The sequence below is a fragment of the Myxocyprinus asiaticus genome, chromosome 8, assembly GCF_019703515.2.
Source record: "Myxocyprinus asiaticus isolate MX2 ecotype Aquarium Trade chromosome 8, UBuf_Myxa_2, whole genome shotgun sequence".
Classification (NCBI taxonomy): domain Eukaryota; kingdom Metazoa; phylum Chordata; class Actinopteri; order Cypriniformes; family Catostomidae; genus Myxocyprinus; species Myxocyprinus asiaticus.
In genome coordinates this window covers 17,556,554-17,678,449 of record NC_059351.1, presented here as the reverse complement: position 1 = coordinate 17,678,449, position 121,896 = coordinate 17,556,554, and the positions used below count along the sequence as shown (strand labels likewise).

Here is a 121,896-nt window from a genome sequence, read left to right as displayed (position 1 = left end):
GATAGTCATATTTACTGCCAAAGCAATACATTTTTTTATAAAATTATGTTTTGCACGAAGAAAATGAAGCCTACATTTAGGAATATTCAGATTTTTTTCCGCATTGTGACTATATTTTTTAGGACATTTAAGCGCATTTTACATTTACATAGATTTTTCATTACCGTAATGCGTCCGGGCATTATACTTTTAATATTCCCATTGTTTTCAGTGAATATTCTCATTACTGTCAAACCATTACATAGTAATTTTTAATGCATTACAATAAAAAGCTGCTGTTGTACAAGGATTTTTAAAATTAAAATCAGTGAAAATTAAAGGCAGTACCAATAAGTACTACTATGATGTATAAATATTAGGGCGTAGGCTGTCAATTGATAAAATATTTTAATCAAGTTATTTACATAAAATGCTGATTAATTAATAGAATTAATAGAAATCACATACTTCATTATTTTGACCCCCAAATAAAGATAATACATATAAATAATGCTTAATAACTCAAATATTTGTTAATATAATATGTAAGGCCTATAATATATAATACGGACAGGAACTCAGTTTGAAATAAATCACATTATTGTGGCAGATGAATAAAGCATGATTAGACAATAAAAGAAAAGTGGCTTAAGAACTCAATACATTGTTTGTTTTCTTCTCATATCATTGAACAAGCCTACAGTTGACAGCAATCTGTTTTGCATTTATGTTTATTTATGTGTCCAGTTCTCAAAGTACATGTTCTTGAGTTACGTCTGTGCTATTTTTAACTGTCACTCTATGTACATGTGTGTGCCTCAGATGTAGTGATGAGGAGTCGACTCCAAATGAGTCGATTCCTAGATTCTGACTCGACCTAGAATCAGAGTCTATTCTGATACAGGAATCGATTCTTTTGTTCGACTCCGTAACTTTATGAACAGGACGTTGTTGGCTCATAATAATGAACTGCCGTTCTTAAGAACCAATCACATCCTCTACAAACACCTGTTGGTTGGTGGGACACCACCTCATTCATCATGTGCGTTTGGGTGAGAGATAATGTGTGTGCATGCAAAAGAGAGAGAGGGTGTGACAGATTTTTAAAATTTCGGAAGTTTGTGTAGTATTACATCAATGCAAGGGACAGTGGCTCCAACCACTGGATTCTCCCAATTTGTGTAAATTCTATATGACAATGAAATTATTTCCAGCCCAGCCTGTTTCTTGTTATTTACCCTCTTAAAATTGGGTATGAGCAGCAACTTAGGAATGACACTGTTACCAGTCATTTTAAGGTAAAATTATGCAATGTCTTATGCGATTAAAGACTGCAATCTTCACAGGGCCATCGCCAGAACATATGGAATAGGAAACACCACTGCTATTTAATCCGTTGTGGTCGAGACTGTTGAGTTTATAAAGCTGCCGTTTTAAAATTTTCACCTTACGTTCCATAAAAAAGCGATTTCACATTCCATACTGTACGTTCCATTTAAAAACAACGTTCCAAATTAATTTTTTATTTTTATTTTATTACGTCTCCATAATATGCCTATTATTATTTATTGAAGTGAGTTGAGCAAGAAAACATGTGCGATTTGTTTTTCCATTGGCATGGAAGCCATCTAGACTAAAGTAAGCTTCTCCCATCCCACTAATGTTAGTGTTTGGATTTGGGTAGGAGAAACTGACCAGCAGTTACATAAAAATTCAACTTTATCACAGAGCGGCAATCAGACGCAATGAGCAGTGGATTAAGTGAGCTATATATGAATGAAAATTAAACTATGATTTTTATATGCCTGACAAGCAATTTTGGGTGGTGAAAATATGTCACTTGGGAAGGCACTGCCCACTAATGGCCATCCTTGGTGACGGCCCTGAATATTGAAACTATCCTGAATGATAATAAATGGAGTCGAAGAGTTGATTCCTTCGACTCCAACGGCTGGAGTCGGGTATCGGAGTCGACACCAAAAAACTCAAAATCGAACAGTATCATTAACCCCAAATTTTTAGGATGCTGTGTCAAGTTAAAAGTAGTGGAAACTTTGAAAATCGCATCTCAAGATTCCTGCATTCTGTTGTGCTTCCTCAGTGAACGGTTCTCTGTGGCGCTTGTGAAGTTTGTTGAGGCGTGCTGCCACCTATTGACACGGCTCTTAAAAGCGCATGCACTTCAAGCTTGAATTGCTCATATGATAGAAATATCTGTACTTTTATTATGCATTTATGTAGGCGTCAGAGGGCATGATTAATATTTTTCCACAGACTGTGATGACACGTTTCCGACTTATATAGCAGTAAAACTATTTTATATAATAATTTTTTTTAAATTATTAAGTGTATGTTTATACCATTATGCTTTGTGTTATATTACCCTAGAATTTGTTTAAAAAAATGAATTACCACAGGGGGGCTTTCGATGACAGCTGCGGAGAGAATGACAGTAAATTTGGCATCATCTCCCATTTGACTGTCTTAATCCACCGATCTCTATTATTTTTATTTTTTTTCTGGAAAGTCATTCAAATTTAACAATGGACTTTTTAGGGGTCCTGGGGTCCTCAGTGGTAAAGACGCTGGCTACCACCCCTGGAGTTCGCTAGCTCAAATCCCAGGGTGTGCTGAGTGACTCCAGCCAGGTGTCCTAAGCAACCAAATTGGCCCAGTTGCTAGGGAGGGTAGAGTCACATGGGGTAACCTCCTCGTGGTTGCTATAATGTGGTTCGTTCTCAGTGGGGCGCGTGGTGAGTTGAGCATGGTTGCCGCGGTGGATGGCGTGAAGCCTCCGTGGCAATGCGCTAAACAAGCCACGTGAAAGATGCGTTGGTTGACGGTCTCAGACACGGAGGCAACTGGGATTCATCCTCTGCCACCCGGATTGAGGTGAATCACTACACAACCACGAGGACTTAAAAAGCACATTGGGAATTAGGCATTCCAAATTGGGAGAGAAAGGAAAAAAAATGCTGTGGTCTCACATTCACTCCCATTCACCGCTGTTGAATTATACCCTGCAATCATTTACTTCAGCGTTCCAAAACCCGGAGTATGAAAAAGGTATATTGCATAATTTTTTTTATGTTATTTAAAAAAAATATATAATTAATCGTACTAAATTAACCTGTTAAATGGACAGCCCTAATATGTTACAGTGTAAATTATTTATAACTTTTTCACATAGTGATATTGAGAATTGGAAGGGGGGGGGGGGGTCAGTATGTAAAAAATCGTAATGACCCTAAAAACAGCCTTTATTTTTATATGCAAAATACAATTTCTTATTTGTTTCTTTTGATTTTGGAGTAACCAGGACATTCTTTGTGTTCTAAAGAAGAAAGAAAGTTGGTTTGAGAAGGACATGACGATCAGAAAGATGACAGATTTTAAATTTTTGGGGTGAACTATTCCTTTAATTACAAATATCAGGCAGATCAGGCATTTAGTGGTCAGGATGACTGCATATCTGCAGGGCCGTCAACAATCAAACCTTACATTCAGTGACACTTTCCACCAAAAGTGCTGGATCCCATGCTTGATTGTACGTTGTAATTTAAACCTCACATTTACTATACATTTTTTCACACTGTACAGCCATTTTTACCAGTAACACAAGGCAGACAGAAATGCAAGAAAAAAAAATTGGAAACACCTCACCCCACATCGCAAAGTCAAAAAAGAAAAAAAAAAAAAAAAATGTAGATGTATCATAAATATGAAATGTCACCTGTTGGACCTGCAGAACTACTGTATATTCACTTGGAAAAACACAGCGGACACCTTTTTTAATGATTTCATCCACCCCCGAAAAATAACTTGGAAAATTGGACAGTTTTTCAGTACATATTTTGATACATTTACAAAATCAAAATTTTGTGACCGCAAACCTCCACCCCATTGTGTGAAGTGGAAGTCATTGATATTCTGTCATAACATCCGTAGACAAACCATGATGCTTTACACATTTCATGCTCATTTCAGTCCAACAAATCCCAAAGACGCTGAGTTTATGGGATAACAGTTCATGGGTTATAAATAATGTTGAGGAATGCTCAAAACGTGTTCAACAACAACATTGCTTTGCGTTTTCATTCATAACTTTTGCGTTTATTTAGAAATGAAGTGCACCTCAGTTGCTGTCTGTGCCAGTGTAGAATCCACTATTCTCTGCTTGTACATATGGTAGATTTTGGTCCAATTTTTTTTTCTTCTTTTTCTATTTTGTACACATCCACAGGATAAAAGCAAAAAATGTTCGGTCTTACAAATTATAGAACATCATCATTCAAAAAGATCACTTCCTTGATTTTTTTTCATTTATAAAAAGTCTCAAAGTGTCGCTGCGCAGCTGTTGGTTGCCAGGGAGGGACGAGAAAGAGAGAGATTTGCCCAGCTATGAAGAAGTTAAGACCGTTGCTCCAATCAGATTCACATCTGAGCAGAGAAAAAAACGATTGGCGTTTCCACTTGGTCGCCTCTCACCTTTTTAATCCAGATTTCTCAGAATAGACGTGCCACTTTAGATCTTGGCTGTGGCTTGGCAGGATCAAAGTGGAAAGATAATCCTTGCTCAAAATGGGAAAACAAATAAATTGTGTCTTGGAAATCCACTCACAGAACATCTCTATGAATTGATGACCTTCCGGTACGATGCTCTCCAAAGGTTCTCTGGAGATGATTTCAGAATATGTCCCATGCGATGCAGTAAATCAAATCAGGTGTAATGCTAGCATTGTTGTCAGTTTGTGACAATATGCGTAAGATGTACTCTTAATTAACAGACAAAAACGTCTGGATCTTTGAGACGAAGGAACGCAGTAGTACTAACTAGATTGTGTCATAGATGTTTTTTAGGGTAATATGGAAATACCACAGAAAACATATTGTTACTGAGTGACATAAGCTATTGTATTACCATTTTATATCTGTATTTTCAATCTAGTCCTTGTAGTTGATCAGACAGATGTCCTTGTAGTTGGCTAGGCCAATTCCAACACTCAAATCTTTGCAACCAAAGCTCAGCCCGTGTGATCTATCAATTGTGACCCTCTTTCGGTCCCTCACGGGGACTTCTCTCTGGTGGGCCAGGCGAAGGGCCTGAGTGGTGTCCGATTCCTTTACATAATCCCTTTCTTTCTCTCCCTCTACCTCTTCTCTGTCTCTTCCTCCTCCTCACCATTTTACCTCCTCCTCCTCCTCCTTCTCAGATGTGCCTCTTCATGTGCAGTGCCAAATGGTCTGATCGTGAGAAACACCTAAAGAAGAAAAAAAAGAACTGATCAAGTAATGTGTGAAACAAAGATCTTGGATCTTCTACCATAATTCCATTTGGTCAAAAACACCATCTATTAGTGTTACCCCAATACTATCGGATGGCACAGATGGGCGATTCTCTAATAATGGGAACTTTTTTTGTCCCCTAGAATGTTTTTTTTTTTTTTTTTTAAGAAAAAATGCTTTTTATAACAGACTGATCTCATGAAAAGTACTGTATGTGACAGTGGCAACATTTTTCAAATGCGGTTCATTAAACATATCATGGTAGTTCCTTGGTGAAATGTCCACTGTAAGGTGCTAAAAGCAAGTTCAATGTTTTCCCAAACAGATGAGTTTTTTTAAGGTTAATGCTCTATCGAGTTTTAAATAAAGTAAACAACACCTACCTCCCTACCCTAAACCTTAAACCTAAACCTAACCAATCGTGTCAGAAAAAGCAAATGTGACATGAAAACACACTTGGTGAAGAAATCACGTCATTTTGTGATGCTTCTGTGACACTTTCTCACGTGTCAACATGTGTGCTCTTCAGAAGGTCCTTCGCATCGCAAGTGCAATGCTTTATCAGTTGAGCTACTGCAATTTGCTTTTTTATTTAATTGCACCCGAACAAGCTTGTAAAAGTAGTTTTTTATGTAATGCAAACATTACTATCCCATAAAAAGACATGCACTTGTAAAATAATTTACATGTCATAAGATAGCACTGTGTGAGGAACAGGCCTGAAAAGTGTTTAAAAACGAATCATCTGCTGTTTTACTCGTGATTTCTGTGAAAGTGAATAAAAGTCATTGTTGTAGTGCCTCTAAGTGTTTATTTCAACAGGAAAGTGCCGCAATACGAGCAACGAGCCATGTTAAAATAATTTTTAAAAACAGATCAATATTTAAGTCCTTTTTTAATATAAATTCTCCTCCCTGTCCAGTAGGTGGCGATATGCACAAAGAATGCGAATTGCCAAAAACAAAAGAAGAAGAATGTGAAAGTGGAGATTTATAGTAAAAAAGGACTTATATCACTTCTGAAGACATGGATTTAACCACTGGAGTACTATGCTGCCTTTAAGTGCTTTTTTGAGCTTCAAAAATTCACTTGAATATTTTCTACAAATCTGCATTTGTGTTCAGCAGAAGAAAGAAAGTCTTATACATCAGGAGTGGCATGAGGGTGAGCAAATGATGAGAGAATTTTCATTTTTGGGTGAACTATTCCTTTAAATCTTTAAACAAGTTTTATTATCCTGTGAAATTTTGCTTCTGAAGTCAATTGATCTTGTTTAAGGTATATTTCGATATTTTTACTGGAAAACAAGACAAAAAACTGATTAAGAAAAAGGTTTTTGGCATTGTAGATGAACTTACTAATCAACCTTACTAACTGATAGTCAATTGTTGGATGACTAGTTGACCATCTTGACCCCATCCCTAAAGGCCAAAATATAATTCGTTTTTAACTGGGTGCCGGTAAGCCTTGCACACAGTGCACATGATGAAAAAAATCATTATCGGCAGAGTACGTTTTTTTAGACACACAGACATTCTGCATAGGTGGCACATGCGCCTGGCATTGACTGTGTTAAAAGAGTATCACAAAGCATTCGTAGTTTGTATGCTTCGGATGCATCCATATGGGCTCTCACGGTCAAAAGACTGTACTATAAATGGCTGAGCACTCAACAGTTGACGAGATGGAATGGCACGCGGAAAAACGAAGTATACCCTGGCCTTGAGACATACAGGTGCATCTCAATAAATTAGAATGTCGTGGAAAAGTTCATTTATTTCAGTAATTCAACTCAAATTGTGAAACTCGTGTATTAAATAATTTCAATGCACACAGACTGAAGTAGTTTAAGTCTTTGGTTCTTTTAATTGTGATGATTTTGGCTCACATTTAACAAAAACCCACCAATTCACCATCTCAAAAAATTAGAATATGGTGACATGCCAATCAGCTAATCAACTCAAAACACCTGCAAAGGTTTCCTGAGCCTTCAAAATGGTCTCTCAGTTTGGTTCACTAGGCTACACAATCATGGGGAAGACTGCTGATCTGACAGTTGTCCAGAAGACAATCACTGACACCCTTCACAAGGAGGGTAAGCCACAAACATTCATTGCCAAAGAAGCTGGCTGTTCACAGAGTGCTGTATCCAAGCATGTTAACAGAAAGTTGAGTGGAAGGAAAAAGTGTGGAAGAAAAAGATGCACAACCAACCAAGAGAACCGCAGCCTTATGATTGTCAAGCAAAATCGATTCAAGAATTTGGGTGAACTTCACAAGGAATGGACTGAGGCTGTGGTCAAGGCATCAAGAGCCACCACACACAGACACTACAGTTGTCGTATTCCTCTTGTTAAGCCACTCCTGAACCACAGACAACGTTAGAGGTGTCTTAACTGGGCTAAGGAGAAGAAGAACTGGAATGTTGCCCAGTGTTCCAAAGTCCTCTTTTCAGATGAGAGCAAGTTTTGTATTTCATTTGGAAACCAAGGTCCTAGAGTCTGGAGGAAGGGTGGAGAAGCTCATAGCCCAAGTTGCTTGAAGTCCAGTGTTAAGTTTCCACAGTGTGTGATGATCTGAGGTGCAATGTCATCTGCTGGTGTTGGTCCATTGTGTTTTTTGAAAACCAAAGTCACTGCACCCGTTTACCAAGAAATTTTGGAGCACTTCATGCTTCCTTCTGCTGACCAGCTTTTTAAAGATGCTGATTTCATTTTCCAGCAGGATTTGGCACCTGCCCACACTGCCAAAAGCACCAAAAGTTGGTTAAATGACCATGGTGTTGGTGTGCTTGACTGGCCAGCAAACTCACCAGACCTGAACCCCATAGAGAATCTATGGGGTATTGTCAAGAGGAAAATGAGAAACAAGAGATCAAAAAATGCAGATGAGCTGAAGGCCACTGTCAAAGAAACCTGGGCTTCCATACCACCTCAGCAGTGCCACAAACTGATCACCTCCATGCCACGCCGAATTGAGGCAGTAAGTAAAGCAAAAGGAGCCCCTACCAAGTATTGAGTACATATACAGTAAATGAACATACTTTCCAGAAGGCCAACAATTCACTAAAAATGTTTTTTTTATTGGTCTTATGATGTATTCTAATTTTTTGAGATAGTGAATTGGTGGGTTTTTGTTAAATGTGAGCCAAAATCATCACAATTAAAAGAAACAATACTTAAACTACTTCAGTCTGTGTGCATTGAATTTATTTAATACACGAGTTTCACAATTTGAGTTGAATTACTGAAATAAATGAACTTTTCCATGACATTCTAATTTATTGAGATGCACCTGTATGCTTTCCTGCTATGTCTCACCTGTCCTGGAATTGTACATTTTGCTGGTGCAACTGGGAGTGGCAAGAACTGGGAAATCAAGGGGTGTATTTTTCGGCAGGGTTGAACAGATGGCAGATCAAGCCACTGCCAGGAGGCATCAAACCAGCTGGTATACCTCCACCCTTCTCCAGACCTCCACCCCTCTGTCCTGACAGGGGGTCCGGACACGGTCGCGACGGATTAGGCTGAGGCCTGAGGGCAAAGGCTACAGGTCTACTGTCTCACTCTACTGTATTTACTGTTCAAACGAGGCAGGGAGCCCCTATGCATGCTGTTCTCCACCGTTCCCGTCAACTCTATCATTGTAATGGTAATCTGGGCCTCCCTTGACAACGGCAGAATGGATTCCCCAAGGTGTATGAGCAGCCAGGATGACTGGAGTGGGTTGGGCTGAGCTCGAAGTGAGATACGCAAGACTAACAGGCATGAAAGACCTATTTATACATCAAAGTGAAGACGTGTTAAGACTCACTTCAGAGGTTGAGGCTCTTGGTCAATACCGGGAGGCAAATGTCTAGCAGGCGCTGCGCCTAAAATTTCAAATGTTCTAGAAGAAAGTGGATTTACTGGAAACTTGCTATGCTTTTTAGCAGTATGTATACTTGATCTTTTATGGAATAAAAATTCTTCCTTGTTGAGTATCAAGACAGTAATGTCTATTCAGTCTGCAGCTAGTTGCTTTTAAAGCAATATTCCAGGTTCAATACAAGTTAAGCTCAACTGACAGCATTTGTGGCATAATATTGATTACCATAAAAATGTATTTTGATGGTTCCCTCCGTTTCTTAAAAAAAAAGCAAAAAGAAAAGGAGGGACGAGTTGAAATAAATTTTTGTGGTAATCAACATTATGCCACAAATGCTGTCGATTGAGTTTAATTTATCCCGGAACCTGGAATATTCCTTTAAGTATGTAGGAATATTTTGTTTTTGCATTCATTTGCATTTATTACTGCATTTGTGTCTAGTAGTTACAGTTGTCTTTAGTTTAGTAATAGTGCATCTCAGGCAGTATTGTTACTGCTGGAACTAAAAACACCCCCAAAACAATGCAATTGTTCTTTGTGTTTAAAAGGGTCATATCAGGAGAAATCAAATTTTCCTGGAAAATATCATCTTTTGAAAGAGTTTTATGTTACTTTCAGCACTCAAAATCTACTCACCAGACCACAAAGACTATCTATTTACAAGAATGACTTAACTTTTTGATGTTAAGCAGATTTTAAGATCAGAGATGATGGAAAATTGTCATGTAAAACTAAATTATGACTTTTGGCACAAGAAAACATAATACTATACTCAGGCATTGATTAACATTTTAAGCCAACATTTTTTTTAATTATGATTATACATACCTTCAGAGATCATCTACTATGTTGCCAAATGTCGAAGGTATGGGAACAAAAACCTTATTTGCAAAAAGTGAGAGGTCAACATTAACTGTCACTCATCATGTTCAATTTGGAAGCATAATTATGAGACCTGGGCTAATATAGAGAAACCATTGTCTGAATAGCAGATGTTTTTTGATCATACAGCTACACCCACCAAGCACAGGTGTCAGGTGGACGATCTTAGATAGAGATTTTGAGAAACTATTTGAGAATATTCATCACATTTTTAGACTTGGAACACCAGTGCTAGATTTTACACTGAAATACTGTTTATGTTATAAATCAGATTAGAAAAAGTGCTGGCCAAACATTTCATAAATCCCTACAAGATGTTAGAATTCGGAAGATCTAAATTAGGATATTGTTTCTATTTCTGTCTCTTCATGGCCACTAATATTTTTGTTTGAAAAATCTGCATTGTTTTTTTTTTTTCCAAAGTATGGTGTTATGGAGTAGGGATGTGCAAAACTACCAATTTTCATAATCAACAGTTCAAACAAACAACCAACTAGTCGACTATGAATATTCCGGGTTCAATACAAGTTAAGCTCAATCGACAGCATTTGTGGCATAATGTTGATTAACTCAAAAATCTATTTAGACTCGTCCCTCCTTTTCTTTAAAAAAAAAAAGCAAAAATCAAGGTTACAGTGAGGCACTTACAATGGAAGTGAAAGGGGCCAATTTTTGGAGGGTTTAAACAGAAATGTGAAGCTTATAATTTTATAGAAGCACTTACATTAATTCTTCTGTTAAAACTTGTGTATTATTTTAGCTGTAAAGTTGTTTAAATCATCATTTTTACAGTCTTTTTTCTTTTTTTTTTTTTTGGACATTACATCGTGATATCTACCAAGTTGTAAAATGGGTAACAACTTTGCACAGAAAAGGTTAGTAAGTGATTTTATGACACTTTAATCATGTTAACATATTGTTTATGTCTTGTGGCTATACTTTAGAAACAGTGAGTATTTTAACCTTTTCAGATTGGCCCCATTGACTTCCATTGTAAGTGCCTTACTGTCACCCAGATTTTTGCTTTTTTTAAAGAAAAGCACTGGACTCTTCATCTCATGTAAGCGTACAAGATTTTAAACATATTTTCCAGAAGTACTATTCATTTCTTTATGTGTAAAACATTTATTACTGAGTGAACCTTTAATATGAGGTCATAAAAACGGCATGTATTTTTAGTATACAAGAATCATTTTAGATGGAGTCTAGCATATCACACTTAGCAGGCAGCACATACAATAGGTGATTACGTAGTGTTTTGAGTCTCACCTGTCGCAGTGATTGCACTTGAAAGGCTTGGCGCCAGTGTGTTTGCGGTAGTGCCTCGTCAACTCGTCGCTCCTCGCAAACCGCCATTCGCAGCCTTCCCATGAGCACTTGTACGGCTTCTCCCCTGATACAGACACACAAACAAGCACACACACCTGATTAAAACACACTTTCTTCCCCAAGGGGCCCTGAAATCAACGACTCTGTTCAGCCAGCCATCTAATTCATTTGTTTTAAGTTGATTAGCCTATCAGAAGAGTGTTGACACAATTGGAGTTTATGAAATACATGATCGTCATTAGAGTGCACAGCTGTTGGACCAAATGAACTCGCACTCTATGAGTTTCCAATGATATCTTCATGCCGTTTAACAGATGGGAGAGAATGCGTTCCCATTTTCGATGGTGTATTTTTTCTGTGTTTGCAAGCCACCTTGTAGGAGCGCTGGGGTTCGTACGTGTATTTTTAGCGGGGGAGAGGGTTAGGGGTCTCGTAGCTTGTTCATTAGCAGTGCTGGATGTAGTTTATTTAGATCTGTGGGAGAGGTGATAATTGGAGTCATAATGATGTGTAACGGGGAGGAACGTCATATTTACTGTCAACCAGCTGGCCCTGTCTTCACTGTTTGCCATATCCACAAATCTTCCGAAACAAGACTGTGACTCTAAAAGATTGACAATGAAATAAGTCAGATTGTCATGCAATTACAAGTTCAGTCAAAGCTAACATTAGAACTACCGGTACTAGTCTTCCTAAAACAATGCTTGAATTGATACTTAAAGTCAACATGAAATCAAATGACCTATATTCTTTCTTAAATGAAAGTGAATATAATAGTTGATGGCAAAAATCCATTTTGAATTCCATTTGCTCTCCATTTTTTTCAGTGCTGCCTAGGAGAAACAAATAAAATGTTAAAGAGATGTCATTTGTGGCACCTGGGTAGCTCAGTGGTAAAGACGCTGGCTACCACCCCTGGAGTTCGCTAGTTTGCTAGTTTGAATCTCTGGGTGTGCTGAGTGACTCCAGCCAGGTCTCCTATGCAACCAAATTGGCTCAGTTGCTAGGGAGGGTAGAGTCACATGGGGTAACCTAATGTGGTTTGTTCTTGGTAGGGCGCGTGGTGTGTTGAGTGTGGATGCCGCGGTGAATGGCATGAAGCCTCCACACGTGCTATGTCTCCGTGGCAGTGTGCTCAAGAAGCCATGTGAGAAGATGTGCGGGTTGACAGTCTCAGACATGGAGGCAGCTGGGATTTGTCCTCTGCCACCTGGATTGAGGCAAATCACTATGTGACCACAAGGACTTAAAAAGAACATTGGGAATTGGACATTCCAAATTGGGTGAAAAAGGGTGAAAATCCCCCCCCCCCCAAAAAAAAGAGATGTAATTTGTAATTTCTCTTTCCAAAGTGCCAAGATCTCTTTAACAACTTCCCTTTTTGTCTGACATCATCTATGGCATCCAGGCTATTAGATAGCCAATAGCCAAATATTTCAGTATGGAAGTAGTCAAAAGTAGACAAAATTAACTACATATTTGCATTTGGGTCTTGCTCCATTCTGGTTTAGAATGCCCGCTTTCACCATCCAATCAAATCCCGCTCTACATTTTCTACTCTCAAATAGCCTGAATATTGTGTTTTATTGTAAATGTGTCCCAATATGGAAGTGAAATGGGTTGCGAATGCCGTTTTGTGTTAACTATAAAGGAATGTTCCAGGTTCAATACAAGTTAAGCTAAATTGACAGCATTTGAGGCATAATGTTGATTACCACAAAATATAATGTTGACTTGGCACCGTATATTTAAAAAAAGCAAAAATCATGGTTTTAGTGAGGCACTTACAATGGGGCCAGTCCATAACATCAAAACACACATAGTTTAAAAGACGTAACTATTATAGGTTTTAAGATATTTTAGAGTGATAAAATCACTAACTAACCCTCTCAAGGTGAAGTTATATCCAGTTTTACAGCTTGGTTGCAATGATGACTCTCTGTGTAAACCCTGTACGCAATTTTATCACACTAAAATCATGTTAACATGTATAATGTTTCCATCTTGTAGCTCTACTTTTGAAACAGCATTTATTTTAATGTTTTTGGACTGGCTTCCATTGTAAGTGCCTTCCTGTAAACACAATATTATGTTCATTGCTAATCAAATGCTGTAGATTGAGCAACTTTTGAACCTGGACTATTCCTTTAAAGTGTTAAGTGTCAAGGCCATGATCCTAAACCTTGCATAATGGCCACACTTTCATGATAAATTGCAGATTAGTTTGAGTGCTACATTCACACACTAGCCACATTAAGCAGGACAGGTTTAGACCTGTGCTTACTACAACCGAAGCACCAGCCAATTATTAGTCAGAAAGGCATGGATGCTCAAGTTTGTCGCCTAGCAACCAGGCAACAATGTAACGTAGGAGGCAAGATGTGGAGCCGGCTGAATCTGGCATCGTCTGTCCCTCTGTGCCACCAGCCAATTATGGCTCATACTGGCAGGGGAGGATGCAGTTGCCTAGCAACCGGGACGTTACATGATACATGTATGTATAAGAGGATTTAAGTGCATGTGTATGAGCGTGCACACTCACGGGAATGGAAGTGCACGGACAAGGCTATTGGTGTAAGATGAAACCAGCAGCAAGACCGGAGACTCATTCCCAATTATAATCCCATTCGAAGACACAGCAGTTGCCTGGCAACTCCCCACCCCCATGACACAACCTTTCCCCTAACACACTTACACACACTCTCTCTGAGCAGCCTTACAGGTGCCTGAGTCTCAGTTAATTACATTTTCTCAGTTAAACTGCAGACAGAGAGTCTCATTATTATCTCAGGAGTTCTTGCCGGCACCGAGCAGAAAGCCATTTTCTGCCCATCACCGCTCTCCAAGTTTTCCAAATCAGACTTTGTTGTAATGGAACTGCGAACGGGAGACAAAGTGGAAATGAGTGCTGCCACTCTATCCTCCCATAGCTTCGCTGATTCCCCCTGAAAACTTGCTCTTATCTCCCTCCCAAACACCATTCATAAAACGCTCCAGAGGGCAATGTTATTTCCATTCACGCTGCCTGTACAAATCTCATTCGCGGAATTTGTTGTGGTAATAATGCCCTGGAAATGGGATTTGGCTAATTGCAAATTAATTGATGCATCGTTTTGGCATCGGATTTTTAACAAGGCTTCTCTGCTTTTTGTTTTTGTCATATAAAAACAACACAGAATTTGATAAGAAAGATTATGGCTAATGAATAATGCATAATGAGTTTAAAGTTTGTATTAGTGCAGCAAGCAATCAAAACAGGGCATGTTTAAGTACTGATTTCACTGCAAATAATCAGTAGGCCTATCTTTGTCTTGTTTGGGGTATAAACATTTAGACATCCTTAAAACAAGAGAAAGTTAAGTGAGAAGCAAAACAGCAAAAGATATTAAAGAAATATTTTACCCAAAAATAAAATTTCTGTCTATATTTATGCACATTATGTCATTTCAAACCCTGTGCAAAAAACAAAACAAAATGTATATGTATGTATATATATATATATATATATATATATATATATATATATATATATATATATATATATATATATATATTTATTTCTAAGATTTACACATTTCAATTTCATAACAAAATTCCATAAATGTAATTGTATAATTTTTAACTTAATTTAAATAACAACTATTAATATTTAAAAAAATTGGAAAAATCTTCGCCTAGCTGTTTTCCAAAAAAAACGACAAAAATTACAAAAAAAGAACATAAAAGTAGTCCATCTGACTCTGTTAAATTCTATGTCTTCTGAAGCCATTCAAAATTTTTGTGAGAAGTACAGGCTGAATGTAAGCCTTTATTTGCTAAAAATCTTCCCCTCCACTGTAGCGTATTTGATTTAAAAAAGGCTTTTTTGAGCTTGACAAATAAGGTCACTATGAATTGTCATTGTGAAGAAAAGAGCTGTATGAAGATTCTTCACATTTTTCCTTTTGTGTTCCACAGAAAAAAATAACAGCATATGAGTTTGAATTGGAATGAGAATAAATAATGACTGAATTTTCATCTTTGGGTGAACTGTTGCTTTAGACTTGTTTTAAGATATTGTATCTTGATTATAAGCGTATTACATCATATGTTCTTCAAGCCATTTTCACAGTTTACTTGGTTTCCACTTGTTTGATAATGATGCTTTGCCAGTGGCCTTATTTTCTGTGTTCTGGACTCTCAATTCTCATGAAATAATATGTCCACCCAAAACAATTTCTGAAGTATCAGAGGGAACCTTTAGCATGTTGCATGTTTGTGTTTTGAGGGCTGAAGAACTGCTCTGGTGTGTAAACGGGCCGAGAGCAGATGTAGAGAAATATATAGGCAAATACGTCTCATTCCAGCCAGTCCATCCATCATGTGGCAGTTATTCACTAGGCAGACAGCTTTGAGACAGCAGTCTGAGTGCTTTTGGATTGAGATCGAAGAGACAGAGAATTATGGCCATTTCCTGCACTGTTCGAATTTGCTGAGGAAGTACTGTTGCAACCTTGAGAAAATGTTTGCAGCCAAGGGGGTTGCACAGGCATGCTGCCATAGTGACTGCAAAGCATCATCAATTACTGTACATCAGCTTGTCGTTTTTCGTGTTAAGTTAGATTTAGACAATTAATGATGAAAGTGGTTTAACTAAGTATTTCTGAACGTATTCTATGTCACTGTTACAAGAGCAGGTGAAGGGTTTATTTAAACAGCAAAATGCAGTGGGAGCTGTGATTAACTGCAATTGAAGGAATGTTCCGGGTTCAGTACAAGTTTAGCTCAATTGACAGCATTAGTAGCACAATGTTGATTACCACAAAAAATTATTTCAACTCATTCCTCGTTAATAAAAAAAAAAAAAAAAAAAAAAAAAAAAAAAAAAAGTAAAAATTAAAAGCAGAAATCGTGATTACAGTAAGGCACTTACAATGGAAGTGAAAGGCGCCAGTCCATAAATGTTAAAATACACACTGTTTCAAAAGTATAGCCATAAGATGTAAACATTAAATGTGGTAACATGATTTTAGTATGATGAAATATCTGTTCTACATTAATTTAGTGTGGTTAAATTGCTTACAGGGCTTATACATTACGTTGTCAAGGCAACAAAGTTTCTAATATTGTGTATAACTTTACACAGATAAGGTTGGCAAGTGATTTTATCACACTTAAATCATGTTAACATGTATAATGTTAACGATTTGTGCCTATACTTTTGAAACGATGTGCAATTTTTCACTTTTGGGCTGGCCCCATTCACTTCCATTGTAAGTGGAAGTTGAAATTATTTTCTGTGGTAATGAACATTATGTTACAGATTCTGTCGATTGAGCTTGAACTGAAACCGTAAAGTTATTTAAACACTACGTAAAACAACACTACGTAAAACAAATTATGAGATCAAGTCCTCGTTACTTTGGGCAGGAACAAGCATTGCCTGTGGTAACACATTAAGCATTTTTTAAAACTGACTTGGTTTTTAGAAAACTAAATGGGCAAATAAAAAGCCAATTAAAATAATTTCTATTGTCACAATTTTGCTTAAAGGTTTAATGAGTACATTTCTTATGTTCAAATACTTTCTCAGATAACTTACAATTCAAAAAAAGACAACTATCTAAGCCATTTTTGGGTTAATTCCCTCAAAAAGTGCAAACAATGAGGCTCTGTGGCATTTTTAAAATACTGTTATATATTTGAGCATCCCGAGCAGCCCAACACAGCAACATCTGTTTGTCTGACTCTGACCAAAGAGGGACAAGGAAGTTTTGAGGAAAACTGTTTGAAAACTGTAATTATGGTGCAGAAGTTACACGCTTCTCCTTAAATACAGTACACATTGTCAGCAAAATCATCACGAATAGGCCACATTGTTCATATTCGATATACTGCCCATTGTATGTGCTTACCTGTATGTGTCCTCTGATGTGCCTTGAGGTGTGAGCTCTTGGTATAGACCTTCCGACACCCGTTAAATTGGCAGCGATGGACCCTCTTCTTGTTCTCTGCCATCTCGCCATTTCCCATGGTGCAGGTGCCACTCTGCTCCCCGTCGCTCTGCGCACCACTGCTCCCATGTTGCGGAGAAAGTGGAAGAGGGTGGGCCGCCACAAGCTTGGCGGTACCCAAACCCACCTTTCGGGCCACTAACTTTAGCGTGAGGGTCCCATCAGGAGAGGCACTCAGTGTGTGGGTGGGTTTGATGAAGTGACGGCCCAGTTCCGGGGATGAGGGCGGTGTTAGCGAGGTGACAGCATTCAGCTGGGCGGCGTTGACCCCTAAAGTAATGTCTGGAGAGGTCAAAGTGGAGGGAGAGGAGGAGAGGGGTTCTTTACATGGGGTGAGCTGAGAAGGAGGAGGGCTGGGGGGGTTGTTGAGGCTGGGAAGGAGTGGGTCTAAAAGATCTTCATCACCATCTTCTTTCATAAAGGAGGGGGTGAGGAAGCCATCTAGTTCTTCGTCAAAAAGATCGGAGAGCCTCTTGGGTTCTGTCTGAAGATAGCGCTCCAACTCCAAGCATGTCTAAAGAAAAAGATTAATGTTTAGTTGTTATTACCCCAAACATTTCTTCAAATGGTTTTTGCCAATCTTGAACATAGAGAGGCAAGAAATACCTAACATCATGGCAGCATTAAATTAGCATGTGTTTTAGATTAGAAGAAATACCTTTTGAAAACAACTGGATTTTACACTTGTTTGTTAAACTGTTGTTCAATAAATCATTTGCAAACCATTTTTATGTAAATTGTCACATAAATGCAACAATTCATACAATATTTGAAATATGTAAATAGTAAAATCATTATGTAAATTGTTGCATGAGTGCAATAATTATGTTCATAAAAAAATTCTTACATAAACTGTAAAAACATTCTTATGTACACTGTGGCATAAATGCAACAATTTGCTTACAAAAACATTCTTCTGTAATTAGTGTGTAAAACCATTCCCATGTCAATTGATGCAAGAATTTGACAATTTATACATAAAACTGTTCTTAAATCATTTGAAAACCATCCTTCTGTAAATTGTCACAATGCAACAATCCAATCATAAAACCATTCTCATGTAAATAGTGAAATAATTATGTAAATTGTCACATGAATGCAACAATTTGTTTGTAAAAAACATTCTTCAGAAATTAGTACAGAAAACCATGCTCATGTTTATTAATGCATGAATGTGATCATTCGCTTGGAAACCATTCTTATGTACAGTAAACTGTCGCAATGCAACAATTTGTTTGTAAAGCCATTCTTATGTAAATTGTCGCATGAACGCAACAATTGGTTCTTAAAACCATCCTTACGTAAATAGTAAAATAATTCTTATGTAAATTGTTGCATAAAAGTGACAGTTCGTTCGTAAAAACATTCTAAATGAAACGTTCAATTTAAACAGAAATTAGTTCTGCTCGTATTTCATGAATGATGTCCATTTATTTCAGTCATAAAATCGTAATGTTTGCCTTTATTTTTCATATTTGCGATAATTTGTGACATTTGTAATACTGCAACAGATATATTTTGTTAGTTTATACTAGATTATAATTTTTATCCAGTAGTGTTCCAGTTATTTTTGACCCTCTGTTTTCCAAAGTCCAACCCAATTTAACAACACAAGCAATTAGATGCAAGATAATTATCCAGTCTAAACTACCTCATTAGTGCAACATGGAATGCAATGCAATGGGATTTTTTTTAGAGTAACCCCTTTCTGGACCGTTAACTGGGTACTGAGACTGCTACTGCATATCATTTGTTTCAGCAGGACTTCAGGAATAGATGGTTACACTGTGATTGATTATACAGGCTAGACTGGAGCTCTCCAGAGCTGAAGAAACAGACCTGGCCTGAATAGCTTGTTAGAGCGCTTTATGTAGAGCAAAACTGGCTCTTCACAGAAAGAGAGAGAGCCATCAGACTTGGATTTAAGTCTTTCTGAAGGTTTCTTTTCTTACTTCTTTAGCACAAATTTCTGACACTACCAGAACTTCGTTGGAGGATACGATTCATCATGATGACAATTAATTGGCTGTCAATAAGCATTTCACACTATGCAATTCAAGACTGTTGACTTTGCCATACAAGGAAAGAAATACTTTTGAAAATTGGCTCTCAGATGACACAAAAATAGTACAGCTTGCAGAAAATGTCTTGTTCAGAAATCATCCCTGTGAACATCTTCAATTACATTTCCTATATTTACATATTCATACCCATTCAACATTCAGAAACTTGGCCTTCTTCGATAAAGGACAGTGTGAACTACACAGATACATGGAGGCTAGCCAATAAAAACATAGGTCATTTACATATAGAAGTCTTCAAAGTTCTGTAGCAGAATCAGCCTCTTAAATTCCAAGTGTCATACTGAGGGTGGAAAATGGTTATGAATAAAAATTTATATAATGCAGTAATGCAAGATATAACATGACCCAAACCTTTTAAACATGGTATAAAAACAGTAACCTATCATCTCAGACAAACTGGCCCTCTTAATTGTATCTTGAATTTCTAGCTTCAAACATGACGGCAGTTCGGTGCAGCTTCTGTTGCTAGGCAATACTGTTTGCTTGTCGTTTTATAAAAGGAGCGTCTGCCATTTTCTCAGCGTTAAAAGCATTTTAATGTCAGCCCTGAACTTGAAGGTTTCGGGAGAGTTGGGTAAACAGAGCATAGCTGAATTGATATTACCTGAAATATCACTCAGCACTTAGTTCTGTGGAATATCTAAGTACATCAGAATGCATGGCATTTATTGCTGACAGAAATGCTACAGTTTGGAAATACAGATCTTTACATAACTGTCTTGATCACGTCATTGCAGTACCTCTAAGCAATATGAAAATTGATAATTTGAAATAGGCTAGTCATTTCACTTGACACACTATTCTTAAACATAGACTTTTCTAAACAAATGTTGGAAAGAATCTGCTGTTCTCTTTTAGAAAAACATAGGCTATGTAGTTTCTTGCTGAAGAATTGTTGTCAGCTAGTTTATATATGCAAATCTGTGATTACATGTCAATTCTTTATCTATAAAGATGTTTTTTTTCTTTTAGCTTTGATATTTTAGCACCGGTGCTTTAATTTACGCACTGTGCACTGAGAAAATATAATGTATTTGACCAAAATTCCATCATATAATATGCTATAGCAAATGTATTACGGTGTCAAAATAAGAGTTCCTCAAGAAATATACAAGAATGCACCAGCACATGAAGGTAGCATTAATGTAAAGTTAGGAGTGGGATTTTGGACCAGTGAGATTTCACAGACATAGACAGAGCAGCACCATCTTAGATTTTTAACGGGAATGACAATGAGGCTGTGAGGGATAAACGTAGTGTCTCTTCAGTGGGTTGTACTGCAGTTAAAAGTGTTTTGGAACTTTCCGAAGACAAAACATTAAAAAAATCTTTCCAAGAACATTTCATAAACAAAACACTCCAGACAATATGAGTTGTGAAAAATCAGATGGGATCTACAGTAGGAACTTTATTCAGCTTTGTTCCATGTGTGGTATTGAAGACATGTCAATCCCCCAAAGTCAATCCCTCACAGTTTTCATTCCCGTTAAAAATCAAAGATGTCACGACGGTGAATAAGGTCTATAGAAACCAAACAACCAATAAAATGTCCAATGATGATGACTAACTGCAGCCTGTGCCAGCCAGACATCACTTCAGTCTACTATGATGGACTGCAGAGGATGAACTGATGCCACCTTTAACCGTAAGAGATGGGATACTTCATGTAACACAGCCTGAACCTTGGATTTAGGATGGACCTCACCGAATTTCACCGAAATGACCTGCCAGTTGAACTGCGATGCACCTCACTGATCTCTGACTGCATCACCTTGGTCCATTGATGGACTACACTCTTAAAACAGAATACATAGACTATCAATTAATTGCCAACAAAAGCCTACATTAGCCAACTAACAAAGGACAATGCATCTATGCGAACTTCTGCAGTTAATCCAGGATGGACTTCCAAGACATTATTAATTAATCTTACAATTCGTACAAAATCTTGTTGTTTAAACACTAACCCTTAACACTTAGTTTACTAATTTTAAACCATGACTTGCACTACACATACAAAAATAACTAAAGGTTTTTAAAACTAATATTGGCATTATATACATGCTGTTTAGTCAGAGGGGAACTGGCCCCCATGGTGAGCCTAGTTTCTCCCAAGGTTATTTTTCTCCATTTATCCATTTTATGAAGTTTTGTGTTCCTTGCCACAGTTGCCTTCGGCTTGCTCACTGGGATTCTAAATACAATATTATTTTCTTATTTATTTATTTATTTATTTTTATACACAATTTACAATTATTTTTTATCAAACAGCACAATGATGACTTTATACAGTAGATATTACAGTTTCATTTTCTGTTAAAGCATGATTTTCTGTAAAGCTGCTTTGAAACAATGTGTGTTGTAAGCGCTATACAAATAAAAATGACTTGACTATCACTCATCGCGATAGTTAGGAAAAAACTTTAATTATTTATATGTCTGGTTTAGACACAGTGTTTCACGAACACACACATAGAAATACTACAGGCAAAAATCAAAAACAGCTCCTAAAAATAATTAGCACACACTACTCTTTAATGTGCATGAAATTTAAAACCAATATTTGTACTTCTAAAAATCTGTTGCCTCTGTCTTTTCACAAAAACAAACACAGTTTCTCACTGTGCCTTGAATTGATGGGTAATTAGTCACTTAAATGAAGCAGTACAAAGATACTCTACATTAAGCGACACTGCTGAGGGGTGTGTGTATATCCGTGTATATTTCTCAGCTAAATCGCATTTCAACCAATGACATTTGAAAGTCTCAGCTCAGCACGCTTGCAGCGGTGCACTCTGTATGGGCCCTTTGGACACACGCCAACATGGAAGGGATTGATTTTCTAGTGTGCTACAGGGCTTCAATGGTCAGGCGTGTCACCCATCACATGTATGACAGGAACAGGAGCAGACAGTGTTCGAGGACAGTTTGTGTGAGCTCATGTCATATCCGGAAAGGGCAGACAGGGTGCGAGGGACAGACTGCACGCATGTGTGTTTGTGTGTCAGAGGAAAGGGCAGATACATTTTTGAAGGTGAAGCATCTGGGACATGAGAATTGAGGAAAGAGAGACCAGATGACCAATTTTTTTCTTAATGCTTTATTTTTTTTTCTCGCCATCCTTTTCTCATCGCCACTCCTTCCGCAGGCCCTGAGGAAGTGATATTCAGGAGATATTGTTACTTAAAATGGCAGCAAATTGAATGCGTCCACTGCAGAGCATTGAGCAGTCTGATTTAGGTGTAACAAACTGGATGACAAACATGTTCAAAGCATTTGCATATGAGATGGACTGATATTGTGTTTACCGAGCAATATTGATTATTTAATAAGAGTCTGATACAGCAGAACAGATATTTAATTATAGATTTTTCTGCTTTTTCACAAAATAATAACTATATAATCATCAGAAATTTGATTTTTCTATATTAATACGGAATACTCATCGGGCCTTAATATCAACAAAGCATTACTGATACTCTTCACCCAAACAAGTGTTATTCAACCTTCCCTTGCATGGCGCAAATGTTGCTTTAGTGCTTTAATGTTGCATTTTTCGGCACGTGCCATGAGTGGGAAGACATGCTGCTTCCAGCCAGATCCCTTTCTCTTGTGGCTGAAAAATGTCCTCTCTCAAAAGAAGCAAAGTATCAATGGGGATCACTGTTCGTGGTGCGGGAAGCAGAGTTGCAAAACTGATGGCAAGTTACTATGGTTGTTTTTACACTTTAGTCCTCTTTAAACCTCTGCGTGCCTACAGCTTTTCTGAAAAATCAGATTTGGGCCACATCAGCTGCAGTGTGAACGTAGGTTTATTGTTCCAGGCAAACTGACATTTTCTCAAGTTCAGGGATTAATCACCTCACCTATCTGCACCGGGATCGTCCGTTTACACACCGCACTGCAACAGCTTGAGGCTGTCTGCAGTGGACACGTCAAAGCGAATGTTCTAAAGTGGTCCATTTGTCTTGCAGCAGGAGCGCCAGCGCGTGCAGCGCAAAATAGACGGGGCATCCATTTATTGTCGGTGCGACATGCTTCAACGGACGCTTCCAGTGTAGACAGCATCATTGATTACAATGGGGTTCGCGATGCAGGTGAGTCAGGTCTTAACTGTCACCGGACCATGTTGACACGTTAATTTTGCTCAACAAAAATGTATGGTCTGAGTCAGCAGTTAATGGCTATTGTACGCTAGGTATGCCTATATTTTCCCTGCCAGTTCATCAAGTAGGCTACTTTTCAAAGAAATGCCAGCTGTTTAAGTGGTTATTCTGTGAGTGGATGTCATGTTTTAGGACAATATATTAGGTTTACGTTTATCATAGGCCTCTATTTCTATCCTAGCTATTGTTTTTTAATCATATTTATTGGCTAACTTTTTTTTTGAGTGAACAGCTGTAATATTTTGTAGTATATCTAATGCAAGTCGCAAAACATGCACAAGGTCTCTGCCAATTTTATTTTTAGACTTGCTTACCTGTTAATTATTTTCAGTCCTGACTGTTTGCCTATAATATGTTGGGTAACTTTTACTGGGTGAATTTTGTTTAGAATAGGTTATTAGGTTAGGTTTGTTCTTATTGGTCCTGCACTGTTCATTCAATTGTTTTCAATAAATATGCCTGTTTGCAGGTGTCAGAAGACAGAATAACATGTAACATTTAAATATATATATATAATTATTAAATAATGAAAATACTTAAAATAAAATAACTATTATTATGGACATCAAAATAATAATACTAATTATCATTTTATTATTAGTAGTAGCAGTATTACTGTATATCTGCCATTACTATTATGAAAAAGTTTTTTTTTTTTTTCTTTGTTTGGACTATGTCTGTTTAACTGCTAAGCTAATAATAATTCTAATGATAATAATAATACAATTAAATAATTATTTAATTTATAATTATTTAAAATATCATTAAATATAATTATTATTTTTATGCACATTAGAAATAATGCATTTCAACATTTGCTATTATTATTACATTATTATTCATATTAATAATAATAAAATTATATAATTATTTAATCATTAAATAATACTTAAAACATAATTAAATATAATTATTATTATGCACAATAAAAATAATACTATTGAAAATTAATTATTATTATTTAGTTATTATTATTTCTGCCATTACATTTACGAAAATTGTTTTGCAATTTAAATGGTGAAAATTGTGAATATCTGCAAAACAAATGTACGATGATTATCAGTCAATCTGTTATTGAAATGCTTCTCTGCGGAATTGTAAGTGTTTGGATGTTTAATTTACAAATCAAAACTGATCACAGTTTGACGCCACAGTTTGGCCATAAAATAAAATAGGTAATAAAAAGGCAGAGTATTGCTCAGTAGGCCAACAGATGGCTTGAATTTCATGTCATAGTCCCCGTGCGGCTCACACATGATCTTGGTGAACCACAAGTTCCAAGTCAAGGTCAGTCTCTGTCCTCCCTGGGTTACATTGGCAATTAAAAAGCCCTTGCCATTTGTAATATATATTATACAGTATATAAAAGATGACATAATTTTTATTTTGGGGTGACCTATTCCTTTAACCATGGTAAAATCACTTTTACACACAATCCTCAAGTGGCTTTTTGCAAAATATAAATAAAAATAAACCAACAACAGCTCCTAATTATAGTAAGCAAAATGAAAATAAATACATATTAAACAACTTCATGCCAGACAGCTTAACCTTACACAGCGTGTAGATGTAACAGTATCTAATGTCACTGGGTGAAGGAAGTGAGCTAGTGAAGACCCCCTGTCGGCATTTCGCACCACATCGTGGAGTGAGCAACTGTCATCGTGAGGTTTGAACTGATAAAGTAAGTCATCTGTGATGCGCCCTGCAGCGAGCGCAGCTGAGAATATGAGAGTGAGAAATGTGCGGCCCTTCACTGTCAGTCACATAGAGGTAGATGCCCTTTTTAATGAGCCCGTCCATCGCTGCTGATTTGTGACCTGTTCTTTCCAGCAGGTTTGGTGGCGATCTATCATCTGTAAATTGACGAACCTGGCTTGGGATCAGCTGTTATGGCAGCGATGTTGACACGTCTGTCTCTTATAGTCGAACCCGCTGCGCAATTATCTTTTCTGCATCTGTGCACCTGTGACAACATGTCACTTCCTCTTCTATCACTGCACGCCCTCTAGCAATCTAAGCCATTACAGCAGCATATCACCGTCATAAATTGAGCAATGGGTGAGTGCAATACAAGATGTGGCTCATAATAGGGCTGGGCGATTAATCGAATTTTAGTTTCAATTATGATTTTGGCTTCCAACAATTATGAAAACAAGATAATCGAGATAAAACTATTATTGTGCCACATTTCGTGTTGCAATGATGCTCTCGTCTGGCCTTGTGTTATAAATCTAGCACACCCCTTTCCTTTACAGCGGTCTGCTTTCACCCCTCCCTAAAAGCCCAAACTCGCTCCCCGCCAGGATTGGATTATCGTCTCTATCGTGGTAACGCAAAATTGCCACATGAGAAATGTGTACAGCACATAACACGTACGCATTACACTCTCTGTCGGATAAATGGAGTGAGGTGATGCGATTGCTCATTTCTCAAATTCAAGGTGAAGATGAGAGGAGATTATGAAATAAAAAGTGCATCCTCCATGTTGTGGAATTGGTTTGGCTTTAGATAACGTGATACCGAGCAGAAAACAGCAATTTGCAAGGTTTGTACATTGTGCATGTTGATAATATATTCATGTGCGTATATATATCAGTGGTCAGGGCTTCACGTGAGACTGGTGGAAATAATGAAACACATGGTTTTTCACTGATAGCTGCACGTCATTAGATGAAAAGCTTGTCTAGAACGCGAGAAAAAATGACACTGAATCCGCTTCTGCGGCCCGAAATTTCACTTGAGCTACCGGCAAAGCAAATTCAATGACATTCATTCCATGCTCCAAACATGCTTCCCATCCAAACTCACGCAGCTGTGTTTTGCGCGGTGTTGTGTACATAGTCTGAAACACACAAGTGTGTGTGAGTATTGAAGTCATCCCTTCATTTGTGCTCCAGTGACATAAAAAGCGCAGATCACACCCGCTACTCATTATGGTTTCTCTCGATGTCATTTGGGTTTTTAAAATACACATCAATACCCTTTCTAAATTTCTGTTAGATTACTAAAACACTAAGAGCCTAATTAAGTGTTTATTTATGGATATATCTTTTTATTTATATATAATTTTCTTTGTTGCATTGCTTTGAGAAGATGTTAAGTTTTTTTGATGAAAGTTATTAATAATAATAAAAAGAAATTAATAAAAAGAAAAGAAGATTAGTGCACTTCATCAGACTGAAATGTGGCATTTTTTTACTTTGACTATGTTTGTCAAGTTGTAAATAAAGAGAAAATTATATAAGATGAAGTAGTTTTTATTTATAATATATTTAATTCACTGACTGGATTACTCAAAATTACACATTGCGACATGGCTTAATATATAATATATTTATTTATTTTTAAGTTCAATAAATGCATGATGTTTCCAAAGTCAATGAGCAATCATGTTAAATAATCGTGATCTCAATATTGATCAAAATAATCATGATTTAGATTTTTGCCATAATCGAGCAGCCCTAGCTCACAATATGTAAATGAAAATTCTGTCATTATTTACTCCCCCTTATTTCATTCCAAACCCATATGACTTTCATTCTTCCGTGGAACTCAAAAGGTGAATTTTTGAAGAATATTCTGGTGTAATGGGAGCCAGCTGGTACATGACAGCTGGCCTCAAGAGGCACACTAGCAACTGACACTAGGGTCAATAGCATTTAGCCTCCTTGTTAGAGCCCCTGCCTCCCATGTCGGCTGACACCGGTTCGAATCCCGCTCAGAGTGGGCCAACAGGACCGGTTACACTGGCCTCTCTTACAATGTAAGTGAATTATTTTCAGAATCTTCAAAATTACAAAAAAAGCAGCATAAAAGTAGTCCATTTGACCCATCTGTTGTATTCCAAGTCTTCTGAAGTCATCCGGTAGATTTGTGTGAGGAACAGACATACATTTTTTTTGATATTAACTCTTAAACCGCTGTGACTGGCTCATTGTGTCAGTCAGTATATTTACATGCACTTTAAAAATTTCAGTTAGACTAAAACAATAATTCAATAATCAACAATAAACAATCATCTTTTTAAAATGTCATGTAAACACTTTTTTCCGAATGTAATTGTACTAGTATGATTTTTGCAAAGTCAGACTAACAGACCTAGATAATGTGATTGAAGCTTATCTTCGTCCAGCATGTATACATGTTAATCGGACCACAACTGGCCTAGGCGTAGTGCATATAATCCAAAAAACAGAGGTGATGTGTGACCGAGTGTATTTAAACTGTTAACTGAACGGAGTGCAAACAACATAGTCTATTATTTGATTACGAATTGTACCATGTATACTTGTGCAAAAAACCCACTACTTACATACTGAGTTGAACTTGAGAACAGGATTAGTCTGATTCATGAACAAATCATTCAGACTTTTCAGAAAAGATCCAACTCAAAAGAACTGTAGTCTTAGATTGAAGACTTAGTCTGTTTCTCACGCAAAGCTAATGCTTGGCTTCAGAAGACTTATTTAACACACAAGTTGTATGGAGTACTGTTACGGTGCTTTTGCATCCTTTTTGAAGTTTGAATGCCATTTTTTTTTTTTGTAATTGCATGGAAATAAACTAACAATACCTTCTTCAAAATGATGCGGTAGGTAAGTCATACGGATTTAGAATGACATGAGGTTGAGTAGATGATGACAGGATTTTCATTTTGGGGAACTATTCCTCTAATAAAAGGATAATCTGATCTAAGAAATGAGTTGGAGATATCCCATACAATCTTCCCCTTGTGCCATGGCACTCAGCGGGGACACCGTCATGCGGCGTGCAATTAACATAGAAATGCTACCTCCCTCCAGCAGACAGAGCGCAAAGCTAATAAAACAAGCTGGTTCTAAAAATGAATGAGAAGCCCGTATAAGAAACGCAGCACAGGCATCCAAATCAAATGCAAACAGCTGTTAAGAGAGTTGACAGAGAAATGCTCTATTAATTTTTGGGAGATGATTTAGCATCAGCTGTTCCTAGCTTAGAGTCTGTGGTGTTGGAAGGCAACAAGCTCTCTGAACAGAATAACAAGTTATTTGTCAGGTTAGTTAGTTGATCGTCGTCCTGGAGTATTTGTCAAAAGCTTCCAAAGGAGAAAATATGCTTGCAGAGAGTAATCGGTTTCTCTGCGGATGGTACCTGAGTTCAACGGGTTTTTCCAATTTCAAGAATGGAAGAAATGTTTGCAGTGACATGTGATGGTTTCATATCAGCCTTCATTGAAGAGTATATGCAATTAAATGCACTTTAAGTGCACTAAAGAGACAAGGGCTGTGTTCTGAATGGAATAATAGTAATTAAAAGTACTATGTGTACTGCAAACTTAGTGTGCACTCACTATTTTTGTCTTGTTTTCAAGTAAAAATATCTAAACATCCTTTAAACAAGATACATTTACATGCCATTTGTCTAACCCCAATGCCATTTTTTTAAAATTTGTTTTAAGCACAAACCTCATTAAATTATGTTAGATTTCTCAGAAAACAAAACTTAATATCTTATGTAATTTTGTTTCTCAAGTAAATATATTTTGTTTAAAGGGTGTTTAGATTTTTCCCCCTACAACACCATAACTACAACACCATACTACAACAGTATGTGTAACAAGCATTTTTCTTCATATTAACTTCGCAATGTGTGCATTGTTTACATTTTAATACAATTTGGGGTAAAATGTTCTTTTTAACTTTATAAAATGTGTTACATTTTTGGCAGCCATATCCACTATTGAGTACTGAAGTAGACTGCAGTTGATATCGGTTCATTTGTTACACTGGAAACAGAAGGCCAAGTCAAGCACATTGCATTGTCGGATACTGCAGGTTGTATACTGCACATTTTGGCAAATATAGTAGATATAGAAGGTTAGTCTAAATCCTGAATACTAAATTAAATACGGGAGGTATGGTTGAGTGCCATTATGAACATACACAACTGGCAACATACTCTGTAAAAAAAATTGTCAGGTTAACTAAAAATAGTAAAAACTGTATGCTATTAGATATACAAACCGACTCCTGGTATCTACTTACTCTGATGACACCCTGATGGATGGGCTTAGAAGTGAAACTCATCCAGACTCTCTGATCAGTCATTGATCTGTAATGCAAGACTTGGGCTGAGGGAAGAGGGGGGCGACACAAATGACCACCTGCCAGTACATTGATTCAGGAAGGGAATGGCCAGCTGGAGGCACCCTGAGACACAATCCCCCTTCAGTTGATCGATAGGACAGGGGGAATGATGGGGCCATGTGTGATCTCATCAACAGTGGACCTCACAACTCGCCCTACCTCCCATTTACAGCCTCGCCATGCAGCGCCTAAAAATAACCCACATCTCATCTGCAGGAGGCTTGCAGACACACACATTTGCACGTAGTCTTAGGCATACACACCGGAGGAGATGCAAGAGCCAGACAACATAGAGGTTAGCCTCAAATATTGCTAAGGAGACTTTACGGGATATGAGAAGCATTTAACCTGTTGATGTGCATGCCCCCCAACTACTGATGTCACTTTGCTTAAATTAGTTCACATTTACTATATAGTCTAGTAAAAAAACAGTTAATAATGTTGACAAATTATACAGATGTATAATCTGTCAAAATTATAAACAATTTTGAACAGCACACTATATAGTAAATGTGAACTCATTTAAGCAAAGTACAGTCAAAACCATGGGTGGGGTCAAAGAACATCAACAGATGACATTTCTAGAGTTAACCACAAAAGTTCTTGAAGAATAAGGAAAATCAGATTCACTTCATGTATTTTGTAACTTCTACAACAACATTCAAAACACATTTGAACATGCATCAAATAATCAAGAGACAACATATGAAGATTAACGCTGATGCATGTAATTTTTATGCTTGTATTCAAGCTTAATATGCAGAGTCAACTATACGTAAGCCACTTGTAGGTTGATTTCACCTAAAGTTGAAACACTAATTATGTTTCCAATTTATGTGAGAAATCAGGACATCGCAAAAACCATTTGCAAATAAAGCAGCGTTTCCATCCCATGTCTTCAATAGAAAAAAATCGTCACTTCAGGGGAAACTGGCACAAAATATAAATGGAAATGAAAGTTGCAATTACTGGGGAAGCCACTATGGCTCTTTCAATGTAATAAATTACTTGGGGTTTAGAGCATGGAGACAAAATATTGATGATATTCACTGAGCAAATTATATAAGGCAGATGCTATTTGCACCCCAGTGCAAATAGTGGCAGATATTATTTGCACACTAACCCTGGTGCAAATAATGGATGATACTAATTGCACCCTGGTGCAAATAGTGTCAGATAATATTTGCACCCATAGTTAAATACTAACATACAGTATGGGCATCACTGCAGTGTGTTTATTGTGTTTAGAGTCCCACAGACACACTTCATTAACCTCTACCCCTAAACCTACCCCTAACCTTACCTTAGGAAAAATAACCTTGGTTTTACTACAGTACCCATGGTTTCACGTGGGAACGAGTGCGATTGACAGACCAGCCTCTGGATCAAACCCTTCTCTGCACTTCTCGACATTCACAGTAACTAAATCACTGCAGTTAAATTAAAATTTATATTAATTTTGATCTATTATATGAAGTAGTATTAAAGGAAATATTAAGAGTGGAAACAGGAAATCGGATGGGAAAAAGGGTGGGACAAACAAGTTTTCGATTTCCAACCACAGTTGCTAGGACAACAGTACGCATTTACACACTGTCTTTACACCCTGTGCCATTGCAGTGACATCTAATGGTTAGTTTGTTGTATATTTCCGTGGTTTCACCAGACTATCGGGGTTTTTAACAGCTGCACTGTGTGGCAGATGCTATTAACACCGGTGTGCAAATAGACACTCCGATTATATAAACTATGTATTCACATGTCTTGCTGATGCAAAGTCACATGACTTTTTGATGCACATGTTTATTATTTCGGTAACCATGTTTCCATCATAGTTTAAGTGCATGTCTTCTTATCGAATAAAAAAATTATCCACCTCAAGTGAGCAGTTTTTTTGCGCATTTTAGAGATTTTCTTTGCATCTTGGTTTTTCCATCCAGCATTTTTAATGTGATACACCAAAATTAATAATAATAAAAAAAATACATTATACACACTTATAAATACGTAGATGGAAACCCTGCTACTGTGGCTCTGTGTTGTTATCGAAACATCCCTCTATTTGTTTAAGCATCCTGTTCTGCCTGAAATAGCAATATGGTGATGGCAGTTGCACGCAAATTACACACTTCAGCCTTTAAGGTGCAAAATATACATAAACATAGACAGTTCTAGCAAAGCAAGCTTGATTTCGTGTGTCGATGAGTTTCTGAAACATGGCATGGTCTAGGCATTGACCCTGTAGATTTGCCTCGAGCCCCTCCAGAAATTTCTGATGCCCCTGCCCTGACTGACAGTGAAACGATCAACATTGTCCCCCCTAAACATACAAGTGCCCCACCAAAAATCACATCCTAGTACCGACCCTGAATGCAAATACACGTTGTCGCAATTGGCATTATAGCGGGCATCGGTGCAAACTGTCTTCTTTTACAGTCAGATTTTCTCTTTCAGGTGAACTACTGTCACAGCGCAGCAACAGTTTGAAGAGAATCTTTTTTGAGCAAGTTAGTTAAACTGTCTGCATGTTTATATCTAGCTACCTAGATAATACCACATCTGGTTTAATGGCACTGACATGTGAAGGCAACTCTATCACCCCCTTGATTTTTGAGGTTTGTAAATTCAAGTAACGCAAGACTGCACACTAAACATTTACAATCGGACTGCATGCTCGCGATGCATTTCTATTCGTGTCCGCATTTGCATTTGCGCCTGTGTTTACGTACTTGCATATCATGTTTCTGGCCTAAAGGTTTTCCATGATATTGTAGAACTAACATCAACAACAAATCAACCTAAGTAGTTTCTACTTAGCATCATCACTGACATTTCCAATGGAATGACATTGATCTAAGTGTACAAATGCTCACATTAAGGAGCACGGGCGTTAACTGAATGTAGGCTAATGCCTCCTGACACCTTTAAGTAACCATAAAAGCAAAGCTGGCACTCATGAAATGGATCATGAAGAGCCCTGTTGACATAAGCATTAACAGGACCGTGTGCAGTGAGGGGCAAAACAATGGCCTCAGCTAAAGATGTAAATGTTTCCTTGGAGGACTTTTGTCATCTTCTTGTTGATATATGGACCTGTCCTTTTCCAGCACTGCATTCAGCACAGACGCACAAAATGGGAGCAGGAGGGTTATGGCTTAATTATGCACGTGCTTATCAAGCTACCTTTGCAAACTGAATATCTTCAGGTTGAAGTTTTATTGGAGATGCTTGCCGCAGCTCATTTAAAGGTGCTAAGGGTTCAGAGTTGCATGCGTTTTGAGGCTGATAACTAGTTGTTGCCAATAAAGCAGATATGACATAATGCCAATTAAGAAATCACACTCGAGCACAGAGGCCCTGGCACATTTTTTACAAGCCGAAGGCGAATAAAGCGCTCCAAGTGTTCTGTTCCCTCCTGAGCTTTAGTGCTAATCTTATGCTCACACATAAGGGGGAAAGGCAATGTAATTAGCAATAAACCAGCTCTCTGATGTGTGTGGATCAATCAGTGCTAGACCATTTGAAGTTAGTTTCACTGTGGGAGGAAGGAGGCTTACAAGGAGTGTGCATTGGCTGTTATTTCCTGTCAACAGTATGACTATGCTATTAAGCTGTTTAACCAAATTTAGGCGTTTATGTTTGATTCATGCAAAGCAGAACTGCATGGCTCATGGTTCTTGATTCCCAACTCATACAAGGCTCTGTTGAGTTACGGTTGGTGCCTGTGCAATGAGCCGTCGACAACTCTGGCCAATAAGCTTGGCAAAGCTGACTTCTATGCTACCAAGTCATAGCAGCTCATCCATTGCTTTAATCAGTTGCACCCAATGCACTGATAATGGCAATATAGTGGCTTGCTAAAAAATCCCAGGTTAGAGGTCATTGTATGGGTTCAGAGCCCAGTCAGATGTTTCATCAGCAAAACTATGTCAGGCATGGAACAGCACTTGTGTGCTCTGTAATCTAGAACCTCACCAGTGTTGCTCACCAGGGTTGCTAAAACAGAACGTATAAAAGCAATAGAAGTATTTAAACAGAACTACAACCTGGGTGCCTCCAAAAGTCAATTTAATATATTTTTCATAGATTTTATGATTTAATCATTATTTAACCATTCTTGAGTTCCTGTAGCTCAAGTGGTACATTATGGCGCTAGCAATGCCAAGGTCATTTCTAGGGAACCCAATAGTGATAAAATGTATACCTTGAACTAGTAATGTGCCTGAAGCCGAATACCTTATTCGGAAAGGCACAGATTACGACTTCAAAATGAATAACGGATTCATCCGAATAATACAAAACATTTTTGACATCATATACACTTTCCACTTCTTGAAATGTCTTTGTTAATGTATCACACGATTCACACGTGATTCCCATTTATTTATTAACCAAAACCTAATCGTGACGTTAAATTCCTGACCTGAAGTGATGATTTCACGTTGGAGCTCGTCTATCCGTCTTTAAAAGTTGACCACATTTATATTCAAATCAGCGATTAAGGAAATGATCAGGTTAAGACTTTATTCTGAAAAAAAGTTAAAATGCTCCATAAAAGTTTAAATGCTCTAAAGGGTTTTCATCTATTCAGAATATTCCTCCTTATGTGAAATGAAGAAACTGAAACATGCTTTTTTTCTTCTTTTTTAAACTGTGCTAAATTTGAAAATGTTAAGTGTTCTTGAACTCTGGTAAGGTGCTATATAAATTTAACATTTATTATTAATATTATTTAACTAAATAATGGTGTCCTATCATAAAAATTCCTGATAGACTTACGGTACTTTCACCTGTTTGTAGGCTATATTGATTTTATTTAAATTTCTTTTAATGTTTGAATTTGTATTTATTAATCACTGCAAAATGTGTGCTTGACTTTCACATTTTGCTTGACACCGCCAGCCTTCAGAATAACATAGTTATACATGCACAGACAAATGAAAATTCTGTTTCATACAGCAGGAGAAATACACAACATATTTAATGTAGCCTACAAATTCAGCTTCATCTAATAATAAAATAATAATAATAAAATAATATTTTTTTAAAATAATAATTGTATATAATTATTATTATTATTATTAGGCTATTATTTTTAAAAGACAAATACAAAGCATATTTAATTAATAGAAACTATAAATGTAAGAATAATACTTAAAAATGGCCGTTTCATTTAGTTTTGTTTCACTTCCGATTTAAGCCCTGCCCACACTTGGTTCTATCCGAATACAGAGAGAGATACAGATAATTTTGTCATATGAACAGATACAGATACAAATACAGATAATGGCTTCACTGCACACCCCTACACTGAATGCACTGTACCCATAGGGAAAAAAACAAACATTGAAAATGAGATCTCTTTGATATCTCGGTCGTTTCTCCAAGAAAGCAGTGAGATTAAATAGAGATTTTTGTTTAATTCTCCTGCTTCTCGAATTTTTCTCCTAAGAAAAAGACCACTGTAATCGCACATGTGTCTCCTCTAGAGTTTCAGAAGAGATTTCAACTACCTCTTAATGATTTCATTTTCTTAATGGTTCAATTAATGATTCTTTTAGTGCTTTTGAGGAAGAAATATTTAGAAATAAGAAATTATTTTTTAATTTACTTCCCCCTGCAGCCTGTTAATAAATGATGAGATAATTTAAGATTGTAACAGATTTTAACAAATTTGTTTACACAGACTTTTTATTAATGATATTTTATTTATTCATTTAATTATTGATAAAATACTACTAATTACTTTGAAACTAAATGCGTATCTTACAGTAAATACACACTGACACATTAACAACCATCCAGTAATTACTATTATTAAAGTCTTACGAGCCTTAAATTCTTATAACACAGTAGCAATTCTTGGTTCATTTAGAGTAGGACATGAAGAAATGAAGGACTTGCTGTTCAGTACGTTTTTGATTCACTTACTACACTGGTGCACTGCATGTTCCGCACTGTAGTTTCAAAAGAACCTACTCAAGGGTAATTTGTTCGGGAATCAGTCTACACTGGTATGTTCGAGAACCACGGTTAACAAAACCGAAAGTACTAAAAATATTTTGTTTTCAGTGTTAAATAAACAAAAGTAGAACTGGTTCTGAATAAAAAGCAGTTCTTGGTTCCAAACCCTAATTTCAACAATCAAGCATAGCCTCAGTTCTGGCAGGTCATGTTAGCCAGTTTGCAATTGGCTGATGATCAGCTGATCATTACGTCTACCAATACAATTCAGACTCCAATCAAAGTGGTCCTTTAAAAGTCCTCACTTCATTCATTCTCTCAGCTGACTTTTTATTGCATGGATGCAAGCTGCACACCCTCCTCCATTCCCAGCTCCACATATCTCATATGACAGCTTTGCCTTTTAGTTTTCTCTAAATTTTGTCTTGCTGTTCTGTGCTCTCAGACTACAATCGATTGCCTATTTTATATGTGTATTGCACCTTTTTCTTCACCATCTGAGACAACATAGATACATAAATGAAACATATCTGAGATCTCCAATAAATCTCCAGAGCTATGAAAGAACAACAGAGCTATGAATTCGCCAAATGCATAAATGTAAATGCATGCAGTGATTATGGTTCTTAAATAACAATACAGGATCAGATGCCAGACCAAGTGTGAGATAATCTGACTGACAATGCCAGCGTCGTTCAAGATCCACTATCTTGCTTTAACAGGATTTGCTTGTTTTTGTGTCTATGGGTTGGCTTACAGGCTGTAGTCTGGCAATGATCACTAATCTTATCAAGATCTACCAATTTTCATTAAAGCACTCATAGAGCATTAGGGCCCAGCATGAGTTCATTGATAGCAGGGGAGTGACGGGGGTGTTGTTCATTTTAACTGAGGGTTAACAGCTTGTTTCCATACGAGGGGTGGGGGTCTTCCCTGAGGAAGAGGCGACCTGTTGAGGCACGAGGCAGTGGGCCTAATCCTCTTAATGAGAACTGCAATAAAGGAACAAGAGCATTGTAAAATGGAAGAAAGAAAATGGGGGAAAAGACCAGGCTAACAATTTCTGCGGTATTGCCTAATATGCTACTAATAAATGTTTTTCTGGGTGGATCTATACGGGAACTACAATAATACACCTCTGGATCTTTTGACAGTGGAAGAGGTATGGAAGGACAATTTTGAGCAATGTAAATAAAATTATTCCCACTCCATTCCCATTCCCACTAATGGTTTTGGGTGTCATTCCCACCAAAAACATCCTTGTTAGGGATGCACTGATACAACAGTTGTGTGTCAATCCTGATATCCAATTATTTAGAACAACATCTGCCGATAATGATACCAACAGTTGTGGTGGCTCTGCTTTTTTATGCTTCCTTGTTTCAATTCACTGATAATTATTGTCCGACGTGTTTTTCAGGCCCCTTAGATGAGAGATAATTGGCCTTGATCATTGGCTGTTTTTAAAAAACATGGCACTCCTGTGTGAGACACAGCACATAAAAAAAAAGCACAGGCACCCATATAATCATTCGATGTGAGCGGGCCCTTAAACTGCACAAAACTCGAGACATTGCAAGGTGGTGCTTAAACAGATGACATGAGTTCGAATTTAGCTTGAGTGTCATTTCTAGTTATAGAACTACATTGCTAATTTTTGGTCAAAATTAGATTATCAGCATTTGAATTTGACATTATAAGCACAGTATCGCTAGTAGCACAGAAATTTCACCGTTGAAGGGATAATAAAAAAAAAGTAAATTTGGTTATCATTTACTCACTAAATTATGAACGTTTTTTTTTTTTTTTTGGTGAATGTGACGAGGATGAGGGCATGGCTGAGCCGTGATGGAGCACGGCCGGTGCTGAATCAGCTGATCAGCAGGAGAGCGAGATAAGGGGCAGCTGGAGACGCCGGTTCGAGAGAGAGAGAGACGCACGTGACCGCGTTGCATGTGTGTCTGTGTCTTTATGTTTTATGTTGTTTTAAGTTCATTTATATCATTAAAGTTTATGTTTATTGTTCAGCCAGTTCCCGCCTCTTCCTTGCCCATCCTTAGACTGTTACAGTGGTTCCAAAACCCGGGAAGGAGGAGGGATGTGCTGTTGCGGAGTCCTTGCCGCTGCCATCTGCCAGGGGAGAAGCCGCGGCCGTCTGCCTGGGGACGGAGGGGTCGCTGCTGGCCGACGAGAGCCGGAGGAACCTGCGGCCATCTGCCGAGAAGGGGAGGAGTGGTTCCATCCGCCAGGGGCTGGAGGACTCGCTGCCATCCGCCGGGGGAGGAGTGAACTGACATCCGCCAGAGGGCGGAGGAGCGGTTGAGCACTGGGTGACAGCACGTCCGGGAGTTAGCGAGCAAGTTCTTCTCGCTCTCCTCTCACTCTCTGTGTGTGTCGACTCACCCTTTCCCTCTCCCCATGCCTCATCTCTCCCCCCAGGTTCACAGGAGGCGGGGTGGGCCACCGGCTGACAGAACGGCCAGAAGGGCAGCGTCTCCCCGCATCGGAGATGGGGGGGGGGTGGTTAGTCAGACCGGTGGCGCCCCAGCCTGAATCGGGCAGGAGTGAAGTCTGACGAGGAGGAGGACGTGGCCGGGCCGTGATGGAGCACGGCCAGCGCTGAATCAGCTGATCAGTGGGAGAGCGAAATAAGGGGCAGCTGGAGATGCTGGATCGAGCGAGAGAGACGCTGTGTGTCTGTGTCCTTATGTTTTATGTTGTTTTAAGTTCATTTATGCATTAAAATTTTATGTTGATCGTTCAGCCAGTTCCCACCTCCTCCTTGCCCATCCTTATACTGTTACAGTGAACTATCACTTTTTGTTGCATTATGTATATATCAGCATTTTTTCTGCCATCAATCACCCTGCTCTCTCGATATTGGCAATGCTCATTAAAGAAAAAGAAAAACATTGGTCGATGCTAGTCACTTCCCATCCCATCCTTTCAAGTCATATAAAACACATAAAAAAAAAAATTCTACAAACATATCACAGTATCTCTCAAGCATCTTACCAGTGTTAGTCAGAGTGCTTGTTTTTCTATCCAGATTAACTGTGTAGTCCAAAGTTTGAGTTAGAAATTGACAACTGCACCCCCTCTATCAGCAGGAAGCATGGTTCCATCATGAAGATTCTCCCCGGTGCCCTACTCTCCTCCTCCTTTTGATTTGCATTACAAAGGGCAGGATCAAAGGGCTCGGGTTGGGTAAGATTGCAGCGAACATCCCTCTGCAGCGGGCCATTGTGTTGTTATGCAGCGCACATTCGACACAGTGCAACAGGCCTGGTGTGGAGAGATTCCCAGAGCTTTTCTGATGCATCCAATGCGCCTTTTAGTTTGGTCCAGTTTCTGACCAAAAGACGAGCGATTTTTCTTATGTACCATGGTGATTGTACACAAGGCTTTGGCAGTTCGCTTGCATGCATGTTTTAAAGGAATAGTTGAACCCAAAACAAAAAATCTAGCAGTATTTACTCAACCTTATGTCACTCCAAACCCAAATTACTTTGGGTTTTACTATTTTCATGGAACATAATTATTTTTTTTTTTAAGTCTTCACACGTCTTTTGCAATGTAATGAAAATAAATAGTGATTCTGGGCCCTCAAGCTCCAAGAAGTTCAATAAATAAAAATAAAAATAAATAAAATAAAACTACAATAAAAATAGCCTATACGACTTAACTATATTAGAAGCCAACCGATAGTGGACTTTGCCGATACTGATAACGAAGGTGGTGAAAAAGGCAGATAACAAATAAACTGGCCGATAGTTTTTGAATAGTTTTTTAGTTTCAGATTTTTTCTGACTTTTTAGAATGTAAAAAAAAAAAAATCTTTCCTTGCTATGATGGCCACAGACATAGAGGCTACAAGAGTACACAAAATGAATAAAATCCCAGATGCAGTTCATTGTTCAACCACAATCCCAATAATAAACAGAAAAAAAAAAAAATACATTTTGGTGTATACTGTAACATGGGACGTTTAACTATAAACAAGCCCGAAACACACCTGGGACCCTTATTTTGAAATTACGGAGACTTGGGTTCATTACAATGCTTTATATTCAAGTATTTACCAAATTAAGCTTTTTATAGACTATATATTCACCAGATTAAGGATTTTGTATTTATATACAGTATATTACATTAGATGAGGTTTAATGAATAGAGTTTATTATTCTCAAGATATGAAGTTAAGAGATACGATGTATGTGATTGTAAGGTCTAAACGGGTTCTAAAATGTTTTTTGATCGGATCACAAAAAACACATATGGAGGTAGTCAAAAACGCATGTAACCACATCGCATTTGAGATGTAAACGCTAATCCGTCCTGATGCGTCCCGGACAGCAGTGAAGCGGTACCCCTAACCTGTCAATCAACCACTGCATTAAAACAAGAGTTTAAACAATAGACTTTAAACCGGTTACTAGCGGCTTTAAAAGGAAATAACCGTCCGATTGGAAAATTTAAAAAAGCGCATACATACACAAACACGAGAACCTCATAGATCTTCTTCAGTGTATCTGATATCAACACAGATCAGAAGCACGAACGTCTGAAGCTCCTTTAATATAAGTAATCCAGTAAAATAACAGTGAATTCTGCTCTAAATGTTGCGTTTGTGCTTAGATAAAATTTCAGCTGCATCTGTTTTATTTTTTTTTTTTATTTTTTTTTTTTGTGCTTTCTTTGTCTTTTATGAATTTTTTTGTGGTTTATTATCATGCAGCAAAACACTGAAATAGTGATTCATGTATATCATCATAAAACTAAAGACCCTCACCTCAAAATCCGAACACAAGTGGTCACAGGAGACTCATTTAAGCGACCAGGTGTAAACAGCGATGTGTCTCACCTGACCACATGTGACCGGATCACCTGAGATGCATCTTAATATCAGATGTAAACAGGGTCTATAAGTCTTCTGAAGCCATACAATCACTTTGTGTAATGAACAGACCAACATTTTAATTGTTATTCACTCTCAAATAAAATAATTGTGTTAACATGCACAAATGTACACCTATTATGCTTAATAAGCCGACAGTGTGTTTGATCATGAAAATGCCTTGAACATTGTGTCTTTTTTAGGGTCAGGTCATAAACGGTTTAGCAAAAAATGATCCACACCGAACGATTTCCGTTCTGACTGGCTTATACAATGTGCACAATTTTGGGCGCATACACTTACAACATTAACTCAGATGCAGATCAAATTTCTTTCCACCCATACTTTTCGTACAAAGACCGGCTGGGCTTTGCAGCAATACTATTAGCCCTCACATCCCTGGCACTATTCTCACCAAACTTACTAGGTGACCCAGAAAATTAAAAGCAGAGATAATCCGATGATTTCAAGTCTCATGTAAACGTGGTTTTCTTGGGTTGTGAGATTTTTTTAATAAGCAAATTTTTGGTAGCATATTGGTGTGAAAAATAAACATACTCATCGATGAGCTGAGTATGGGGCGAATATGCAAATTTGCCAACTATGCACAGGATGGACATCATGATGTTTAGTCTCGAGATAAGCAAGAACCAATGACGTTTGATGCTATGACATTAGCATTTGAGGTAACTGGTCAGCTTGGCCAATTAGGGAACATCCACACTAACACATTTCATTTTAAAACGCATTGATGTTGCTATGTTTACGCCTCTCATCCACACTGGAACAGTGTTTTCCTCCAGTGAAAATAGAGACTATCAAAACGCTCTCCATAAACGCATACTTTAGAAAACAAGAAAAAAATGTTCTCAAACTTAAACAAATCAGTGTGGGTGTGGCATTAGTTCCTCATTGTATCAATTCTATTTTATCAATTCCAAAATCTACCAACAGTATTGGCAATGGATTATAAACATATTCTGTTTTCAAAGTGAATATAGACTATATAGAGTATTATAAGACTGTATGGGTCAAATACTGGAGTGAGTGCATACATAAGATGCACTTACTGTATATACCTTGCCACACAACTGCACACGAATTGCTCTCTCCTCAGTATTACATTATTCTGATCTATCACATTACTGCCTACATGGCGGGAATGTTGCCATGGCTAAACTCATTCCCTCTTACCGAGCAGTTGCATGCTTTCACAGTACACACATCAGCAACGGCGTAAAATCGAACAAATCCGCTGAGCCAACTGTAAGTGGCTGCACCTCAAGGAAGCGCAGACCTTTTTCATATTCTTTCTATCTTGAGCATGTGAGACTGCCCCACCCTCCCTTTTGAGGCGAGTTCATTGAGTTCAGTACATTAAGGCAGAGCCACTACAGCCCACTTACTGTTTGCATTTTTAATTACCGCAAACAATTTACAGCCAAGATTTGCATTAGGTAAATAACAAGGATCAAGGGTGTCAATCTATTTAAATAAATAAATAAATAAATGATATGGACCCACTTAATATTAGGTGTCTTTAACTACTCTGTGCTTAAGCAATTGACACAATGTACTTATTATGAATACATGTGTTGTTACACTATACTTACATTTAAAGTACCTGTATTTAATTACATCTCTAGTTACACTGTTAAAATTACCCCAAACCTAAACCTAACCCTACCCCAGCCCCTTACCCGTTACCCTAAACCTACCCATACCTCAACCTCAGCATCAAAAGAGTTTGGCAAAACACCATACAAAAATAAATACATTCTATTGTATGCATTTTAATGTTAGTAGATAGTAGTTAAATACATCTAATATAAAGTGGGTCCAATTATATTAAAATAAGTAATTGTATTTTGATTTAAGAGAATTAACCCCTTATTAAGGACTATTGATTTATTAATTTTTTTGCTTTGTGACATGATTTTTATACGAATTAAACATATTCCCCACCCATTCTCATTACTGTCATAGTAACATTAGTTACACTACCTTTGGTATATGCTAATTTTAATTAAAAAAAATAAAAAAAGAATAACATTACAGTACTTTAATACTGCAAGACTACAAGCTCACAACTCAGTAGCGTCGGAGTGCCGCTAAACACTGAAATAATGTCAAAAAAAGGGCTTCATTTTTATAAATACAAAATATAATTTCTTCTTTTACTTTTGATTTTAGGGTGAAATATGACCAGTAAATTTTTCATGCAGTTTTCGTGAGATTCGCCCAAGGTCAGGTTCATCCAATAGCCATTGAAAAAGCATGCAAGATAAAATCCAGATACCCCAGAACTCTGAAATCACCCCACTACAGGACTCTTTTAGTAATTTTAGATCCTGCCTTCCTCCTGTATGTGGTTAACATGCCAGCTAACAGGATGGTGAGTCACGCTTTTGGATGGTGATGCGAGCCTATTGTTCTCCAGGCACGTGGGTAATGTTTCAGCCTCAGAGGAATGAAAATGAAGAGTCTGAGCCAAGAGTGAAAGTGAAACCTTGGAAGTGGAGATGGAGAGGATGATCTTTTCACACCTGCTTGAGCTCCACATCTGCTGTGATTCAAATGACTCATAATTGGATTAATTAGAAAGAGATGATTAAATATTGCAATGCCCAGATCATGACAACCAACCCAACAAAAAGCATGGTTATACCATGGTCTTTAAAACCCTACCATGATTATAACTCCATGATAGTTTTTTTATGGGAATAGTTTACCCAAAGAAGAACATTCTGTCATATTTATTCACTCTCAGGTTACTAAGATGTTCATGCTCATACACAGAAAAACAAAAAACTAAACTAAAAAAAAAAAAAAAATTGTTGATTTAGATTGAACATGGCACAAGATCTAAACATATGTAAATGAGTACACACATACTAACATAAAGATGGTCTCATTTCGACTATTACACACTCCCACAGGTATTTCTAGCAACGCATCCTAAAATAACTTCTGACCCAAATAGCTCTCCCATGCTAAAACAAAGACAAACCTTATGCCACAAGAACTAGTGAAAGTGTGGACTTGTTTCCTCTAAAGAAGAATAAGGGAAACAGAGAGTATAAAACACATTCCTGATAAATGCTATTGTGGATATATAGTGATATAGATGGGTGATTATCATAAAACCTGTTAAGAAAATGTCCTGGTCAAATTTAAAAAAAAAAAAAAAAAAAAAATACACACTAAACCAATATACAGTTTTTTAGGACCATACAATTTTTAGGACCATAACATTTTTTTGAATGGCACTTAGGCACATTTATATATGTTGTACAATTATTTTTTTTTAGACTACGTTGCATTAATTTGAATTTATAAAATCACAGACTTTATATGTGTAATCATACAACACATCTTTACAAATAATTTGAGATATTAACCAGTGCCTCATTCAATCTTATTTGAGCTTCTTTTTGTAGGCATATAATTAAGACAAAACACACTGCCAATTTGAATCTTGATGCAAAAATTCAGCTTGACTGATGTAAAACCAAATTTGGACAGTGCTTTGCCAGCCCTCCTTTCACTTCCTCCACTGAGCAGCAACTGCAAACCAGCCAAAAAGAAAAAAGGTATTTGCCTGTTTCATCATCAGGGATGAGGAGGTGGCCCTGGGTTGTTCTATATCCAGTTCTATATTACAACACAGGCCAGCACTGGAGCCACACCAGGTCATGTGGAATTCAGACAACGGTAACTTGGAACATATGGAAATGCAGCTGGCTTTGCATATATGCCACGGCTGAGTAAGTCACTTACACACACAGACACTGGGGCAGTAGGAATGCTTAGATCAGTGATGTTTCACACTGACATCCCTCAACTGACACTCACACACTCACAATCACACACATGCACATATACATACATGTTTATATATACTGTAGTGCATATATTAAACAAAAGCATAAACGCATTAACAAAAGCATAAACGTCATAAATGCGATAAATGTCACCAAATACTACCTTTTCAATCTATTTCACATCAGTATAATAATGTTTATATTTCTCATTACTGTATTGACTGTTTTGTTTATATTTTTGCATTAGGGATGTACAAAACTACATCATTTCAAAACTGACTAGTTGGTGGGTTGTCTGAATGACTAGTCAGTCTAAAGGGGGCCCTGTTATATTGGTTTAGGGTCATGTCGACCAGACTCCAATCAGATGCATTTGTTAAGAGGCGTTCACATAGGACACGTTGTTGCATAACATAATATAACACAGTCTTGAGATTTTTTTTTTAAAAGTTAAACTATTTTTGATCATATTATATTAAAGACACAATGCTCATAGTGCAAGACACCACTGACATTCATCTGCATGTGTTCCAACAATAAAAAATATTTGGATATTCAAATTTATTGTTGAAGGTGTTGAATTTGTTCAAAAAGTTGTACATAATAGATAGCTATAGCATCGCTGCTTTAAAAGGGGAGCAAATTCTCAAGGAAAAGTTCTAGTGTCCTGACAGACCAGCATTTAGGCTTTTTTAGAAACAGAACATTACGCAAGTATGCGTCCACAGATTCAAGTTTGAACATGCTTAACATGCGTTCTTGCATTACTGTGGATGTAACAAACCTCAGTACTCTAAAAGTGATAGAGTTACCTTAAAAAGTCTGCGTCACTAAACTGGATTTGTTATTCAGGTAAGTTGCTATAAATGTATTGACTTTCCCTTACTTGCTCAGCAATATTCGCTTCAAATGGCTATTCTTTCATGACAGTTGTCCGCTGAAAGTGTATACTCACCGTTTAGAAGGACAGTTCACCCTAGTGTCCAGTCCACTATAGGATCCCTTGCAGCAAACGCATACTTGTGTTGTGTTCTGAATTGTAATCTGACACTTTTTGGAACACAACGAACAATGCACAAAACAGAGCTTGCCTAGCTAGAAGCATCTGTGTTCACGTACTGCCATAGAGTATATTTCGGATAAGGGCTGTCGATTTAACACGTTAATTATGTACAATTTATTATATAAAAATAATGTGTTAGAAACATGTAAGTTTTTCTGTTTCAAACTACGTTTAACTTGATATAGCAAACTAAAAATGCTGTGTTTGTGACGCCACACAACCAAAGTGAGACCCTCCAAAAGTGTCCATCTAATGCAGGTGTACACTGACGTGTCCTTATCTCAGACAGATTTATTAATTCAATTACAAAATGAATTCCTGCACACTGTTGGCCAATGGTAGACTTATGTTGAATAATATGGAAATAAACAATATATTGCCTTCTAAAGCCACTTTTTGTATTGTCTTATCAATGCTGTACTTGTCTGCCACAATAATGTAATGCATTTTAATTATCTGAATTATTATTTTTATAATATATATTATATTTATATTATTGAACTAATTTATTTTATAATTATGCATTGAATTTTTTTTATTTTTTTTTTTAGGGTCTTTCCCAGTAAATATTTATATATGCAAATAATTGCGATTAATTTTATTAATTAATCAGCAAATCATGTAATTCATTCGATTAAAAATGTTAATCGATTGACAGCCCTAATATTCATTAAAAAAAGACCAAAAAAATAAATAAATAAATCAAGATTAACTCACTAGCCAACTTCAACAAGTCATTGTTAGATGACTAGTTGACCATTCTGATCCATCCCCATTTCATAACTACAAGAAAGGCGAATTTCTCTCCTCTGCGGAATAGTAGCAAACTTGTCTCTCCCTGCAGCAATAGATGCAGTGATTGACTTGAAGCTTGCATAAACCTTGATAAACAACGCCTCTTGTCACTTTAAGTTTCATGACCCATTTTGAGTCTGAATCCTTGTCGCCAATGATTGATGGCTCCAGATGAAAAAAAGAGGAGAAAAATGATGTGATGTTTACTGAGAGAACATTGTCCTTCATTGAATCTCTCAAGGTCTGTTGAAACACTTTCTAAAGAAGTATCACAAGACATGCTGCTTTAAGATTCCATGCTTACAATGACTTATGAGAATGATGCCAAAACAAACAAGTGCATCGAATGGCTGTAAAAAAGCCGTTCCCTAGCAACATGTTTCTTTAACAATCCTGCTGTTGATGGCAAACAATGTAGCCTAATTAAAAAAGAGGGGCTGTTCCAGGTAGGAAAGGGCAAGAAAGGTCAGAATATATATTTTTTAGCTATTCTGGTGTGTTTGCAAAACACCTAACATTGGGTATTTCTGTGTTACTTAATTTACAGGCAAAAAGTTCCATTATTAATTGTTATTTTACATTTATTCACACTTTGCAATGCTATTTCTTTTTAATCAATATGAAACCGCATTCACAACCCATTTTATTTCCATACTGCAATTTATTTCTGCATTAATAAAATGCTGTGTTCAGCACAAAAAAAAAAAAAAAAAAAAGGAGGGCGGGACTTGATTTTATCCATTGGGAATTGATTGGATAACAAATAGTCTCTATATAACAGAAGGGAAGGGGCTGAAAAATCAAAGGGCTTGGTGACATCAAATAAAAAGTAAAGGTTTCTGAGGTGGGACAAGTTATTACATTTTGATAATAGATTACCAAATGTTTTTCTTATTTGGAATAACGTGCAAAAATAAATTGGTGACCAGGAACGTGTATTAAGAAAGTTAATAGGGTAAATTTTGACTTAACGTGATTTTAAGGGATAGTCCACCCAAGAATTTAAATTCTGTCATCATTTACTCACCCTCCCAAATTTACTTTGTTACTATCTTACTTTCTTTTCAGTCCGTGTCTTTGTGTGTCATCGGTACATGCACCTGCCGTTGACTGCTAAAGGAGTATCACAAAGAAGTCATAGTGCGCATGCGTTGAACACATCCATACTGGCTCTTGGTCAAAAGAGTATAATTTGAAAGGCTGAGCGCTCGACTGTGCACAAGACAGAAATGACATGCAGAAAAATGAATTACACTTTAGCCTTAATTTTCTGCCTAGCGTCTCTTGTGTTTCCAGGAAAAAAGACACTCATAGAAACGTTTGGGTGCGCTAGAAGAGAAATCTACCTGGAACTTTACACATTGAGACTATTTGCATCTTTTATTCACGACAGCAATGGTCCAATCATTCTCCGCCCTGCGTCACCCTGTGAAAGTTTTGAATTCTGCCTTAAATGAAGGGAAATTCACTGTCAAGCTGTGCGCAGGAGTGTAAATAATAATAATAATAATAAAAAAAAACATACAGTTCTACTCGGCCTATTAATCAAAGCCTTGAGTGCCAGCGCAGTGTCTCCCGTCTGTGTGAGATTCGGGACTCATACATAAAGATGCTCCACTTCACTCCTTTTCCTCCACTCCACAGCTCTGGGTGCTGACACTCACTCCAGAGGCCTTCGACAAATGACTGCAGCATCTTGCATCTCCTCTTTCATCAGATGCTAACCTTTTCATCACCGTTCAATGTGGCAGCCATCATGGGCAATCATCTGGCTCCAGTCAGATTAATGATCTCAATGCCTAGAGTGGGTTACCGACTCGCTGCTGTAGTGTAGGAGTCTAATTGGATTGCTAGGGGTCAGCAAGAGTATTGTTACAGGGTGACCCTGACAGTTGCTCTTGTGCTCAGCAGTGGGAAGACTGTTGTCACTGCTGAGATAAGAGTCACATGTAACAACAGGATTGGAGAACATGCAAGTTTGTAAAGTCGAAAGATCGTGCAAAGTATAAGGCACTATAATAAGACACAAATGCGGTGTTGATGTTGGAGCCATGGCTTAGTGGTTAGCACACGTTATGACACGTTGAGTTGGGCTGTGACAGAAGTTTGAATTAGGGGTGGGTGGTGCTGTATATACTGTGTGACAATAGCAATGTGTCAAACATTATGTTGATATACCTACCTATAAATATATATATATATATATATATATATATATATATATATATATATATATATATATATATATATATATATATATATATATATATTTGTGTGGTTTTTGGTGGGCAGAACTGCTTCAGTGTTGGAGAAGCTACATTGAACCTTCCTAAGTTAAAAGCCACTCGTAACTTATAGTTAAACTATAGTCAAGCTACTTCAAAAGAAAAAAAAATACTTTCTCTATTGTTAGGTTTACTGAATCTTTTTAAATGCATTTAACCGAGTGAACTTAATTTAACTGAGTTTTAATAAAAACATTTTTTTTTTTTTTTTTTTTTTTACTGTAATCCATTTGTGTTTGGACAACATTAATATTTTTTGTTCAGGTAACTGTAACTGGGCATGGGATTTTGCGTTCCCAGTATGCTTTGCATGGGACTCGCTAGGGAGAGTAAATGTTCAAATGAAGTGTTATTTTTTGTTTTTGTGCGAGATGAATATAAAAGAGGATACTTTTATGTTTGATATATTTTATGTTTAAATTTATATGAGATTTAGAAGAGTTTCTGTTATGTTGGGGATTTGGGGATTACCATAATGGTGAAGAGTGGAGCTTGAGCTTATAGGGTGAGGACAGGTATGTGTGGTGCGTGATATTTATTGCTCTCTTTATTGAGCTTTTGCTGTACTAAACATATAATTGTAACCAAGCTGCACTATGTAGTGCTTCCCACCAGCAAGTATTTAGCATGCAAATTGTCGCTAGAGAGTATAGCCTATAAGAAATAAAAGATTGATTTGAGTTACTTTGACATTTCAAATTTTGTTCAATTAGTGTTTCAACATATCCCGAGGTTACCAGAGTCTGCCAGATCCAGCTCCATTCCTGCTTGATGTCCAACTCCCACTGATACGTGTTGCTGAGTGATGACAACTAACTGCAGCCTGTGCCAGCCAGATATCACTTAAGTCTAATACGATGGACTTCACAGAGGATGAACTGATGCCAACTCCAACTGTAAGACATGGGATACTTCATGTGCCACTGCCTGAACCTTGGATTTAGGATGGACCTCAACGAACCTCTCCGAAATGACCTGCCAGTTGAACTGTGATGCATGTCACTGATCTCTGCCTGCATCACCTTGGTCTAATGATGGACTACACTCTTAAAATAGAATACATAGACTATCAATTAATTGCCAACAAAAGCCTACATTAGCCAACTAACAAATTACAATGCATCTATGTAAACTTCAGCAGTTAATCCAGGATGGACTTCAAAGATATTAGTCATTAATCTTACAGTTCACACAAAATCTTGTTGTTTAAACATTGGCCTTTAACACTTACTTAATTTACTAATTTTAAACCATGACTTGCACTACACATAAATAACTAATATTGGCATTATATTCATGCTGTTTAGTCAGAAGGGAACTGGCCCCCACAGTGAGCCTGGTTTCCCCCAAGGTTATTTTTCTCCATTAACCTACATCTTATGGAGTTTTGTGTTCCCTGTCGCCTTCAGCTTGCTTACTGAGGTTCTAAATACAGTTATTATTTACTTATTTATTTTTAGACACAATTTACAATCATATTTTTACCAAACTGCACAATAATGACTAAGACTTTATAGATATTACAGCTTAATTTTTAGTTAAAGCATGATTTTCTGTAAAGCTGCTTTGAAACAATGTGTGTAGTGAAAAGCACTATACAAATAAAAACGACTTAGGTTTTCACTTCATGAAGTACAATATCTGAGTTGAGATTTAATAGTAATTTTAAGCTAAGAGAACTAATTTCAAACATGTTGAATCACTGTCCATGATTAAAGCAATATTCTGGGTTTAGTATAAGTTAAGCTCTATCGATAGCATTTGTGGCATAATGTTGATTACCACAAAAATTAATTTAAACTCGTCCCTCCTTTTCTTTAAAAAAAGCAGAAATTGAGGTTACAGTGAGGCACTTACAATGGAAGTGAATGGGGCCAATTTTTGGAGGGTTTAAAGGCAGAAATGTGAAGCTTATAATTTTATAAAGAAATTACATTAATTCTTCTGTGAAAACTCATGTATTATTTGAGCTGTAAAGTTGTTTAAATTGTAATTTTAGGATTTGTTAACATTACATTGTCACGGCAATGAAGTTGTAAAACTGGCTATAACTTTACACAGAAAAGGTTAGTAAGTGATTTTGTCTTGGCTATACTTTTGAGAATGTGAGTATTTGAAATTGGCCCCATTCACTTCCATTGTAAGTGCCTCACTATTACCCAGATTTTTGCTTTTTTTTTTTTTTTTTAAAGAAAAGGCCAAGACAAAACTATATCCCAGATTTTTGCTCTTTTTTTTTTTTTTTTTTTTTTTAAAGAAAACACCAAGTCAAAATTAGTCAAAATACATTTTTGTGGTAATCAATATTATGCCACAAATGCGCTTAATTTGTATTGAACCCGGAATATTCGTTTAAATTAAGTTCAGCCAAAGAGTTTTTTGGGGGGGGGGGGGGGGGGCTGTTAAGTGAGTGAGCTACACTACAAGTTATTAATAAAAAGTAGCTTACTAGCCTTTTAAAAAAAAAATATATATATTTTTAAATATGTAACAAAAAAAGTGACTAACAATTAGGTGATAACATTTAATTGAACACATAACTTTAAACTAAACATAAACTAAAACAACTAGAAAACACCCCAATTTTATATAATTGAGTAAAAATATAGTGATAGCCAGCAGCAATTTACTAAATATTTCGTTTAAAAAAAAAGAAGACAAAGGCTGCGCAGGGTCTCAATTAAATTAGTGAATCATACATGTGAACTAGTTTATTTATATGAAGCATCTGAACAAACAGACTCACTAAAAAGAATTGGAGTTCTCAACAATAAATTTAAGAGAATAGTTTATTGTAATTTGCAAATTTACATAAACTTTCAAAAAGAAACAATTCACTTAAATGATTTGGATTTCCCAGCACTACTGTACATGTGAGAGAGAAAGGACGGTTTAGGTGAGCATATTTAATTACTCCTTTGGCTCCATTGCTGTGTACACAATACAATGTGACAAATGCAGTGATTTGTGATGCTACACCGCTATTCGTTGGAGAACGTAGCTCATTACAGAAAAAAGGACACTACTGTTAAAATAGCTGAGATACTGTCACGCTACTAAAATCTCATCATTTTTGGGTGAACTACTCCTTTAAGAAAAGTGCCTTGCATTTGCTAAATTATCAGAAGCTGACAAATGTGTCAAGCAGGAGCCAAATTCAACCAGCTTCTTGATTAATCTTGAGACAGCACCATATGCCTACTTTGCGGGAGTCGAAACAAGTGACTTAGCCACTGACGAAATGGGCAATGCTGCGAGCTTCGCTTTCACACCTGAAATCCACCTGCAGAAGTGAACCTGTCAGAAGGTATAGGGAGAAAACTTAGTCTAAAGATATCTCTGCATATTTAAGAACATTTCGCCTTTTATACTGTAGGTGTATCAGTTGAGCCAACTGGCTTTATACAGTAGCCATGCGGTCTGCATGACAACTATATTGTAATAAGTCCCAGAATTTACTCATGAGATTGAGAGTGCTACTGCTTTGTCATTTTCAATTACTGATGCTTGTCAGTGGCAATGGGATCAGTGCGCTGATGTTATCTCAAGCAACCAGATAATTTCAGCTCCATTACATGGTGTGTTATCCAAAAATCTGTCGCTGGTTTCGATGATAAATGGGGACTGTGATGTAGTTAAGCACGAGCCAGCACATCTGATAATGTAGAGGACTCAATCTTGCGGTGTGCAATCAAGCAAAGAGTGTGAATGCATGAATCTGGAGATGTACATTACTTTGGAATAAGTGGTTAAGATGCAACAAAGCATTCGCAATTACAATACAACTAATGATGTTTAAATCAGTGGTTATCAGCTGGCTTTGCATTGGACATCAAGTGATGACCCAACAGCACCAATATTATCATACAAAAATTTACAAAATCTTCCTTAAAATCAAATGTCATTTTTTCAATTTTAAAATATAATTTCAACATGTATTAATATTAAATAAAATTACAATTTAACATAAAATTAAATAAAAATAATAAGGAATTAAAATAATATTAATGATTCAAGGTACAAAAATATTGTGGTCAACACAAATGAACCTGAATTTTCTTTAGATTTTCGTATCATTTTAAAATATGAGTGCTTGCCACGTAACCTGTCCATGATGCCATCTGCCTAATTTGGCTAACTTCAAATGCGCAGATGAATTTGCTCCAAAATACAGTAGAGTTTGATTGGCCGGATAACCTTTGACCTTTTCTCCTACAGTACCATACAAAAATTCAATAAGCCAATTTATTTAGCTGTCCTAAAAATGTGCAATTATATGGTTATGGTTAGTTGCATTTTATTATTTCCAATCAGCATTGTGTTTTTCTGTCTGCGACTATATCAGAACAGACCTGAGATCCATTTTTGGGTCACGACCCACCAAAATACAGTCAAATTTGATTGGTCGGACAACCTTTGCTGTCAACAACAAAATATATGAGAAGCTTTTTCTCATCCCTTTGAAAAATCAATAAGCCTATATATTTATCTTAACAATTCGTGATGATATGGTTAGTTTAATTTGATTACTTTCATTGACATTTTTTTATTTATTTTTTATCTGCTGTCCGCGACCCATTTAAAAACAGACCTATAACCCATTCTTTGGGTCATGACTCTCCAGTTGAGAACAATTAGTCTAAATCAGAGGTTTTCAAACATTTTGATGCCAAGGACCCTTAAATATGATGATTGCATTGTAAGGGACCCCCTTCCTAAAATATAAAGACAGCTAGGTCTATATATTTTCATGTATAAAGACTGACTTATACTGTGTGTGAAAAATAGCAAGCATTGTGTTATAGACTTCATATACTTCATATCCTAAATTATAGACTATCATAGACGACACATTGTTGGCAAAACTAAAGCCAAAATAAATGATTACAATATTATCTGGAAAATAGCTTTATTTCTACCCATTATTAGAGTAGGAGTTGTTAGGTGTATAAACCTAATTTACTTGAATTTTCGATTTGATTCAGAGGTGTCACTAGGCCAAAACATTTGGGGCTTGAGCCCCGAATGATTTTGGTCTAAACCCGAATGTTTTCTGTTCGGAACTCCAGAGCAGATCACTTCACTTGTGGCAGTGGTACTGTGATGGCTCACGGCACACTTGCGCGAAAACCAGGTTTCAGCCGTGCAGTGCAAATGCCTCTTTCAGATGAACCGCCTAGGTGATGAGTTGATTAAATGATATTCATCCCGTGTTTGGGGCTTTACGCACGCAAAATATACATCTCGTCTGAAAGACACATTTGCGCTGTGCAATTAAAGCCTGGTTTTCACGTGAGCCATCACAGAACCACTTGCGCACGTGAAATGATCTGCTCTGCTTCGTTCTACTGTATTCCTGGAGTGCGCGCATCAACTTACAGTATAACAGAGCGGATTACTTATGCAAGTGAGACACCGGGCTTCCCTCGATATCATGGTGCAGATGACAAAATATATGCAATCCATTTGAATTCTAATGAGAATTTTCTAGTTTTAAGCACTGTGGAGGCAGTCAAACCTCTTGAACAGAAAGCCCCAACATTATAAACAGCACTGAGAAGGAAAAGAGAGGGTAAGTTTTTCAAATTACACATCACCCTTACTCAAATGTCACAAGTTTACAGCAGTAACAGTATCTGTGGTATTTTGATATAAAATGTACTGTATAAATATGTTAAGTTTTAAATTAAGCAATCTTATTAGACTTCACTTTTATTACAACTGTGGCAGTTAGTTAAAGTTTCTAAATGTGTTTAGGCTACTATTTTTTTATAACAAATACTACTAATTTATTATTTAGAATTTCTTTTTTTTAGAAAGACTTGCTACATTAACCTTACCACAGTAATGAGGAGCCATCCATGGTCTCAACTGTGCTTATATGGCATTGCACTGTAAAAATATGGGCAAATACATGAAGGGCTTTTACAGTAAGTCTGGACTTCCAAGACTTATGGATAAATTATTGACACATTTTTCCTCCTGTGCAATATATGTTCTGTTCGAATGATAAAAAATAAAATAAATAAATAAATAAATAAAAAAAGACACTGTTTGCCTTCAGATATTCCTAAAGATTACTTAAATCATTAAGAGCCCGATTAAAGGAAACAATGCTTGTTATGGAGTAGGAAACAAAACAATTTACTAGCACTGTCCAAACTCAGTAAAGTAGTCTATTCATGGATACAGTCAGACAGATATAACTAGTCCTATAATAAGTAACTTGTCCTAAAAAGTCCTAATAACTAGTCCTAATAAGTTGTTAACTAAATTAAGTTTCATTCAAAAGGTTCCAGATGCTTTGGCAATTAAAAAAGAACACTCAGAGTGCTGAGATACTTCAGATACCTATCATGTAAATACTATGGTATCTATCAAAATACCATAATATTACCATCCCTTTACCATGGTACTGTCACAGCTGCATGGCTGCTTTTTTTGAAGGTCACTGTGAGAAACTTCAACAACTTCATGTGAATCCTTTAAGTCTAAATGCTTTGAAAATGTAAAAATGGTGCTCCAAGAGGCACCAGAATAACACTGTAAAGAAAAAAATCTCACAGGGGAGCACTATGTGATTTGATGGGTGAATGATGAAAGTTGTTATGGTTTGCATGTTTATTTTTATAAACTCAGCAAAAAAAGAAATGTCCCTTTTTCAGGACACTGTATTTTAAAGATATTTTTGTAAAAATACAAATAATTATTGTAAATGGTTTAAATAATGTTTTCCATGCTTGTACAATGAACCATAAACAATTAATGAACATGCACCTGTGGAACGGTCATTAAGATACTAACAGCTTACAGACGGCAGGCAATTAAGGTCACAGTTATAAAAACTTAGGACACTAAAGAGACCTTTCTACTGACTCTGAAAAACACCAAAAGAAAGATTCCCAGGGTCCCTGCTCATCTGCGTGAACATGCCTTAGGCATGCTGCATGGAGGCATGAGGACTGCAGATATGGCCAGGGCAATAAATTGCAATGTCCATACAGTGAGACACCTAAGACAATGCTACAGGGAGACAGGAAGGACAGCTGATCGTCCTCGCAGTGGCAGACCACGTATAACAACACCTGCATAGGATCGGTACATCCGAATATCACACCTGCAGGACAGGTACAGGACGGCAACAACAACTGCCCGAGTTACACCAGGAACGCACAATCCCTCCATCAGTGCACAGACTGTCCGCAATAGGCTGAGAGAGGCTGGACTGAGGGCTTTTAGGCCTGTTGTAAGGCAGGTCCTTACCAGACATCACCGGCAACAACGTCGCTTATGGGCACAAACCCACCTTCGCTGGACCAGACAGGACTGGCAAAAAGTGCTCTTCACTGATGAGTCACGGTTTTATCTCACCAGGTGTGATGGTCAGACTTGCGTTTATCGTCGAAGGCATGAGCCTTACACCGAAGCCTGTACTCTGGAGCGGGATCAATTTGGAGGTGGAGGGTCCGTCATGGTCTGGGGCGGTGTGTCACAGCATCATTGGAATGAGCTTGTTGTCATTGCAGGCAATCGCAGTGCTGTGCGTTACAGGGAAGATGTACATGCGGTACCCTTCCTGCAAGCTCATCCTGATATGAGCCTCCAGCATGACAATGCCACCAGTCATACTGCTCGTTCTGTGCATGATTTCCTGCAAGACAGGAATTTCAGTGTTCTGCCATGGCCAGCGAAGAGCCCGGATCTCAATCCCATTGAGCACATCTGGGACCTGCTGGATTGGAGGGTGAGGGCTAGGGCCATTCCCACCAGAAATGTCCGAGAACTTGCAAGTGCCTTGGTGGAAGAGTGGGGTAACATCTCACTGAAAGAACTGACAAATCTGGTGCAGTCCATGATGAGGAGATGCACTGCAGTACTTAATGCAGCTGGTGGTCACACCCAGTTACTTTTGATTTTGACCCCCCCCCCCTCCATTTGTTCAGGGACACATTATTCCATTTCTGTTAGTCACATGTCTGTGAAACTTGTTCAGTTTATGTCTTAGGTTGAATCTTTTTATGTTCATACAAATATTTACACATGTTAAGTTTGCTGAAAATAAAAGCAGTTGAAAGTGAGAGGACATTTATTTTTTTGCTGAGTTTACATAAATTTTATACATACATTAATTACTCAATAGAGTCCCTTTAGAGACTCTATTGAGATTTTGCTATTGAAAGCAAGGCAGCCAAAGGACACATTTTCTTCTCCAGCCCTGCCAGAGACTAGAGAATCTCACACACATTAAATAAAAAGTCTATAAAATATTCCTAAGATAAAAACTCTGTGTATTTTACGAAATGATCCATATGGTCTGTCTCCTGGCGAGAAGACGTGGGCCATGGAGCCGCATTATCCGGAAACCTCTTTAAGATTTCACGCTGATGTGCCTTCAAGAGTGGGTTGGGTTTGGCTCTCTCCGGCGGCCAACTTGCTCTCTGTAAGAAAGCTGCCGTGGTGCTGGGAGAATTACATAATACGCATTTCAGCAGTCATCGCCTACAGTAATGGGAATATGCTCGGCTCTACAGGCCTAAAGAAGGAGGCAGATATATGAGAGCTCATGGCCCCAGCCTGGACTGGCCCAAGCTTGGCTCAAAGATGGTTTTGCGGGTTTCAAAACCGGGGAAGTATTTGAAAATATGGATTCTTCTTTTCGGTCTCTTTCAGGCTTTTGGGCTACAAGGGTTTAAGAGTGCCTAAGACTTGGATGCAGGAGACTGCAGCGTGGAATATGCACGCTTTGCAGTTTTGCTTAGTGCCTCCTGTCAATCCTCATAAGTATGCGACTGCAGCAGTTGTTCTGCAGCTTGGTGCATGGTTCTGTGACACAGGATAGATTTCGAAGGGCTTGCAATATGGGCGCAGTAAAATTGCAGAAATGGGGCAACTGGTTGATGCATGTTTAACTTTAGTTGTTTCTCTTTAAAGTCAACATGAAATCAAAATTTATCCTATTTAATTTATTAAAGGAATGATCCAGGTTCAATACAAATTAAGCTCAATTGACAGCATTTGTGGTATAATGTTGTTTGCCACAAAAAAATATTTCACTCATCCCTCGTTTATAAAAACAAAAAAGCAGTTTTACAGTGGAACTTTACAACTTATACAATTTATACTAATACAACTTGCAAGGAAAGTGAATGGGGCCAGTCCATAAAAATTAAAATATATGCTGTTTCAAAATTATAACCACAACATATAAATATTAAACAGGTTAACATGACTTTAGTGTGACAAAATCCCTTAAAAATCTTATCAGTGTGGGGGGCCTGGGTAGCTCAGCGAGTATTGACGCTGACTACCACCACTGGAGTCGCGAGTTCCAATCCAGAGTGTGCTGAGTGACTCCAGCCAGGTCTCCTAAGCAAACAAATTGGCCCAGTTGCTAGGGAGGGTAGAGTCACATGGGGTAACCTCCTTGTGGTCGTGATTAAGTGGTACTCACTCTCAATGGGGCGCATGGTAAGTTGTGCGTGGATCGTGAATAGCATGAGCCTCCATATGTTGTGAGTCTCCGCAGTGTCATGCACAGTGAGCCATGTCATAAGATGCATGGATTGACTGTCTCAGAAGCTCAGAAGACTTGTCCTCCGCCACTCGGATTGAGGTGAGTAACCGCGCCACCTTGAGGACCTAGCAAGTAGTGGAAATTGGGCATCCCAAAATTGAGGAGAAAAGGGGATAAAATTTGTAAAAAAAAAAATCTCATTATATCACAACCAGTAAAGCCTGTAAGCGATAAGAGATTGTATCACACTAAAATCATTTTAAAATGAATAATATTCATGTCTTGTGGCTATACTAAAACAGTGTGTTTTTAATGTTTATGGACTGGCCCCATTCACTTTGATTGTAAGTGCCTCACTGTAACTGTGATTTTTCCTTCTTTTTAAAAAATAAATAAACGATGGACAAGAGGAAAATATACAGTATGCTAAAAATGTTGTAGACTTAGCTTAACATGCATTGAATTGCACTGTTTTACCTCTAAACATTAGGCTATTCCAAATGAAAAATATGTGTTGTAATTGTTCATAAAAATGCTCAAATTTGCATTTTGATAACTTATGTCACAAATCTCTCTTACTTTTCAGAAGGTTCTCCTGCCCTGGACCAACCAGGCTCCATTCCAGTATGTAACAACCACTTTTCACTATCCAATCAAGTATTATGGAAAAAATCAAGCTCCGCCCTGCATTTTTTTTTATCATTGCCTATCCTGTTTTACTTAGAATTAAAGTAAAATAGGTTGCAAATGGTGTTTCACATTGGCTTTAAAGGCATGGTTCATTCATCAGTCATTTGCACACCCTCATATTGTTCCAAACCCAGTTTGCAGAATATTAGCCTCAGTCACCAAACAATGAAAGTGAATGGTGACTGAGACTAACATTCAGCCTAATATCTCCTTTTGTGTTCCACAAAATAAAGCGAGTCATCCAGGATTGGAACAGCATGAGGGTGAGTAAATGATCACATAATTTTCATTTGGGTAAACCATTCCTTTAAGGCTTTGAATCAAGGTTTGGCTAGACGTGAGGTATGGGTTAAACTGGGTTTGGTTTATTCTTAGACTTTCCTTTCAACTTTTCCTCAGGGCATTTAGTCAAGAAAGCAACGTAATGACTTTAGAGGAGCATTCCTGTAAGTAGTTGATACTGTGAAACACACAATGTGCTGCCCTAGCACAGTGCATTAGGCTCTATAGAGAGTCGTTACAGTATAAGTTACAGAGTATGCTCTGGCCTGAGGCTGTATGAGGAAGACGTCTGTGGTGGATCCGATCTTTCAAAGACCCAAAGTACAAAAATATTGTCTTAACCACATCCTGATTACAATCCTGCCCTGGAAAAATAAGAATCTCTTATAATGTAGGGCTCAAACACATCCTAACTGTTATTAAAGTATTAGGACATCAATTAAATGTATTAAAGACAAGGTGCCGAAAAGTGGCATTTTCCATTTGTGCTTGTCAGTCATTTTTCCAATGCTTATTAGTAGTTCCTTGCCTGCCATATGAACATCTGGGAAGCACCATTAACTTAGCACCATAAAATGACTGAAATATCATGAACGGAAACTCAAATAATACTTTGGGCTTATTTTATATAATGTAGTATAATAATAATAATAATAATAAAGTGTTTTTTTTTCACTGATGGCAGATTTATCATTCAGTTGTTGTCACATCTTTTGGTTTGCATCTATTATGTTCCAAATTTTTTTTAAAAAAGGACAAAATATATATATATATATATATATATATATATATATATATATATATATATATATATATATATATAAAAATAAAATGTGATCAAATACCTTTCATTTGCAAAGTATTTAATTAATTAGGAAAAATTTCCTAAAAATAGGAATAACCACATTGTTATTTAATATCTAAAAAAAAAAAGAAAAAAAAGAAAGAAAGAAAGAAAGAAGAAGGAAAAAAAAAGTTACACTTCCACCAAAACTGTGATGTCATGACTTAAAATTACTTATACTGTGATATAATATTTGGTCATACTGCCCAATCCCACAATTTATTATTGCATTAAACAGGGGAAAACATCTTGTAAAGGCATTCTTTTTCTCTTGCCACAACATGTTTTTGCAGCTGCAAGCAAGATTTCAATACCAAACATTTCAAGGTCTAAAAATACCAGACAGCTGAAATGAAAGCGATGAGAACAAAAGACATTTCACATTCCCCGAAGTCCCAAAATAGATGCTACGAGACAAAAGCACTCCAGAATAGTCTGATTTGCCACTGTATCCCATAAGTTCCAGAATCGTCATTTGGTTTCAATGGGATGCCATTCTATTCTGTGTCCAATATTGCAGTCACCCTTCTCCACAGGAGTAGGTGAATCACACTGACAGTCTTTTCAAGGTGAGCTTTTTTGGATATCCTCTGTCATGGCTATAGGGCATGTGATGGTTGATGGAAGGGCTTCAGGCAAATAACTTTTTTTCTGTATTGTATCTTGTGATGATACAATCACTCCTTAATGGGATAGTTCAACACCCCCCCCCCAATTTTTTATTTATTTCATCATTGAGTTGACTCACCCTAATGCCATCCCAGATGTTTAAGACTTTCTTCTGCAGAACACAAACAAAGAAATCTCAGCTCTGTAGGTCCTCACAATGCAAGTGAATGGTGAGCAAAACTTTGAAACTCCAAAAAGCACATAAAGGCAGCATAAAAGTAATCAGTATGACTCCAGTGGTTTAATCCATGTCTTCTGAAGCAATCCAATGGGTTTGGGTGAGAACCGACCAAACAAATAACTCCCTTTTCACTATCAATCTTGACATCAGTAGTTTCCTAGTGCCATCTAGCACGCATGTACACTAGGAAGTGTAATCGAGCATGAAATCATGATCATGCCTAGAGACTGCAATGTCAAGATGTTTAGTGTAAAAAGAGTTACATTTTGGTCTGTTCTCACCCAAAATCGATTAGATAGCTTCAGAAGACATTGGATAAACCACTGGAGTCTGATGGATTACTTTTATGCTGTTTTTATGTACTTTTTGGACCATCAAAGTTTTGGTCACCATTCACTTGCATTGTATGGAACTACAGGGCTGAGATATTCTTCTAAAAATCTTCGTTTGTGTTATGCACAAGAAAGAAAGACATACACATCTGGGATGACATGCGGGTGAGTAAATGATGAGAGAATTTACATTTTTGGATGAACTATTCCTTTAACACTTTTCAACTTGAGCCACATATAAAAAAAAAAAATTATTGATTTTGTCTGGTTAAATCAAATTTATGAAGATTTGTGTGTTTTTTTCTGACAAAACAGCCATACATTTTTTAAATAACCTGGACCTTTGAGTACAAATAGTCAATATGTTGACTGACATATTACTTAAAGCAAACATGAAACAGCATTCGCAACCCATTTTACTTCCGTAATGTGTTGATTTCAATTTCATGTTGACTTTGTCTTAGAGACATCTGAGACTCCTGCAGTAAAGGTCAACACAATCCCAACCATCAGCACAGGGGCAGGTTTACAATTTCTGAGGCCCCAAGCAACTGACCAACCCGGGGCCCCATTTTGAAAATTTTAAAATTGATTTTAAATCATAATTTTAAATTCATCCTATCAGCCGTTGTAGTCAAGTACATTCAAAATGTTTAATGAAGTAAACTTCTAGTTCAAGATAATTAATGCATGTTTTCCAGTTTTTTTTTTTTTTTTTTTTTTTTTTGACAATGCAGTGATAAAAAAAAGCAATATTTACCAACATATATTTTTACAAAACACTTTTTTTTTAATGAACAGGGTGTGCAAAACCTACAACTTCACTCACTAACATTTTGGAATTCAGTTGTTATTTATTATTATTATAAACCCAACAATCATTCATTGTTGTCCAGTTTTTCATTATAATGCAGTACGACACAGTATTACTATTGCTTTGAGGATTTGTTGTATCCAATAGTAATATATTCTTATTTATTTTACTTTCACCTGGAGCTTATATTCTAATACTGAAGTGTATTGTTCACCATGCTGCAAAAGGCTGTATTTTATGGAAGTATCGTAGGCAACATTCGTAACAGTAAACACACAAGGCATAGCAGCCCCTCAGTACACTAGAGCAGAAGGAAAACAAAAAAACATTGCAGTTTATCAAGCGCTGAAACTTTGCTTGGTGCAGAATAATCTGGAATAAATGTTAAAAATTGTAACAGTCACCTCTTCGCAACCTGAACTTGTTCAAAGCGTTAAATCTTTGTGACAACTGCGCTAAAAACAATCTAGACACAGCGCAATGACTGAAACAGAATGCAGGTGACTCGACATGCGTTTTTGAGACTTGAAGTTATTTTTTATTTTTTATTTTTTTTCTCCCCTTTTCCCCCCAGTCTGGAATGCCCAATTCCCAATGCGCTCTAGGTCCTCGTGGTGGCGTAGTTACTCGCCTCAATCCGGGTGGCAGAGGACAAATCTCAGTTCCCTCCACGTCTGAGACCGTCAATCCGCACATCTTATCACGTGGCTTGTTGAGCACGTTACCGCGGAGATAGTATGTGTGGAGGCTTCACGGTATTCTCCGCGGCATCCACGCACAACTCACGCGCCCCACTGAGAGCGAGAACCACACATTATGTGACTCTACCCTCCCTAGCAACCAGGCCAATTTGGTTGCTTAGGAGACCTGGCTGGAGTCACTCAGCACACCCTGGATTCAAACTCGCGACTCCAGGGGTGGTAGTCAGCATCAGTACTCGCTGAGCTACCCAGGCCCCCGACTTAAAGTTATTTTCAACTTGACACAGTGTCTAAAAATGTGCCGGTCCTGCATGAGACACTGAAGAAACAGCAAGACACGGTGCAGCAGTCAAGTATGTTTGTCCAGCGTGTTTACATAGAAAAACAATGGAAAAACAGAGCAGACGCACACAAAAAAGCATTCAGTGTAAACGACCCCTAACTCATGGGCGAAACAGGTTTTTTTTTTTTTTTTGTGGTTTTTGCTGAGCTTTCCTACCGGAGCAGCCCAACCAAACACCCCCCCCCAACCCAATGTCCGGGGCCCTACGGAACTGCATGGTTTGCATGGTGGTTAAAACCGCTACTGCATCAACATTCAGTCAATTCTAAACACAAGCTAGAGCACAATCTGTCACATGAGAGGCATAACAAATGGTGAAAAGCTGCAAAATCTATTCTAGGGAATGTGAAGTCTTGTAGGCCTGTCAAAGCATAGGAGAACTGAGAATGGTTTCTGCTGTTCTGGCCTATTTCTCTCCACTTGACTGGGGATTACATGGTTTGTGAGCAATATTCTCTGCTCTAGAGGTAGAAGTCTGGCCTTTAGGATCACTTAGCTCTACAGAGCACCAAGGCCATATGAGCTATGCTATATTGAGATCAAATGTTGGTCTCTGAGCATTTTTTATTTATTTAGTTGATTGAAAGTCAATAGCAAGGCCAAATGCTGTCTACCTTACATGCACCTACTTTCACCAACTAAGTCCTACTATCACTTTACATTACAAAAATGGGCAGGTAACATGTCCATGAACGCTTTTTTTTTTTTTTTTTTCAACATCAAGATTTTAGGTTAAATTAATATGTATTTTAGTGTAGTGGCTGCTCAGCATTTCTTTTTTTTAAATCTCACAATTTTCAATTGTGTTTTGCAGTTCACTTAAAGGTGAAGTGTGCCATTTTCTGTCAACTACCCATTTATTTGTCAACTGACACAACCCCCAAGTCCAAGTGACCCATTTTCAAGAGTTAAAGTCCAACTTGATGTCCAATTTTGCATAGCCATCAATCAAAACTTAAGGTTAATCCAACCATTATGCCATGGTGTCAATGCACCCACCACTGCATGCATGCACTCACTTCTCATATCAGAAAAATGCATGAACGCACTGCATGGATACCAATGAAATCACAACCCATGGGTTGAGAAAAATGCCCGAGCAATCTAAAAATCAATGCACGTTGCAAACACGTTGAGAAGGCAATGCACCGGCATCAATGGACCATGCGTTGCCCGCTTCAGCACTGCGGAGAGCGCGACTCTGCGCAAAGCATGCATCCATCCACGCGCTCTCGAGGCAGTCCCATACCACAGTCATCATTACTCACATGTGCACGCTGCAAACCAATTCTGTTCATGGATTTCATATATCTCAAATCGTTATGAAAGCACGCGGGTGCATAAACCAATGTCCATGTGGATGACAGTGTGCTTTGTCTATATACGCGCCGCGTGGCTTCATTAACATGCATGAATAAAGTGGCATTCTGCAGAAAAATGTGTTGATTAAACACATGGCTCTACACAGGTGCATATAAAACTATACTATGCACTTATGTCATGCACGGTTAACTTCCAGACACATTGTTACTCTATCACGCGCGTGCGTTTATATATAATGCAGTAGAGTCGAGACTCCGTGCAACGGCAAGGGGATTGAAAAAGCACTGATAAGACAGATGTAGATGTATAATTCAAAGAGTCTGTGTTTGTATTATTTAGTACTTAATTCCCTTGCTTGTCTAGCTACATGCACTCAGTGGGAGAATTAACAATATGTGTTTCCATCAATAAGTATTTCCATCAAATACTATTGAATGCAAAAGAGTTATAAGTGTGTAAAATGCAATAAATATTGTTTGATTCGTCTTTATAAGTTGCGCGCGCCCGCACGAGCGCACTGACATACGAAAACGCACGAGAAAAGTTGTATAAATTGCTATTGCGAGAGATAAAACGCAACTCACCTGCTGCCAGTTTTCCTCCAGAGATGGCATCGCGGAGAAGTAACCAGTGTCGTGAACGAGTTGAAGTTCTTGAAAAATACTGTAACTGGCCAGAACATCCATGTTTTTGCAGCTATGTACGGCGCGTTTGGGAGACTTTGATTCTCTGCGCGAGGAATCCGCGTGCGACTCAAACGTTCAGATCAGTCGCGCTCCGCCATCCGAAACGTTTCATTTAACAACGAATATTAAAAGACGTTTAAAAGCAAAGGATCCATCCATCCACGTTTGTTTGTTTTTTTCTCACAATTTTTTTGGAGGCTGAGCAGCAGCGGCATAAAGCGCTCACAGGTTACTGTAGAGCCAAGCAGCGTCTGCGTCTGCGGATGCTCGCGAATCGTGGAGGCGTGCTAACCTGTCAATCAACTCCGTGCGTAACCATGTATGGAAAAAAGGGCCGACTGCTTTTTGTTGCGATTCAGGGAGGTGGTGCTAACCTAGGATAATGGGAGGAGTTTGATGCTATCCTGGAGCTGTGATTGGCTATTGGAATTGTCACTCACAGCAGACATACAATTGAAAGCGGAGTTATTTTTAGACGGCTATATAAAATAAGGACTAGCGTTCCGCTCTCATTCGAGTCGAGCGCTACCGACAGAGAGGAGATACGTGGTGATTGAGGTCTGTTCAATAAACTAAAGTGCTGGAAAATTCTCACTTCAATTACATTTGGGACTTTGAAACTAACAAAATGATGAATATAAATGCTACACGAATAAATCACAGTACGTCCATCTTGCTGTCTTAGTAAAAGAGATATGACAAGACATTATCAGTCAAATTTTGCAAACATATGGACGAAAGTACAAATTTATCTTTCAAAAGCCCCACCAGATAGAACAGTTATATGTATATGATGCTGTAAGCATAAAGATGAAAGACCCTCTCTTTAAAAAAAAAAAAAAAAATTCATAGTATCCTGTATCTTTATCCGGATGCAGTATCTGGTATCCTGTCTGTCTGTCTTTCTTTTTCTTTCTTTCTATCTATCTATCTATCTATCTATCTATCTATCTATCTATCTATCTATCTGTCTGTCTGTCTGTCTGTCTGTCTGTCTGTCTGTCTGTCTGTCTGTCTGTCTGTCTGTCTGTCTGTCCAGTAATTGCGAATGCACTCTGTAACCCTGACTTTTGATTTGCTATGTGCTGCAGCTTAACTCTTGTGTTATTTACATGGAAATCAGATAGAATATAAGCTTGAGTACCTCTTTGAACTGTAAGTGTTCCTCAGCCATCTCACAACATCCCTGACCTGTCATGCATGTAATTAGATAAGTGGAATCCATAAACTGTTAGAGGCTCTGAAAGGCAAATCTTGACCAAATCTGTTCGCTCTTTCGCTTCAGCTGGAAAGATCGTGGAATAGGCTTTAGTTGTAATGGCTCATTTGATTTGAATTATTAATATTCTTTTCCAGATGATGCTTTGGCTCTTGGTGAGCATGTGTTATTTCTTTCATCTGGTACCTGCTCTTTAGATGGAAGGAATGAGGTATGAATGAATTCATGAATTCACTAGTGAAGCTATGGAGTGACCTTAAAAAACACTCTGGAGACAGAGAAGGTAAAGAACAAATGTGTTTCTCTCCTCTGGCAGTGTTCAACCAAGATGATCTGAGATGCTGGGATTTTTCTGTGTAGAAGAATGGAGGACAGGGGATTGTTTAATCGAAAGTAATGTCTGGAGTTGTAAGTAGTCATCAAAGTCCTGGATGTGACCTATATGGATGCATCCTTTTTTTAGTTTTTCAGATACAGAGAAAGGTTTTTCAAATGTTCTTTTTAAGAGACATTTATTTTTTTTTCTTTGCGGTTCTTGCGCTGACTCAAGTCTTGGTTTCTGGGTACTTTAAGTACTAAATATGCAGTGGCCCCAAAAAAGTATTTGAACATTAAGCCACACTTGAATATTTATGAATGCCATTACATTAAATGGAAATATATCAAAGCAAAGGGCATTTATTTTAAAGAAAGATTAGCACAAGATCACTTTTCAAGCAGACATTTCACAGAAAGGGGTTTGTTAGGTTTGTTAGGTTATGATAAAATAATAGATATACTGTTCTAAATAAAGACAAAACATTTTTGAAAATTTTTGGTTGTCAATCGTTAGTGGAAGATGTTAATGTGATGAACTACACCTGTGGTTATTCTGACACCTATGTGAACTTCAGGTGGACTGACTACATCTGCAAAAAATCGATCAGTTTATAAAAATTTGTGGAACAGTTAACAGTTACAGTAAAAGTTATTGCAAAATGCCTGAGAAAAGTGAAGTTATCTCTAACAAGAAGTCTAGCATTATTTGTTTGCAGGTGCCTTGGTTTGATATTTTGCATCTAATACAATGAAATTTAGTCAGTTTAAGTATGCACTGTAAATTAAATACTGATGAATTTACAATTAAAAACCTTGCAGCTGTGGTTGCCAGAAGTTTACTGTAGAAAATCCCGTTTCACCATGTTTCAACCTTACCAAAAAATCTAGAGTTCTGCAAACTAGCCGCAAACTTGCCACAAATTTGCCACTCATTTTCACATACAAATTAGCTTGTGATTCGCCGCAAATGTTTGCCAGAAGTTTGCAGCTCTTCACCGGTGGTGGTGAACCTGCAATAAATCTTTGGCGACAATGGACAATTTGCTGCAAAACAAACAGGAAAACCATCAGAGTAACACGTTACATTCAAATAATGCAATAAACGTGAACTAAACAACATAAAATGTATGATAAACCCCCCCCAGTAAACATAACCAATATAAAAAATTATATAAAAAATGAAATATTTCAATAAAATAAAATGTGATGGGGCACACAGGGACTTCGGGAAATGCCCAATTGTTGGTTATAAACAATAGTCAAGCTCAGTAGACAGCATTTGTGGCATAATGCTGATTACCACAAAAATCTATTTCAACTCGTCCCTCCTTTTCTATAAAATAAGCAAAAATCAAGGTTACAATAAGACACTTAGAATGGAAGTGAATGGGGCCAGTTTTTAGTGGGTTTAAAGGCAGAAATGTGAAGCTTATAATTTTATAAAAGCACTTACATTAATTGGTCTGTTAAAACCTGTGTATTATTTGAGCTGTGAAGTTGTTCACAGGGTTACGTCGTCATGGCAACAAAGTTGCACAGAAATTGTTAGTAAGCCATTTAATCACATTAAAATCATGTTAACACACATATTGTTTATGTCTTGTGGCTATTCTTTTGAAACAGTGAGCATTTTAACGTTTACAGATTGGCCCCATTCACTTCCATCGTAAGTGCCTCACTATAACCCAGATTTTTTTCTTTCATTTTTAAATTTTTTTTTTAAAGAAAGTGAGTGGCAAATTCAAATAAATTTTTGTGGTAATTAACATTATGCCACAAATGCTGTTGATTGAGCTTAACATGTATTGATCCCAGACTATTCCTGTGTTCAAGTACCTCTTGGAGCCACTGTGGATGATTTTCTTAAGAACTAGACAATGAAAAGTTCTTAGTGGAACTTTAAAAGTTTCTCCTACGGCATTAGACTTTTCGGAACCTTAAAAAAAAAAAAAAAAGAATGTGTGAGGAACATTTGTTCCCAAAGCTGTCTGCTACATCAACAGTGCATCTTACCTTCATTGGTTGGTATGTGATTGAGAGAGAGACTGAAGGCATAATAAGGCTATAAGTGTGAGGGACTGATAGTGAAAAAGTGAGAAAGAGGGGTAATTGTAATATGCTTCTGTGTAAAGCCTACTTTTTCCTTCAGTGTGTGTGAAATGTAGCTGATTTGCTCTCTTTGTGTAAGCCAGGTTTATGTGTGCCTCTCCAGCCCACCCCAATGCGTCCACAGTGGCAGCAAGTGCTGTAATCTCATTATTCTGCTCTGGGAGGCTGGCTGTCGGCCCTGGAACTACGATTTACACATGGCATTTCAACAGGGAGGGGAGGGCCTGCTGTTGATGAAGCACCCACTGACATTTATCCATATGACACGTTCGCCTTCTCTTTCTTTCTGTCTATAACTTACACACACAAACAAACAAACGAACAAACACCAGATGTGTTTGCCATTTCATCTAATCTATAGCACATAAATATATACTTATATATTAACTGACGCTATGGCAAGCATCACTATGTCTATTGCTCTTACTTGGAGTTATTGATTTGAACAAACCCCTAACTCTAAAAATAGTCAACATGAAATCACTTTTTTTTCATCCGTGCACAGTATTTCATAAAAAAAAATATTCTTCAGCAAACATAAAAATCTACTTTTTAACATGTAACCCGAATTGATTTATGTCTTATATGCCAAAGTAACAAGAAGTGAACTCAAATTGTCCTCACACAAATTCTGCTTTTAGCCTCAGCGGGATGCAGCACATCAATGTGTTCTCTTTTCTGATCAAAAACTGCAGTTGATTTTGCATTAATATTAAAGCAGGTGCTTTGACTTTAGTGGAACTCTCAACCTAAGAGCCAATTACTGTCACTGCAGTGCTTTGGAAAACCTGTCGTCTGACTTATCTTACAATCTTACAATCTTACAATAAGTACAGTAATTTCACCCTGATTTTATGGCAAAGGCCGTAATGCGTCCGTAGTCATGCTGAGGTACTGACAAATACATTAATCTGCACTCTCCTCCATTTTGTTTCACTGCTGACATGGCTATTTACTGACGGTGGGATTACAGCATTAATAATGGAAAAGATGCCATCCACCACATCATCATGAAAAAGCTAATGGCAGCAAACTGCATATTTGGAGTTTTCCATGTTTCATGTAATGCCACTGCACAGGGATTGTGTATTCAAAGGAATTTATGTGCATGATATTAAATATATTAACTGCTAATGATGGATGTCTTTTGAAAATACGACTAAAGATAAATTATATACTGAATAAATTTACCTAAAGAACAATTTGGTGATGGTTTAACTCAAAAATATTTCTTAGACCTTTAGAATATGCAGCAAAAATATTACACTGCTTGGAAAAACTTTTAAACTTTTTATTTTTTTATTTTTTTCAAGATTATTTACCTAAATAAGATATTCAATATACATTCTGTGAAAACAAGTCTTAATACCTTGCCAATTTTGCTTTTGGATCTATCCTGTTTTAAGGACATGTAGATATTTTTATTGTAAAACAAGACAATGATAGCGATTAAGAATAGGATTGTTGCAAGTTTATTAAAAGTATGATATAGATAAACACCAAAAACTTACATTTGGTCTTAATTGTTTTGAACAAAATGTGAGGCTTGATTGATTTGGTTGTAAATGTTTCATTTCTCAAGGGAATTTATATTGTTTTATGAAGTTTATGTGCAATGCAACTGCCATTATTGTTGACTCTGAAGTATTGAGGGGGCTGTTGCTTTAGAGAATAGAAAACAAGTGCTACAGTACAAAACGCTCTCTCAGCTCGCCCTCAAAGATAATGCTGCGCTGGTGTTTCTCACGCCAAGCGAGGGGAATAAACAGCAGAGATTCGTCCAGAGAAAATGCAGACAGAACCACAAAGGGCAGAGCCTCTCAAGCCAATTAAACAAGAGAGAATGGCAAAAAAACAGGACATTTTCCTCTGACCTCCCTGCCTTCCTCTGAAAGGTTACAGGGATGCAAATGTAGCCCCTGAGGAGAATATTGATAATCAGGGTTGGCTTTTGTTGGTCTGCGTGCTTTTTAGTAATGCACCCAGGAGAGATGCGACTTTTAGATGTCAGTTCTTAAATGCAATTCAGGTAATTGACAGTTACACTCTTAGGAGAGAGAAATCAAGAAAAAAACCCTCCTATGATCTCAATTGTTTCTCCTTGACAGGAATGAGATGAACAAAGGGAGACTTTTATTTAAGTCTCCTGCTTAGATTTTTCTCCCAGTAATTTCAAAATTAGGCTTCTCTAATTTTAGTAGAACATAAGCATGCACTTTGATTCTGAAGCACACAGCTTGTTTTAAAACCTATGTTAATTATTATTATTATTATCTTTTAAATCATTTGGCCCGTAAAAGGTGATGTTTAGTCCAAACGTGCCCACACAGTGTGAGAGAGATTAAGGCTATTGATTTTAGGTGGCCAAATTAATATTTGAAATATTTCTGGAGATATATTTACTATTAAGGATACATTAATTGAAAAGAAGTTACCTTATAAAGGCTACTGTATACTATGTTTGTTATGATTTATATCCTTAAAAGTCCTCCATATGAGAAAAAATTTAATCACTTATTTTTGCTTATTTTGGGTAAGGCAAGTCCCTCATTTTGAACTTGATTTTCCAAAAACAGGTGCCTTGTTTCTCTTGTGAGTTTTTAGTCCCTGGTCTCCTTTATAGATTTTCAGAAGAGATCTTAACAATTTCTTACACTGTGCTCAGATCTGCCAAGATACCAAAGTCTGCAATCAAAAGTCAGAGATTTCAAGATGAACTCATATCCCTTCAAAACAAAATTAGTGATATGTTATGTCTACATTAATTGTATTGCTCTATACTCTGTGATACTGCTGCTTAGTCTGGATTCATTTGTTTTTCTTTTTATTTCTCCTACTGAATGTTAGGGAAAAACATCTGGAACACGGGAACGCCATTAAGTCTCATATAAGCTATGAAAGAGCAACCTCTGAGCAATATAATTTTGCTTTGGAGTAAAAAAAAAAAAACAGTCGGCGTGATCAGTTTGCTCACGAGGTGTGTGATAATGTGTGCAAATCAACATATTTAAATTAGTAATTTGCATAAAGAAAATAAATCTATTGAAAAGAAAAAAAATTTCTTTGATCAAGTTCTGTTTTAGATCTTTATGTTGTCAGTTCTATTAAAAGACTTTAAAAAAGAGTCTAAAAGAGTCTTTAGAGAAATCAAAAGTTTACTGAGTGGAAATTTACACAAAGACAAATCTCCATTGATCAAAACCCACAGCTCTTTTGTTAGCATTTATACAGTACATGCTTTGTGATGAATATGTTGAATAAAAGGACTAGGGGGCAATTATAAGTCGGCTTTGTACCAGATAATGTTGACATAACGCAGAGCTTAATTAAAGTGTGTAGATGTGCCTCAGATGAACATTGAACAGTTCATCACTCTCTCTCTCTCTCTCTCTCTCTCTCTCTCTGTGTGTGTGTGTGTGTGTGTGTGTGGACTGTATTAGATTGTTGATGCTTGTACGGTGACTGAGCACAAAAGAGAAGTCAGAGGTCACAGATTTGAGCCATTCACCAGGAAACCACGGCAACGGCCACAGCATAGCAGCTGTCAGGTAATGACATTCACTGACAGTGTGTGTGTGGAGGGGGAGGGTGGTATCTTTACACAAATCATTCATCAACTGGAGAGTGTCACTTTAAGGAGCAAAACATCACTGTTTGATCAAAGCAGAAGGTGTAGAAGGATATCACCATTCAGATCAAATTTACTATGGTAACTGTTTCAACTAAAATACCTTAAGGTATTTCATCTATAGATACTAGTGTTATCGTTACAACAACAAAACCCACCACTGCCATTAATAAACAAATAAACACAAAAAGATTCTGAAAACTATTTACACTATTTGAAGGAGATCCCATGTTAATGTTTGAATGTATTTATAGTACAGTAGTCACATGGTTAGTTGTAGTATCCTGTGAGTAATTGAAATAAATGTAGTTATGTGTAGTCTAAAAAAAATCTACAATAATTAAAATGAAAAAATTATGTAAAAAATACTTCATATTACCCCATTTTTAAAAGTAAACTTTGCCTATATTACAAAGGTACAGTATGTTGCATGTACAATCCAATTAATATTAGGTAGACTTTACCTGATATAACTAACCTACACTGCATGCTAAAACTGAGTAAACTTGACTCAATAAAATTGGGTAAACTTGACTGCAATAAATGTAATAAAAAAATAAATAATATTTTTCAGTGTATAGTATTTTTGTGAAAACTATGGTTACCATAGTTAATTATTGTGAGAGATTAAAATGAGAGATTAAAGTAGAGATTAAAATGAGATTATTTATTAACATATTCATAGAACGTTCATAGAAAGAAATAAAATAGCCCAAAATAGTTACATTTTTTCTCTCTGATTGTATTTTATTCATTCAAAATGTCGTAAAGTTTATATCTCGTGACATCAACCATTCAGCAGATGCAACATTTTTAATACATCTTTTGATGAATCTTAAGACAGAACAACATAGTGAACAGTGTACTTTGTTGCCTCTTCTGTGTTATTAAATGTTCCGTTTATGATGACTAAACTCTATGGCTGTGTCTGAGCGGCTGAAAGAATTTATAATTTATAAATGCCCAGTTTTTTTTTTTTTTCTGTTATAATCTTATGAATAAGCATTTCATATTTGAATACTTGGTTATCTCTAAAGCTCACTTGAATATGTTTTAAATCTTTATACATGATGTTATATTGGCTTGGAAGTCAGTTTGAATCCAGACAACACTGTCAAGTCATTGATTGAATGGGCAGCAAGGCAGCTGTCTTTGGTTTTGGACACAGGCTATACTTCATCCAAGAAGTAAAAGAATAAAGATTGTCTGTTCATCTATCTATCCAACAGCTCCAGCCATACACACACGTCTTGTCTGACTCTAGACAGTCTTTATCATGAGCGTTCAGCTCCCTAAGTTCATGTGAGGCTACTGATAGCAGGTTTCTCCAATCAATAAGGAACATGCACCTGCAGACAATCTCAGGCGCTGTTTTTATCAACACCGTGAGTAAAATGATTCTGTGAAATAAATCCTTTTTTAATTATGTCTCTTCCCTCAAGCTTCGGTGGAAATCATAACTTGTCCAGTATGTCAACAAAACCAGAGAATCCAAAAGCTACACTTGTCCACTAGTGGACTGAGCTATTAAGTTCTTCTTGAAGTCTGCAGGTACCTTGATATCAAGGCACAGACATCACAAAAGATATTGGGACTTTTTGTAATGTGATAATTTTAGTTGAATTTTGAAGAGTTTTTGCATTAGACCTTCAATGTAACTGAATTAGACTTACATTAAAGGAGGGGCCTGATCCATTTCTATAGACTACAGATCTTAGCTGATATCGTTCTGTATAGCGAAATTCTAATCACTGCCCCCAGTGGCCGAAGCTTGAAGTGTGGTTTAACATATGGGCATGTTTGTGCTCAGTCCATGTCCACAGAGTGGCGCCAAAAGCGAGTTGTATTTTTAGTTGTAAATGATGTATTACACTCAACAGGAATTCATATTTTATAACCATACGCCCTAATCCAGAACCCAATTCTAAACCAAACCGTCGATGAACTAAAAATGTAATTTTAGAGCAAAAATGCAACCTGTGATTCACACTCACCATTGTTTATCAGAATGCTTTTACTTCCTGGTTCACATGGGACCAGAACTCGTGTTTCTGAGGCTGTTCGCACAACACAATATCAGTCGCGCCATAGGAAAATGTAAACACATTTGAATTGATGCTAAAATGTCTGATGGGAGATGGCGCTTCCCAGTAATTCTGCAGTATTTCAGGGTACATGAACTTTCGGAAGCTTCATGACGATTTCCCATGTGGTCATGTTGCAATAAAGACGTCATAGTTTTAACTGACATTATAATTGCATTGTCATTGAATTTCATGTTCATGTTTAAGCTATTGTCAAAGAGCCATGCATGAGAATAGTTTTTCTGTCAGAAGACTGTTTACTGGCTTTGCAGGAGCATCTGGATCATATGCTCCATGTCTGATCTCTGTCTCCTGACCTTCATGTGGCTTCAGCCAAACACATTCCAAGAATCCTGCATAAGAGGACACTCACAGTACAATGCAGTCTTTTCAGGGAATGCTTTTTTAACACTGAGCATCATAAATCACTGTGTTTATGCCATATCTGGACTGTCCTCAGACTACCAATCATGCTGCTGTTGTAGGGGGAAACACAGCATACAGTATGTGTCATGTGAATTAATATAGCCTAAATTCAAGCACACAGGCCAGTATTATGAGGCGCAAGTTATTTATTTTTAGGTACGATTTATTTATGTGTTCCTAAACATTATACTAATATGTACATACAAGCATTTTTTGCCATTGCAAAGTAATCTGTATTTTAGCCAAAATATATAGTTTTCCTTTTTAATTTACATAAATAAACTGCAAAAATCGACCCCCAAAAAAGCAAGCTACATAATAAGAGTTAAATTAAAGGCAGGACAACAAATATTAACACATTTTATAAATACAGTACATTATAATCTAACATTACTTTTTGCATTATGGTAATGAGACTTAATAAATAAATAAATTCATAAATAATGTCACAATGCAAAAAATATATAAGTTATGAAAAAAATAAACATACAAATAATCATATAATTATAAATATATACAGTATATCTACTATATATATTTATATATAATTGTTAATATTTTATAGTAACTTTAATTGACCTTATATTTTCAATGCTAAGCAGATTTGTAATATATACAGTATGTGTGTGTGTGTGTGTTAATGATGTCTAGCATTAATGTAAATGTAAGTAATATAATGAATTAAAGTAACTATAAAATATTAACTATTATTATACATTTTATAATTAAATTGAATTTACTTAAAATTGTATTTCTTTAATAAATGTTATGTTAATTATAATTATTATTTATTTTAGTAAATGCCCATTCAATACTAAAATTTAAAATATAAAGAATTAAATGAAATATAATTTCTCAAACAATTTCATGAATAATCTTAAACATACTATGATTTTGAGTTGTTTAGTCTAAAAACATTTCAGTTTCAAGTGCAATACCAAACTGAATTTACTTTTACCTTTAACCACCTTCAAGGTCCAACTTATAGCTTCTAGTTTTGCTTTTTTTCCTCTCTAAATCTCTCAAGTGCATCCTCCAGTTAACCAGATAACCTCTTGGAGCTGCTCTGTTCCTGGAGAGTCTAAGGCATGGAATTCTATTAAGATTTCAGATTAGAGAGAATTGTGACGTGGACATGGATCAAATCCTTTTAAGACTAGAAGAGCTTCAGAAGTCATGACCTTCATAAATCAGAAATGAGAGATAAGGATAGAAGGCATCATCATTGAGGATTCAGAATTCTTTGATCTTGTACACTGAAACTGCAGTAAACCTGTGGATACACTAAGACTTCATTTAACCAGGCAGAAATGCACTGGAATAGATGACAGTGCAACAATGCACAGGAAGTGTTTCTATGGAGCCATCAAAGACAGTTGTAATTCCGGCCCTCATATAAACTTTCTGCTTGCGCTGTTAAAATGAAAGTCTACTTGTATTGATTCCTTTAAAATCTTAAAATTAGTCTGGGAATATTTTTATGGGGTACATGTGGTTTAAAGGTTCTGCTGATGAAATCGTTTTGTTTGAACAAGTCATCAAGGTGAAGCCTACCTTCTTTTTGTTTGTCCATATGGATTTTCCAGTGCTTCGTTATCAAAATATTTATTTTTCATCCATATCCACATGACATAATATAAGACCCCAAACAAAGACTTTTATGGGCTCTTCATGCTTAAATTGTTAACCCAGGATATTTTTTATGTGATTCTGGGTTCCCTATCTGTCACTCACCCGACGTTGGTGTCGATGTAGTGACACTAGGGGTCGCTCTTGGGAGCCTGAGACACCTCTGGTCTTTGATAAAAGGCCAATGAAAATTGGCGAGTGGTATTTGCATGCCACTCCCCTGGACATACGGGTATAAAAGGAGCTGGTATGCAACCACTCATTCAGATTTTCTCTTCTGAGCCGAACGGTCATGCTCATTGAGCTGAATATTACTGTTCATTCACCTCTGCTGGATCTGATGGTGCATTTCAGCAGCTTCTCCCTCCTCTGCACTGGTGCACTGCAGAGAATGTCCCTGGGCGCTTCGGCAGAAAAACTAGAGAGTATATTTTCTGAAAGAGCATTTTTCCCCTCTAAAAGAGTATATATTTCTCTAAAAGAGCGCACACACGGAACGTCTTTTTAAAGACGCGTCTTTTTAAAGATGCTTCTCCGATTGTGTGTTATTCCTGGTTGCGCTCGTTATCTCTCGCCTTCTGACGGTCACGATCACTGTCTTTTGTGTCTGGGCACTGCTCATGTGGAGACAGCGTTCGTGGATGGTCATGTTCTCATCAGCATCGGAGAGCGGGCTCGACCAGTCGGAAGCCTCAGCTGGGCTCCTCCCTTCGGGGTCGATTGCCCAGTCACAGGCTGAAGCGGAGATGACGACATGCTTTCCCGGGCAGCCGTGAGCGTCGGTTAGAGTGGAACTCACTGCTCTTCCCTGAACCCTCGCGGCTTGGTGATTGGTTCCTGGGTTTGCGGCGCCGCTCAAAGCCACGCCCCGCCCCCGTTCCTTTCTTCCCGGAAGTGCATGAAGAGCTGACAAGGTCGCTGGAGGCACTTTTTACTGCCCGGTCCCGATCTTTTCAGCTTCCCCGCCCTCACTACCCTTGATGGTGGGGTGGCCAAGGGCTATTCGGCAATCCCCGGAGGATAAAGGCACTTGCGGTGCACCTATGCCTGCAGAGCGCCGCCACCTGGCACGGGTGCCCAAAGCCCCCGTCCAAGGCCTGTAGGTTTACATCGTCTCTGACGGCCAAGGCCTACAGTGCCGCTGGACAAGCCGCCACCGCCCTGCACGTCATGGCTCTCCTGCAAGTCCGCCAAGAAGCTAAAGGAACTGCACGAGGGTAGTTCCGTGCTAAGATTGATGCAGAAACTGCGCTCGGCGACCGACCTTGCTCTCCGAGCGACGGAGGTCACGGCGCGGTCTCTCAGGCAGACGATGGCCACACTAGTGATCCAGGAGTGCCACCTTTGGCTCAACCTGCTCCGCTGCAGCCCGCCCTTTCGGCCCGGCCCCGGGCTCAACCTGCTCTGCTGCAGCCTGCCCCTTCGGCCCGGCCCCGGCGTGGAGCCCACCACAGGAAGCAGACACCACCCGTCTCGCGGCTGCCCAGAACCCGTGAAAGGCTTCAAAGCGCCCTTGAGACGGGCAACCCAGGGACAAGGAAACCCGCTGCTCTGGAGCTGGTAAGCAGATCTCCATCTTTTTGTTACCTTTTGCATTTAATTGCGCTGCATGCCCAAGTGGCTGCAGTACTCAAGAGCTCAGCAAGAGTGGTTTCCTTGTTCCCTGGTCACGTATCTGGTGTGTACGGCCGTCATCACGACCACCGTCCACCACTCTATTTGGCAGGTTTGGCGCTCCAGCGGCGGTCTCCCGCCCCTGAGCGCCCAGCTGTGGCACAAATCCTCCCCCGATGTGACAGTCTCCACGGGTCATGAGAACAGGCCTCTTCCTCCCCCATCCCAGGCTGTTCCGGGGGTGGTCACAAGGAGCCAGGTAAGTGCTTCGATGTCCTTAGACTCAGCACAGCCACGATGTGGGGTGGCACCTCGAGCTCCGCCCCGCCGCAAGGCCCCACCTGCCGGTACGTCCGATGACGTTGTCCCTTTGGTCCCCCTTGCGCGGAACTTGGACGCATGGCTTGCGCTTTCCAATCCGTCGCGATGGCTGGTCCGGACTGTCCGACTCGGCTGCGCGATTCACTTCGCCGGGCATCCGCCCAGGTTCAGTGGTGTCCACTTCACCTTGGTGAAAGACGAAAATGCTGCTACCTTGCGCGGAGATCACTACCCTCCTACGGAAGGGCGCGATAGAACCTGACCCTCCAGCCGAGATGAAGAAGGGGTTTTTCAGCCCCTACTTCATCTTACCGAAAAAAGGTGGTGGGTTGAGGCCAGTCTTGGACCTGTGAGTTCTGAACTAGGCTTTACACAGACTCCCGTTCAAGATGCTTACGCAAAAACGCATACTGGCAAGCGTCCAGCATTAAGATTGGTTCATGGCGGTAGACCTGAAGGATGCGTACTTCCACGCCTCGATCCTTCCTCAACACAGACCCTTCCTGTGGTTCGCGTTCGAGGGTCAGGCGTATCAGTACAAAGTCCTCCTTTTCGACCTTTCCCTGTGTCCTCGCGTCTTTACAAAGGTCACAGAGGCTGCCCTTGCCCTGTTAAGGGAGGTGGGCATTCGCGTTCTCAACTATCTCAACAACTGGCTAATCCTAGCTCACTCTCGAGACGTGTTGTGCGCACACAGGGACTTGGTGCTCTCACACCTCAGCCGACTAGGGCTTTGGGTCAACTGGGAAAAGAGCAAGCTCCTCCCGGTTCGAGCATCTCTTTTCTCGGTTTGGAGTTGGACTCAGTCTCCTTGACGGCGTGCCTTACGAACGAGCGCGCCCAGTTGGTGCTGGCCTGTTTGAAGGAGGCTCCTGAGGCATATGGCATCCTCGGCGGTGACCACCCCGCTCGGGTTGATGCATATGAGGCCGCTTCAGCACTGGCTCCAAACTCGAGTCCCGAGACGGGCATGGCGCCACTGGACACACCGCGTGGCCATTACGTCGGTCTGTCACTGTCTTTTCAGCCCTTGGACCGACCTCTCGTTCTTACGGGCAGGTGTTCCTCTAGAACTGGTCCCCAGGCGCGTCGTGGTCATGACAGACGCCTCCAAAACGGGCTGGGGTGCTGTTTGCAACGGGCATGCAGCCGCCGGCCTGTGGATGGGTCCGCGACTGCATTTGCACATCAACTGCCTCGAGTTGTTGGCAATTCTGCTCGCTCTGTGGAGGTTTTGGCCGTTGATCCAGGGCAAGCACGTGTTAGTTCAGACAGACAACATGACAACGGTATCATATGTCAACCGCCAAGGTGGTTTGCGCTCTCATTGTATGTCACAACTTGCCCTCCGTCTCCTCCTCTGGAGTCAGCAGCACTTCAAGCTGCTGCAAGCCACTCACATCACGGGCAACCTCAACACTACAGCGGACGTGCTGTCACAACAGGTTACCCTCAGGGGAGAGTGGAGACTCCACCTTCAGGTGGTCCAGCTGATTTGGAGTCGATTCGACAGGCACAGATGCACCTGTTCACCTCCCAAGAATCCTCCCCACTGCCCGCTCTGGTACGCCCTGACCGAGGCCCCCCTCGGCATAGACGCGCTGGCACACAGCTGGTCCCCTGGCATGCGCAAATATGCGTTTCCCCCAGTGAGCCTGCTTGCACGGACCCTGTGCAAGGTCAGGGAGGATGAGGAGCAGGTCGTCCTGGTAGCACCCTACTTGCCTGCCCAGAAGTGGTGCTTGTATCTCACGCTTCTCACGACAGCTTTCTCTTCTTCTTTCTCAGGGAAGGGGCACCATCTGGCACCCGTGCCCAGACCTCCGGAATCTCCATGTCTGGCCCCTGGACGGGACGCGGAAGACCTAAGCTGTCTCCCACCTGTGGTGATAGACACGACCACTCAGGCTAGGACCCCCTCTACGAGGCGCCTGTATGCCTTTAAGTGGCGTCTGTTCGCTAAGTGGTGTTCTTCCTGTCGGGAAGACCCCCAGAGATGCGCAGTCGGATCATTGCTTTCCTTCCTGCAAGAGAGGTTGGAAGGGAGGCTGTCCCCTTCCACCTTGAAGGTGTACGTTGCTGCCATAGCAGCACACCACGATGCAGTTGACGGTAAGTCCTTAGGGAAGCACGACTTGATCATCAGGTTCCTAAGAGGTGCCAGGAGGCTGAATCCCTCCAGACCGCGCCTCGTTCCCTCATCGGACCTCTGTAGTTCTTCAGGGTCTACAGAGAGCCCCCTTTGAGCCTTTGCAGTCAGCCGAGCTTAAGGCACTCTCCTTGAAGACTGCCCTCCTGACTGCGCTCACTTCCATCAAGAGGGTAGGTGACCTGCAAGCGTTCTCTGTCAGCGAAACATACCTGGAGTTTGGTCCAGGTTACTCACACGTGATCCTGAGACCCTGACCGGGCTATGTGCCCAAGGTTCCCACCACCCCTTTAGGGACCAGGTGGTGAACCTGCAAATGCTGCCCCAGGAGGAGGCAGACCCAGCCCTGTCGTCGCTGTGTCTGGTGTGCGCTTTACGCATCTATTTGGATCGCACGCAGAGCTTTAGAATCTCTGAGCAGCTCTTTGTCTGCTTTGGTGCACAACGGAAAGGAAGCACTGTCTCCAAGCAGAGGATCGCCCACTGGCTCATTGACGCCATAACTATGGCATATGTTGCCTAGGACACGCCGCCCCCGGTAGGGCTACCAGCCCATTCTACCAGGGGTGTAACGGCTCCCTGGGCCCTGGCCAGGGGTGCCTCTCTAACAGACATTTGCAGAGCAGCGGGCTGGGCAACACCCAACACCTGTGCAAGGTTCTACAACCTCCGGGTGGAACCGGTTTCATCCCAGGTAGTGGCACGCAACACAAGTGGATAAGCCCGGGATAGCTGGCCGGGTGTATCGCTTGCACATAGCACCTTCCACCTCCCTTGGAGCTGAAGACGTGCGCCATTAATTCCCAGTAGTGATCACAAACTTTGTTCCCTGGTTGACTTCCTCCGAGCCCTGTGGCAGTCGAGTTTTCGGAGAGACTCGCTGCCGGCCCAGTACATGCGCTAACTAAGAGCCCTGTTCTGGGGTAGGTGCTCCGCATGTGGCGGTTCCCTGTAAGGCTAACCCCATGTGATCTATATCTTCCGCTAGTTCGTTTCCCTGCTGGCAAACTGCGTCTTCCTTGGGCAGAGCCCCTCTGCCCCAGTCTCCATGTTTGTAGTAACTCCTCCCCCATTGGGCAGGATCTACCTTGAAGGCTCTCCACATGGTTGGAAAGACCATGTGATGTATTCTTCCACTTAAATATCCCCCCCCTCTTTGGGCGAGGTGTGGTCTCCGCGGTGTCTTCCCCTTGGGAGGGACACTCCCCGACTAGACCAGGCGGCCCAGTCGGATAATCCCCCTTCTTTTTTAGGGAGTGGAAAAAGAGAAGGGGAAAAGAAGCCACGACTGGGTTAAGCCTGTCTCTATCTTTGGGTAGTCGACTTGGCCCCAAAAAGGGCCGTTCGACACTCATAACTATGCTGGGGGAGGTTACGTGTCGACCTGGTGTGCTGGCTATGAGGCATACGGCAAGTCTGCCCACCACACACCGCCAGTTTACGTAACACAGTTCAGCCTTGTGGCGTTTCATATAGGGACCCCTAGTGTCACTACATCGACACTCAACGTCGAGTGAGTGACAGATAGGGAACGTCATGGTTACTTGCGTAACCTCCGTTCCCTGATGGAGGGAACGAGACGTTGTGTCCCTCCTGCCACAACGCTGAACTACCCGCTGAAATGGCCGGACCTTATATCGGCTTCTCAGCATAAAACCTGAATGAGTGGTTGCATACCAGCTCCTTTTATACCCGTTTGTCCTGGGGATTGGCATGCAAATACCACTCGCCAATTTTCACTGGCCTTTTATCAAAGACCAGAGGTGTCTCGGGCTCCCAAGAGTGACCCCTAGTGTCACTACATCGAAACCAACGACACCAAGCGTACTCTGTATATATATATATATATATGTATATATATATATATATATATATATATATATATATATATATATATATATATACAAATAATAATAATTCAAATAATTTATTTTTCTAACCCCATTAGCAAAAATATAAAAATAAAAATAAAATAAATTAAAAAATGCTATAAATAATACGTAAAAATATAAATTATATATATATATATATATATATATATATATATATATATATATATATATATAAAAATTATTTATATGTAATTTTAAAAATATGTATAATATAATTAGCAATTCATACAAAATTTAAAAATACAAAAAACATTTTTTTTTTCGTAAAACAAATGCATCATTAGATTTGAGTAAAATCACATATATTTTATGTTTCTGTTGAAAAAAAAAAAAATGTTGCATCAAACCTTAAAGTTCGCCATTGTTATGACAATCAGACCATGATCATATAGAAGTCAGACAGAAGCTTTTACTTGTTTTGATCACTTGTTGAACCAGGCAAAATTTCCTGGTGATGAAATACAAAGGACAGAGTTTAGGTCTGGAGACATTCTACAGTAAAGGTGCGTTCCAATCGACTATTAGGGTCCTCCGAAGTGGACTACGCACAGTATTCAGCCATCTTAAGGGAGATTCCAGTCTGAAGGGAAAGTTTTTGTTCAGTTGGAAGGGCACTTCAAACGGCATAGGGAATAAGTGAACATCGATACATAACTTTACAGGAAGTGGAGAGGGAAATTTATCCACCAGTCATTGTGAACCAACTGAGCATTGACATAGCTTGTCTAAAATAAATGCTAAATCAAATAAACGAAAGGAGTTTGTGATGCTGTTTTTCAAATTAAGCTTAATTTACCTCACAAAGTGCACAAGATGCGACCGTTACATCCATTATCATGACAATAGGTCATATAACAATTAAGAAGACATGCATATTATAAAATAACCACATAACATTTATTTTTTTAATTGATCAGCAACAGTCAATTAACTTACGGGTTAGAAGTCTAGAGAAATTAAATGTATAACAATAAATTTGTATAAGTGTACACGTGAATGTATTATATACATTTATATACATGGATGTAAGGTTATTTATTGTATATTTATATGTATTTACACAAGTATTTTGTGTCATCTAACTTGAATCCCGTGATCAGTGAGACTCAAGTGTTGTCTGTGTTTGATGATGTTGCAGGGTATTCCAAATGAACAAATTTTGTCAAGTGAAGTGGACTTCAACAGATATCCCATGCTCAGTGAGTAGGGAGCAGTGAATTACTTGAAGATTACTTGTAACTACAGAAAGTGTACTACTGAGGTAACCTGCAGTAAAAGTGTCCTACCAAAGACAAAGTGGTGATTAGGCAGGAAAAGGATCATAGTGGCTCCTGTGTGTTCTTTGTGTGAAATCTACCCTGCAGCCTTTGTGTTACGATTCCTGACCACCATTATTTGAGAGCATATGGCCACTGCCACTCCAGTTTAACGCAGACAATATAATATCAGCCACTAGACAAGCTGCTCACCATGAATCTTTGTCCACGCAAGGAAGACATCGCTCTGCTCATTTGCAGTAATTAGACTCATTCTGTGAAAGTTCATCAGGGATCGTCTCTCACCCAATCAGCAGATTGTGACAGCACAGCTGGACATCAATATTCTCTTCCATATGTTCTGTCTATAGTAGAGATATGCAAAAATGCATATTTTAAAAAATGACTAGTCTGAAGCCCAGTACAATTATGTCAAATAAACCCTGTAAAGGCTTTGAAATTTCCCCTCCGCGTTCTATGGCAGTAAGAAAGTCATAAAAGTTTGGAGTGCCTGCAGTGTGAGTAAATAATAATTAATAATGTAAGTAAATACATACAGAAATGTAACTTTTTGGTGAACTATCCCTTTAAATATTTTTCAAAAGCCTAGTTTCATACACTATTCAAGCTTTTAACAATGCTACTGTACTTTTTCACCCTCATTTCTGATCATATCTTCTTCAGCGATATAGGCGGTAGTTCTCACTGCCTTGGGGCCTATATCATCCCCATCACGGGGCCCATACCTTCCCCCCAACGATGGAGCTCATGCAGTATTGATGGCGCAGTAGTGCTTTACGGGGACACTGTAATTACGTCCCTTCATAAGGCCAATTTCAGCTGGGTGGGCTTATAACCTTTCCTGACTGTATGTGCATCAGGGGGCCCATGAGACAGAGTTCATTAGGGCCTGACACCGCACTAGACAGGGAGTAATGGGCCGAGGCGATGCGTGCTGTTTATCTTAGGCCACAGAGGCTAATGACGGGGCGTACTGTGTGTGTGTGTGTGTGTGCGTGCTATTGAGCTGTCCTTGGGGGTGGAGAGATTCCATTAATAGGCAAAAGGCGTGGGACACCACTTTCTTTATTAGAGCTTTTGAGGCTGGCTGATTGCTCACAGCTCTGCACACAGCTGGGGACTTATTTATTTATTATGCCCCATCCGGAGAGGGGCGACAGCACCGGTTTTCCAAAATGTGTGTCTTTCGAGGGCAGGACTCAACAAATATTATATCTGACATGAAGTTGACATCAGTGGCAGATATACTGTGCCAAACCTCATTTTTAACACTGACACCCTGTCCACAACGGACACATGCGGCGAGTCGTGGCTTCAGTTGACGGACGCTCCGTTTCTATTTTTGACTGACTGTACAACCTCTCCAGCCACTTTATTTTTCCTGTCAGTCTGAAATAAAATTACCGAGTGAAATGGTGTCATAATCAGACAAGGTTTTTAAAGTGAATGTTAGATGGAGGTTTTAATGAGTAAAACGTACCTCCCTAAACTAAAACTTTAACCTAAACCTAACCAATAGTGTCTTAAAAGCAAAATAGAGGTAAACAAAACAGACATCCTTATCCTTAACCAACACCTAAACCTAACCAATCGTGTCCTAAAAGCAAATGCGACATGAGAAGCACATTCTCTGAATTAACCATGTCATTTTGTGTTGCTTCTATGACACTGTTGTCTCATGTGTCAGCTTGTGTACTTGGTTGGGCTTGAGCCGCGGTCTTCCGAGTCCAAAGTTCAACACTCTATTAGGTGAGCTACAGTGCAAGCTATTCACACGGCAATAAGTGTTGTCTGCAAAACAAGCATTAAATTGTATTGTTTTTCAAATGATGCGTTAGAGTAAAAATGTTTTGATAGCATAACATAGCAGTATGTGAGTAATAGAACAAAAAGTAAGTGTTTATAAAGTCATAATCAGCCGTTGCACTCATGATTTGTGTAAAAGGGGGAAAATAACGACCAGTTTAGCAGCACTTCTAGTGTTAATTTTACCTGGAAACTGAGACAAAACAGAGTGCGGCACGTAAAACTCACCTTGCAAAAATGTAGATATAGTAAGGTTCATTCTATGTGTCTAGGTTGGTTGTGAGCTTAAGGCTAGACTTCAGCAACAGTAAAATGTGTGAATTTCTTTGTTCCCTACTTTTCTTTTTAACAGAAATCCTAAAACTAACTTTGTATGGGCAATTTTAGAATAGCAACATTTTTTTATGCATATTTAATATTGATACATAGAATTAGAAACAGAAGATGATTCAAATTAAGCTAGAGACCAGAAATATCACTAGCTAGCTTTGATTTAAAAGTCAGAAGTTAAGTATAGAAAAAACCTGATAAAATTCATAGCAATAAACTCATGATATTTGTAAAAATATTAATATTATTTTAGATGGACATGAAAAATAATTGAATAACTGCACATCAAAAAGAGAAATGGGGCGTCTATCAACTGAAGGCGCTTTGCGTATACAGTACAATGACCGTTTACGGTCTATGGAGGTCCAATAGGGTCATTCACAACCAAAAATTCTACATTACAAAAATTACTTAAAGTGCTTCTTCACATTCAAACATGACATGTTGTAATCAGTTAAGAGATACGCAAGAAAAAATGATGTTTGGCATCACTGATGTCATACCTGGTGTGATGTGGCAAGTTTGAATATGTGCAAGTGTGAATGAGATTTAGGAGCTACGGCAGAAGGCAATATTTCCAAAATAGTTTTAGAAAGAATACAATTTATAGCAATTCATGATATCTGTAAATAAAATAATTTTGTTTCAGAGGAATGTTCAAAATAAAGTGGCTTATAGAGGGCCAAATCACTTTCATTTCATTTCATTCAAATTCATTAAATAAATATTTAAATAAACAATTAAATACGTAATAAAATCCTTACAAAAATTATAAAACTAGAAAATTATTAAATGAATCATTAAATCACTAAATAAGTCAATAAATCTTCCATTTTGGACTAAACATACATATCAGTTAAAATGTGCTTTTGTGTTTCATGGCCCTTTAAATGCCTTTTTTTCACTCAGTAACTGACCACAAGATGTAAATATTAAACTGGTTAACATGACTTTAGTGTGACAAAATCCCTTAATAATCTTATCAGTGGGGGGGGGGGGGGGGGGCCTGGGTAGCTCAGCAAATATTGATGCTGACTACCACCCCTGGAGTCACGACTTCGAATCCAGGGTGTGCTGAGTGACTCCAGCCAGGTCTCCTAAGCAACCAAATTGGCCCAGTTGCTATGGAGGATAGAGTCACATGGGGTAACCTCCTCGTGGTTGCGATTAGTGGTTCTTGCTCTCAATGGGGCACGTGGTAAGTTGTGCATGGATCGCGATGGGTAGCATGAATCTCCACATGTGGAGTCTCCGTGGTGTCATGCACAACAAGCCACGTGATAAGATGTGCGGATTGGCTATCTCAGAAGCGGAGGCAACTGAGACTTGTCCTCCACCACCCGGATTGAGGTGAGCAACCGTGCCACCATGAGGACCTACTAAGTAGTGAGAATTGGGCATTCCAAATTGGGAGAAAAGGGGATAAAAATAAATAACTAAAAAAAAATCACATAAATTCTCATAATTTGAGTCATTAAGTTTTCTTAAATGTATTTAAGGAACATGTCAAAATGGTACCAACTTATCATTTACATTTACATTTGTTCATTTGGCAGACACGTTTATCCAAAGCGACTTACAAAAGAGGAATACATAATAAGCAGTTCAACTTTTTTAAAATGTATTATTTTTTTTATACCCTTTTCTCCCCAATTTGGAATGCACAATTCCCACTACTTAGTAGGTCCTTGTGGAGGCACTGTTACTCAATCCAGGTGGCGGAGGACAAGTCCCAGTTGCCTCTGCTTCTGAGATTGTCAATCTGCACATCTTATCACATGGTTTGTTGTGCATGACACCGTGGAGACAACCAGCACGTGGAGGCTCATGCTACTTTCCGCGATCCACGCACAATTTACCATGCACCCCTCTGAGAGTGAGAACCACTAATCGTGACTACGAGGAGGTTACCCCATGTGACTCTACCCTCCATAGCAACCAGGCCAATTTGGTTGCTTAGGAGACCTGGCTGGAGTCACTCAGCACACCCTGGATTTGAACTCATGACTCCAGGGGTGGTAGTCAGCATCAATACTCACTGAGCTACCCAGACCCCTTGTATAAGCGATTCATCTTAAGGAGACAGTTGTATGAAAAGTGCTGCATTACGAAGTTTCACTAGCATCAGAATAGTAGTATCCAAGACAGATTAGAGTGCAACAAGAATATATATATATATATATATATATATATATATATATATATATATATATATATATATATATATATATATTTATTTATTTTTTATTTTATTTTTACGAGAGAATGGTTAAGTGCTCTTGGAAAAGATGTGTTTTTAGCCATTTTTTGAAGACAGAGAGTGAGTCTGCTCCACAGATGGAGTTGGGAAGGTCATTCCACCAACATGGTACAGTGAAACCGAAAGTCTGGGAAAGTGTTTTGGTGCCTCTTTGTGTTGGTACAACAAGGTGCCGCTCATTTGCCGACCACAGGCTTCTGGGGGGAATGTAGCTCTGCAGAAATAATTTTAGGTATGCTGGAGAGTGACTGTTCTGTATACCAGCATCAGAGCCTTGAATTTGATATGTGCATTAACCGGCAGCCAGTGGAGAGTGACAAGGAGTGGTGTAGCATGTGCTCTGTTTGGTTCATTAAAGACCAGATGTGCACATGCTACACCATTTTACAAGTGCCTAATTGCGTATGCAGGGAGGCCTGCAATGAGAGTATTACAGTAGTCCAGTCTAGTTATGACAAGAGGTTGTGTGGCATGTTCAGAGAGGAAGGGTCTTATTTTCCTGATATTGTAGTGTAAATCTACATGATCGTGCTGTCTTTGAGATGTGGTCTGTGAAATTGAGTTGGTTATCCTACTCAAATTGCATCAAATAAAAAAAGAATTAGATCAGAGGTAATCCAAAAGTAATTGGATTAGATTACCTAAAATGTAATCCAAGATTACAATACTAATAGCAATTTTAGTCATGTAATTTGCAATTAGTACTGGATTACAATTCAGAAGTAATCACCCATCACTGATAATAATGGTTTTGTCCCATGTAGACACATTGTCACCAGGAGGTCCGGTCATCCATCCATCTTCACCATCAAAACACCTTTGAAAGACAAAATGAAATTTCATTGACATAAGAGCACTTCATGACAATAATATTTTCATAAATGAAATGGAAAAGCCATACCAGAACAAACAATTGGCCCCAATCAGTCAAGTGCAGCCACCATCATAGTATCAAAGGTGTCCAATAATGCATTCACTGCAGCTGTTGCTCAGGTCAGAGCACACTCATTTTGATAGACCGAAGGGGGCACAGACGGCCACGCAAATGTGCTGATCTGATGCGTGGAGGCAAATGCAGAAAATGGAGGAGGATTGGAAAATTAATAAACACAGGGCTCAAATGGACTTCTGGAGTTCGCCAAGGTACCAGCTGCGACCAAGTAGTACCAAATAGCTCGTTTAGTCAATGCAAATTTTTCATGTGATGCTCTCTGTTGCACTCCATGGGTGTGCACTAAAATGCAGAGGAGGCTGTCAAAAAATCTTGCTTTGATCATGCAGCAATGGGCCCCAATGGTAACATCACAGCAAGGCAGCAAATCAGGCAGTTAGTAAAGTGGGTAATATTGCACTTAGCTAGGGACTAATGAGTGTGTGTGTTCATGTGTTGGCTTGGCTGCAAAAGTTAGAGCCAAATTGCCTTAAAGGGATAATTGCCAAAATGTTCCGTGTTTCACGTAAGTCATACAGGTTTGGAACAACGTGGGCTGCGTTGTACTATTTCAATTCTGCGTGTTGAAGAGAATGTCAGAATTGATGTTTACAACCCAATCAATACTGCTAATCATGACCAGTCTTGGCTACCATGTATATCATACAGTCTGACAGAAAAGACACTAGATGTCGCACAGTCTGTCTTGGCTTTTACGCAAGATCTCAGTGGGGTGATATCGTACAATGTGACGAGCAACAAATGTAAAGGACAAAAAATAAAAAAATTGCACATGCAGTGTGCACCCAGCTTTACTGAGATAAAGATCTTAAAGGGTTAAATCCAAGATACACATGTGCCCTTAGAAAATCTCTTTACAAAATGCAACATCAAAGACTTTGGGCTGATTTTATTATTATGTTAAATTAATTGTAATATATATATATATATAGAATGTTTATAAATAAATATTTCCCTCATACAGAAATTACAAAGATTATTATTATTATTATTATTATTATTATTATTATTATTTTTTGCATTACTGAGAATTCATTCTTATTGAATTTAACACTAAAAATCATAATGGTCCTAAAAACATGCTTAATTTTCTTATATGCAAAATATAATTTCTTAATTTTCTGTATGCAAAATATAATTCCTTATTTTTTGTCATTGATTTTGGGGTGAAATGTGACCCAATTATTTTCTTGACAGATTTTGTGAGATTCACCCAGTATTTTTTTTTATTTTTAATTTGTATTTTGTTTATGATGTACAAAATATATTCCAGGCACAAGCCTTGATTTAATACAGCACAAAACCAAAGTATACTAAATATAACAAAATAAAAACTAACAAAAAAGGACAAACATGATATAAAAGTCACGAAATATCAATGTTGTTGTGCTCTGGGTGTTGCACCCAATGCAACACTTTAACTGTGTGTCCCCTTAAATACATTTTCAAGGTTGCTTAAATCTTTCACAGCATATTAGCAATATTAAGTATTTTCTTTTAAAATCACACACAGCGATACTCTCCATTTTAACCCAAAGTTCAGCCAGAGCACTCTGAAAAACCAACATATCATAACTGTTCAGTTCTTAAAATAGAGAAAATGCATACATCGTGTGATACAGGAAGTGAGTGAATGACAAAAACCATTGTTCTTATTGTCAGGTTATTAAAGTTTATGTCCAAGGCAATGATAGTAGGGTTCCTTATGGTCATTTTCAAACAAAAAGGAATAGTTCACCCAGAAATAAAAATGTAGTCATTTACTCATTCTCATGTCATTCCAAATCTATATGGTGTTATTTTTCCATTAAACACAAAGGGAGTCTATACTTTACTTTTGTACATACAACAACAGTTCATAGTGACCGCATCTGTCAAGCTCTAAAAAGGACAAAAGTGTCCATAAGACATGTGGTCCATAAGGCACCTGAGATAGGGATGTGAAAAGAACAAACCAAAATTGAAGGTATTATTGACAGAAAATCTTCCTCTCCACTGCATCTTCATGTGCAATGTCATACAGGTTTGAAAAGACATGAGGGTGGGCAAATTATTTTTTGAATGAACTGTTCTGTTAATATATTAATCTACAGTAAATATACAGTATTATATACTGTATTATTATCACTCAACTGTTATCTTGATCCAATATTTAGAGCACAAAGCATTTTCTGGTAACGTTTTGCATTTAACTGAATTGTTCTGATAGTATTCAAGAGCTTTCATCAAAATTTAGGAACTAACAATATACCTTTATGCAACCACTATTGATATGCCCTAGATTAGGCTGATTAATTTTTGAATTTTGAACTTTTCATTAAAAGCTGATTTATGAGCAATTATCTGAAATTGCTTCAACAATACACTGATGTCATTACAACAACATTCTGCACTTACAATGTTCACGTTATATTTAGCTGAAAACATCAGGTCAACACAAGAAGTTGATACAAATGTCAAAATTCAATCCGCAATGCAATATCTTCTTTAATGAGCTCAGAGAGGTTCCATTGCTCTTTGTCATGATATAATTAAATTTGTTCTCACTGCAGTCTTATAGCTATCAGGTTTGACAAAATGATATGTATATATATATATATATATATATATATATATATATATATATATATATATATATATATATATATATAATAATTCACTTCCAACCCTATCTAAGAAATGTCTGTTGTTGAATGGAAAATGGAAAAACTCAAATGAACCAATAGCCGTCATGTGTGACTATTCGCTCTAGTATGGCTGAGCTGGGAAACCTCATGATTGTCTTATGATTGCATGGGATGCTGATGGCTACGAGGAAGGTAGTAGCAGCAATAGTGGTGATTATTTCAGCTTGGACCAATTGGGAGCAGGTGAAGAGCTCGGGTAATTAATATCTGTCTTTTCAAGCCTGTATCGTTGAGCTCGGGGCCTCTGCTTCGAGAAATCAAGAGTGTGAGGGTATTTCCTTTGCCTGTGGGAGCACGTTACACTAATGTAAGGCAAGAGAACACACAAACACACACACACAAGCGTATCTTCTAAACTCTTGCCGCTTATGCCTGAATGTCAATTTCAATTCTGGGCCAAGAACGTGTACCTTGCTAAATCCTTTAGCTTCCTTAACTCAGCAATTGTTTGAGTGCACTCTGCGTTTTCTGCGATGCACAACTTGCCTTGTTCAGCTTTGTGTTTGGTGCACCAAACACCCACTATTGGAATGAGAGGGCCTTCAACCATTCGAAACTGACATCTGCTTGGCTAAAGTGATACAGTATACGATACAAATGTGATACAGTTTACTACGCTGCAATCAATGTCACATGTCATCATGAAAACAATCTAGTTTTGTCACATGTTTGCAGTGTGGACGCAGGGTGCATCCTTATTCGCCTATTGCTCTTTAAGTTGCTATGTGATTTCCAACCCGGTCTCATGACAAGACGTAATAATATACAAAATGGCGAAATTGTGAGAAATTGGAGGAGATGGCATAATCATAAGAAATCCTATTATATGGCGAAATCGTAAGAGATAGCAAAAATTTTATGAAATTGTATGAGATGGCGAAATAGTAATAAATCCTACGAGACGTTGAAATCGTAAGAAATCGTACAAGATGGCGTTATCATAAGAAATAATATGAGATGGCAAAATTTTATGAAATTGTACAAGATGGTGAAATAGTAAGAAATCATACGAGATGGCGAAATCGTAACAAGTCGTACAAAATGGCGTAATCATAATAAATCATATGAGATGACGAAATCTTAAGAAATCGTACGAGATGGCAAAATGGTAAGAAATTTTACAAGTAGGTGAGATGTGTACAAGATGGTGAAATCAAGAGAAGTTGGCTGGAAAAAAGTATGGTTTTATATATATATATATATATATATATATATATATATATATATATATATATATATAAATGAACAAAAAAAAAACAATGTTATTATGATTTTTCCTAAGTTTAACCCCAAACACAAACCCTAGAGTAAACCTAACCATGATGTTATATTAGGGAATAACTTTTGTGCTCCACAGAAGAAAGAAAACATCAGGGTTTAGAACGAGACCAGGGAAACGTATTACAGAATATTGACATACATCAGTCACTTGTATTGCATAAATAAATATGGAATGAGTAATCAAATTTGTTCACAGATATTTCCTATCTTAAAATAAATTGTTGGATAGGAATGCTAGCTGAAATTTGATACCTGTATTGCATTGATTTTAAATTCAGTTTGTTGATTGCTTAGTCTCTATTGAAAGCCATACCCTTTCCTGTAAGTCAAGTCATATGAAATCTTACAATTTTGCCATCTAGTATGAATTATTATGAGCTGTTATGAGACTATGTTGGTGTTTTTAGCTCCTTTGTTAACTGTATTCATTGTGCTAACTTCAACCACACGACCCCTCTCCAAAACCCCACCCTTCAGAAACAAAAGCAAACATGTTTTGTAATCATTAGCATCTAGCTAAATGTAATAGCCTACCTTAAACTTTTAGATTCATATATTTAAAAACTGCTGTGGCAACTTTGGGCTTGCCGATATTTTACAACTGAAAATGTTGTACTGTATATACTGTATACAGTATATACTTTATATTGAATCCAAATAAATATATTAGCTCAAGATGCATGCACGAACACACATTTTTGAAAATCCACCAGAAATATTATACCATCCAGACATCTTTGGCATAAAATGTACTATAATTTGGGCTGTTCAAATCCTAATCTCACATACTGTTAAGGGCGATGAATATGCAAATTGGTATATAGCCACCATGTAAGGCTAGATGCATACTGACAAATTTTCTACCACTCAGCCCTTCTCAGCTAACCCAGTCACAGCATGTGTTTACTTAATTTGAAGGCAGTGAAGGATGAAGAGACACTTCTGGTGGTCAACCATGTCTGGGAAACATACAAGCTGCATTATGACACTAAAGGAAAGAAGATGCTGAATAAACCTTCCCTGAACAGAAGTTAGACATTTAACACTTCAGTACAAAACAACGATTTAGTCAGCCAGCAAAAATATATTTATACCACTTAGGAATAGTTCACCCAGAAATGAAAATGGTCTTTATTTACTCAATCTATTGTTGTTCCAGACCGTATGGCTTTCCTTCTTCTATGGAACTCAAAAGGAGAAATTTTGATGAATCTTCATACAGGTATTTTTAATACATGACAGCTCAAAGTGACTACAATAGTTTATCTCCAGAAATGACAATAAACACCAATAAGAGCATCATAAAAATCTTCCAAATCAGTGATTTCCAACTTGGGGTATATAAGCAGGTTGCAGGGGGGTATGCAAAAAGAATAGGATTTTGCTGTGTTTAACCTGTAAAGCTAAATGAATTACTTCAAATAAAAATAAAAGGGATTAGGGCTGGGTAAAAATATAGATTTTCAGATTAATCGCAATATTAATTTGAACAATATTTATTTCCAGTACATTCTTAAAATGTTAAGATCTATCTTTTAATATGCAAAGTTAAGCACAAAAACCCTTTACTTCACGTTGAGAGTAAAACTTTGGTTTAACATGTTTCATTTAATGCATTTCATTTTAATTCATTTGTCATTGTTTTTTGTTTTAGTTTTTTTGGTAAACCCTTTCTCTAAACACCATATTGCAGCTGATGACATTAGGGGCCTATCAAAGTTTTGTGTTAAAAGCTTTTTTTTTTCTTATTCTGTCTTTTAAACAAACCCAGTTACGAGTAGAGATAGCCTCATCACTTGTCACTATTTAAAGTTTTATTTGGTTCATCAGAGATGACTGTGCAATGATGTTTTTTCCAGCAAGACAATAACAGCAATATGACTAGCCAGGCTAAACGCTCTGATCTAATCAGGCTCAGGATCTGTTTTCTTCCAGTACCGCCATTCACCAGAGCACTCTGTTTACTCAAATAAGCTTCAAACACCTCGGCTCAGATATTAATCCCTCCACATGTTCAAACAGTGGGAGGAAGACAGAAAATGAGATGGATAAAGATAAACAGAGGAAGACCAAGAGAATGAAAGCATGATACACATCAGATTAGAAAGCAAGACAAAACTGAGGGAGATTATATGCTAACTGTATAGAAATTCATGAAAAAGGTCAATTTAAAATCAAAATTGACCCTATTTACTTTTTTCCCATCTTATTGTGTATGATTCATCAGTGCAAGTTATTCTAAAGGCAAAAAATAAAATAAAAAATTAAAAAATAAATAAAATAAAAACAACTCTTTGTAATCAATCATTCATCAAAATGTAATAACTTGCTCTGTCTTTTAAATGACTACTTTTCAGAGTATTTTTAAACACCTCCCCTCCAAGTGCCTCTAATAAAGAGACCACTTTCACAATCCATCAATTCCTAATAGATTAAATTAAGACCCACCCTTGTGTCACTTGGAAGTATATCACTTTATGGAAGTAGGGTTGTGAACTTGCGAATGTCGTCGTTTGATGTTGACTTCAATAATACTACATTTGCCTGCAATTTACCATCATTTTTTCATACATTTAATCATTATAATCATTTTTTAGATCATAATTTTTTTAAACAGTCCTTATTTTTACAATTTCTTTTGGTGATGTTAATGGTGCAGAAATTACACCATTTAGCACCATTAATGTTTGTATGTGGAAACTTAAATATGTTTTATAAAAATCTATATTCTGATTATTTTAAAGAGGATTGATGCAACAGGCAAATTTTAAAGCATATTATAATGTTTATTATTTTTTTATAATTAATAATAAAAAATAAAATAAAAATTAAACAATACTTTCAATATTCTTTTTTTTCCTGTTATTTTGGGGAAAAAGAGTTAATTATATGTGGTTATTATTGCCACTGTACTCCAAAAGTGTGTTGGATAGCACTTTTCTTTTGAGTAGTATTTGAATAAAAAAATTGTGCTGTTCATATTTGTATAATTGGAGAAACCACTTAGGCCATGCTATATTGTGAAAAATATAGTGTTGTTAGGCATGGTGCAAAGCAAATATTTTCATTAAAATATTGTTTTTATTAAGCAATTTATTGTTTTAATATATGCCATCTTTCCACCAGAATTCATAGTCCCTGTCATGTAAATGATATACTTAGTAGCTAGGTGAACAGATGTTTTGCATCATCACAGTATATTGAATATTGCAGTACAACTGGAAAGCTGAATTAACCACTTAGAATCCAGGACCAGAACTATTTATTTTAAAATATATTTTTTTTAATTAATTGCCTAGTCTTACAAAGGTAAAATAAAACAGAGAATTGCTCTGACATGGTTTGCAACCATTACCAATGACACTCTTGAGAGAGAAAACAATAGATTTAGGGAATGAAAGAGTTCAGATGCAAGACAGAGAGAGATAAAGCAGCTGGACTGCAGTGCTTGTCACGTGTGCTGTATGGTGATGTCCCTCTCGGCCCCAGCAGTTCTAATTGATGATGCAGCGTCTCAGTCATGCTCTCTGGCCAATCTGCCGCCTCACAGATGGCTCTGTTTGGAACACATGTGAGAGCCGCTCACTCAATATTTGCTTCTGAAGAAGGTGCTGGCTTATTTTAAAGGAGCTATATGTAAGATTGACAACAAGCGTTTGAAATGGGTACTGCAGTCCAATTTCAAAATATTGGAGAATTGTCTGCCCCGCCCCAGACTTGAAGCTCATGCGGGTTGCCAGAATGTTGACATGCAAATTAGCAAACTCAGCATCCGTTTTAAAGGATTTCTGGGCTTTAAGCTGTCACCATCTTCCAAAGGCATCTCCAATATTTATCCTTGTTTTACTACACCTCTGGTCATGGTGGTTTTTAGACAGATGGCGAGGCTTTTTAGGTCGAGTGGAATCTGTTAACAGCTTGTTTGCTGGCTTCCAAGGCAGCAGCACACAGTGTTCTTTGCCTGCAAACTTGTTCAAATCTGGCAACCCGGTGGTGTCGAAATACTATTGGTGAGTAGGCAGTGGGCGGGATCACACAGGCCAAAACATAAACAGAAATTCTGTCCCGGAATGGAAACTTCAAAGTAGAATATACTGGCTGTAGCATTGTTATCGGAGAAGCCAGTATTTCAAATTAGCATGTTTACTAATTCACTAATGACATATTATGGTCATTTTATGATTTAGTACTGTAAAAATATTACATATAGCACCTTTAATATCGCTCTGTGTTTGGTCAGCATGAATTAGATCTACATGAGATGTACATACTATACAGGTGGCTTGCTTTGCCTGAGTCCCTTTTTATCACCCTGTTAAAAGAGTTTAAGAGCACTGTCTTGAATCAGCTGTCATAAGAAGGTGTGCCATTGGTCATTACATGCTTCATAGACAGATAGATAGATAGACAGACAGAGAGATGGACAGAAAGACAGATACAGATAGACAGACAGATGGGTAGATAGATAGATAGATAGATAGATAGATAGATAGATAGATAGATAGATAGATAGATTGATTGATTGATTTACACCTGACTCCTGCCTGCACACTTTCCAGTGCACGTTTCAGAGCTCAAAGCAAACAGAACTATAAATGAAATCAGAGTCAGGTTGAAAACCGGACCTTTCTTACAGTTTCAGTATCAAGCCTCTAGCTTCTCTCCTCATAATGCTTTTTCTCATTCAGCATGCAGTGCAGTAGCCTGAACGCATCTGATGTGCCTTTAATAGAGAATGATCTGACCACAGCCAGACAGCAATCTCCTCTTATCAGACGGTAAACAGCGTGTCAAAGGTACTTCTTTCTGTCTGTAGAGCCATCGGACCAACATTCATCTTGTGTTCACCTGTTTGTCTGAATGAAGAAAAGGTTTATAAATGTTGTTTACCTTCTAAACACCAAGGAATTCTTTAGCAAGATGTTGAAGGCTAGCCAGGACCACAGACCTATAACCTTTAAGGTGGCAACATTATAGTTAAAGTTTCTTTTGAAAGAGTTCTTGTGTTTGGTGTAGGGCTTAGCAGTGCCCTTAATTTTCTGTGGGGCCTTTCACTGGGTAATAGCCTTCTTGTACAGTGTCAAAGTTTTCTGCTAATCAATAAGACAGATTGTTGAGTGTGTCAAGCTCTGGACAGTTATCATTTACCCAGTCAGTACAAGAAAAATCATCAAATATAGTTGAGTTTTACATTTACATTTTACATGCTAGGGTGTTCTGGGTGGTTGCTAGGATGTTCTGAATGGTTTCCAGGATGTTTCTATTCAATTTCCAAGGTGTTCTGAGTGGTTGCTAGGGTTTTGCCAGCCACTGTAAGTGGTTGCTAGGGTGTTGTGTGTGGTTGTTAGTGCATTGATAGGTTGTTGCAAGGGTGTTTCTATCTGGTTGCTAAGGTGTTCTAAGTGGTTGCTAACATGTTGCTATTAGGTTGCTAGGGTATTCTGGGTGGTTGCTAAAAATTTCTAAATGGTTACCATGGCATTGTTATCCAGGTACTGAGGTGTTCTGATGCTAGTTTAGTGTATTGCTATGCAATTACTAGGGTATTCAGGGTGGTTGCTAAGATGTTTTTAATGGTTCACAGGGCATTGCTCTATGGTTGCTAAGTTGTTCTGAGTGGTTGTTATTGTGTTGCTAAGCGATTGCTTGGGTATTGTGGGTGGTTGTTAGGGCATTGCTAGGCTGTTGCAAGGAAGTTCTAAATGGTTCCCATGGTGTTGCTTTCTGTGTTCTGATGTGTTCTGAGCTGCTGCTAGCATTTTGCTATCCGATGTTGCAAGGATGTTCTTGGTAGTTGCTAGGTTGTTCTGAATGGCTGCCACTCCTGCCAGGGTGTTGCTGTTTGGTTTCCAAGGTGTTCTGAGTTGTGGCTAGCATGTTGCTAAAGTGTTGTGAATGGTTGTTAGTGCACTGCTAGGTGGTTGCAAGGGTGTGCTAAATGGTTGCCAGGGTGTTGCTGTCTGGTTGCTAAGGTGTTCTGAGTGGTTGTTAATTTGTTGTTATGTGGTTACTAGGGTATTGTGGTTGGTTTCTAAAGTATTCTGAATGTTAGTTAGCTTGCTGCTATGCATTTACTAGGGTATTCTGGTTTGTTGCAAGGATGTTCTGAATGGTTCACAGGGCACTGCTATGTGGTTTCGAAGGAGTCTGAGTTGGTTAGTTAGTTAGTTAGTTAGTTAACTAGTTAATTAGTTAGTTGGTGATTTTACTCCATGCCAGCTTCCATGGTTATTTTCATGGTGAAAAACAAGTTAAAATATTTTAAAAGGTAGAGTGACTACAAACCTATATTAGGTTTTACAAATGTGTTTTCTATAAGAACCCTAATAAGAAGTGTGTTTGCTGATTAAAATAATTTCCTAAAAGAAATAATATCCGCACAATCCAAGAAAATAGTCTTTGAAGATAGTGAACTCTGGCATGCGGTACATGATGTTGGATCTTCGTCTGATATTAAAAACGTATGTGTGAATCTGGAATGTCATATTCAGCAATGGGTGTAACTGATCTGATCCCAGTGATTACTGAAATTAAAGATGTGTCTTTTGCCCACTACAGTGTTGATTTAATGCAATTTGTTTTTAATGCATTGATCCCATTCTGTTTACCATTTGTTGATGATGTAAGAGATTATGGTAAGTTTCAGATCTGAGGGTGGTCTGGAGAATTTTTTTAAGATCTGTGGGATGTGGTTCTTTAGCAGCAGAGTCTGCTTGTTCATTTCTAGGGTTCCACAATGGCCAGGTACCCAGCAAAAGTAGATATTAAAATTCTGTGCCTCCAGAGCTGACAATTTGGTTAAAATCTTTACAAGGGCTGGACGGTCATTTTTGAGTAATGCGAGAGCTTATAGACATGATTTTAAATCTGTTATTATTAAGAAATGTCTCTGTCGTGTGGTCTTAATGTGATCCAGTGCTAGAATAATAACACTGGTCTCTGCTTTAAAAATCAAACTCTGATTGGGGAAACTGTTTCTGCTTTTTTGGTGATTAATCACAAATGCGGCCGACACATTTATGAGTGGTTGTAACTGTATTGCTATGCAGTTGTTGGGGTATTGTGGGTGGTTGTTAGGGCATTGCTAGGTGATTGCAAAAGTATTCTAAATGGTTGCCTTGGCACTGCTATCCGGGTGCTAAGCTGTTCTAAGTTGTTCCTAGCATGTTGCTATGCAATTACTAGGGTGTTCTGAACAGTGTTGGGTGTAAAGCATTACTAAGTAATTAATTACTGTAATTAAATTACTTTATCTTTGGAAAAAATTTAAGGGATTACTCTTAATTACAGTTACTTGTAATGTAATTGTGTTAAACTATAGACTATAGAACAATTCTATATAAAACAATAGTGAATTTTAAAATTGAAATTTAACGTCTAATGTTAAAATGTATGTTTTCTAATTTAATGCAGCCCCCTTAAATTCTTTGTCCAGTTCATGAATAATTTATTTGATTTAATATGATTTATTTGAAAGAATGAATAGAACAATTTCATGTCTATCCTTGTATTTTTAATCTGGTCGAGGTTGATAAGGGTTTTAGAAAGTAATTAGTAATAAGTAATGCAATTACTTTTCAGACAGAGTAGTTAGTACAGTAATGTAATTACACTGTAGAATATGTAATTAGTAGTTAGTAATTAATTAGGAGTAACTTACCCAACACTGGTTCTGAGAGGTTGCTAGAACATTGCTAGTTGGTTGCAAAAGTGTTGTGGCTGGTTGTTAGGGCATTGCATTGTATTGGGTATTACTACTAGGTGATAACTTACTGGCCCAAGTCAAGAAACTATCCACGAGTCTCTTTAATATTTCAGTCCCTAAATGTGGTTCAGGTCCCTCCTTCAAAAGTAAACTGTAAGTCTGATTGCTTTAAAAAGTAATAGCACATCACTCCTCAACAAGCAGCACGATTTCAGATATCATTACTGTCTGTAAGACATATCTTGTGGGATGAAACACAGTCTAAAGTTTAATACTTATGGTTAGTGCTTTGTTCAAATCCCTAACTAACAGTATGAGCAATAGCTAAAATGATTATTGCCTTAGCACACACACCATTTAATATGTAAAACTTATGATGAACTTCCAGTATGATTGCTCAATTTTAAACTCTTTATATAGCTCTTTATATTCAGACACTACATACAGACTGGGTAAACACCATGTTAGCTGCAGGATATGTAAAACAGTCTTTCTAGTTTGGTTTGTGGCCATCTACAGTGTTTTTTCTGACTTATCCTTGATTTCCCAGAATTTTTAATGAGAGTGGTGAGGCAATCTGGTGAGACTCGAGTCTACTGTCCATGTTAAAGACAAGTCTGCTGATTGCTGCCTAAGGGGACATTTTACACCAAAACAGCTCAGCCTCTCTAGTGGGTGAAGGCCACTTGAGAACGACTGCACATGGGGGATGGCAGAGAGAGAAAGAGACAGATAGAAATGAAGAGAGGTACAAATAAATAACAAGCGTCTGTCTGAATTAGAGTAAAAACAAGAAGAATTGTTGTTCTAATGGCATGACGGTCTGATTAAGAGAGCATGAAATTCTTTTTTGAACTAGATATTATCCACCTTTTTCCTACGTCCCATGATGCTTAGCGCAAAATGTGGGCATTATTTCCGTTGTCAAGTAAACACAGCTGTTGTTGCGGCGTTCGTCCATACATTCTTTCGTTGCGGTGTTGGGATTTTGAGGACAGCATGTATGATTTCATGAGGACATACATCATGTCAGTGTGTTATTGAACGATAATAAACTGCAAAAAAGTCATAAAGATAAAGAAAGCTGGAACAAAACTGGCGCGATGTTTATCCCAGATACAGATGAGATTTAATCTAAGCACAATCCCAACATTTCGAGCAAAATTATATGTTGTTTTAGTGGAGTACTTGTGTTAGTTCAGCTTCAGATGTGTGTGCTTGTCATCTTGTCACCCTGCATGTTCAAATCAGACAGATACACTGAGGAAGAGCTGTGAAGTTCTCATCCTTGCGTATGTAATCGCTTTTTCAAGTTTTCTGATTAGGCGGTTATTTCCTTTTAAATCCGCATGTAAGTTTAAACATTTGTTCGGCGGGTGATTGACAAGTGAGAGGTGGTACTTCACTTCCATCCAGGACGCATCAGGATGGTGTTTTAAACCTCAAATGCGATGTGGTTTTTGAGTACATCTGTATGTGTTTTTTGTTATCCAATCTCAAAACAATTTGCTCCCCGTTTACAATTATATTTAGCGCTGACCATTTACGTTTGGATCATCCAAATTGCGTCTTATTACAAGCTGTAAACAGGGTCTAAAATGACTGCAACCAGAGCTAGGGAATGCTATAAAAAGACTTCCGGCAGAATTCCCACTCACATTTGTTTCCCCAGTAAGACCCCCAGGAAAAAGGTACATAGTTTATGATGAAAATGCGAGTAGTGCTTTCCGATGCAAAACTTGCTACCATGATGCTAGCAAGGATATTCCATTGGGGTAAAGTTGCTAGGGTGTTCTAGGTAGTTGTTAAGGCATTGCTATGTGGCTTCTAGTGTTGTGAGTGGTTGCTAGTATAGGGTGATATATAGCTGTGTGATATATTGAATAATTACTATAAACTATTTTCAGTGATTTTACTGATGATGTACAATTAAACAGCATTGTGAATATTTTATTGCATTGTTAATTTGGCCATAGAGTTTCCTAAAGACCATAGCTGTGTCCCAAACAACACTATGCACTTACAAAATGTACTATGCACTCAGCTATGTAGTGTATGAATTTTCAATGTGTAGTCTTGTCCCAAATGGAACACTTAAATTTTTTTACTACACGGAAGCATTTGCCGTTTAACAGCTGATGGAAGTGACGTTTCAAACCCAAGCGTTGTGTTTCCGCTAGCTTTAGCGTGCTATCCACCCTCAATTCAACACTTATATCTCAATAATATACATATTCACATATTCACACAGCATGGTATGATGCTAAAGCTTTTAACTCACTTCTGTTCACGGAGGCTTCGCTAGTTGTCATATTCTCCATTACTTACAATTGTTTTGCCAGATCACCATCGCTGCCAGTAACTCTGCCCCTTCCGCTATGTACGGCAAGACGTGAGCGCTGAGTGCACGAAGTGTCCAACATTCCACACTCCGTTTTGACGGTTGAAAAAGTGCATCATCCGGGTACTTGTAGTACACTTTTTTTTGTTGCATTTTCAGTGTAAACATACTACTCGCACTACTTACACTTCAAAATGATGTAAAATAGTGCAAAAGTGTGCAGTTTGGGATGCACCTCATGTCATTAGTATTAAGAAGCTGTAAGATGTTTTAATGGTGACCCTGCAGTTAAAGTTGGTAAGTTAAAAAGTAGGTTTGTCATCACTCAAAAATATTCACAGAAGTTTGTCCAATGGTTTGGTTGAAATTATGGTTTCTCTAATAGAAAAATATCTCACCCTTTTAACCCATTTCAGAGAAAAAACATAATTATTGTGATGTATTGAATAGGTTGGCCCAAATTGAGATTTTTTTTGCTCGTTTTATCACCCGCAAGACAGAAATCATAAATTGTTCAAACCCCTTGCCATAGCAAGCAAACTAATAATCCAGGAAGACACCGAAACTGTTCGGTCCCTCGCTCAGACATTCAGACTCAGGAAATGGTGTAGACATGGGGGCTGGGTGGCAGGGGATCTTGGGATAGCTGGAGGACTGGAGACATCTTGTGTCTGGCTTCCAGCTCCTACACACACCAGAGAGAGGGCTTAACCTCCTGCTAAGCTTTACTGCCTCGCATCCCACTCCACACACACACACACACACACACACACGCAAACACACACACACACGCACAAACACACACGCACGCAACATCCACCCACATACACTGACAAACAGCCCTTCACAACCTCAACACATGCACAAACCCCCTCCACTCATACACCCCACGCTAACACACAAACATGCTCGCCATCCCACCAGGAAGAGAAGAGTCTGTGAATTATTTATCTCCTCTTCCCTAGTTATCCAGGGTGGATACTGACAGAAGGTGCCCTGAACTGCACAAACCTTTAAACCTGTTCTGTAGAGACAGGTGGATTAGCCAGCTGTGAGTCATAACTGGCAGCTGTCAGTCACAGCTTAAATAACACATGGATTGCTTATTTAAATATGCTACAATTTAAAACACTCATATTGTATGTCTGGGGTTTACTCTTATTATTCAAAATAGTCAGCACTGCCAAGGTCCAAAGGGCTTGACAGGATGCAATCACTGAGCGTATTTATTTCAGAATCAGAATCAGAATGAGCTTTATTGGCAAGTATGCTTACACATACAAAGAATTTGTCTTGACAGAAGCTTCCAGTGCACAAACAATAAAACAACAAGACAAAGATAATATATATATATATATATATATATATATATATATATATATATATATGTGTGTGTGTGTGTGTGTGTGTGTGTGTGTGTGTGTGTGTGTGTATGTGTGTGTGTGTGTACAAATACAAATCTGTTATATACAGATAGTGTAAGGGAATGTAATGGCAGAAGAGGTAGGATATGTTGGATAAATATAAATAGACTAAGCTGTGTATTGCACATAATTATCGTTCAATGCGGCAGTTTTAACTCTTCATGAGCTGGATAGCCTGAGGGAAAAAACTGTTCTTGTATCTGACATTTCTGGTGTTCAGTGCTCTGTAGCGCCGGCCAGAAGGCAACAGTTAAAAAAGGTAGTGGGCTGGGTGATTGGGGTCCAGAGTGATTTTTCCAGCTCTTTTCCACATTCTGGAATTGCAAAGTTCTTGAAGGGAGGGCAGGGGGTAACCAATAATCCGCTCAGCAGTCCGAACTGTCCTTTGTAGTCTTCTGATGTCCAATTTCGTAGCTGAACCAAACCAGACAGTTATTGAAATGCAGAGGTCAGACTCAATGACTACTGAGTAGAACTGTATCAGCAGCGCCTGTGGCAGGTTGAACTTCCTCAACAGGCGAAGGAAGTACAACCTCTGCTGGGCCTTTTTCCACAATGGAGTCTATGTGGGTCTCCCACTTCAGGTCCTGTGAGATGGTAAAGCCCAGGAACCTAAATGACTAAACTGCTGCCACAGTGCTGTTCAGAATGGTGAGCGTCAATGTTGGGGTGTTCCTCCTAAAGTCCACTATCATCTCCACTGTTTTGAGCGTGTTCAGCACCAGGTTGTTTTGACTGCACCAGACAGCCAGCTGTTCAACCTCCCTTATGTATGTAGACTCATCATCATCCTGGATGAGGTCAATGACTGTAGTGTCATCTGCAAACTTCAGGAGCTTGACAGAGGGGTCCTTGGTGGTGCAGTCATTTGTGTACAGGGAAAAGAGTAGTGGGTAGAGTACACATCCCTTGGAGGCACCAGTGCTGATCATACAGGTGCTGGAAGTGAATTTCCCCAGTCTCATAAACTGCTGCCTATCTTTCAGAAAGCTGGTGATCCACTGACAGATAGAGGTGGAAACAGAGAGTGGGTTTAATTGAGAGTAGCTGGGATGATGGTGTTGAAAGCCAAACTGAAGTCCACAAAAAGGATTCTTGCATATGTCCCTGGTCTGTCCAGATGTTGCAGGATATGATGCAATCCCATGTTGACTGCATCATCCACAGACCTGTTTGCTCGATAAGCAAATTGAAGGGGATCCAGAAAGAGTCCAGTGATGTCCTACAGGTGGGCCAACACCAGTCTCTCAAATGACTTCATGATCACAGATGTCAGAGCGATGGGTCTGTAGTCATTAAGTCCTGTGATTTTGGGTTTCTTTGGGATAGGGATGATGGTGGAGCGTTTGAAGCAGCGGGGAACTTCACACTGCTCCAGTGATCTGTTGAAGATCTGTGTGAAGACGGGGGCCAGCTGGTCAGCAAAGGATTGAAGACAAGTTGGTGAAACACCGTCTGGGCCCTGTGCTTTTCTTGTCTTCTGTTTCCAGAAGACCCAGCACACATGCTCTTCACAGATCTTAAGTGCATGTTGAGTAGCAGGAGGGGGCAGGAGGGTGTTTGCAGGAGGTGTTGATGTTTGTGTGAAGGTCATAGCAGGTGTGAGGTGTGAGACTGGGCTTTTCAAATCTACAGTAAAACACATTCAGGTCATCAGCCAGTTGTTGATTCCCTACTGTGTTGGGGGATGATGTCTTGTAGTTAGTAATGTCTTTCAGGCCTCTCTACACTGATGCAGGGTTGTTATCTGAAAACTTTTCTTCAGCTTCTCAGAGTAGCTTCTTTTAGCCACTCTAATCTCTTTTGTCAGTGTGTTTCTGGCCTGATTGTACAAGATTTTATCCCCACTTTTGTAAGCATCCTCTTTGGCCTGATGAGGCTGCATGAGTTTTGCTGTAAATCATGGTTTGTCATTGTTGAACGTTAAATAAGTCCTAGTAGGAATGGACATATTCTCACAGAAACTGATATATGATGTCACAGTATCTGTGAGCTTGTCCAGTTTGGTGTCTGCAGCTTCAAAAACACTCCAATCAGTGCAGTCAAAGCAGGCTTGTAGTTCCAGCTTTGCTTCATTGGTCCATCTTTTTACAGTCTTTACTACAGGTTTAGCTGTTTAAGTTTTTGCCTGAAAGTCAGAAGAAGATAAACCAGACCGTTGAAATGGCAGTGATCAGAGAGTCCTAAAGCTGCTCTAGGGACAGAGCGATATGCAACCTTTAATGTTGTGTAGCAGTGATCCAGTAAATTTCTGTCTCTGATGGGGCATGTATAGTGCTGTCTGTATTTTGGCAGTTCACGGGTGAGGTTGGCTTTGTTAAAATTGCCAAGAATAATAATAAGTGAGTCCAGGTATTGTTGTTCCTTGTCCATGATCTGATCAGCGCTGCACTCACACACGCTTGTGGAGGAGTATAAACACTCACAAGAATAAATGAGTAAAACTCCTGTGGCGAGTAGAAAGGCTTACAGTTGATAAAGAGTGCTTCCAAATTAGGACAGCACATCTTCTTTAATGTTGTTACACCTGTTCACCAACTTTCATTGATGTAAAAGCATGTTCCACCGCCTCTCTTTTCCCCCTTTAACTCCGCAATGCAATCTGCTCTGAACAGCTGAAAGCCTGGCAGATGTAACGCACTCTCCGGAATGGCTTCACTCAGCCAGGTTTCTGTGAAGCACAAGACAGCAGAGTTTGAAAAGTCCTTGTTTGTACGGGTGAGGAGATGTAGTTCATCCATTTTGTTAGGAAGAGAGCGGAGATTCGCTAGATTAATACTCAGCAGCGCTGTTAGAAAGCCGCACTGTTGGAACCTGACCAGAAAAAAATGACAAAATAAGAAACCTTCACAAGTTTACATTTACATGAGATTTAAAATCATCAGATTATTCTCTACTTTTAATATCAAAACATAAACAGTCATGTGCACAACACTAATGGCAAAAATCTATGTGTGGCGATCGTTTTTTCCTTAAACCATTTAATATTGTTTATACCTTACCTGGGTAAAGACATGACCTTGCATGCTGTCCGCTTATTAAGCATAATTGGGGTTAGATCATGCATGTAAATGTGAACCTCACTATTTCTGTTTTTGAATGCGATGTTGACCATATTGCATCATTTGCTACATGCTTAAAGGGATAGGTCCCCCCAAAATTAAAATTCTCTCATTATTTACTCACCCTCATGATATCCCAGGTGTGTATGACTTTCTTCAGGAGAACACATTTGAAGAATATCTTAGCTCAGTAGGTCCTTAAAATGCAAGTAGATGGTGATCCAATTTTTGAAGCTCCAAAAATCACAGATAGTCAGCATAAACGTCATCCATACAACTCCAGCTGTTAAATGAATGCCTTCAAAAGCAACACAATCGCTTTTGGTGCAAAAAAGATAAATATTTAAGTACTTTTTTTTACTCAAAATCATTAAAGTGCATCTGTTTTTTAATACATTCAAATCCCATACACTGTCATCTTTACTGATACATTTAATTATATGCTATACTTCACTACCAGCAATGTTTATGAACAATAATCAAATACACAGTACGATAATTAAAAAAAAATTATGAAAAATATAAATGCAAAATAAAACCTAAAAATAACCATTGGAGAACATTCTGTACAAGGTCTTATTAGGTTGTCACACAAACCTTCCCTGAATGTTTTGGGAATGCTAGTTTATGGTTATGAAAATTAAAACCTAAAAAGAACGTTCCCAGAACGTTAGGAATTAGTTTTGCCCAAAAACAACCAAACGGGAAGCACACTCTAAATGTGAGGGGAACGTGTCCTGTTTGCCTTGTGGCTTGAGATCCGCGCTGAGCACTTTACTGAATCTGTGAGTTGTTTACTCGATAACCTCTGCAACTGGATCAGTCTGAATCGCGAATGCATCATTCAGTCCGTTTTGCGACCCGACTCTATCAGTTCACTGAAAAGAATTAGCTCAAAAGAATGAATAATTTAATTACAAATTGTTTCATCACAAAAGAAATATCACTTTTATTTACTTACGTGTTTACTTACATTTTATAAAAACATGAGGGTGAGTAAACGATGATATAATTTTCATTTTTGGGTGAAACATGTAATGTATGCAACACCTGCAGCACTGAACAGAACTGCAAAAATTAAGTTTCCAAACAGTTGTTCCGGGACTTGTTATGGGTAGTACCCCCCATTGGTTGAGCCAGAGATTAAGATTTGACCACTCAATATCATAACAAGCAATCAAAGACCATAAACTGATACTAAATAATGGAATATAAAGTGTCAGTGTGCTGATATGTATCACCGCCACGTAGGAGAGGAAAACTGCATGTTTGATGAGTAGGAGTGAACTGGCCTTCTCTCACACTCTTCCACTGATTATGCCAGCACACCAACTCCCAGATACATCCATCTTCAGTCTTCTGTGCTGTCACAGTCACACATATACACTGCACAAGAAGAGAATATACCGAATAACACACAGGACAAATAAACACACATAAACAGCACTACGCAAACTGCATCACAAACACAGCTCTCTCAAGGCTGGATAAAGAAAAGCTTGCACACAGTCTCACACGCTCACAGATGGTTAGTATGCCACATTGCACACTGCATGTATTGTCACACTAGAGCTCAACACCGGCTGCTTCTAAAGCTAGTAGAGGAAGAGAGGAGAGAGGTTTCCTGTGGAGAGGGCTAGTGAGGTTGAGACCAGGCATCAAGCAGATACTGGACTTTACCAGCAGGAACCGTAAGACATACGATGACCCTCTATGGCACAGTTTACTGTACACAGGGTTGGGGAGTAACGGAATACATGTAACGGGATTACGTATTTAAAATATAAAATATAAGTAACTGTATTCCACTACAGTTACAATTGAAATCATTGGTAATTATAATACAGTTACATTCAAAAAGTATTTTGATTACTGAAGAGATTACTTTGCATTTTATTGTCATTTGTTTCATTTAATATTTAGTCCTTTCAGATGGAAAACATTTATCCATATAAATGATATGATCCAAAGTGCATCTGAACAGCAGTGAAACACTTTCTTATGATGTGTTACATTCATACGAGCAGACAGAGAAGTAAGTTTGAAGTAAGTTTGGAGCACAAGAAATAGAAATAAACCTTGTGTAAATTGTCTGCTTTATGCTAAGCTAAAATGCTATTTCTAGCCATTTTACATGCATGTTACCAGGTACAATCATATTTTTTTATCGAGAAAATTCACATTGGATCATAATTTCTTTTTTTTTTTCTTCTAGTAAGACCTTTAATATTAGGGAAAAAATCATATTCTTGATAGTAATTTTTGTATTGTTTTCCTGTACAATATCTAAAAATCCTTAATACAAGATCAATTAGATTAATCTTGTTTTAGAAACAACACTGCATAAGATATTTAGGTTTTTCAGAGAATGTATTTTTAACATGTGTATTTTGTCTTACTGTACTGGCAGAGTTTTTATAGTCAAAACAAGTGAAAAAATCTACCAGTGCTGAAGAAGTAATCCAAAGTATTTAGAATACTTTACTGACCTTGAGTAATCTAATGGAATACGTTACAAATGACATTTTACAGCATGTATTCTGTAATCTGTAGTGGAATACATTTCAAAAGTAACTCTCCCAACCCTGACTGTACATACCTAACACACACCATACTGAACTCCAAGCCTCAACACACACACTCACACTCTCAACGACAACAGAAACATCATGGTTACTTTCGTAACCTCCGTTCCCTTATGGAGGGAACGAGACGTTGTGTCGATGTAGTGACACTAGGGTTCCCTATAATATATATGTGTTACGTGAACTGGCGGTGTGTGATGGGCAGACTGCTGTGTGCCTCGTAGCCAGCGCACTAGGCTGTCACGTAACCTCCCCCAATGCTCTTATGAGTGTTGAACGGTCCTTCAGGAACAAGTCGACTGCCCAACAATAGGGACAGGCTAGACCAGCCGAGGCCTCTTTCCCTCTCTTTTATCCCCAAAAAGAGTGGAATTTGTTAACCGACTAGGAGCCATAAGTGTCTGTGTTGGGGGGTGTCCCTCCCAAGGGGAAGACACTGCGGAGAACACCCCGCCCAAAAAGGGGGGGGGGGGGTATTTTGAGTGGAATACGTCACATGGTCTTACCGAGTCTTGTCGGAAGTATGTCATGTGGAGAGGTCCCATGGTAGGTCCTACCCGAAGGGTGAGGAGTTTCTACAGAGCATGACAACGGGGGGCAGAGGGGCCTCTGCCCAAGGAAGACAAGTTTTCCAACAGGGAAACGATTTTGCGGAAGATATCACATGGGGTCGCCTTCGGGGAACCAGCACATGTGGAGCACCTACCTCAGTACAGGGGCTCATTAGCACACGTCATTAGCAAGTTTATCTGCAAACTCAACTGCCAGAGGGCTAAGGAGGAAAGTCATCCAGGGATCACAGTCTGTGAACATGACTGGGAGTCAAGAGCGCACATCTTCACCTCAAGGGAGGGGAAAGGCGCTATGTGCAAGAGGTACACCCGGCCAGCTGTCCCGGAACTTACCTGCTTGTGCCTGCCAATACACGGGACGAGACCGGCTCAACCCAGAGATTGTAGAACTTTGCAAATGTGTTGGGTGTTGCCCAGCCCGCTGCTCTGCAGATGTCTGCCAAAAAGGCGCCACTGGCCAGGGCCCAGGTGGCCGCCACACTCCTGGTTGAGTGGGCTCATAACCCCGCAGGGGGTGGCATGTCCTGAGCCTGATATGCCATTGCGATGGCATCAATGACCCAGTGAGTGATCCTCTGTTTGGAGACAGCGCCTCCTTTCTGCTGTCCACCAAAGCAGACAAAGAGCTGCTCGGAGCTTCTAAAGCTCTGCGTGTGATCCATATAGATGCGTAAATCTCGTACCAGACACAGCAACGCCAAGGCTGGGTCTGCCTCCTCCTGGGGCAGCGCTTGCAAGTTCACCATCTGATCCTTAAAAGGGGTTACGGGAACCTTGGGCACATAGCCAGGGTCTCAGGATCACATGAGAGTAACCCGGACCGAACTCGATGCACGATTCGCTGACAGAGAACACCTGCAGGTCCCCTACCCTTTTGATGGAAGTGAGCGCAGTCAGGAGGGCAGTCTTCAAAGAGAGTTCCTTAAACTCAGCTGACTCCAAGAGCTCAAAGGGAGCTCCCTGTAGACTCCGAAGGACTACAGAGAGGTCCCACGAGGGGACGAGGTGTGGTCTAGAGGGATTCAACCTCCTAGCACCTCTCAGGAACCTGATGATCAAGTCGTGCTTCCACAAGTACTTACCATCTACTGCATCGTGATGAGCCGAAATAGTGGCTACATACACCTTCAGGGTGGAGGGGAACAGCCGCCCCTCTAGCCTCACCTGTAGGAAGGAAAGCACCGATCCAACTGCACACCTCTGGGGGTCTTCATGTTGGGAAGAACACCACTTAGCAAACAGACGGCACTTCAAGGCATACAAGCACCTCGTAGAGGGCGCCCTAGCCTGAAGTGATCGTGTCTACCACCGCGGGTGGTAGGCCACTTAGGTCTTCCGCGTCTCATCCAGGGGCCAGACGTGGAGATTCCAGAGGTCTGGTTGTGGGTGCCAGATGGTGCCCCATCCCTGAGAAAGAAGGTCCTTCCTCAGGGGAATTCGCCGGGGGGGGGCTGTCGCGAGGAGCGTGATATCCGGGAACCACATATGGGTGGGCCAGTAGGTTGCTACTAGGATGACCTGCTCCTCGTCCTCCCTGATCTTGCACAGGGTTTGTAGGCTCACTGGGGGAAATGCATATTTGCGTAGTCCAGGGGGCCAGCTGTGTGCCAGCGAATCAATACTGAGGGGTGCCTTGGTCAGGGCGTACCGAAACGGGCAGTGGGAGGATTCCCGGGAAGCAAACAGGTCTACCTGTGCTCGACCGAATCGATTCCAAATCAGCTGGATCACCTGAGGGTGGAGTCTCCACTCTCCCCTGAGGGTAACCTGATGTGACAGAACGTCCGCTGCGGTGTCGAGGTCGCCCGGGATGTGAGTGGCTCGTAGCGACTTGAGGCGCTGCTGACTCCAGAGGAGGAGACGGCGGGCGAGTTGTGACATGCAACGGGTGCGTAGACTGCCTTGAAAGTTGATGTACGCTACCGTCGCTGTGTTGTCTGTCCGGACCAACACGTGCTTGCCCTGGATCAACGGCCGAAACCACTGCAGTGTGAGCAGAACTGCCAAAAACTCTAGGCAGTTGATGTGCCAATGCAGCCATGGACCAGTCCTGCAGCCGGCGGCTGTTTGCCCATTGCATACGGCACCCCAGCCTGCCTTGGAAGCGTCTGTTGTAACCACGATGCACCTAGAGACCTGCTCTAGGGGAACCCCTGCCCATAGAAATGCAAGGTCAGTCCAAGGACTGAAGAGGCAGTGACAGATCGGCATGATGGCCACGTGATGTGTCCCATGGCGCCATGCCCATCTCGGGACTTCAGTCTGAAGCCAGTGCTGAAGCGGTCTCATATGCATCAACCTGAGCAGTGATGCTGCCGCTGAGGATGCCATATGCCCCAGGATCCTCTGAACAAGTTTCAGTGGAACCGCTGTCCTCCATCTGAACGCCTTCAGACAGTTCAGCACCGACTGTGCACGCTCGTTCGAGAGGCGCGCTGTCATCGAGACTGAGTCCATCTCCAAACCATGAAAAGAGATGCTCTGAACCGGGGAGAGCTTGCTCTTTTCCCAGTTGACCCGAAGCCCCAGTTGGTGCCAGAGCACGAGGTCCCTGTGTGCGCACAGCAACTCTCGAGAGTGAGCTAGGATTAGCCAGTCATCGAGATAGTTGAGGATGTGGACGCCCACTTCCCTTAGCGGGGAAAAGGCTGCCTCTGCGACCTTCGCGGAGACGCGAGGGGACAAGGACAGGCCGAAGGGGAGGACCTTGTACTGGTATGCCTGGCCTTTGAAGGCAAACCGCAGGAAGGGTCTGTGTCGAGGTAACACCAAGACGTGGAAGTATGCGTCCTTCAGGTCTACCGCCGCGAACCAATCTTGATGCCGGACGCTCGTTAGAATGCGTTTTTGCATCAGCATCTTGGACGGGAGTCTGTGCAAAGCCCAGTTCAGTACTCGCAAGTCCAGGATTGGTCGCAACCCACCGCCTATCTTCGGTATGATGAAGTAAGGGCTGTAGAACCCTTTCTTCATCTCAGCTGGATGGTCCGGGTCAGCCATCGCGATGGGTTGGAAAGCGCAAGCCACGCGCCCAAACTCTGGGTGAGGGGGACCAAGGGAATGGTCACATCGGACGTACCGGCGGGTGGGGCCTCACAGCAGGGCAGAGCTCGAGGTGCCACGTTGAGGGGACTCGAGCCCCGTGGCCGTGCTGAGTCCAGGGACATCGAAGCACTTACCTGGCTCCTGCCGCCCACCATAAGATTGGCCGAGGAGGGGGGAGGAGGAATATCATCCCCGTAGTCCACCGGAACCAATCCAGTGTGTGCATGTGCACAGGGGTGGGGGGTTCGCTGCTGGAGCGCCATACCTGCCAAAATGGGACGGTGGACGGTGGTCGTGATGACGGCCATGCACACCGGACATGTGTCCTAGGAGATGAGGAAACCATTCTTTTGTCAGGCTTTTGGGTGCCGCAGCCTCCTGGGCATGCGGCGACAAAAGATTCTTCTCCTGGCCCTCCACCAGGGATGGAGTGGTCTGTCGACCAGCTCCAGAGATGCAGGTCTCCTCGCCCCTGGGTCGCCCGTCTTGGGGGGGCTTCGAAGACTTCCTCGGGTTCTTAGCGGCCGACCACAAGACGGTTGGTGTCTGCTTCCTGCGGAGGGCTCCACGCCGGAGCTGGGCCACGGGGCGGGCTGCGACGGAGCCGATGTTGTTGCTGCAGGAGGACGCCCTTGGCGACGAGCAGACAGGGTGTGGGGTCTTAAGCCACACCGGGGCAGGATATGTTGTAAGGCCTCCGTCTGCTTCTTCACCGCTGAGAACTGCTGGGCAAAGTCCTCGACGGTGTTGCCAAACAGGCCAACTTGGGAAATGGGGGCGTCAAGGAACCGTGCCTTGTCTGCCTCTCCCATCTCGACCAAGTTGAGCCAAAGGTGGTGCTCCTAAACCACCAGGGTGGACAACGACTGCCCGAGAGACCGCGCCGTGACCTTTGTCGCCGAGCGCAGTTCCTGCATCAATCCCGGGTCAGAACTACCATCGTGCAGTTCTTTTAGTGCCTTGGCTTGGTGTACTTGCAGGAGAGCCACGGCATGCTGGGCAGAGGCGGCTTGTCCTGCGACACTGCAGGCCACAGTCGTCAGGGACGACATAAATCTACAGGCCCTGGATGGGAGCCTCAGGTGCCCGTGCCAGGTGGCGGCGCTCTGCGGACACAAGTGCACCGCGAGCGCCTTATCCACCTGGGGGATCACCAAATACCCCCTGGCCGTTCCACCATCGAGGGTATGGAGAGCTGGGGAGCTGAAAGACCGGGACCAGGCAGTAAAAGGTGCCTCCCAAGATCTTGTCAGCTCCTCATGCACTTCTGGAAAGAAATGGACCGGGGCAGGGCGTGGCCATCGCCTTGAGCCTAGGTACCAATCGTCGAGCCGGGAGGGTTCAGGGGAGAGTGGAGGGTTCCACTCTAGCCCGACGCTCGTGGCCGCCTGGGAAAGCATGTCCGTCATTTTCTTACGAAAGCAAACCGCTACCGCAACGTTGCCATGGTCATGTTCTCGCAATGAGGACATGACTCATCCACGAACGATGTCTCTGCATGGGCAGTGCCCAGACACGTAAGACAGCGATCGTGGCCGTCAGAAGCAGAGAGATAACGACCACAACAAGGAATGACACACAAACGGAAAGGCATCTTTAAAAAGACGTTCCGTGTGTGCCGCTCTTTTTGTGAATGAAAATATACTTTTTTAGAATATACTCTCTTATTTTCACTCTGCCGAAGCGCCCAGGGGCATTCTCTGCACTCCACAGGTGCAGGGGCGAGAAGCCACTGAAATGCACCGCAAATCCAGCAGTTTTGAGGTGCGTCTTTGAAGGGAATTGAATTCAGTGCACTGAATAGAACTGCTCGGCTCCGAAGAGAAAATCTGAATGAGTGGTTGCATACCAGCTCCTTTTATACCGGTATGTCTGGGGGAGTGGCATGCAAATTCCACTCGTCAAATCTCATTGGCCTTTTTTCAAAAAAGCAGAGGTGTTTGGGGCTCCCAAGAGTGACCCCTAGTGTCCTAGTGTCACTACATCGACACACCGTCGAGTGAGTGACAGATAGAGAACTGTCGTTCACAGAGTCAACTTTGACCATCATCATCATAATCGGGTATGTTTGAAATGTTACATACTACTTGCACTATTTGTAGTATGTGAACTGTGCTCAGTTCAGAATTTTATGTATGCAAATGAAAAGCAATATCAACCACGATTTCCAGCTCAATCGACAGAATTTTGGCATAATGTTGATTACCGCAAAAAAATTTTTGGACTTGCCCCACCTTTTCTTAAAAACAAGCAAAAATCGAGGTTACAGTGAGGCACACTTGCAATGGAAGTGATATGGGTCAATTTGTGAATGTTAAAAGACTCACTTTTTCAAAAGTATAGCCACAAGACATAAACAATATGCATTTAAACATGATTTTAGTGTGATAAAATCACTTACTAACCTTTTCTGTGTAAAGTTATAGCCAATTTTATAACTTCGTTGCCATGACGATGTAATGTCAACAAACCCTAAAACCCTAAATTGACTGTAAAAATGACAACTTAAACAACTATAAAGCTTCAATAATACATGGGTTTTAACAGAAGAATTAATGTGTTTTTAAGTGCTTTAAGTGCTTTTATAAAATTATAAGCTGCACATTTCTGCATTTAAATGAATTTTTGTGGTAATTAACATCATGCCACAAATGCTGTCAATTGAGTTTAACTTAACCCGGAACCCGGAATATTCCTTTATGGCATATTTACCTTTGCACGGCAAAATTCCCGAGGGTGAAGAAGGCGTGTGAAGCCAGCAAAGTGCCAAGCAGCCTATTTTTAATGCTGCACTTTATACTCTGGGAGACTGAAGTTAAAAAGAAACTCGCCACTTAAATGACATCCTTGTACATTGTGAATATTCAGTGTAGCGGTGTACGAAGTACCACCCACACTGCTAAACGAAGCAGCTTACTATTGGTCAACATGGCAAATTCACCTTCCAGAGTTCACCAAACTTGAACTGAAGTCCATTGCGCATATTCCCATTGATATGACTGTATTTCGCCCACTGAATGTCGCCTGTAAAGGTAAATGTGACCGTGCATTTCCTGTAGCATATAGTATGGATACGTTGCACGGTATGCAGATTTTCTGTATGCACACCAAAAGTTAAGACATTTTTACTCTAAATTGAATGAAAAAAAGGTTAAATAAATAACCATTTTACTTTCAAGACACCCTGATCTCATGAAAATTAAGTTACTGTGGCAAGATTTTGTGAAATGACATTACGCGATTCATAACGCTTATCGCAGCATTTCTTAGGTGAAATATCCACTGTGTGGCGCTAAGTGCGTTAAATATTCTGGTAAACAGATGATGTTTTAATGTGTATGGCTCTATCAAGTTTTAAAAAAACTATACCTGTAAGTACCTCCCAACCCTAAACCTTAAACCTAAACCTAATCGATAGTGTCATAAAGCAAATGTGACATGAAAACCACGTCATTTTGTTATGCCTCTCTGTGACACTTTCAGCTCATATGTCTACTCGCATGCTCTTCAGAACTTGTACCCCGGCCCATTGCATTGCCAGTGCAATGCTCTATAGCATTTTTTGAGAAACAGAGCGAAAATTATGTGTTTATGAACTGAGATTATGCAGTTTAACTTGTGATTTGTGTGAAAGTAAATAAGTCATTTTTGTTGTAGCGCCTTTAGTGTTCATTTTACCAGGAAACTGCCATGATACGTACAACGAGCCAGGTAAATTTTTTTTTCAAAAATGCAGTATAGTTAAGTGATTCAATGAGACCAGGTTGTTTCAAGATTATAATTGTCATCACTCACATGCATTGCGATGAGGTCATGTGACAACAATGCAGCATACTACTGTTTGAAATGCCAAAAAAGGAGAAATGTTTTCACAAATTTAGATTAAAAATTGAAATTACAAACCATATTTAATTCACTGCATGATAAATTGATGCCACATATAAATACTGTTTCATGTACTATTTTTTTTTTTTTTAATTAGTATGCAGTATACAGTGTATACGGCACAGAAAGCAGTAAGAGTTATGCTAGTATTCCATTCTAAATATTATCTTTTGTCGGGTTACCAAATCTTGCATGACCCTGTTTCATCTGTGATGTGCAGAAAGCCTGAAAACCTTCCCATTTGAGTATTGATTGTGCCTTGAGCCAGCTTGCATCAGATCCCTGGATCTGGCCTGCAGGAAACATTGCTATCCACAGGGGTTATCGCTCAGACTCAAGCAGACAGCCGAGGTCAGCAGCACTGTCACAAGCTCCATTTCTGCTGCTGGGAATCAGAAGCAAGCGCTCAATAAAGCTGAAATGACTGCAGTCTGCAAGTTTAAAGGGATAGTTCAACCAAAAAGGTAAAATGCCATTAAATGATTTTAGCAGGCTTCCAAAAAAATTGAGCACTGGTAAATCATCTACTATAATTTGATCAAATAGGTATGTGATTTATATGTTTCTTGGAAAAAACAATATTTTGTCAGAACACTGCTACTTTTGAATGGCCATCAATTGGGAAAGATGGGCTTGCAAACCAGCCAAACATTTACCTCTTCGATGCACCGTAAAAGCATGTGGCACTGATATGGGAAGTGCTTGTTTCTGTCAACTAAGAGTGTCTTTGTCTCTTCCTCTTCATGGCTGATTTACAAAATCATAATCAAAATGGCATGACATCCATGTTCTTTTTTTGGGATCGGCACACGTCTATTCAACCTAAAAGGAAATTCCCAAAGGGAAATTTTTATTTGTCAGAAGTTCGTGGATCAACCAGTGATCAGTGCTTGGACCCCTCCTCTTCTTGATCTTCACTACATCACACAGAATTATCATTAAGGCACATGGCTTCTCCAACCACTGCTTCACAGATGATACGCAGCTCTAGCTGTTGTTCCAGCCTGACGACCCCACCGTCTCAGCTCATATCTCTGCTTGCCTCTCAGAGATCTCGGCCTGGATGAAGGAATGTCACCAACAGCTCAACCTTGCCAAGACAGACATTCTTGTGATCCCAGCCAACCCATCTGTTGACCACAACCTCTCTATTCATCTTCGTTTAACTATGCTAACGGCAACTAAGATAGCCCAGATTTTGGGATTGATGGTGGATGACCAGCTTAACTTCACTGCCAACATCTCAACAACCGCCCGGTCTTGCAGGTTCACGCTTTACAACATAAGGAAAATCAGACCTTTCCTGTCTGAATCTGCTACACAGCTCCTGATCCAACCTCTGGTCATTTCAAGACTGGACTACTGTGATGCCCTGTTGGCCGGTCTGCCAGCTAGCATGATTAAGTAACTGCATATACTCCAGAACGCTGCAGCGCATCTGGTCTTCAATCAACCAAAGAGGGCTCACGCTCCACTGGCTACCAGTAGCTGAACGCATCAAATTCAAGGCTTTGACTCTGGCCTTCAGGACAGCCAATGGAACAGCATTCTCTTACTTCGACTCCTCCAGGTCTATGTCCAAGCTCGCTCTCTGTGGTTAATGAACAAGCGGCACCTGGAGGTCCCATCACAAAGAGGCACAAAGTCCATTTCATGATCATTCACAATCTCTGATCCTCTGTGGTGGAATGAGCTTCCAACCTCTACACGATGTGCTGATATGATCTCAGCATTCAAGAAACAGCTGAAAAGACATCTGTTCCATGAGCACTTAAGGGGATAGTTCACATAAAAATAAAAATTCTCTCATGATTTACCCACCCTCCTGGCATCCCAGATGTGTATGACTTGCTTTCTTCTGCAGAACACAAATTAAGATTTTTAAAAGAATATTTAAGCTCTGTAGGCCCTCACAATGGAAGCGAATGAGTGCCAAAATGTTTAAGTTCTAAAATCCACATAAAGGGAGCATAAATGTAATCCATACAACTCCAGTGGTAAAATCCATGTGTTCAGACACAATATAATAGGTGTGGATGTGAAACAGATCAATATTTAAGTCATTTTTATCATAAATTCTTCTCTCTGCCCAGAAGGGGGCAGTATCCATTAAGACTGTGAATCACCAAATGCAGAAGAAGAAGAATGGGAAAGTGAAATTGAAGTGGAGATTGACTGAGCAGGGAGTAGAATTTATAGTAAAACAAGGACTTAAATATTTATCTATTTCTCACTCACACCTAACATATCGCTTCTGAAGACATTGATTTAACCACTGGATTACTTATATGTTGCCCTTATGTAGATTTTGGAGCTTCAAAAGTTTGGCACCCATTCACTTGCACTGTATGGAACTACAGAGCTGAGATATTCCTCTAAAAATCCTAATTTGTGTTCAACAGATGAAAGAAAGTCATACATATCTGGGATGGCATGAAGGTGAGTAAATAATGAGAGAATTAAAATGTTTTCTTTTGTTGTCTTTTGCATAGGGCTGGGTGATATGGCCAAAAAAAAAAAAAAAAAAAAAAAAAAAAAAGAAATTCTAAATTTTTATCAAACTTTTGAACGGTTCACAATTAGATTTTTTCAACATTTAAATGTACTCCAACATGATTCAAATTGTATGTTCTTTATTAGAATGCAAGGCAACCTTGTTAGAGAAATCCAAGTTCTTTTCATTATAGGAAAAAAGATGTGCAAGAAAAATGTAAACCAAATGCACTATAGAAGTTGTCTACAGAGTGTAAATGTAAAATAAATTAAAATCTAATAAACCTACATTTTCAGAAATAATAGAATAAGAAACCTGCAAAATAATTCTTAGTCAGTATAGGTATTCATTTGATCTAAACCAAGTGTATCTAGAAAGTTATCTAGAAATCAATATCTATAAATTATAAAGTTTATCTAGAAAGTACTCTTTGTATATCAAACAATTTGTGTATGCCATCTTCATGTGCTATTGGAATTATCCTACTTCCCACTTCTGAAGTGGTAATTACAAGTTTGCAGCGTTCAAGTGCTTTGTTGTCGGAAAGAACAGGAAACATGGATGACGCCAGGCTCATTCATACATATTTAAGGAACTTTATTTTGACACCATAATAAATATCACTCAGTTAGCCTGCTGACGATAATGGAATTTTGGTCAAATACAAGCTATTTTCACAGAGTAAAAATGTACAAAATGCATCAAATGGTTGCTGATATACATAAATGGATATGACCGAAACTGCAAGCGCTAACAATTAGCTGTATTTTGAAAAATGAATAAAACCTGTCATTCACTACAGAAACCGTACTCTACTCCGCCATGATTTTATTTATTTTTTTATCCCCTTTTCTCTCAATTTGGAATGCCCAATTCCCACTACTTAGTAGGTCCTCGTGGTGGCACGATTACTCATCTCAATCCGGGTGGCGGAGGACAAGTCTCAGTTGCCTCCGCTTCTGAGACCACCAATCCGCGCATCTTATCACGTGGCTTGTTGTGCATGACACCTTGGAGACTCCGCATGTGGAGGCTCATGCTATTCTCCGCGATCCACACACAACTTACCATGCGCCCCATTGAGAGCGAGAACCACTAATCGCGACCACGAGGAGGTTACTCCATGTGACTCTACCCTCCCTAGCAACCGGGCCAATTTGGTTGCTTAGGAGACCTGGCTGGAGTCACCAGCACCTCTCCTCCGCCATGTTGAAAGATTACAACTCCTCCCATCTCAGCAACTCGGGTATCATCTAGAATTCTGAGTTTCCCACTTGAACTTCTGACTTCGTTGGGTCATTCATGTGCTCGGAACTCGTAATTATGATATTTCTCAGTCCACTTGGAGGGTACATAAATTCATAAACCCCTGCAGATAGAGATGCGCCCTATAGCGGTTCACATTGAGCAGCGCAGCAATATGAAAACATTTATCATTACAACTCAACTAGCAAAGTTTGTCAAAATCATCGCTTGCCAAATATTGGCTATAGATGCAGTACACTTGAAACACATCACAGAACAAAGCTATCTATCTCATCATGGCAAAAGGAGTGGTGGATATTTGATTCTCCCATATATAGCCTCTCCATGATTTGAAATGAAGCGCAATAACTTTCACGTAACTAATGCTTTTTTATGGGTAAAAAGAAAAGAAAGGTGATTCTCATCAACATGCACATGCCGAGGCCAGTTATGGTCATAAACCGGTGTATACTTGCATGATGGACAAAGCTAAGCTACGATCACACTGTGTACAATCATACTGGGAATATTACTGTTGTCTTTTATATCAGTCTCTGTGTTGTTAACCCGTCACGTTAACTTGTAGCGAGCCACACATGTGCAGCTGATCAGATCGGGAGCGGCATTAAGACAAG

At 39.0% G+C, this 121,896-nt stretch overlaps 1 protein-coding gene across 1 annotated transcript; it reads right to left on the bottom strand.

Annotated features, from left to right (window-relative positions):
* Nucleotides 1-3,257: 3,257 nt before the first annotated feature.
* On the bottom strand, nucleotides 3,258-65,139 carry LOC127445122 (Krueppel-like factor 7). Its single transcript, XM_051704931.1, has 4 exons — nucleotides 64,820-65,139; nucleotides 17,238-17,850; nucleotides 11,284-11,407; nucleotides 3,258-5,240 (listed from the first exon to the last, which is right to left on the bottom strand). The coding sequence occupies exons 1-4, from the start codon at nucleotides 64,919-64,921 to the stop codon at nucleotides 5,189-5,191; spliced, it is 891 nt and encodes a 296-aa protein (XP_051560891.1). The 5' UTR covers nucleotides 64,922-65,139; the 3' UTR covers nucleotides 3,258-5,188.
* Between the last annotated feature and the right edge of the window lie 56,757 nt (nucleotides 65,140-121,896).

Coding starts and splice junctions, on each gene's coding strand:
- LOC127445122 (XM_051704931.1), bottom strand. CDS start 64,921: ATGGATGTTCTGGCCAGTTACAGTATTTTTCAAGAACTTCAACTCGTT. Junction 17,851..64,819: donor TGGAGGAAAACTGGCAGCAG/GTGAGTTGCGTT, acceptor CTTTTTCTTTAG/ACATGCTTGGAGTTGGAGCG. Junction 5,241..11,283: donor AAGTGCAATCACTGCGACAG/GTGAGACTCAAA, acceptor TTTCTTCTTTAG/GTGTTTCTCACGATCAGACC.